Source organism: Vipera ursinii (genome assembly GCF_947247035.1).
Source record: "Vipera ursinii genome assembly, chromosome: 2".
Taxonomy (NCBI): Eukaryota; Metazoa; Chordata; class Lepidosauria; order Squamata; family Viperidae; genus Vipera; species Vipera ursinii.
Window position 1 is genome coordinate 2,833,432 of NC_139513.1, and position 121,896 is coordinate 2,955,327.

General features: G+C 43.2%; 5 protein-coding genes and 1 long non-coding RNA gene across 6 annotated transcripts; all 6 read right to left on the reverse strand.

The window, feature by feature from the left end:
- Positions 1 to 1,639: 1,639 nt before the first annotated feature.
- On the reverse strand, positions 1,640 to 11,408 carry LOC310635873 (uncharacterized protein). Its single transcript, XM_083355214.1, has 5 exons — positions 10,810 to 11,408; positions 9,777 to 9,891; positions 9,587 to 9,654; positions 6,651 to 6,780; positions 1,640 to 4,195 (listed from the first exon to the last, which is right to left on the reverse strand). Exons 1-5 carry the CDS (start codon positions 11,215 to 11,217, stop codon positions 2,064 to 2,066), a joined length of 2,853 nt encoding a protein of 950 aa, XP_083211340.1. The 5' UTR covers positions 11,218 to 11,408; the 3' UTR covers positions 1,640 to 2,063.
- A 15,432-nt stretch (positions 11,409 to 26,840) lies between these two features.
- Positions 26,841 to 45,934, reverse strand: LOC310633225 (uncharacterized protein; the record flags this gene model as incomplete). Its single annotated transcript, XM_083350912.1, has 5 exons — positions 26,841 to 30,975; positions 36,694 to 36,823; positions 44,333 to 44,400; positions 44,513 to 44,627; positions 45,530 to 45,934. The coding sequence occupies 5 exons, from the start codon at positions 45,932 to 45,934 to the stop codon at positions 28,604 to 28,606; spliced, it is 3,090 nt and encodes a 1,029-aa protein (XP_083207038.1). The 3' UTR covers positions 26,841 to 28,603.
- A 9,266-nt stretch (positions 45,935 to 55,200) lies between these two features.
- On the reverse strand, positions 55,201 to 106,428 carry LOC310635948. Its single transcript, XR_014491575.1, has 2 exons — positions 105,737 to 106,428; positions 55,201 to 56,096 (listed from the first exon to the last, which is right to left on the reverse strand). It is a non-coding gene; the product is annotated as an uncharacterized lncRNA (long non-coding RNA).
- Positions 56,489 to 71,238, reverse strand: LOC310633226 (zinc finger protein 197-like; the record flags this gene model as incomplete). Its single annotated transcript, XM_083350913.1, has 6 exons — positions 70,668 to 71,238; positions 69,651 to 69,765; positions 69,471 to 69,538; positions 64,920 to 65,049; positions 58,726 to 59,167; positions 56,489 to 56,498 (listed from the first exon to the last, which is right to left on the reverse strand). The coding sequence occupies exons 1-6, from the start codon at positions 71,073 to 71,075 to the stop codon at positions 56,489 to 56,491; spliced, it is 1,173 nt and encodes a 390-aa protein (XP_083207039.1). The 5' UTR covers positions 71,076 to 71,238.
- On the reverse strand, positions 80,981 to 98,884 carry LOC310635880 (uncharacterized protein). The gene is made up of 6 exons (XM_083355229.1): positions 98,776 to 98,884; positions 97,675 to 98,268; positions 96,281 to 96,395; positions 96,102 to 96,169; positions 90,518 to 90,647; positions 80,981 to 84,421 (listed from the first exon to the last, which is right to left on the reverse strand). Exons 2-6 carry the CDS (start codon positions 98,080 to 98,082, stop codon positions 82,713 to 82,715), a joined length of 2,430 nt encoding a protein of 809 aa, XP_083211355.1. The 5' UTR covers positions 98,083 to 98,268; positions 98,776 to 98,884; the 3' UTR covers positions 80,981 to 82,712.
- Positions 106,429 to 109,466: 3,038 nt separating the features above from the next.
- Positions 109,467 to 119,321, reverse strand: LOC310635886 (uncharacterized protein). Its single transcript, XM_083355239.1, has 6 exons — positions 119,290 to 119,321; positions 117,121 to 117,714; positions 116,097 to 116,211; positions 115,922 to 115,989; positions 113,542 to 113,671; positions 109,467 to 111,212 (listed from the first exon to the last, which is right to left on the reverse strand). Exons 2-6 carry the CDS (start codon positions 117,526 to 117,528, stop codon positions 109,594 to 109,596), a joined length of 2,340 nt encoding a protein of 779 aa, XP_083211365.1. The 5' UTR covers positions 117,529 to 117,714; positions 119,290 to 119,321; the 3' UTR covers positions 109,467 to 109,593.
- Positions 119,322 to 121,896: the final 2,575 nt, after the last annotated feature.

Here is a 121,896-nt window from a genome sequence, read left to right on the forward strand (position 1 = left end):
ACAATGGTGGTCTCCCGCGGGCATAAAGTCTCCTGGACAACCACCACCACACCACCCCTGCCCTGAGCCCGTGGCTGGTGTAGCACACGGAAACCTGGAGGGCATAACTCGGTCAGAGGAACCCCTCCCTCCGAGCCCAACCAAGTCTCCGTGATGCACGCCAGATCCGCACATTCCTCCTTGATAAAGTCCTGGATGAGGGGAGCCTTGTTAATGACGGATCTGGCGTTAAAATAAACCAGCCTAAGCTCAGGGGCCTGATCACCCTCATCCCCAGGCAAAAGGGTGCTAACCGGAGGGTCGGAGCACGCCCCCACTCGAAGACAGCGGGGACGCGATCCCAGATGTTGATGTCGCCCTCCGTGCAACCACCTGCTGCCATTCCCTATCGTTGTGGGGATTTGAAGCCCCACCCTGACATTCACAGAACCAGCAGCCTCCACCCCCAACCCCGTCCCGTCAGGACCTCTAACAGGCCCAGACTGAGTGCCGGTTAATAATTCCCTCCCCACCCTACTATCCCTCTCCCTCCCTAACCTTTTAAAATAACTGGCTAAAAATGTATCAGGGGCCTCTTAACACATCTCAACCCGAGGCCCCTATCTAAGCCCAGCCACCTCTCGGAGTCCCAACAATTGGGCCCGTCATTACATGATCATTTGTACAAGGGGGGGGGCTTGGTGTATCTTACTGATATTGTTAATGCTGCAAACTCTGACATGTTTTTGCACTGATAATATAAGAGGCAGCCTTTTGCTTTAACTGTTTGGTTTTGAATCACTAAAGTGTGGGAGGAATGCAACCTGGATGTTTTGATAACCACTTCAGAAGGGAAATGAAACTTTGTGTGTTAAATTAATTGGTAAATGTGATTCATGACATGTAAAAAAGAGAGGGAAATTCTGTATGATATGGTGTGTCAAGGGGAGGATATATATATATACCCTGCCCTCTGGTGCTTTGCAGAATAATTTGATCCCTTCTTCTTTGTGACAGCCTCTGAAATACTGGAATACTGCTATCACGTCACTCCTGTTTCTTCTTTTCTTTAGACTAACCAAAGACAAGTCCTGCAGCCGTTCTTCATGTTTGTCTCCAGGCCTTTGATCATCTTAGTTGCTCTCCTTTGACCCACTATTGACACCCACACCTGAAGCCCTTATAAACACTTAACCTGACATCCTCTAAACTCTGCTGAAGATGTTACCTGGCCTGGTAACGAAATGTTCAGAAACCAACTCACTAGCTTGGAGAACAAACCTTCACCCTCATCCTACACCCAAGCTACAGATATTCGCCACTATTGCAGAAATGAAAGTGTTGACAGCCCTTATAATTAATATTCAATGATGGAGATATAAATTAAGCGGCAAAAAGAGCAAAGTCAAAGGCCAGAGTCATTGTTATGTAACTATGTTAGGTGCTTCTAGTGGCCAATAAATTTAGAGATGCAAAAAGTGAAGGGTGTAAAGTGGGTCTTCCAAAAAGATTATATTTAGGGCTCTGTATGGACAAATCCTCAACATTATTCAAAAAAACCCAATTGTCATTATTTTTCTCCACTCTCTTCAGATTCATCGTTCCTTATCTTCCCTAAATTCCCTAACATTTCATTTATGCACAGTAATAAATAGCTCAAGCGTCCCAAATTTTTGACAATTTGTTTATACGATTCTTTTCTGTGCTCATAAAGGGACTGATGTTGAGTACAGCCCTATCCACACATTGGACAAATGTACGATTTTCCCCCAGTGTGGCTCCATTTATGGGAAATGAGGGAACTTGACACAGTGAAATATCTTCCACACTCCGAGCACTTATACGGCTTCTCCCCTATGTCGATTCTGTTATGTTCAGTAAAATGATGTTTTTCACTGAAGGTCTTCCCACATTCCTAGCATGCATTCGGTTTCTCGCCAGTTTGGATCCTTTTATGGGAAGGAAGATGTTTTGCCAAACGGAAACTTTTCCCCGCACTCCAAGCATTTATACGGTTTCTCCCCAGTGTGGATTCTGTTGTGTACAATATATTGATATCTTTGTCTGAAGCTTTTTACACAGTTCTAGCATTTGCAGGGTTTCTTCCCGGTATGGGTCATTTTGTGAGCAGTAAGAGAACTTGAAACTGTGAAGCCCTTTCCACACTCTGAGCATTTATACGGTTTCTCCCCAGTGTGGATTCTGTTATGTACAATATATTGACATTTTTGTCTAAAGCTTTTTGCACAATTCTTGCATTTGTAGGGTTTCTCCCCAGTATGGATCATTTTGTGAGCATTAAGATAACTTGAAATTCTGAAGCCCTTTCCACATTCCAGGCATTTATATGGTTTTTCTCCAGTGTGGATTCTGTTATGTACAATATATTGACATTTTTTTCTGAAGCTTTTAGCACAGTTCTTGCATTTGTAGGGTTTTTCCCTGGTGTGGATCATTTTGTGAGCAGTAAGATAACTTGAAGTTGTGAAGCTCTTTCCACACTCCAGGCATTTATATGGCTTTTCTCTGGTGTGGATTTTTTTATGAGAAGTGAGGGAACTTGAATTAGTGAAGAGTTTTCCACACTCTGTACATTTATATGGTTTCTCTCCAGTGTGGTTTTGGTTATGTACAACATATTGACATCTTAGTCTAAACGCCTTTCCACACTTGGGACATTTATATGGTTTTTCCCCAGTGTGGATTCTTTTATGGAGAGTCAGGGAACTTGAACTTGTGAAGCATTTTCCACACTCCTGGCATTTATATGGTTTCTGTCCTGTATGAATCCTTGCATGGGAAGTAAGGTTTTTTGCAGAACGGAAGCTCTTTCCGCATTGCTTGCATTCATACGGTTTTTCTCCGGTGTGGATTCTTTTATGGTGAGTGAGGGAAGTTGAATTAGTGAAGCATTTTCCACACTCCGTACATTTATAAGGTTTTTCTCCTGTGTGGATTCTGTTATGTACAACGTATTGATATTTTTGTCGGAAGCTTTTTGCACAGTTCTTGCATTTGTAGGGTTTCTGCCCGGTATGGATCATTTTGTGAGCAGTAAGATAGCTTGGACTAGTGAAGCATGTTCCACACTCCTGGCATTTATATCGTTTTTCCCCGGTGTGGATTCTTTTATGGATAGCCATGTACCTTGAAGTACTGAAGCATTTTCCACACTCCTGGCATTTATATGGTTTCTGTCCTGTATGAATCCTTGCATGGGAAGTAAGGTTTTTTGCAGAACGGAAGCTCTTTCCGCATTGCTTGCATTTATACGGTTTTTCTCCGGTGTGGATTCTTTCATGGTGATTGAGGGAAGTTGAATTAGTGAAGCATTTTCCACACTCCATACATTTATATGGTTTTTCTCCAGTGTGGATTCTGTTATGTACAACATATTGATATTTTTGTCTGAAGCTTTTTGCACAGTTCTTGCATTTGTAGGGTTTCTCCCCGGTATGGGTCATTTTGTGAGCAGTAAGATAACTTGAAGTTGTGAAGCTCTTTCCACACTCCGGGCATTTATATAGTTTTTCTCTGGTGTGGGTTCTGTTATGGTAAGTGAGGGAACTTGAATTAGTGAAGTGTTTTCCACACTCCCTACATTTATATGGTTTCTGTCCAGTGTGGTTTCGGTTATGTACAGTGTACTGATATTTTTGACTGAAGGTCTTTTCACACTTGGGACATTCATATGGTTTCTCACCTGGGTGACTCCTAAAATGGGAAGTGAGGCTTTGTGGAAAACTGAAGCTCTGTCCGCATTGCTTGCATATGTACGGTTTTTCTCCTGTGTGGATCCTTTTATGGGAAGTAAGATCATTTGAGTCTCTGAAGCTTTTCCCACAATCCAGACATTGACATGGTTTCTCTCCTTGTATTCTCTGAGGCAAAGTAACCGAGGAGGTCCTTCGGAAATGTTTTTCATGTTCATGTGGTTTCTCTATCACGTGGCTTCCGCAACCGTCGTATAATCCTGATTCGTCTGCAGGTATTTTTCCACACTCCAGCCAAGCCTCTTTTTCTGGCTGAGCATCGTTGCCGGAGAAATCACTGACAGCTATATGTGGTAAAGGAGAGCATTTCTCTAGCTCCCCCTTTAATTGTTTTTCCTCAGAATCTTGCTTTCCAAAAAATGTCTCTGCGTGTTTTATTCTGCCTTTTTGCAATGCTGCTGCTGATTCTTGGCCAGAATCCATCCTCCTCCATTCATCACCAGCTTGGAGCAGAAAAAAAAAGAAAAAAAGAAAAGTTGACATAAAGTGAGATGCAAACAGGATCAAGACCCCTCATTGTTGCATCTCTTATTTGAACATTAATTATGCCCCCCCCTCTCAAATCTTCTTCCTTTTAGCTCTTTTTGTGATTCTTCTGCCTGTGTCTATCAGGGTATGTTCAAAACCTGGGGTGATGCCTGGTATTGGTGCCAGGTCCCCAAAGAATATTATTGTTTCCTTATGCCTATTCCTGAATCTGTAACTTTTCTTTGTGGCCTGCCATTCTGTTGGGAAGGGGGATGACTTGGGGATACTTTGCACTGTCCTGCTATGGTGCCCTTCCCCCAGGGGATGGAATGTATCACCCTTATCTGAGAGATGGTTGCGCTTGGAGCCAGAAGCAAATGAAAGTGAGAGAGACCTTGAAAGAATGCGCCAAAGAAGCCAGTTAAAACACTATTCCACCTGTGGATTGGCTGGAATTCAAATGAACACTGGACTCTGGGGGGGAGGAGTATTGAATAATGCTTTTATTATATCGCTTCCACGGGTTTTTCCTCAGACCTCGTCTTGTTTTCCCTGCTATCACTAGCCCCTAATAAAAGTTCCTTTTGAGACAATGTCTGTTTCAAGAGTTCTGCTTTATTGGGTGGCTTAGCTGAGGCAGCTCCTTACAATTGGGTTGATATAAGAGCTGATGTTGGGGTCTCTCTTGTCCTCCATGTTTTCTTTAAGATGTTTCTTTACCCAAACTAGATAACATCATCAGTGCTAGTAAGGAGTAGGGTTTGTTCTCACTCCTTACTGGCGCTGATGATGTTACCCAGATTGGGTAATGAAACATCTGTAAGAAAACAACCAAGCTCAGAAAGCACCGAGGATCCCTCATTTCAACCATGAGCTGCAAATATGCTCACTTATTACAATCATGTAGACCAGGGGTCTCCAACCTTTGGGCCACAGCCCACTACCGGGCTATGTTTGTTGGCCACCGGGCCACATGAGTGGCTTGCCAGTATGCATGTGTGTGTCTGCGCGCACCCACCCTCCTACTTATCTTAGAGTCGCCATGAGCATTGCTGAGGTGGTACTGTTGCCACGAGCATCATGTGGGCGCTAGCATCAATGGGAGCGTCATGTGGACCTTAGCGTCACCGTGTAGCATGGGTGCTAACATTGTCGCGAGCATCACATGGACCTTAGTGTTGCTGTGAGCGTTTTTTGTCCATGTGGCCCCATTTGCATGTGCACATGACCGTATAAAGACACCTGCCCCTCCCTTTCCCTCCAGGCCACCAACCCAGAAAAGTTGGGGACCTCTGATTTAGACTTTTGTGGTGGGGCACCATCTGGTCTACTGCTCCAGATTCAGTTCCAAGGAAGCAAGAGGGATTTTCGACAACTACCTCTATTTAATAATGGGCTTGATGATGGGGCACCCATTGGTTTAATTTCAATCTGGACATGCTGATGGATTTGAACCTGGGAACTCATCTCAAGGAGGGAGCCCTGCACTGAAAAAAATAGTACTCAGACGGGGTATGTTCATTCATCCTTAGATGCCCCTGCATTTTCCGGGCAGAACTTACAAAAGGAAGCCTTGGAAAAAATTGGGGGTGGGTGGGAAGAACCCCTGGAGTGGAAGGTCCCATTACCTGAGAACCTGTCCCATCAGAGAGCCCAATTCTCTAATAGCCAAATCCCTGTAACACTATTAGGACTTCCAAATGCCATCATTACAGATAGAAAAAGCATTCAAATAAAGAGCAGTTAAGGAAACATCAGAGGAAACATTCAGGGAGGTTTTAGGAGAAAACCTAACATTCATTGGAAAGTGGGGGGTCAATAACCAGCAGAGACCCAAGAGAAATAAATCCAATTTGAAACTTGTCTATTTTCTTCCCGCCCCAAATATTTCCCATTTACTCTTTGTTTTTCTCAAACCAAAATAACATGGTTGGAGAGAGGGGGGGAGAGAGAGAGAGGGGGGGAGGAAGGAGGGAGAGAGTGAGGGAGAGAGGGAAAGAGAGAGGGTTTGGCTGGAGAGATTGTTTAATTCTATGAACTGGTGTCTGGGAATCTCAAGAGTTACTTTTGCTTCAACATTACCATGCCATGTATTCAATATAAGTGTAAGATTTTCGGAAAGGGAATTAATCTGGATTTTTATTTGGATCCTTGAGCTGGATGTTGACAAGTGATTCCCTTAACAACTACATAGATAGACAGATAGATAGATAGATAGATAGATAGATAGACAGACAGACAGACAGACAGACAGACAGACAGACAGACAGATAGATAGATAGATAGATAACTTCCTTGGAATAGAAAAAGGCTAGATCTCTTCCTGCTTCTTCCCAAGAGATGACATCTCTTTGGAGACCTTTTAATAAGAAAAAGCAGATGGCATTTGATTATTAAATTCTCTGATGGGCGAGTAGCAAATTTGCTTACCCAGAGACGCCACATTCCTATAATTTTCCAGCATGACTTCCCAATGGAGTGCTTTTTGGTCAGAATCCAGCTGAGACCACTCCTCCTTGGAGAAATACACGGCCACCTCCTCGAAGGACACAAGACCCTCCTGCACAGGGAAACAAAGAACCAAAAAAGGTCAAGGACGATTTGTAAGGTCTATCCCATTACGTACAAATTCCCAAAGCAAAGACATGCACTAAGTTGAATGGCTGTGCTTGGTAGGAGTTCAAGGTTTAGGTGAAAAAAATAGATCAAAAGCCTTTGAGTGAAGAAATAGTTCAGGCAAGCTTAATCGATGATTGATGTGGCAAGACTTTCAGTGCCATTCAGTGAATGGATCTACCTTATGGATCTACCATCTCTCACTCACTTTATATCTATATATATCTATCCATCTCTTTCTCTCTCTCTTTAGCTATTTATCTCTGTCTCTATGTAGCTATTATCATCTCTCTCTCTCTCTCTCTCTCTCTCTCTTATCTATCTGTCTATCTATATATATCTATCATGCTCTATCATTTCTATTATCTATAACTTATCATCTACCTATCTATCTAATCTATCATCTCTATTTATAACTATCATCTATCTATCTAATTTATTATCATCTCTCTCTATCATCTATCATATAACTATCATCTATCTACCTATCTTTCTATCTAATCTATTATCATCTCTATCATATAACTATTATCTATCTATCTATCTATCTATCTATCTATCTATCTATCTATCTATCTATCCATCCAGCCATCCATCTATCTCTATCTGAGTCATTGGCTGAAGTGAGGACGAGAAAGCAGAGAAAAATTCTTGGGATTGAAAGAAATTTTACAAAGCAAGATAGTTTGGCCTCCAAATCCAGACATGAATCAGAGGATTAGAAATTATTTTGCAAGCCAAATGTTCTTTGATTACATGCATGACAATTTTTACTTAGAGATTTTTGCATTTGGCTACCTTCACTGGATTTTAATCTTCTGCCTTATCTTTTAATCTTTTCACTGGTTGTAGACAAGACTTTTAAAAAATGGTATTGCGCTATTTGAGTATTTATGTATTTTTGAACAAACTTGCACAATTCCAAGTCAAAAAGTTACAAAACGAACAGGTGCAGTTTAGCACTTGCTGCCCATGTGATATTCCCATCTCTTGAAAGACTCTTTAAGAAGTTAGCGTGTGTAAACTAATAGTAGGAAAAGTATCCAGAAAAAGGGAGAGTTAAGTACTGGTCTTAAAAAAAAGTTGTCTTAATATAAATCTCAAGGTAGATTTTACAATCCATTGTATCCAAACAATAGACCTCAGAGGGGCCTAAGGCAACTGAGAGCAACTTGAATCTTCTATTCCCCATACCACGTTGCTCAGGAATACAAAAATATCCAAGCCAGAAGAAGAAAGAATTATAGAATCATAGAGTATCAGAGATGCTCAGATGCTCAGAGCCTTGGTGGAGCAATGGGCTAATGCCTCCTTAAGTAACACCAGCTGCCTGCAATTAGTGCAGGTTCGCATCCCACCAGGCTCAAGGTTGACTCAGCCTTCCATCCTTCCGAGGTAGGTAAAAAGAGGACCCAGATTGTTGGGGGCAATTAAGCTGACTTTGTAATAATGCCGCTTGGGGTGTGTGTGAAAGCCCTAATAAGCAGGCATATACATAGAATGAAGGCTACTGCTAAGCTTGTAAGCCGCCCTGAGTCTTCGGAGAAGGGCGGGATATAAATGGAATTAAAATAAATAAAAATAAATGGAAGGAGCCTTGGAGGTCCTCTATTCCAACCCTCTGCTCAAGCAGGAGGCCCTATACCATTCTGGAGAAATATTTGTCTAATCTCTTCTTGAAAACCTCAAGTGATGTGAGCATCCACAGCTTCTGGAGGCAAGCCGTTCCAATGATTAATTGTTCTCACCATCAGGAAATTCCTCCTTAGTTCTAGGTTGCTTTTCTCCTTGATCATCTTCCATTTGTTACTTTTGTTCTTGCTCTCACTTGCTTTGGAGAATGGCTTGATCCCCTCTTGGCTATGACTGCTGTCATGTCACCCCAATCCTTTTCTTTGCTAGACTAGACATATCTAGTTTCCACAATCATTCATTGTACAGTTTAGCCTCCAAACCTCTGATCATCTTTGTTGCTCTTCTCTGTATTTTTCTTCCAGAATGGAAGGAAAGAGTGCTCTGTATACCATTGTGACTTCCTGAAGGAAAGGGAGAATTTGAATCTAATAAGTAACCCTTTAGTAAAACGACACCTAGAATACTGCATCCAGTTTTGGTCACCATAGTATTAAAAAAGACATTGAGACTCTGGAGAGAGTGCAGAGAAGAGCAACAAAGATGATTAGGGGACTGGAGGCTCAAACATATGAAGAACGGTTACAGGAACTGGGCATAGCTAGTCTAGTGAAGAGAAGGACCAGAGTTGACATGAAAGCAGTGTTCCAATATTTGAGGGGCTGTCACCGAGAGGAGGGGATCAACCTATTCTCCAAAACACCTCAAGGCCAGACAAGGAATAACGGATGGAAACTGATCAAGGAGAGATTCAACCTAGAAATAAGGAGAAATTTTCTGACAGTGAGAACAATCACTCAATGGAACAGTTTGCCTTCAAAAGTTGTGGGAGCTTCACCACTGGAGGCTTTCAAGAAGAGACTGGACTGCCATCTGTCAGAAATTGTATAGGATCTCCTGCTTGGGCGGGGGTTTGCCTAGACCAGGGAACCTTGGCTCTTTTATAACTTGTGGTCTTCAATACTGAGAATTCCTGAACCAGCCAAGCTGACTCAGGAATTCTGGGAATTGAAGTCCACAAGTCATAAAAGTGCCAAGGTTCCCTACCGCTGACATAGATGAACTAGGTCCCTTCCAACTCAGTTATTCTATTTTATTAGTGAATTTGCTCCTCTTACTTGAGTTGCAGGTTCAACTACTGTCTCAGCTGCACCATACAGAGTAGACAACTCCACTGGAGTCTTCCCTGTGAGGAAAAACAGAATTTTAAAAAGCATAATTAATAACATAGGAAGTGACATTTTACAGAAGAGGAGAGAGTTTCTGGAGAACTGAGGACTTTCTGGAGAATTGAGGACCTTTGATTACCTCCCAAGGTGTCCAGACTTGGATCTTCCAGATAAATGCTCCTCAAAAACAACTCCTGAGGAGAATTTGATGGATTCCTTTTTCTCTCAGAATCTCTGATGTCGTTTGTGAAAGACTTGAAACAGGAGACAGGAGAAAAGAAGAATTAGTGGACATCACACAACACAAAGTGGATTCTTGAAAGTCTCCAATGTTCACCAGAGAGGCTGGAAAATAAGAAAGGAATGTCTGTCATTTTTTATAACAGGTAATGAAACAATATCCTACAAGAATTAGTGAAACATCTTCACATATTATGAATTCCAGAAACCTGGTAGGGAGATGTCTATGGAGATTCTCAGACATTCAGGTCATGGTTGTCCGAAAGATGCTTTTTCAAGAGGCAACTGGACTTTCTATTTTTTCTCTTTGAAGAAATTTTGCTTCTCATCCAAGAAATGTCTTCAGCTGTGAGTGGATGGTTCACAATGGAAGGATTTATATTCCTTGCAGGCAGCTGGTCATTTTCATTGTTTTAGAAATGCTGAGGACACTTGGAAGTTTATCTGTGTCTCAGGGCCAGCTGAGTAGCACAAATGGGTGTAAACCCTTCTTGGAACTCCTGAAAGGACTGTGTTGTAGACGGGAAATAAATGATGTCGTATCCCTCCCCGTCTATTAAGAGAGGGCTATTCAACATCATCTATCTCCACTCTACAACACAGTCCTTTCAGCAGATCCAAGAAGGCTCCACAACCATATGCCCCACTCAGGTGACCCTGAGAACACAGATAAACTTCCAAGTGGCCTGAATGACTCTCCAAAAGAATGCAAATGTCCAGCTTTCTGCAAGGAGTATAAATCCATCCATTCCCCACCATTCCATTAGAGCTGAAAAAGCTTCTTGGATAAGAAGAGAAACATCTTCAATGAAAAAAGTCCAGTTGCCTTGTGAAAAAAGCACCTTTGGGACTGGTAGGGAGGGGTGAAGAATTCAACCACATTTTTTATTCCAGTCAACCCCTTCTGGGCTCCCAGAGTGAAGGTCTCTCACCTGCTCCTTCTGCTCCCCTGCCTGGCTCAAGAGGAGGCCTTCCACCAGGGCCACCGCCTGGGAGCTGGTCTCTGCTTCACACTCTCGCACCCAGTTCTCCATCTTAACGGGCAGAAGGGCCAGAAACTGCTCCAGAACAACCAGGTCCAGCATCTGGGCTTTGGTGTGCTTTTCTGCTTTGAACCATCGATTACAAAAGTCATGGAGTCGGCTGCAAAGTCCTCGGGGATCCTCAGAAGCCTGATATCGTACGCTCCTGAAGTTCCAGGACTGAACTTCTGAAGGGACGATGGTGTCTTCTTCCAGCATCTTCTGCCCAGTTCTTGCCCAGGTCTCCTCACAGCTCCCAGGCCGAACAGCTGAAAGGCCTTTTTCAATTCCCTCACTTGCTAAAGGTTGGGTCTCCATTCTTTCTCTGTCCTGTCACGCAACTCCAAATGGGTCCAGGGCCTCTTATGTGAATCTCCAAGCAACCTTTCATTCAAAGGACTGTTTCTCTTGCTGCAGCTGTGGTGAGAGTTAGACGTTCAGCCCTCTTTAGCCGAGAGATACTTTTATCTATAAAATTATATGATGAGTACAAATGGCTTCCGGTTTGTGTTTCTAAGATGGAAAAGAAAATAAATTCAGAACAGAACTGAATAATAGAGTTGGAAGAGATCTTGGAGGTCTTCTAATCCAACCCTAATGTAATCAAGGAGAACAGTAATCTAGAATTAAGGAGAAATTTCCTCACACTTAGAAGAATTAATCAATGGAACGACTTGCCTCAAGAAGTTGTGAATGCTCTAACAATGGAAATTTTTAAGAAGAGACTGGACAATCATTTGTCTCAAATGGTATAGGGTTTCCTGCCTGAGCAGGGGGCTGGACTAGATGACCTCCAAGGTCCCTTCCAACTTTATTATTATTATTATTAAACTTTTATTCATAAAAACATGAAACTCAGTCAACTGAACACTCAAATTGACCGGCACTAATGGTTGACACGGTTGCTGCCAGCATCCTAGGTATCAATCAGGTATCTCCTTAAAATCTAAGATGTTTCAAGTAGTGCAGTTTTTTGTAGCTTTGCTGGAGTTATTGCAGGAAGCTGCAATTTCTTGATGTATTTTGCAAAGTTTTTTGACATAGTTCCCAGTGCCCCGATGACAATGGGTATCACTGTTACATGTTTCATCCATAATCGTGCAATTTTGATGGCCAGGTCGCAGTATTTCATAATTAATTCTTCTTCTTCTTCCTCTTCCTCTTCTTCTTATATTACTACTACTACTACTACCATATTCCATGAATGCTGAATTAGTGTATGTGGAGCATTTTCTATTTCTGTTTTTTTTTTCACAAGGAAGGTCTTGCTTTTAAAAAACTAAACCTACATTCATCTCCAGGTGGGTTCATGCAACATGTCAAAAGTCCAAAAAAATTAGTCAACCAGAACATCTGTGTTCACCTCAAAAGAAATGCAAGAACATGACTCTGGCTTAGGATGCTCCATTACCCTTTTTCAGGACTGACTTTTGGGGAGCCAAGCCAGACTCTTACATGCAGGCAGGTTCACACAACATGCCCTGAAGCCCCAAAGGGTCAGCCAAAGGGAGGAGCCAACTTCACCCCCAAACAGGGTCTGGAGATACTGTCCTGCTTCACTCCCCCTCCCAAGACAGGTTTCATTGTGAAGGATTTGGCTCTTTTCAGCCTCATCCAGCACCTAGTGCGAATCCGGACCAGGTGTCTTCTGTCTTGCAAAGCTTTTCTTATCTCTTGCTTGAGATTTGCAAGGCAAATCTTCCTTCTCCTCCCCTTCCTCCCTCCCCCACCTCCAGCTGTTCCCAAAAAAGCAGGCGGGAAGGACTTCCCCAGTCCCCATCTCTTTCCTGGGAATCCTGAGTTTCGTCGGGGAGGGGGCAACAAGGCTGGTCTGGTCCTCTGCTTCCCCCTCCCCACCCTGTTGGGTGAATGGAAAGGGGCAGCTGGGGAGCATGGGATTGGGCTCTCCCACTCTTGGGACTCAGAAGACTGAACTTGGATGAGGACTTGGCATGTGTCCCTCCCTCCTCCAGGGCGAGGACCCTCCGCCTCCCTTTGCATGGGAAGAGAGACCCCCCCTTCTCCTCCCTTAGGGCCACATCTGGCTGTCTCCCCTGCAAGACATGCCCGCAGCCCTCTTTTACCTGCAGCAAAGGGTGATGGAGAGAGAGTGCAGCGTCCTAGAGAGGCTGTGATGTCATTTCCTTCTCTGCTCCTCCTCCGGAAAGCCAGCTGTGTTCCCATCGTTTGGCAGAGGGAGCCCCCTGGTGGATGCCTTGTGCAACGCAGGTGCTCAAGGTAACGAGAAGAGAAAGGCTGCATTTTCCGTGAGAGGCTGTCGTGTCCTCTCCAAAACGTCTTGCCCTCCTTTCTTCTCTTTTTTTTATAGAGGCTGTTACAAAAGGAAAGGTACTTTTTAGGTCGGGACACACACACACACACACACAAAGAAACAAACAAACAGAACCCGACACCATTTCTGACAGATGGCAGTCCAGTCTTTTCTTGAAAGCTTCCAGTGATGAAGCTCCCACAACTTCCGAAGGCAGGCTGTTCCATTGGTTGATTGTTCTCCTTGTCAGAATATTTCCCCTTAAGGCAGTCAATGTATTGTTGTTGGTGGTGTTAGTTGTGAAGTCATGTCTGATCCATTATGACCCCATGGACAACGTTCCTCCAGGCCTTCCTGTCCTCTACCATCTTCTGGAGTCTATTTAGGCTCACTCCTACTGCTTCAGTGACTCCATCCAGCCACCTCATTCTCTGTCGTCCCCCTCTTCTCTTGCCCTCAACCTTTCCCAGCATTAGGCTCTTCTCCACGGAGTCCTTCCTAGGTGGTCAAAGTATTTGAGTTTCAACTTCAGGATCTAGCCTTCTAAAGAGCAGTCAGGTTTGATCTCCTCTGACCAGTTTGATCGCCTTGCAGTCCAAGGGACTCGCAGGAGTGTTCTCCAGCACAATAGTTCAAAGGCCTCAATTCTTTTGCACTCAGCCTTTCTTATGGTCCAACTTTCACTGCCATACATTGCCACTGGGAAGACCATAGCCTTGACTATACGCACTTTTGTTAGCAGGGTGATGTCTCTACTTTTTAATGTGCTGTCTAGATTTGCCATGGCTTTCCTCCCCAGGAGCAAGCGTCCTTTAATTTCTTGGCTACAGTCCCCATCTGCAGTGATCTTGGAGCCCAGGAAAATAAAATCTGTCGCTACCTCCATTTCTTCCCCATGTCAGAATCCATTTATATCATATTCATAAATGGAATGTTTCAAACATTATCCCATGGATTCTGTCATCTCCCGAAGAGAAGAGGATAGATGTGTATTGAACCGGCAATAGGCATTTCAAAGGAAAGGAGAAGCCTTTTGAACTGGGGAAACAAAAGGGGGGGCTAGCATCTGGGTTTTGTCACGGTAGACAGCAATAAACAAAAGGGTCCTAACTTCCTCTTTCCCACGAGATGGATGATACGAGAGGAAGGATGGGGGGGGGACTGACCAAATGGGGATTAAGGGGGGTTAAACCGGGAATTCTTTATAAGGGTTTACATCGTGGAAATATTAAGCCCTGTCTCATTTCCTACAACCGAGCATGTCATAGTAAAGATTTCTTTTGGACTAAAACCCTGACTCCAAGAGTTTTGTCTTCCTAAGACGTGGTTTGGGGTGGGTCCTGACATTAGACAGGGCTTGCAACGAAAATCAACCCGGGAAGAAGAACCTTACCGGGGGATTTTGCAAATAAATATGATGTCTGACGATGAAGCAAGAAGGGAAGAAAGCCCCACGGAGAAGGAGCCTTCCCCCCAGCCGAACTCCCAGAAACATTGGGAAGCTGAGGCATCATATTCCTCCTGGGAGGAAACGGAGCAGCACGAACAAAAACCCCGGTGGTCGATGGGCGTTGGAAGGAAAAGTGAGTGGAAAAAGGCTTCGAGAGAAGTGACCCTGAGACGGAGCGACCACCAACCGGAATGGAAACAAGAGATGGAGAACTCCCTGCACGCCAGTGAGGAAGAGCGGATTCTGGAAAAAGCTATTGACTTGATGAAAACAACCCTGAGCTCACTAAGGGAGGAGAGAGCTGGAAACCACAACACCTGGGGTCGCAACTGGAGGGGTAACGGAAGGGACCCAACACCTGAAACCCCAGGGCTGCCCAATGGAACAGGAGCCGCTGACTCAGCGGTACCCACCCCCCCCAGACCCACAGATGGGGATCGAGATGAGGAGCGATACACTCCGCGGCGCAGACAACGCTCCAGCCAAAGATTCCCACCCCTGGAAGCAAAATTCAAGGGGGAGCCATCACGACTGGGATTTTTCCTAACCCAAGTCCTCAGCTACATGGAAGAGTACGGACGGGACATCCCCAGTGACAAAACACGCATCCGAATTGTGCAATCTGCCCTGGACGGGACGGCCGCAGACTGGGTGGTGAACCTGCATGACTCCAACGCCCCAGAACTCAACGACTTCAACCGATTCATGTCATCCTTGAGACGACGATTTGAGGACCCTTTGGCTGACCGGAAGGCCCGGGAGAGAATCAAGACGGTGAGGCAGGGCAGGAGAACAGTGGCCAAATATACCCAAGAATTCCGAGCCATCGCCAGCAAGCTGAACTGGCCAGAAGACATCCTCCTCAGCCATTTCAAAGACGGTCTAAACTACGACCTGTATGACGCTTGCCTGCCTCGGGGAGACCCCTACCATCTCGATGACTGGTATGTCCTGGCAGAGGAAGTGGAAATAGACCTATTGAAAAGACAACGCAGAGGAAAACCATGGGGCCGCCCGCCACTCGAGCAAACACGTGAGGGGGAAAACCCACCGGCCATGGCTAAAAAATCAAAGGGATGTTTCAATTGCGGGAGAGAGGGCCACCGTGCTGCAGAATGTCGTTCGAAAGCCCCTCCACGCAAAACAGAGGCACCATCTTCCAAAAAGCTGGGGAAGTCTCAAGGCAACCCAAAAGAATCTTCCATGAAGGGGACAGAGGCTGTAGAGTCCACAATTTCTGCCAAAACCTGGGATTGGACTCCGGCCTACACTGCAGGGGCGGTGGACACCTCGGAAGACAGCTCAGAGGGAGAACCTTTGGTAAGTGGACCTCTTCCACCCATACTTAAGACAGTAACTATATTAGCTTCATCTGCACCAAAAGCAAATGAAATAAAAGCTTTGATAGACTCTGGCTGCATCCGCTGCCTCATCAGCCCAACACTGGTGGAGGAACTGAGCATCCCAGTGAGGAGGCTAAAACAACCAATCTCCTTCAGTGAATTAGACGGGTCTATAGCAGGGGGGGGACCAGCTACCCTAGCCACTCTACCACTCCACATGTCCCTGGGGTCCCATGAGGAAGACATAACATTTATAGTGGCCCCAGGCATGGCATGCCCAATGATTTTAGGACTGGAATGGCTGAAGAAATGGAACCCCGGGATAAACTGGAGGACTGCAGAACTCAACTTCCCAAAAGGGGAACAGGAAAACGTAAAACCCCCAAACACCCCCCCAACCCAGAGGGAGGAAAAAGCAGCAGTGGGGGAAGAGAAGGGGCTAACAGAGATACCGGAGGAATACAGGGACCTGGCTGAGGTTTTCAGTGAGGAAAGAGCAGATGAGCTCCCCCCCCACCGCCCCACAGACTGCACCATAGAATTCAAACCTGGGGCAAAACTCCCAAAACCCAGGATGTATGCCATGAGCCCAAGGGAAATGGCAGAAATGGAAAGATACATAAAGAAAAACTTAGAAAGAGGATTTATTGAGCCTGCCAAACCCAAAGTAGCCGCCCCGGTTCTGTTCAGGGAGAAGAAGGATGGTTCCTTTCGTTTGGTTGTAGATTACCGGAACCTAAATACAATTAGTGAATGTAATCTATACCCCCTTCCCCTAATGAAGGATATGCTATCCCACCTATCGAAAGGAAAGATCTTTACCAAACTAGACCTGAGGGAAGCATACTACCGTATTAGGATTAAGGAAGGAGACGAATGGAAAACTGCATTCAACTGCCCAATGGGGTGCTATCAATTCAAAGTATTGCCATTTGGACTGCAAGGGGCCCCCGCAGTCTTTATGCAATTAATTAATGACGTACTGAGAGAGCACCTATATAAGGGGGTCCTGGTTTACCTCGATGACATCCTTATCTTCACAGAAACCAAAGAGGAACATATCAAACTAGTCAGAGCAGTCCTGAAGAAATTGCGAGCTGCCCATTTATATGCTAAATTATCGAAGTGTGAATTTCATAAGGAAAAAATCGACTACCTGGGATATCGCATATCCCCAGAGGGCATCGAAATGGACCCAGAGAAGGTCAGGGCAGTACTAGAGTGGGCACCCCCCCCCGCACACGGAAGCAATTGCAAAGTTTCCTGGGGTTTGCAAATTTCTACCGCCAATTCATCCCTGCATTTGGCCAAATAGCCATGCCCCTCACAAATTTGTTGAAAACGAAGGGGGGGTCACCCGTGAAACCCAGCCAGCCTCTGAAATGGTCAATGGAATGTCAAGCAGCATTTGAGAGGCTAAAGAGACTCTTTTCTGCGGAACCTGTACTTAAACACCCAGATCCCAACAAACCTTTTGTAATACAGGCAGATGCGAGCGACGTAGCAGTCGGAGCCGTATTACTACAAGAAAATGATGAGGGGGCGTTGCAACCTTGCGCATATACATCCAGGAAACTTACAGAAACTGAACAACGATGGCCAATATGGGAGAAGGAAGCATTCTCATTAAGGTGGTCATTATTAACTTGGCGTCAATTTTTGGAAGGAAATAAAATACCTTTTCAAGTCTGGACTGACCACAAAAATTTAGAAGCACTAAAAACGCCCAGGAAGCTCACTCCTAAGCAAGCCCGCTGGTCCCAACACTTTCACCGATTCAATTTCACTCTCAAACACTTACCGGGGGGAAAGAACTTCCTGGCAGATGCATTATCCCGCATGCCCCAATATAACAGCACAAGAGTTACTGACTTTAAACCACTTGTACCGGAACAACAACTGGCAGCACCAGTCACCACCAGGGCACAAGAAAAAATGAAACCGAAGGTAGATAGCCAAACTGGAATAGAATTCAGGAAATCTTTGGAAAGTGATGAATGGTTCCAGAAAAATAAACATGTGTGCACAATTAAAGATGGACTGCCGTGGGTGGGGGAGAAGCTATATATACCTGCCACACAGAGAATCAATTTCATGCAACTGTGCCATGATACAAAATCAGCAGGACACTTTGGCTTTGTAAAAACCTTACACTTAACTAAAAGGCAATTTTGGTGGCCATCTATGAAAAAGGACATAGAAAGCTATGTGGGTAGCTGTCAAATTTGCGCAATGGCCAAGAGGTTACAAGGGAAATCGCCAGGACTGTTACAACCAGTGGCGAATCCCTCAGCCCCATGGAAAGAAATAGCCATGGATTTTATTGTGGAACTACCAGAAAGCAACGGAAACACCGTTATCTGGACTGTTACTGATCTGTTCTCTAAGCAAGTCCATTTCATACCTTGCCCAAAAATTCCTACTGCAAAAACATTAGCAAAACTTTTTGTACAACATATTTACAGATTGCATGGAGCACCACTACGCATCATATCTGACAGAGGGGTGCAATTTACCTCAGCATTCTGGAAGGAATTTTTATCTCTGTTAGGAACCACCCAAGGACTGACATCTAGTCATCACCCTCAGGGTAATGGTCAATCTGAAAGGGCTAACTCTGTACTTGAACAATATTTAAGATGTTATGTACATTTTCAGCAGAACAATTGGACAGACCTGCTGCCTTTCGCAGAAGTGGCATATAACAACGCAATTCACTCCAGCACAGGTTACACTCCTTTTCAAGTAGCCACAGGCCAGAGCTTCAACCCCATACCTGATCTAACTCCAAAAGAACCGGTAATTCCAGAACTAAAGGAATGGATTGCTCAGTTACAATACACCTGGCCTATTGTCAGAAAAGCATTAACAGAGGCTAGATTAGCACACAAGACACAGGCAGACAAGAAAAGATCTGATCCCACACCGTTCAAGGTGGGAGAGATGGTATATCTGTCTACAAAATACCTTAAGTCTCTCCAACCCTGTAAAAAACTAGGACCAAAATACATTGGACCTTTTCCAATTAAAAGAATCATAAACCCAGTAACAGTTGAATTAGAACTACCTAAAAATCTTAGACGAATACACCCAATCTTTCACTGCAGTCTAATAAAGAGAGAACAACAATCTCCCCTACGAACAAAAATTCCACCACCACCACCTCCCATCATGGTGGAAGGAGAACAACATTTCGAGGTGAAGGAAATTCTGGATTCCAGGAGACATCATGGAACAACTCAATATCTAGTGGCTTGGAAACACCTCCCCTCCTCAGAAAATGAATGGGTCAGCAAACACCACGTTAAAGCACCAAAGCTGCTTAAGAGATTTCATACAGAATATCCAAACAAACCGAGTTAACATTTACACATGTTATTTTTTCTTCTCTTTTCTTTTCTCCCCCTACAGATGGACACATCTTTCTTCTAAGGAGAGCGGACTGTCAGAATCCATTTATATCATATTCATAAATGGAATGTTTCAAACATTATCCCATGGATTCTGTCATCTCCCGAAGAGAAGAGGATAGATGTGTATTGAACCGGCAATAGGCATTTCAAAGGAAAGGAGAAGCCTTTTGAACTGGGGAAACAAAAGGGGGGGCTAGCATCTGGGTTTTGTCACGGTAGACAGCAATAAACAAAAGGGTCCTAACTTCCTCTTTCCCACGAGATGGATGATACGAGAGGAAGGATGGGGGGGGGACTGACCAAATGGGGATTAAGGGGGGTTAAACCGGGAATTCTTTATAAGGGTTTACATCGTGGAAATATTAAGCCCTGTCTCATTTCCTACAACCGAGCATGTCATAGTAAAGATTTCTTTTGGACTAAAACCCTGACTCCAAGAGTTTTGTCTTCCTAAGACGTGGTTTGGGGTGGGTCCTGACACCCCATCTATTTGCCAGGAATTGAGAGGGCCAGATGACATGATCTTGGTTTTCTTAATGTTTAGTTTCAACCCAAGTTTTGCACTCTCCTTCTTCACCTGCATCAAGAGGCTCTTTAGTTCCTCTTCATTTTCTGCCATTTGAGTGGTATCATCTGCATATCTTAGGTTGTTGATATTTCTCCCAGAAATGTTAATTCCAATTTTTGATTCATCTAGCCCTGCCTTTCTCATAATGTACTCTGCATATAAGTTAAACAGGCAGGGCGACAGTATACAGCCTTGCCGGACTCCTTTCCCAATTTTAAACCAATCAGCGGTTCCATGTCCAGTTCTCACTGTTGCTTCTTGACCCACATATAGGTTTCTCAAGAGACAAATAAGATGGTCTGGTACTCCCATCTCTTTAAGAACTTGCCACAATTTGCTGTGATCCACACAATCAAAGGCTTTAGCATAGTCAATGAAGCAGAAATAGATATTTTTCTGGAACTTCCTAGCTTTTCTCCACAATCCAGCGTATGTTGGCAATTTGATCTCTAGTTCCTCTGCCTCTACGAAATCCTACCTGTACTTCTGGTAGTTCTCGATCCACATAATGCTGGAGTCTAGCTTGTAGGATTTTAAGCATAACTTTACTAGCATGGGAAATGAGTGCAATGGTGCAATAGTTTGAACATTCTTTGGCACTGCCTTTCTTTGGAATTGGAATGTAAACTGACATTTTCCAATCCTGTGGCCTCTGCTGAGTTTTCCAAATTTGCTGGCAAATTGAGTGTAGCACTTTTACTGCATTGAATAGCTGAGCTGGAATACTGTCACTTCCACTAGCTTGTTGCTCACATTTCCTAAGGTCCATTTCACTTCACATTCTAGGATGTCTGGCTCAGGGTCAGTGACCGCCCCATCGTGGTTATCTGGGACGTTAAGCTTGTTCTTGTATAGTTCTTCTGTGTAGTTTTGCTACCTCTTCTTAATCTCTTCTGCCTCTGTTAGATCCCTACCATTTTGGTCCTTTATCATGCCCATCTTTGCATGAAACTTTGCCTTCATCTCTCCAGTTTTCTTGAAGAGATCTCTGGTCCTCCCTATTCTATTCTTTTCTTTTATTTCTTTGCACTGTTCTTTTAAGAAGGCATTTTTATCTCTTCTAGCTATTCTCTGGAATTCTGTATTCAATTGGATGTATTTTTCTCTTTCTCCCTTGCCTTTCGTTTCCCTTCTTTCCTCAGCTATTTGCAAAGCTTCCTCAGACAGCCATTTTGCTTTCTTGCATTTCTTTTTCTTGGGGATGGTTTTAGTTGCTACCTCTTGTACAATGTTGCAAATTTCCATCCATAATTCTTCAGGCACTCTGTCTATCAGATCTAATTCCTTAAATCTATTTGTCACCTCTACTGTGTGTTCATCAAGGATATGATTTACTTCATATCTGAGTGGCCTAGTGCTTTTCCCTACTTTCTTCTTTGCTCTTCATATTGCTTGAAAGTCAAATTTAGATCTTCTAAACAGACCTAGTGTTTGAAAAGTAGCAGGTTCAATAAAGGAGAATATTTATAGCTCAGGATTGTTTTCTTGCAAATGTTTCATTACCCAAACTAGGTAACATCAGTGCTAGATCAGTATTAGCCAAGCATGAATTTTTGTACAATATATCTTTGTTTAACACATGTCCACCACTTATGATAATAAGTACCAAGTTTATGCTTACATTTCCTACATTTCTCTGACATATTTTTAAACATTTTTGCTAGTCTTGTTGGTGGCAAGTTCCATCTATAAAACATTTTGTATAGGTTTTCTTTATAAGAAGCTGACATTGTCAATTTATAGTTTTTTTCTCACAAACTTTGCCACTTCTCTACATTAAATCCAAAATTCTTTGTCCATACTATCATTGTTTCTTTTACCTGTTCATCTTTCATTTTCAGCGCTGGGATTTGGTAAGCCTAGGAAGATTGCCCAGTGGGCGTGCAGCATGGTAGAAGTAGGGTTTCGCTTTTTCTGCAAAAAAGGAGACACCAGCTTTTGTCAAGCTGGCGAGACTGCAGAAAAAAGAATGAAAGATGGCAGGGAAGAAACAGGCAGTAGGGAGAAAGCAGAGCTGCTTAACATTCTTTGCATCAGTCTTCAGACAAAAAGAAATTATGGCCCAACATAGCCAAAAAACCTACTGCAAAAGACAAACTAGAAACAAAAATTAAAATAAGCAAGAAAATGGTAAGACAACACCTATCCGACCTTGACGAATATAAATCATCGGGACTTCACAGATTACATCCCAGAGTTCTGAAGGAGCTGGCGGATGTGATCTCACAACCGTTGAACTATATCTTTCAAAAATCCTGGAGTACCTGAGGATTGGAAAAGGGCTGATGTGGTTCCCATCTTCAAGAAAGGGAAAGAAACAGACCCAGGAAACTACAGACCAATCAGTCTAACATCAATACCTGGGAAGAGGCTGGAAAAGATAATCAAACAACAGGTCTGCGAACAACTAGAAGCAAACAAAGGTATAACCGGTAGCCAGCACAGGTTTGTCAAAAACAGATCATGCCAAACCAAATTTATTACATTTTTTGATGAAGTGACTAAATTAGTAGACCAGCGAATGGCAGATCCAAGAGAAATTCTACCAACTTCAGTTGGAATTGGGAAATCTTCTGTAGGGCAGACAGAGACTGGCGTGGGCAAAAAAATGCCTACTGATGACCTAGGTAAAGGTTCATGTGATTTTTGATCCTATTTTTATTTATAAAATAAAGTATAACATAAAAGAAAATAAAAATCATCCCTTCCATTTTCTGAGCCAGATTACACTTTTCTTGGAGAATATTTGTAGCTCAGGGTTGAAATGAGGGCTCCTGCGTTCTCTCTGAGCTTGGTAGTTTCCTTGCAGATGTTTTATTACCAAACTAGCTAACCTCATCAGTGCACAAACACTTAGCTCCATTCAGGTAGTCCTCGGCTTTTGACTGCAATTGAGTGCCAATTTTCCATTGGTAAGATAGATATGAAGTGAGTTTTGGACCATTTTACAACCTTCCTTGCCATCGCTGCAGTTGTTAAGGTAGTAATAGTTTTGTTAAGTGAATCTGGCTTCTTCATTGTTATTGCTTGTCCGAAAGTCGCAAAAGGGGATCACATGACCCTGGAACACTGCAACCATCATAAATATGAACCAAGTGCCAAGCATCGAAATCCTCTAGAGCGGGTATGTCAAACTGCCAGCCTACGGGCCGGATGCATCACGCCGAAACTGAGCCCACCCCATTGCCAACAATGGGGAAAAAGTCGTGATATGTCGCACGACGTCACATGATGTTGCGAGTTGGACATGCCTTCTGTAGAGGAATGTTTTTCAATCATGGCAACCCTAGCGTTTGTGGACTTCAACTCCCAAAATTCCGCAGCCACCATGAGGAATTCTGGGAATGGAAGTCCACTTATCTTACAGTTACGAAAGTTGAAGAATACTGCTCTAGATACTTGGGGTACTTCTCTGTAAGCAAATAACAACTATGGTAGCCAAATATCCCAGTATTTCAGCTTTCTTTAGTATTCATTCATTCATTCATTCATTCATTCATTCATTCATTCATTCAATAAGAGCCATGGTGGCATAGTGGTTACAATGCAGTACTTCAGGTTATTTCTGCTGACTGCCAGCTGCCAGCAGTTCAGCAATTCAATTCTCAATGGCTCATTAATCTTTTCCTGCTTGTCCCTGATCTATGTCTCTTTTTGGGAAGAAGAATATGTATTTGTCAGGGGTGGGAGTTTTCCACATATAGGTGTCAAGGTTCCGATAAAGAAGACGAAACAAATCAGAACTCTGAGGCTTCTTTCACAAGTGATAGCACAGTGGTTAGAATGCAGCTTTGCAGTCAAACTCTGCCCACTGCCAGGAGTTTGATCCTGACTGGTTTAAGGTTGACTTAGTCTTCCATCCTCCTGAGGGTGGTAAAATGAGGACCCAGAATGTTGAGGGCAGTAAGCTGATTGTGTAAACTGCTTAGAGAGGGCTGTAAAGTGGTATATAAGTTTAAGTGCTATTGCTATTGCTAGTTGAAATACTAATTTCTTGGTGGAAAGATTTTTTTTCCAATTTAACAAAGAAAACCTAAGCTCAGCCTGGGAATGCAGGTCATCTGATTAGTTTGGCATTTCCTGCTGGATATTAGTTCTTGAGTTCAGCCCATTGTAATTGTGATTTTTTTGCCCTGATTGAGTGCCAAGACTGTATGGCAGGGCAACATGATTTCCTCCAAGGCATTAAATTTCAGCCAATAAGCAGAGTATCTACCCCCCTCCTCTGAAATCCAGAGCTGAAGGAATGACAAATGTTTAGTTGGCTGATTTGACTGGATGGAATTTTGTGATTAATTTCTTTTTCTAGTTCATATTGGCCCTTGTGGAAGATTGTTATAATAATAATGTTATAATAAGCTACCCAGAGTTACCTTGAGGTAAGATGGGCAGCCTATCAATTTTATCAATCAATCAATCAATCAATCATGATCATAAGTGGTTTGGGTGCTGGATTAGAAACGGGCAGACCATGAGATCTAGTTCCCCTTAGGTAGGGGTCCCTAACCTGTGGGCTGTAGACCACTACCAGGCCTCAGCCTATTGAACACTAGGCCACTTGTGTGGCTGGTTGGTGTACGCATCTTCATGCTCACACACAGCCCCATTCATGTGACCATTGCTGTTGTGGGTGTTCGCGGCCCCACTCGTGTGAGCCTTGCCATGGGCATGTGTAGCCCCACTCGTCAGCGTCATCATGGGTGTTTGCGGCTGCATATGTGTGTCACAGGTGTTTGTGGCCCCATAATAAGCCACCCAGAATTACCTTGAGGTAAGATTTATTTATTTTATTTATTTATTTATTTATTTTATTACATTTCTATACCGCCCTTTCCCGAAGGACTCAGGGCGGTTTACAGGGTGATTAAAAAACTGAAATACAAAAGTTAAAAACAGATTTAAAAAGAAAGAATTGTATGTGTCCCTGCCAAATAAAACCCCAGTAAAAATAAGATTAATCCTCAGCCTGGGCCAGAGAGCTCGAAGAGCCAGGTCTTCAGGCCCCGGCGGAATGAACGGAGGTCGGGGGCAGTCCTCAGCTCCACTGGCAGCTGGTTCCAAAGGGCAGGCGCCCCCACTGAGAAGGCCCTATCCCTGGGTGTTACCCGCCGGCAATCTCTTACTGGTGGGACCCTGAGAAGACCCTCCCTGTGGGAGCGCACTGGACGAAGGGAACTTGATGCCGGCAGCAGGTGTTCCCTCAGATATCCCGGACCCAAGCCATTTAGGGCTTTATAGGTCATCACCAGCACCTTGAATCTCACCCGGAGGGCAACTGGAAGCCAATGCAGCTCGCGGAGTAGAGGTGTTACATGGGAGTATCGGGAAACCCCCATCACAACTCGCGCGGCCGCATTCTGCACCAGCTGAAGCCTCCGAGTGGTCTTCAAGGGCAGCCCCATGTAGAGAGCGTTGCAGTAGTCTAAACGGGAGGTCACGAGCGCATGAGTGACTGTGCGTAGGGCATCTCGGTCCAGATAGGGTCGCAACTGGCGCACCAGGCGAACCTGGGCAAAAGCCCCCCTGGTCACGGCTCCTATATGGTCTTCAAAACTGAGTCTTGAATCCAGGAGGACGCCCAAGTTGCGAGCCCTATCAACGGGGGGTAACACCTCACCCCCCATCGTTAGAGATGGAATAGTCTGGTTGACCCGAGATGCCGATATGCACAGCCACTCAGTCTTGGCGGGATTGAGACGAAGCCTGTTTCTCCCCATCCAGACCTGGACCGCCTCCAGGCACCGGGACATCACGGCGAGGGCATCGCTGGGTTGGTTCGGGGTGGAAAGAAAAAGTTGGGTATCATCAGCGTACTGATGATACCCCACCCCGAAACCACGAATGATCTCACCCAGCGGCTTCATATAGATGTTGAACAGGAGGGGCGAGAGAACCGACCCCTGAGGAACTCCACAAATGAGAGGCCTTGGGGCGGATCTCTGCCCTCCCGCCAACACCGACTGCGAACGGCAGAAGATGGGCAGCCTATATATTTTATAAATAAGTAAATAAATGAGGAGTGATTTGGGTGCTGGATTAGAAATCTACAGACCATAAGATCTAGTTCCCCTTAGGTAGGAGTCCCTAAACTGTGGACCATGGACCACTACCTGGCTGTGGCCCATTGACCACCAGGCCACTTGAGTGGCTGGTTGGTGTGCGCATCTTCAAGCTCTCACACAGCCCGTCGTGTGACCAGTGTTGTGTCGTCGATGTTCATAGCCCCACTCATGTGAGCCTTGCCACGGGCATTTGTAGCCCCACTCATGTGAGCGTCATCCCAGGCATTTGTGGCTGTACTTGTATGAGCATTGCGGGCGTTTGTGGCCCCGCTCGCACACGGGCTAACCCCTCCCACAAAACCATCCCTTCTTTCTCCCCTCACACTCAGTCCAGGCTGCCAATGCCGAAAGGTTGGGAAACTGCCCTTAGGCATGGAAGCCAGCTGGGTGACTTTTGGCCAGTCATTCTCTTTTGGTAAACCACTCACAGGCCGTTTGTTGTAGGAAAAATAGGATGTGTTATTCACCTCAAGTTCTGATGTCTTTTTAAAGACAGGGTTTCCCTTGGCACCCATGGCCAGCTTAGTCAAGTAATTAGCCAAAAGCCAGAAGGGGTTCAAACTCCCTTCTAAATCAGAGAATCTCTGCTTCGGATAGAATTCCTAAAGATCTATGGGGCTGGCTTTCAACCCAAACCACCAATTCAACCATAGTTTGGTCATCAGATGGGGAAAATTACTGGGGATCTAAAGAAGAAAACCTTTGATCTTGGACATTGTAACTCTGGAATATTGTCCAGATTCCTGTCCTGCGCTGTGTGAGTAAAAAGTGCATTTAAAAAAGGAAGAATGAAGCTACGAGAGTGAAACGTTATATAAAAACAATTCTGGAGATTACTCCTTAAAAGAATGAAAACCAGGAGACCTTTATTCAAGAAATTGCATGATGACAGCAAAGCTGAGATCGCCCATCCTTGGCTTAAAGTTGGCATGGTGTTTTTTTATCATCCCAAGAGTTGAGGAAGCCAGAAGACTAAATAAAAGAGAACTGAAAGTGAGGGTGAAGGTGTAGGTCGTTCTCTGAACTTGTGGGTTGGTTTCCGAACATTTCATTACCAGGCTAGGTAACATCTTCAGCAGAGTTTAGAGGATGTCAGTGTTAAGTGTTCTTGTTTATCAGGGCTTCAGGTGTGGGTGTGTCAAGAGACAGTCTTGTGACGGGTTTTGAGATGGGGGGTTACATCTGGTGAGGGTCATTGGAAGATGAACCTCTGGGGGGCTTACATGGGTTGGTTGAGGGTCGGTGCTCTCTCTGGTTGGCTGTGGTTGGATTCTGAGGAGTTCATAGGCTGGTTGTAGGTCAATGTGCCTGTTGATGGAATTGCTCCCTATCACAAGGCTCTCAATGAAGACTCACACCGGACCCATCACAAGAACAGAGTAGAGTAGAATGGAAAGTAAAGTAACATAACAGAATAGAATCTGGAGGGGACCTTGGACGTCTTTTGTCCAGCCCCCTGCTCAAGCAGGAAAACCTATACCATCTCAGACAAGTGACTATCCAGTCTCTTCATAAAAGCCTCCAGTGATGGAGCACCCACAATTTCTGAAGGGAAGCTGTTCTCAGTGTTTGTTTGTCCTCAGTGTTAGGAACTTTCTCCTTAATTCAGGATTGCTTCTCTCTTTGATCAGCTTGCAACTATTGTTTCTTGCCCTGTCCTCTGGTGCTTTGCAGAATAATTTGATCCTTTCTTTGTGGCAGCCTCTGAAATACTGAAATCATGTCACACCTGTTTCTTCTTTTCTTTAGACTAGCCAAAGCCAAGTCCTGCAGCTCTTCTTCATATGTTTTAGTCTCCAGGCCTTTGATCATCTTAGCTGCTCTTCTGTGACCCTCTTCACACCCACACCTGAAGCCCTTATAAACACTTAACCCTGACATCCCCTAAACTTCACTGAAACGTTACCTAGCCTGGTAACGAAATGTTTGGAAACCAACCCACAAGCTCAAACAACAAACCTTCCCCCTGATCCTACACCCAAGCTACAGATATTCGCCACCAGATATTTATTGCAGAAATGAAAGTGTTGAAAGCCCTTCCAATTAATATTCAATGATGGAGATGTAAATTAAGTGGCAAAAAGAGCAAAGTCAAAGGCCAGAGTCATTGTTATGTAACTGTTAGATGCTTCTAGTGGCCAATAAATTTAGAGATGCAAAAAGTGAAGGGTGTAAAGTGGGTCTTCCAAAAAAGATTATATTTAGGGCTCTGTATGGACAAATCCTCAACATTATTCAAAAAAACCAATTGTAGTTATTTTTCTCCACTCTCTTCAGATTCATCGTTCTTATCTTCCCTACATTCCCTAACACTTCTTTTTTCCACAGTAATAAATAGCTCAAGTGTCCGAAATTTTTGACAATTTGTTTATATGGTTCTTTTCTGTGATCATAAAGGGACATGTTGAGTACACCCCTCTCTACACATCAGACAAATGTACGATTTTTCCGCAGTGTGGCACCATTTATGGGAAGTGAGGTAATTTGATGTAATGAAACATCTTCCACACTCCAAGCATTTATACAGTTACTCCCCAGTGTGGATTCTGTTATGTACAATATATTGATATTTTTGTCTGAAGCTTTTTGCACAGTTCTAGCATTTGTAGGGTTTCTTCCCAGTATGGGTCATTTTGTGAGCAGTAAGAGAACTTGAAATTCTGAAGCCCTTTCCACACTCCGTACATGTATATGGTTTTTCTTCAGTGTGGATTCTCTTATGAGAAGTGAGGGAATTTGATGTAATGAAACATCTTCCACATTCCGAGCATTTATACGGTTTCTCCCCAGTGTGGATTCTGTTATGTACAATATATTGACGTTTTTTTCTGAAGCTTTTTGCACAATTCTTGCATTTGTAAGGTTTCTCCCCGGTATGGATCATTTTGTGAGAAGTAAGATGACTTGAAGTTGTGAAGCCCTTTCCACATTCCAGGCATTTATATGGTTTTTCTCCAGTGTGGATTCTGTTATGTACAATATATTGGTCTTTTCTTCTGAAGCTTTTTGCACAGTTCTTGCATTTGTAGGGTTTCTCACCAGTATGGATCATTTTGTGAACAATAAGACGAGTTGAAGTTGTGAAGCCCTTTCCACATTCCAGGCATTTATATGGTTTTTCTCCAGTGTGGATTCTGTTATGTATAATATATTGACATTTTTGTGTGAAGCTTTTTGCACAGTTCTTGCATTTGTAGGGTTTCTCACCAGTATGGATCATTTTGTGAGCAATAAGTTGAGTTGAAGTTCTCAAGCCCTTTCCACATTTCAGGCATTTATATGGTTTTTCTCCAGTGTGGATTCTGTTATGTGCAATATATTGGTATTTTTTTCTGAAGCTTTTTGCACAATTCTTGCATTTGTAAGGTTTCTCACCAGTATGGATCATTTTGTGAGCAATAAGATAACTTGAAGTTGTGAAGCCCTTTCCACACTCTGGGCATTTATATGGTTTTTCTCCAGTGTGGATTCTGTTATGTACAATATATTGGTCTTTTCTACTGAAGCTTTTTGCACAGTTCTTGCATTTGTAGGGTTTCTCACCAGTATGGATCATTTTGTGAGCAATAAGACGAGTTGAAGATGTGAAGCCCTTTCCACATTCCAGGCATTTATATGGTTTTTCTCCAGTGTGGATTCTGTTATGTACAATATATTGACATTTTTGTCCGAAGCTTTTTGCACAGTTCTTGCATTTGTAGGGTTTCTCCCCAGTGTGGATCGTTTTGTGAGCAGTAAGATAACTTGAAGTTCTGAAGCCCTTTCCACACTCTGGGCATTTATATGGTTTTTCTCCAGTGTGGATTCTTTTATGGGAAGTGAGGGAACTTGAATTAGATAAGTGTTTTCCACACTCCAGACATTTGTAAGGTTTCTCCCCGGTGTGGATCATTTTGTGAGTAGTAAGATTACTTGAAGTTGTGAAGCTCTTTCCACACTCCGGACATTTATATGGTTTTTCTCCGGTGTGGATTCTTTTATGGGAAGTGAGGGAACCTGAATTAGTGAAGTGTTTTCCACACTCCAGACATTTGTAAGGTTTCTCCCCGGTGTGGATGATTTTGTGAGTAGTAAGAGAACTTGAAATTCTGAAGCTCTTTCCACACTCCGGACATTTATATGGTTTTTCTCCGGTGTGGATTCTTTTATGGGAAGTGAGGGAACTTGAACTAGTGAAGTGTTTTCCACACTCCAGACATTTGTAAGGTTTCTCCCCGGTGTGGATCATTTTGTGAGTATTAAGAGAACATGAAATTCTGAAGCTCTTTCCACACTCCGGACATTTATATGGTTTTTCTCCAGTATGGATTCTGTTATGTTTAATATATTGGTCTTTTCTTCTGAAGCTTTTTGCACAGTTCTTGCATTTGTAGGGTTTCTCACCAGTATGGATCATTTTGTGAGCAATAAGATTACTTGAAATTGTGAAGCCCTTTCCACACTCTGGGCATTTATATGGTTTTTCTCCGGTGTGGATTCTTTTATGGGAAGTGAGGGAACTTGAACTAGTGAAGTGTTTTCCACACTCCAGACATTTATATGGTTTTTCTCCTGTGTGGATCCTTTTATGGGAAGTAAGATCATTTGAGTCTCTGAAGCGTTTTCCACAATCCAGACATTGACATGGTTTCTTTCCTTGTATTCTCTGAGGCAAAGTAACTGAGAAGGTCCTTCGGAAATGTTTTTCATGTTCATTTGGTTTCTTTATCGTGTGGCTTCCGCAACAGTCGTATAATCCTGATTCATCTGCGGGTAATTTTGCACAAGCCTCTTTTTCTGGCTGATCATCTTTGCCGGAGAAGTCACTGACAGCTACATGTGGTAAAGTAGAGCATTTCTCTAGCTCCCCCTTTAATTGTTTTTCCTCAGAACTTTGCTTTCCAAAAAATGTCTCTGCGTGTTTTATTCTGCCTTTTTGCAATACTGCAGCTGATTCTTGGCCAGAATCCATCCTCCTCCATTCATCACCTGCTTGGAGCAGAAAAAAAGGGAAAAAAAGAACAGTTGACATAAAGTGAGATGCAAACAGGATCAAGACTCCTCATTGTTGCATCTCTTATTTGAACATTAATTATGCCCCCACCCTCTCAAATCTTCTTCCTTTTAGCTCTTTTTGTGATTCTTCTGCCTGTGTCTATCAGGTTATGTTCAAAACATGGGGCGATGCCTGGTATCGGAGTCAGGTCCCCAAAGAATATTATTGTTTCCTTATGCCTATTCCTGAATCTGTAACTTTTCTTTGTGGCCTGCTATTCTGTTGGGAGGGGGGATGACTTGGGGATACTTTGCACTGTCCTGCTATGGTGCCCTTCCCCCAGGGGATGGAATGTATCACCCTTATCTGAGAGATGGTTGCTCTTGGAGCCAGAAGCAAATGAAAGTGAGAGAGACCTTGAAAGAATGTGCCAAAGAAGCCAGTTAAAACACTATTCCACCTGTGGGTTGGCTGGAATTCAAATGAACACTGGACTCTGGGGGGAGGAGTACTGAATAATGCTTTTATCGCTTCCACGGGTTTTTCCTCAGACCTCATCTTCTTTTCCCTGCTATCACTAGCCCCTAATAAAAGTTCCTTTTGAGACAATGCCTTTTTCAAGAGTTCTGCTTTATTGGGTGGCTTAGCTGAGGCAGCTCCTTACAATTGGGTGGATATAAGATCTGATGTTGGGGTCTCTCTTGACCTCTATGCTGCAGAATGAAAAACCTGAGGGGTTCTGCTCTCTGAGCTTACTTGTTTTCTTGCAGATGTTTCATTACCCAAACTAGATAACATCATCAGTGCTAGTAAGGAATAGGGTTTGTTCTTACTCCTTACTGGCACTGATGATGTTACCCAGATTGGGTAATGAAACATCTGTAAGAAAACAACCAAGCTCAGAAAGTACCAAGAATCCCTCATTTCAACCATGAGGTGCAAATATGCTCACTTATTAAGATCATGTAGACCAGGGGTCGCCAACCTTTGGGCTGCGGCCCACTACCGGGTTATGTCTGTTGGCCACCGGGCCACATGAGTGGCTTGCCAGTGTGCATGTGTGTGTGTGCGCGCACCCTCCCACTCATGTTAGCTTTGCCATGAGCATTGCTGGGGCGCTAGTGTTTCCACGAGCATCATGCAGGGGTCACGTGGGCCTTAGCGTCACCGTGTAGCATGGGTGGTAACATCATCGTGAGGATCACATGGACCTTAGCATTGCTGTGAGTGGTTTTTGTCCATGTGGCTCCATTTGCATGTGTGCATTGGTTTAATTTCAATCTGGACATGCTGGTGGATGTGAACCTGGGAACTCTTCTCAAGGAGGGAGCCCTGCACTGAAAAAAATAGTACTCAGACGGGGTATGTTCATTCATCCTTAGATGCCCCGGCATTTTCCGGGCAGAACTTACAAAAGGAAGCCTTGGAGAAAGTTGGGGGTGGGTGGGAAGAACCCCTGGAGTGGAAGGTCCCATTACTTGAGAACCTGTCCCATCAGAGGGCCCAATTCTCTAATAGCCAAATCCCTGTAACACTATTAGGACTTCCAAACGGCATCATTACAGGTAGAAAAACCATTCAAATAAAGAGCAGTTAAGGAAACATCAGAGGAAACATTCAGGGAGGTTTTAGGAGAAAACCTAACATTTATTGGAAAGTGGGGGGGGGGGAGTGGTCAATAACCAGCAGAAACCCAAAATCCCAAAATCACATGGTGAGAGAGAGAGAGAGAGAGGGGGGGAGAAGGTTTCGCTGGAGAGATTATCATTTAATTCAATGAACTGGTGTCTGGGAATCTCAGAGTTACTTTTGCTTCAACATTACCATGCCGTGTATTCAATATAACAGTAAGATTTTCAGAAACGGAATTAATCTGGATTTTTATTTGGATCCTTGAGCTGGATGTTGACAAATGATTCCCTTAACAACTGTGGGAAGAAAAATCACAAAATGAGTCAAAGGTCATTTAACAACCCTCTTGGTTAGTAAGAGAAATGTTGGGATCATAAGTCACCTTTTGATAATCTGGAAAGCCCTCAAGGAAAGCCCAGGTTAGGGCATCATGTCTGGGGCTCCCAGGAAAGCCGTAATTGTGCTTAGAAGGCCCCCCCCCTGTTGAGGTGGCCATTCTTATGCACGCTTTGTCCTTGCTTTTTTTTTGGGTATCTATTGTTTTTAAGCCTGGGGATTTTTGCTGTGCATCACCCAGAGTCACTTTTGGTGAAATAAGTGGCTATACAAATTTGAAAAAATAAAATAAAAATGTTTAAATAGAAATGAGAAAAAAAAATCACAAGATGTGAATTGGCACAGGATCCAAGCAGAGCGCCACTGATAGATAGATATTCAATATTTTTATGCACTGAAATGTTTGCTTCCTAGTTTATTTGTTGTTGTTAGTTGCGAAGTCATGTCCGATGCATCACAACCCCATGGACAATATTCCTCCAAGCCTTCCTGTCCTCTACCATCTTCTGGAGTCCATTTAAGCTTACGCCTATTGCTTCAGTGACTCCCTCCAGCCACCTAATTTTCTGTCGTCCCTTTCTTCTATCGCCCTCAATCTTTCCCAGCATTAGGCTCTTTTCTAGTGAGTCCTTCCTTCTCATTAGGTGGCCAAAGTATTTGAGTTTCAACTTCAGGATCTGGCCTTCTAAAGAGCAGTCAGGGTTGATCTCCTCTAGGACTGATCGGTTTGAACCCCTTGCTGGAGTCTTCTCCAACACCATAGTTCAAAGGCCTCAATTCTTTAGTGCTCAGCCTTTCTTATGGTCCAACTTTCACTGCCATACATTGCAACTGGGAAGATCATAGCCTTGACTATACACACTTTTGTTGACAGGGTGATGTCTCTGCTTTTTAGTGTGCTGTCTAGATTTGTCATGGCTTTCCTCCTGAGGAGCAAGCGTCTTTTAATTTCTTGGCTACAGTCCCCATCTGCAGTGATCTTGGAGCACAGGAAAATAAAATCTGTCACTACCTCCATTTCTTCCCCATCTATTTGCCAGGAATTGAGAGGGCCGGATGCCATGATCTTGGTTTTCTTAATGTTAAGTTTCAACCCAACTTTTACACTCTCCTTCTTTACCCGCAACAAGAGGCTCTTTAGTTCTTCTTCACTTTCTGCCATTAGAGTGGTATCATCTGCATATCTTAGGTTGTTGATATTTCTCCCGGCAATCTTAATTCCAACTTTTGATTCATCTAGCCCTGCTTTTATCATGATCTGCTCTGCATATAAGTTAAACAGGCCGGGCGACAGTATAGAGCCTTGCCAGACTCCTTTCCCAATTTTGAACCAATCGGTGGTTCCGTGTCCAGTTCTCACTGTTGCGTCTTGACCTGCATGTAGGTTTCTCAAGAGACAAATAAGATGGTCTGGTACTCCCATCTCTTTAAGAACTTGCCACAATTTGTTGTGATCCACACAATCAAAGGCTTTAGCATAGTTAATGAATCAGAAGTAGATGTTTTTCTGGAACTCCCTAGCTTTCTCCACAATCCAGCGTATGTTGGCAATTTGATCTCTAGTTCCTCTGCCTCTACGAAATCCTACCTGTACTTCTGGTAGTTCTCGATCCACATACTGCTGGAGTCTAGCTTGTAGGATTTTAAGCATAACTTTACTAGCATGGGAAATGAGTGCAATGGTGTGATAATTTGAACATTCTTTGGCACTGCCTTAGTTTGGAATTGGAATGTAAACTGACATTTTCCAATCCTGTGGCCACTGCTGAGTTTTCCAAATTTGCTGGCAAATTGACTGTAGCACTTTTACTGCATCGTCTTTTAAGATTTTGAATAGATCAGCTGGAATACAGTTACCAACACTAGCTTTGTTGTTGCTCAGATTTCCTAAAGCCCATTTCACTTCACATTCTAGGATGTCTGGCTCGGGGTCAGTGACCATCCCTTCGTTGTCATCAGGGACGTTAAGCTTGCTCTTGTATAGTTCTTCTGTGTAGTTTTGCCACCTCTTATTAATCTCTTCTGCCTCTGCTAGGTCCCTGCCATTTTGGTCCTTTATCATGCCCATTTTTGCATGAAACTTTGCCTTCATCTCTCCAGTTTTCTTGAAGAGATCTCTGGTCCTCCCTATTCTATTGTTTTCTTCTATTTCTTTGCACTGTTCATTTAAGAAGGCATTCTTATCTCTTCTAGCTATTCTCTGGAATTCTGCATTCAATTGGGCGTATCTTTCTTTTTCTCCCTTGCATTCCGCTTCCGTTCTTTCCTCAGCTATTTGCAAAGCTTCCTCACACAGCCATTTTGCTTTCTTGCATTTCTTTTTCTTTGGGATGGTTTTAGTTGCTACCTCTTCTACAATGTTGAGAAACTCCATCCATAATTCTTCAGGCACCCTGTCTATCAGATGTAATTCCTTAAATCTATTTGTCACCTCTACTGTGTATTCATCACGGATATGATTTACTTCATATCTGAGTGACCTAGTGCTTTTCCCTACTTTCTTCAGTTTAAGCTTAAATTTTGCAACGAGAACCTTATGACCTGAGCCAGTCAGCTCCCGGTCTTGTTTTTACTGACTGTATAGTTTCTCCATCTTTGGCTGCAGAGCACATAGTCAATCTGATTTCTGTGTTGACCATCTGGTGTTGTCCATGTGTAGAGCCGTCTCTTGGGTTGTTGGAAAAGAGTGTTTGCTATGACCATTGTATTATCTTGACAAAATTCTATCAGCCTGAGTCCTGCTTCATTTTGTACTCCCAGGCCAAACTTGCCTGTTATTCTGGTTGTATCCCAGTATTGCTTTTCCTACTTTATTATTGACTACGAAGGCTAATTCATTTCTTCTGAGGGATTCTTGCCTGCAGTAGTATACCTGATGGTCATCTGAATTAAATTCCTGTCCATTTTAATTTGCTGATTCCTAAGATGTTAATTTTCAGTCTTGTCATCTCTTGTTTGACCACGTCCAGCTTGCCTTGATTCATTGATCTTATTTTCCAGGTTCCTATGGAGAATAGATCTTTATAGCACCAGATGCATCCACAGCTGAGCGTCCTTTCAGCTTTGGCCCAGTCGCTTCATTCCTTCTGGCACTACTAGCACTAGCCCTCTGCTCTTCCCAAGTAGCATGTTGGACACCTTTTGACCTGAGGGGCTCATCTTCCAGCGTCATATCGTTTTGCCTTTTGGTATTGTCCATGAGGTTTTCATGGCAGAGATACTGGAGTGGGTTGCCATTTCCTCCTCCGGTGGATCACATTTTGTCAGAACTCTCTGCTATGACCTGTCTGTCTTGGGTGGCCCTGCATGGCATAGCTCATAGCTTCATTGAGTTACAAAGCCCTTCAGCGACAAGCCAGTAATCCATAAAGGGGTAGTAGTTTATTAATTTATTAAATTTATATGCGTCACCCATCTTCCCAATAGGGTGACTCTGGGTGGCTTAAAGAATGCTGAGGATGATGGATGGCCTAGAAACATGAAAAATAGATTGATGGATGGATAGATTAAGATAGATAGATAGATAGATAGATAGATAGATAGATAGATAGATAGATAGAAAGAAAGAAAGAAAGAAAGAAAGAAAGAAAGAAAGAAAGAAAAGTTCCTTGGAATAGAAAAAGGCTAGATCTCTTCCTGCTTCTTCCCAAGAGATGACATCTCTTTGGAGACCTTTTAATAAGAAAAAGCAGATGGCATTTGATTATTAAATTCTCTGATGGGCGAGTAGCAAATTTGCTTACCCAGAGACGCCACATTCCTATAATTTTCCAGCATGACTTCCCAATGGAGTGCTTTTTGGTCAGAATCCAGCTGAGACCACTCCTCCTTGGAGAAATACACAGCCACCTCCTCAAAGGACACAAGACCCTCCTGCACAGGGAAATAAGAACCAAAAAAGGTCAAGGAGGATTTGTAAGGTCTATCCCATTACGTACAAATTCCCAAAGCAAAGACATGCACTAAGTTGAATGGCTCTGCTTGGCAGGATTTCAAGGTTTAGGTGAAAAAAATAGATCAAAAGCCTTTGAGTGAAGAAATAGTTCAGGCAAGCTTAATCGATGATAGATGTGGCAAGACTTTCAGTGCCATTCAGTGAATGGATCTACCATCTCTCACTCACTTTATATCTATATATATCTATCCATCTCTTTCTCTCTCTCTTTAGCTATTTATCTCTGTCTCTATGTAGCTATTATCTATCATCTCTCTCTTTCTCTCTGTCTCTCTCTCTCTATATATATATATAGTATCTATCTGTCTATCTATATATATCTATCATGCTCTATCATTTCTATTATCTATAACTTATCATCTACCTATCTATCAAATCTATCATCTCTATTTATAACTATCATCTATCTATCTAATTTATTATCATCTCTCTCTATCATCTATCATATAACTATCATCTATCTACCTATCTTTCTATCTAATCTATTATCATCTCTATCATATAACTATTATCTATCTATCTATCTATCTATCCATCCAGCCATCCATCTATCTCTATCTGAGTCATTGGCTGAAGTGAGGACGAGAAAGCAGAGAAAAATTCTTGGGATTGAAAGAAATTTTACAAAGCAAGATAGTTTGGCCTCCAAATCCAGACATGAATCAGAGGATTAGAAATTATTTTGCAAGCCAAAAGTTCTTTGATTACATGCATGACAATTTGATTTTTGTATTTGGCTACCTTCACTGGATTTTAATCTTCTGCCTTATCTTTTAATCTTTTCACTGGTTGTAGACAAGACTTTTAAAAAATGGTATTGCGCTATTTGAGTATTTATGTATTTTTGAACAAACTTGCACAATTCCAAGTCAAAAAATTACAAAACGAACAGGTGCAGTTTAGCACTTGCTGCCCATGTGATATTCCCATCTCTTGAAGGACTCTTTAAGAAGTTAGCGTGTGTAAACTAATAGTAGGAAAAGTATCCAGAAAAAGGGGGAGTTAAGTACTGGTCTTAAAAAAAAAGTTGTCTTAATATAAATCTCAATGTAGATTTTACAATCCATTGTATCCATTGTATCATGCAATATTGGAATTCAACATTATGGAAGCACAAGCAATAGAATACGGCCAAACTAGAGTCTTGGACTTTAAAAGAGCTAATTTCAATAAACTTAGAGAGACCTTGGGAAGAATTCCATGGATGAGAATCCTAAAGGGGAAAACAACTCAAGAAGCTTGGGAAATTTTGAAAAGTGAGATAATAAAGGCCCAGTCTAGCACAATACCAACAAAGAAGAAAAATAACAGCTTTCAAAGGAAACCAGCATGGCTGCATAAAGAACTCTCTGACAAACTGAAAGATAAAAGATGAAGTGAGGGAAGCTAAGGCTCAAAATGAACTAAGGCTTGCGACCAAAGTCAAAAATAACAAAAAAAGCTTCTTTCAACATATACAAAACAAGAAAAAAGTTAAGGAAATGATTGGTCCATTAGTGGGGGAAAGTGGCAAGAAGGTGACAAGCAACAGGGAGAAAGCAGAACTATTTAACTCCTTTTTTGCATCTTAGGTATCAGCGAACTAAAATGGACAGGAATGGGTGAATTTAATTCAGATAACCATCAGGTATACTACTGCGGGCAAGAATCCCTCAGAAGAAATGGAGTAGCCTTCATAGTCAATAAAAAAGTAGGAAAAGCAATACTGGGGTACAACCCTCAAAATGACAGAATGATCTCAGTTCGAATCCAAGGCAAACCATTCAATATCACAGTAGTCCAAGTCTATGCCCCAACCACCAGTGCTGAAGAGGATGAAATTGACCGGTTCTATGAAGCCCTACAGCACCTTATAGAAGTAACACCAAAAAATGATGTCCTTATCATCATGGGGGATTGGAATGCTAAAGTAGGAAGCCAAAAGATAACTGGAATAACAGGCAAGTTTGGCCTTGGAGTACAAAATGAAGCAGGGCACAGGCTGATAGAATTTTGTCAAGAGAATACGATGGTCATAGCAAACACTCTTTTCCAACAACCCAAGAGACGGCTCTACACATGGACATCACCAGACGGTCAACACAGAAATCAGATTGACTATATGCTCTGCAGCCAAAGATGGAGAAGCTCTATACAGTCGGTAAAAACAAGACCAGGAGCTGACTGTGGCTCAGACCATGAGCTTCTCCTTGCAAAGTTTAGGCTTAAACTGAAGAAAGTAGGGAAAAGCACTAGGCCACTCAGGTATGAATTAAATCATATCCCTGTTGAATATACAGTAGAGGTGACAAATAGATTTAAGGAATTAGATTTGATAGACAGAGTGCCTGAAGAACTATGGACAGAGGTTCGCGACATTGTACAACAGGTAGCAACCAAAACCATCCCAAAGAAAAAGAAATGCAAGAAAGCAAAATGGCTGTCTGAGGAAGCTTTGCAAATAGCTGAGGAAAGGAGGAAAGCGAAAGGCAAGGGAGAAAAACATAGATATGCCCAATTGAATGCAGAATTCCAGAGAATAGCTAGAAGAGATAAGAATGCCTTCTTAAATGAACAGTGCAAAGAAATAGAAGAAAACAATAGAATAGGGAGGACCAGAGATCTTTTCAAGAAAATTGGAGAGATGAAGGGAACATTCCATGCAAAAATGGGCATGATAAAGGACCAAAATGGCAGGGACCTAACAGAGGCAGAAGAGATTAAGAAGAGGTGGCAAAATTACACAGAAGAACTATACAAGAATGAGCTTAACGTCCCAGATAATCACAATGAGGTGGTCACTGACCTCGAGCCAGACATCCTAGAATGTGAAGTGAAGTGGGCCTTAGAAAAGCTGAGCAACAACAAAGCTAGTGGAGGTGACAGTATTCCAGCTGAGCGATTCAAAATCTTAAAAGACAGCGCAGTAGAAGTGCTACACTCAATTTGCCAGCAAATTTGGAAAACTCAACAGTGGCCACAGGATTGGAAAAGATCAGTTTACATTCCAATTCCAAAGAAAGGCAGTGCCAAAGAATGTTCAAACTATCGCACCATTGCACTCATTTCTCATGCTAGTAAAGTCATGCTTAAAATCCTACAAGCTAGACTTCAGCAGTATGTGGATCGAGAACTACCAGAAGTACAGGCAGGATTTCGAAGAGGCAGAGGAACTAGAGATCAAATTACTAACATACGCTGGATCATGGAGAAAGCTAGGGAGTTCCAGAAAAACATCTACTTCTGCTTCATTATCTATGCTAAAGCCTTTGATTGTGTGGATCATAACAAACTGTGGCAAGTTCTAAAAGAGATGGGAGTACCAGACCATCTTATTTGTCTCTTGAGAAACCTATATGCGGGTCAAGAAGCAACAGTGAGAACTGGACACGGAACCACTGATTGGTTCAAAATTGGGAAAGGAGTCCGGCAAGGCTGTATACTGTCGCCCTGCCTATTTAACTTATATGCAGAGCACATCATGAGAAAGGCAGGGCTAGATGAATCAAAAGTTGGAATTAAGATTGCTGGAAGAAATATCAACAACCTAAGATACGCAGAAGATACCACTCTAATGGCAGAAAGTGAAGAAGAACTAAAGAGCCTCTTGTTGCGGGTGAAGAAGGAGAGTGCCAAACTTGGGTTGAAACTTAACATTAAGAAAACCAAGATCATGGCATCTGGCCCTCTCAATTCCTGGCAAATAGATGGGGAAGAAATGGAGGTAGTGACAGATTTTGTTTTCCTGGGCTCCAAGATCACTGCAGATGGGGACTGTAGCCAAGAAATTAAAAGACGCTTGCTCCTGGGAAGGAAAGCCATGGCAAATCTAGACAGCACACTAAAAAGCAGAAACATCACCCTGTCAACAAAAGTGCGTATAGTCAAGGCTATGGTCTTCCCAGTTGCAATGTATGGCAGTGAAAGTTGGACCATAAGAAAGGCTGAGCGCCAAAGAATTGAGGCCTTTGAACTATGGTGCTGGAGAAGACTCCTGCGAGTCCCTTGGACTGCAAGGCGATCAAACCGGTCAGTCCTAGAGGAGATCAACCCTGACTGCTCTTTAGAAGGCCAGATCCTGAAGCTAAAACTCAAATACTTTGGCCACCTAATGAGAAGGAAGGACTCACTGGAGAAGACCCTAATGCTGGGAAAGATTGAGGGCAATAGAAGAAGGGGACGACAGAGAATGAGGTGGCTGGATGGAGTCACTGAAGCAGTAGGCGTGAGCTTAAATGGACTCCAGAAGATGGTAGAGGACAGGAAGGCCTGGAGGAATGTTGTCCATAGGGTCGCGATGGGTCGGACACGACTTCGCAACTAACAATTGCATCTGTCTTTACACAAAGGGAAAAAACAGTCCAACCTACCCAAACCAGTGCCATAAAAAACAGAATAGAAACGCAAGTTAAGATAGGCAAGAAAATGGTAAGTGAGCACCTGTCCAGCCTAGATGAGTTCAAATCACCAGGACCAGATGGATTACACCCCAAGGTTCTGAAGGAACTGGCAGACGTGATCTCAGAACCACTCAACTATATTTTTCAAAGATCCTGGAGCACTGGGGAACTACCAGAGGACTGAAAGAGAGCTGATGTAGTTCCCATCTTCAAAAAAGGGAAAAAAAACAGATCCAGGAAACTACAGACCTATCAGCCTGACCTCAATACCTGGGAAGATTCTGGAAAAGATAATCAAACAACAAATCAGCGAACACCTTGATGCGAACAAAGTTATCACTAAAAGGACCCAGATTGTTGGGGGCAATAAGCTGACTTTGTAATAATGCCGCTTGGGGTGTGTGTGAAAGCCCTAACAAGCAGGCATATACATAGAATGAAGGCTACTGCTAAGCTTGTAAGCCGCCCTGAGTCTTCGGAGAAGGGCGGGATATAAATGGAATTAAAATAAAATAAAATAAAAAATAAATAAAAGCCAACATGGGTTTGTCAAAAACAGATCGTGCCAGACAAATCTTATTGCATTCTTTGACCAAGCGACAAAACTAGTGGACCAGAGGAATGCTGTAGATTTAATTTACTTGGATTTCAGTAAGGCATTTGATAAAGTAGATCACAACCTACTACTTGATAAGATAGAAAAATGTGGGTTAGATAGCATCACCACCAGATGGATTCGTAGATGGCTGACAGGCCGTATTCAGCATGTGGTCCTCAATGGAACTGCATCTACATGGAAGGAAGTGTGTAGTGGGGTGCCCCAGGGCTCTGTTCTGGGCCCAGTGCTCTTCAACATCTTCATCAACGATTTGGATGAGGGGATAGATGGGGAACTCATCAAATTTGCAGATGACACCAAGCTGGCAGGAATAGCCAATACTCCAGAAGATAGGCTTAAGATACAGGAGGATCTGGACAGACTTGAACACTGGGCACTATCTAACAAAATGAAATTCAATTGTGAAAAAAGTAAGGTTCTGCATTTAGGAAGGAAAAATCAAATGCACAGGTATAGTATAGGTGGTACCTTGCTCGATAGTAGTAACTGTGAGAGGGATCTCGGAGTCCTAGTGGACAATCACTTAAATATGAGCCAGCAGTGTGCTGCAGCTGCCAAAAAAGCCAACACAGTGCTAGGCTGCATTAACAGAGGAATAGAATCAAGATCACGTGAAGTACTAATACCACTTTACAATGCCTTGGTAAGGCCACACCTGGAATACTGCATCCAGTTTTGGTCACCACGATGTAAAAAAGATGTCGAGACTCTAGAAAGAGTACAGAGAAGAGCAACAAAGATGATTGGGGGACTGGAGGCTAAAACATATAGGGAACGGTTGCTGGAATTGGGTATGTGTAGTTTAATGAAGAGAAGGGTGAGGGGTGACATGATAGCAGTGTTCCAATATCTCAGGGGCCGCCACAAAGAAGAGGGAGCCAAGCTATTCTCCAAAGCACCTGAAAGCAGGACAAGAAGCAATGGATGGAAACTAGTCAAGGAGAGAAGCAACCTAGAAATAAGGAGAAACTTCCTGACAGTTAGAACAATTAACCAGTGGAACAACCTGCCTCCAGAAGTGGTGAATGCTCCAACACTGGAAGTTTTTAAGAAGAGACTGGACAGCCATTTGTCTGAAATGGTATAGGGTTTCCTGCCTTAGCAGGGGGTTGGACTAGATGACCTCCAAGGTCCCTTCCAACTTCTTCTTCTTCTTCTTCTTCTTCTTCTTCTTCTTCTTCTTCTTCTTCTTCTTCTTCTTCTTCTTCTTCTTCTTCTTCTTCTTATTATTATTATTATTATTATTATTATTATTATTATTATAATAGACCTCAGAGGGAGCTAAGGCGACTGAGAGCAACTTGAATCTTTTATTCCCATACCACGTTGCTCAGGAATACAAAAATATCCAAGCCAGAAGAAGAAAGAATTATAGAATCATAGAGTATCAGAGATGGAAGGAGCCTTGGAGGTCCTCTATTCCAACACTCTGCTCAAGCAGGAGGCCCTATACCATTCTGGAGAAATATTTGTCTAATCTCTTCTTGAAAACCTCAAGTGATGTGAGCATCCACAGCTTCTGGAGGCAAGCCGTTCCAATGATTAATTGTTCTCACCATCAGGAAATTCCTCCTTAGTTCTAGGTTGCTTTTCTCCTTGATCATCTTCCATTTGTTACTTTTGTTCTTGCTCTCACTTGCTTTGGAGAACGGCTTGATCCCCTCTTGGCTATGACTGCTGTCATGTCACCCCAATCCTCTTCTTTGCTAGACTAGACATATCTAGTTTCCACAACCATCCATTGTACAGGTTAGCCTCCAAACCTCTGATCATCTTTGTTGCTCTTCTCTACACTTTTCTCCACTAGAGAATGGAAGGAAAGAGTGCTCTGTATAGCACTGTGACTTCCTGAAGGAAAGGGAGCATTTGAATCTAATAAGTAAGCCTTTAGTAAGACCACACCTAGAATACTGCATCCAGTTTTGGTCACCATAGTATAAAAAAGACATTGAGACTCTAGAAAAAGTGCAGAGAAGAGCAACAAAAGATAATTAGGGGACTGGAGGCTCAAACATATGAAGAACGGTTACAGGAACTGGGCATAGCTAGTCTAGTGAAGAGACGGACCAGGGGTGACATGAAAGCAGTCTTCCAATATTTGAGGGGCTGTCACAGAGAGGAGGCGGTCAACCTATTCTCCAACACACCTGAAGGCCAGACAAGGAATAACGGATGGAAACTGATCAAAGAGGCATTCAACTTAGAAATAAGGAGAAATTTTCTGACAGTGAGAACAATCAATCAATGGAACAGTTTGCTTTCAGAAGTTGTGGGAGCTTCATCACTGGAGGCTTTCAAGAAGAGACTGGACTACCATCTCTCAGAAACGATGTAGGGTCTCCTGCTCAGGCGGGGGGTTGGACTAGATGACCTACAAGGTTCCTTCCAACTCTGTTATTCTATTCTATTAGTGAATTTTCTCCTCTTACTTGAGTTGGAGGTTCGACCACTGTTTCAGCTGCACCATACAGAGCAGACAACTCCGCAGGAGTCTTCCCTGTGAGGAAAAACAGAATTTTTAGAAAGCATAATTAATAACATAGGAAGCGACATTTTACAGAAGAGCAGAGTGCTTTGGACTTTCTGGAGAATTGAGGACCTTTGATTACCTCCCAAGGTGTCCAGACTTGGATCTTCCAGAGAAATGCTCCTCAAAAAGAACTCCTGAGGAGAATTTGATGGATTCCTGCTTCCCTCAGGATCTCTGATGTCCATTGTGAAAGACTTGAAATAGGAGACAGGAGAAAAGAAAAATTAATGGACATCACACAACACAAAATGGATTCTTGAAAGCCTCCAATGTTCCTCAGTGAGGCTGGAAAGTAAGAAAGGAACGTCTGTCACCAATTTTATATAACGGGTAATGAAACAATATCCTACAAGAATTAGTGAAACATCTCCACATATTATGATTTCGAGAAACCCCTAGTATGTCTGTGGAGATTCTCAGTCATTCAGGTCATGGTTGTCCCCAAGATGCTTCTTCATGAGGCAACTAGACTTTCTTGTTTTTCTTTGAAGCCGTTTCACTTCTCATCCAAGAAGCTTCTTCTGGACTGGATGATGGGGAATGGAAGGATTTATATTCCTTGCAGACAGCTGGTCATTTGCATTCTTTTAGAGATGTTGAGGCCACTTGGAGGTTTATCTGTGTCCTCAAGGTCATCTGAGTAGTGAAAATGGGTGTACAGTCTTCTTGGAGCTGCTGAAAAGACTGTATTGTAGACTGGAGACAGATTATGTCATATCCCTCCCCTCTATTGAGATAGGGCTGTTCAACATCATCTATCTCCAGTGTAATACACAATCCTTTCAGCAGTTTCAAGAAGACTCCACACCCATTTGCACCACACAGGTGACAGTGCGGACAGAGATAAACTTCCAAGTGGCCTCAACGACTCTAAAAAAATGCAAACAACCAGCTGTCAGCAAGGAGTAAAAATCCTTCCATTCCTCAGCATCCCATCGGAGCTGAAGAAGATTCTTGGATGAGAAGCAAAATGTCCCTAAAGAAAAACAAGTCCAGTTGCCTCGTGAAAAAGGCACCTTTGGGACTCTGGTAGGGAGTGGTGAAGAATTTTATTCCAGTCATCCCCTTCTGGGCTCCCAGAGTGAAGGTCTCTCACCTGCTCCTTCTGCTCCCCTGCCTGGCTCAAGAGGCCTTCCACCAGGGCCACCGCCTGGGAGCTGGTCTCTGCTCCACACTCTCGCACCCAGTTCTCCATCTTCAGGGGCAGAAGGGCCAGAAACTGCTCCAGAACAACCAGGTCCAGCATCTGGGCTTTGGTGTGCTTTTCTGCTTTGAACCATCGATTACAAAAGTCATGGAGTCGGCTGCAAAGTCCTCGGGGATCCTCAGAAGCCTGATATCGGACGCTCCTGAAGTTCCAGGACTGAACTTCTGAAGGGACGATGGTGTCTTCTTCCAGCATCTTCTGCCCACTTCTTGCCCAGGTCTCCGAACAGCGCCCAGGCCGAACAGCTGAAAGGCCTTTTCCAGTTCCCTCACTTGCTAAAGGTTGGGTCTCCATTCTCTCTCTGTCCTGTAACGCAACTCCAAATGGGTCCAAGGACTCTTATGTGAATCTCCAAGCAACTTTTCATTCAAAGGACTGTTTCTCTTGCTACAGCTGTGGTGAAAGTTAGACGTTCAGCCCTCTTTAGCCGAGAGATATTTTTATCTATAAAATTATATGATGAGTACAAATGTTTCTAAGATAGAAAATAAAATAAATTCACAACAAAATCGAATAATAGAGTTGGAAGGGACCTTGGAGTTCTTCTAATCTAACCCTAAACTAATCAAGGAGAGAAGCAACCTAGAACTAAGGAGAAATTTCTTCACAGTTAGAACAATTAATCAGTGGAAATACTTGCCTCCAGAAGTTGTGAATGCTCCAACAATGGAAGTTTTTAAGAAGAGACCGGACAGTCATTTGTCTGAAATGGTATAGGGTTTCCTGCCTGAGTAGGGGGTTGGACTAGAAGACCTCCAAGGTCCCTTCCAACTCTTCTCTTCTGTTTTGTTCCATTCCATTCCACTCCAATCCCCGTTCTATTCCATTCTCCCCCCACTCAATCAGGAGACCCTATACCTTTTCCTTCAAACAACTGGTCAGTCTCTTCTTAAAAACCTGCAGTGATGGAGCATCTAGAACATCTGAAGGCAAGCCGTTTCACTGGTTAATTGTTCTAATTGTCAGGAAATTTCTCCTTGGTTCTAGGTTGGTTTTCTCCTTGATTAGTTTCCATCCACTGTTTCTTGGTCTGCTTTCTGGTGATTTGGAGAATAGGCTTAGATATTGGAATACTGCTAACATGTCACCCCTAGTCCTTCTTTTGATTAAAATAGACATAACTAATTCCTGAAACCATTCCTTATAAGGTTTAGCTTCCAGCCCCCCCCTCCCCCAATCATCTTTGCTGTCCGTCTCTGCACTCTAGAGTCTCAACATTTTTTATATTGTGGTGACCAAAACCTGATGCAATATTCCAAGTGTGGTCTTAGCAAGGCGTTATAAAGTGGTACTAACACATCATTTGCTCTTGACTTTATCCCAAGATTTAGAAAGTGGTGGATATAACCACTGAGCAATACTAATCCCCATGGAAGGAAATATTTTTCTGACTTGATTATAGGATTGAAAATGATCTAGAGCAGATACATTATGTGAGTTTTTTCAATGTATGGTTGAAAAAATATGAGATTGACTTCCAACAAGGATTTGCAAGTCTGAATAAATGTATTTGGAGCATTTTCTATTTCTTTTCACAAAGAAAAAAAAACACTAAACCTACATTCACCTCCAAGCAGGGTTCACACATGTCAAAATTCCAAACAAATTAGCAAACCATGAAACTTCAGTTCACCTCAAATGAAAGGAAAGAACATGACCCTAGCTTAGGATGCTCCATTACCCTTTTTCAGGACTGACTTTTGGGGAGCCAAGCCAGACTCCCAAGACAGGTTTCATTGTGAAGGATTTGGCTCCCTTTTGAGCCTCATCCAGCACCTAAGAAAATAATAATAATATAAAGTTGGAAGGGACCTTGAAGGTCATCTAGTCCAACCCCCTGCTCAGGCAGGAAACCCTATACCATTTCAGGCAAATAGCTGTCCAGTCTCTTCTTAAAAACTGCCAGTGTTGCAGCATTCACCACTTCTGGAGGCAGGCTGTTCCACTGGTTAATTGTTCTAACTGTCAGGAAGTTTCTCCTTAGTTCTAGGTTGCTTCTCTCCTTGGTTAGTTTCCATCCGTTGCTTCTTGTCCTGCTTTCAGGTGCTTTGGAGAATAGCTTGGCTCCCTCTTCTTTGTGATAGTGCGAATGCAGACCGATATGGGGTATCTTCTGTCTTGCAAAGCTTTTCTTATCTCTTGCTTGAGATTTGCAAGGCAAATCTTCCTTCTTCTCTCCCCCCCCCTTCCCCACCTCCAGCTGTTCCCAAAAAAGCAGGCGGGAAGGACTTCCCCAGTCCCCATCTCTTTCCTGGGAATCCTGAGTTTCGTCCGGGAGGGAGCAACAAGGCTGGTCTGGTCCTCTGCTTCCCCCTCCCCCCCCCATGGCCTGTTGGGTGCATGGAAAGGGCTGCTGGGGAGCATGGGATTTGGGCTCTCCCACTCTTGGGACTCAGAAGACTGAACTTGGATGAGGACTTGGCATGTGTCCCTCCCTCCTCCAGGGCGAGGACCCTCCGCCTCCCTTTGCATGGGAAGAGAGACCCCCCCCTTCTCCTCCCTTAGGGCCACATCTGGCTGTCTCCCCTGCAAGACATCCCCGCAGCCCTCCCCCTTTTTTACCTGCAGCAAAGGATGATGGAGACAGAGTGCAGCGTCCTAGAGAGGCTGGGATGTCATTTCCTTCTCTGCTCCTCCTCCGGAAAGCCAGCTGTGTTCCCATCGTTTGGCAGAGGGAGCCCCCTGGTGGATGCCTTGTGCAACGCAGGTGCTCAAGGTAAGGAGAGGAGAAAGGCTGAATTTTCCGTGAGAGGCTGTCGTGTCCTCTCCAAAAGCGTCTTGTTGCCCTCCTTTCTTTTCTTTTTTTTATACAGGTCATCTAGTCCAACCCCCCCTGCCCAAACAGGAGACGTGACACTATTTCTGACAGTGGCAGTCCGGTCTCTTCTTACAATAGAACAGAACAGAATAATAGAGTTGGAAGGGATCTTGTACAGCCTTGCCGGACTCCTTTCCCAATTTTGAACCAATCAGTGGTTCCATGTCCAGTTCTCACTGTTGCTTCTTGACCCACATATAGGTTTCTCAAGAGACAAATAAGGTGGTCTGGTACTCCCATCTCTTTAAGAACTTGCCACAATTTGCTGTGATCCACACAATCAAAGGCTTTAGCATAGTCAATGAAGCAGAAGTAGATGTTTTTCTGGAACTCCCTAGCTTTCTCCACGATCCAGCGTATGTTGGCAATTTGATCTCTACTTCCTCTGCCTCTATGAAATCCTACCTGTACTTCTGGTAGTTCTCAATCCACATAATGCTGGAGTCTAGCTTGTAGGATTTTAAGCATAACTTTACTAGCATGGGAAATGAGTGCAATGGTGCAATAGTTTGAACATTCTTTGGCACTGCCTTTCTTTGGAATTGGAATGTAAACTGACATTTTCCAATCCTGTGGCCTCTGCTGAGTTTTCCAAATTTGCTGGCAAATTGAGTGTAGCACTTTTACTGCATCGAATAGCTCAGCTGGAATACTGCCACTTCCACTAGCTTGTTGCTCACATTTCCTAAGGCCCATTTCACTTCACATTCTAGGATGTCTGGCTCGGGGTCAGTGTAATGGTGCAATAGTTTGAACATTCTTTGGCATTGCCTTTCTTTGGAATTGGAATGTAAACTGACATTTTCCAATCCTGTGGCCTCTGCTGAGTTTTCCAAATTTCCTGGCAAATTGAGTGTAGTACTTTACTGCATCGAATAGCTCAGCTGGAATACTGCCACTTCCACTAGCTTGTTGCTCACATTTCCTAAGGCCCATTTCACTTCACATTCTAGGATGTCTGGCTCGGGGTCAGTGGGTATCTGGGACGTTAAGCTTGTTCTTGTATAGTTCTTCTGTGTAGTTTTGCTACCTCTTCTTAATCTCTTTTGCCTCTGCTAGGTCCCTGCCATTTTCGTCCTTTATCATGCCCATCTTTGCATGAAACTTCATATCTGAGTGGCCTACTGCTTTTCCCTACTTTCTTCTTTGCTCTTCATATTGCTTGAAAGTCAAATTTAGATCTTCTAAACAGACCTAGTGTTTGAAAAGTTGCAGGTTCAATAAAGGAGAATATTTATAGCTCAGGATTGTTTTCTTGCAAATGTTTCATTACCCAAACTAGGTAACATCAGTGCAAGATCAGTATTAGCCAAGCATGAATTTTTGTACAATATATCTTTGTTTAACACGTGTCCACCACTTATGATAATAAGTACCAAGTTTATGCTTACATTTCCTACATTTCTCTGACATATTTTTAAACATTTTTGCTAATCTTCTTGGTGGCAAGTGCCATCTATAAAACATTTGCAGCTGCCTGCAATTAGTGCAGGTTCGCATCCCACCAGGCTCAAGGTTGACTCAGCCTTCCATCCTTCCGAGGTAGGTAAAATGAGGACCCAGATTGTTGGGGGCAATTAAGCTGACTTTGTAATAATGCCGCTGGGGGTGGTGGTGAAAGCCCTAATAAGCAGGCATATACATAGAATGAAGGCTATTGCTAAGCACATTGGTTTGTGCTTAAATTGTAAGCCGCCCTGAGTCTTCGGAGAAGGGCGGGATATAAATGGGATTAAAATAAAAATAAAAAAATAAATTTTGTATAGGTTTTCTTTATAAGAAGCTGACATTGTCAATTTATAGTTTTTTTCTCACAAACTTTGCCACTTCTCTACATTAAATCCAAAATTCTTTGTCCATACTATCATTGTTTCTTTCTTTTACCTGTTCATCTTTCATTTTCAGCGCTGGGATTTGGTAAGCCTAGGAAGATTGCCCAGTGGGCGTGCAGCATGGTAGAAGTAGGGTTTCGCTTTTTCTGCAAAAAAGGAGACACCAGCTTTTGTCAAGCTGGCGAGACTGCAGAAAAAAGAACGAAAGATGGCAAGGAAGAAACAGGCAGTAGGGAGAAAGCAGAGCTGCTTAACATTCTTTGCATCAGTCTTCAGACAAAAAGAAATTATGGCCCAACATAGCCAAAAAACCTACTGCAAAAGACAAACTAGAAACAAAAATTAAAATAAGCAAGAAAATGGTAAGACAACACCTATCCGACCTTGACGAATATAAATCATCGGGACTTCACAGATTACATCCCAGAGTTCTGAAGGAGCTGGCGGATGTGATCTCACAACCGTTGAACTATATCTTTCAAAAATCCTGGAGTACCTGAGGATTGGAAAAGGACTGATGTGGTTCCCATCTTCAAGAAAGGGAAAGAAACAGACCCAGGAAACTACAGACCAATCAGTCTAACATCAATACCTGGGAAGAGGCTGGAAAAGATAATCAAACAACAGGTCTACGAACAACTAGAAGCAAACAAAGGTATAACCGGTAGCCAGCACAGGTTTGTCAAAAACAGATCATGCCAAACCAAATTTATTACATTTTTTGATGAAGTGACTAAATTAGTAGACCAGCGAATGGCAGATCCAAGAGAAATTCTACCAACTTCAGTTGGAATTGGGAAATCTTCTGTAGGGCCAGACAGAGACTGGCGTGGGCAAAAAAATGCCTACTGATGACCTAGGTAAAGGTTCATGTGATTTTTGATCCTATTTTTATTTATAAAATAAAGTATAACATAAAAGAAAATAAAAATCATCCCTTCCATTTACTGAGCCAGATTACACTTTTCTTGGAGAATATTTGTAGCTCAGGGTTGAAATGAGGGCTCCTGCGTTCTCTTTCCTTGCAGATGTTTATTACCAAACTAGCTAACCTCATCAGTGCACAAACACTTAGCTCCATTCAGGTAGTCCTCGGCTTTTGACTGCAATTGAGTGCCAATTTTCCATTGGTAAGATAGATATGAAGTGAGTTTTGGACCATTTTACAACCTTCCTTGCCATCGCTGCAGTTGTTAAGGTAGTAATAGTTTTGTTAAGTGAATCTGGCTTCTTCATTGTCATTGCTTGTCCGAAAGTCGCAAAAGGGGATCACATGACCCTGGAACACTGCAACCATCATAAATATGAACCAAGTGCCAAGCATCGAAATCCTCTAGAGCGGGTATGTCAAACTGCCAGCCCACGGGCCGGATGCATCACGCCGAAACTGAGCCCACCCCATTGCCAACAATGGGGAAAAAGTCGTGATATGTCGCACGACGTCACATGATGTTGCGAGTTGGACATGCCTTCTGTAGAGGAATGTTTTTCAATCATGGCAACCCTAGCGTTTGTGGACTTCAACTCCCAAAATTCTGCAGTCACCATGAGGAATTCTGGGAACGGAAGTCCACTTATCTTACAGTTACGAAAGTTGAAGAATACTGCTCTAGATACTTGGGGTACTTCTCTGTAAGCAAATAACAACTATGGTAGCCTAATATCCCAGTATTTCAGCTTTCTTTAGTATTCATTCATTCATTCATTCATTCATTCATTCAATAAGAGCCATGGTGGCATAGTGGTTACAATGCAGTACTTCAGGTTATTTCTGCTGACTGCCAGCTGCCAGCAGTTCAGCAATTCAATTCTCAATGGCTCATTAATCTTTTCCTGCTTGTCCCTGATCTATGTCTCTTTTTGGGAAAGAAGAATATGTATTTGTCAGGGGTGGGAGTTTTCCACATATATGTGTCAAGGTTCCGATAAAGAAGACGAAACAAATCAGAACTCTGAGGCTTCTTTCACAAGTGATAGCACAGTGGTTAGAATGCAGCTTTGCAGTCAAACTCTGCCCACTGCCAGGAGTTTGATCCTGACTGGTTTAAGGTTGACTTAGTCTTCCATCCTCCTGAGGGTGGTAAAATGAGGACCCAGAATGTTGAGGGCAGTAAGCTGATTGTGTAAACTGCTTAGAGAGGGCTGTAAAGCACTGTAAAGTGGTATATAAGTTTAAGTGCTATTGCTATTGCTAGTTGAAATACTAATTTCTTGGTGGAAAGATTTTTTTCCCAATTTAACAAAGAAAACCTAAGCTCAGCCTGGGAATGCAGGTCATCTGATTAGTTTGGCGTTTCCTGCTGGATATTAGTTCTTGAGTTCAGCCCATTGTAATTGTGATTTTTTTCGCCCTGATTGAGTGCCAAGACTGTATGGCAGGGCAACATGATTTCCTCCAAGGCATTAAATTTCAGCCGATAAGCAGAGTATCTACCCCCCTCCTCTGAAATCCAGAGCTGAAGGAATGACAAATGTTTAGTTGGCTGATTTGACTGGATGGAATTTTGTGATTAATTTCTTTTTCTAGTTCATATTGGCCCTTGTGGAAGATTGTTATAATAATCATGTTATAATAAGCTACCCAGAGTTACCTTGAGGTAAGATGGGCATCTTCATGCTCACACACAGCCCCATTCATGTGACCATTGCTGTTGTGGGTGTTCGCGGCCCCACTCGTGTGAGCCTTGCCATGGGCATGTGTAGCCCCACTCGTCAGCGTCATCATGGGTGTTTGCGGCTGCATATGTGTGTCACAGGTGTTTGTGGCCCCATAATAAGCCACCCAGAATTACCTTGAGGTAAGATTTATTTTATTTATTTATTTATTTATTTTATTACATTTCTATACCGCCCTTTCCCGAAGGACTCAGGGCGGTTTACAGGGTGATTAAAAAACTGAAATACAAAAGTTAAAAACAGATTTAAAAAGAAAGAATTGTATGTGTCCCTGCCAAATAAAACCCCAGTTAAAATAAGATTAATCCTCAGCCTGGGCCAGAGAGCTCGAAGAGCCAGGTCTTCAGGCCCCGGCGGAATGAACGGAGGTCGGGGGCAGTCCTCAGCTCCACTGGCAGCTGGTTCCAAAGGGCAGGCGCCCCCACTGAGAAGGCCCTATCCCTGGGTGTTACCCGCCGGCAATCTCTTACCGGTGGGACCCTGAGAAGACCCTCCCTGTGGGAGCGCACTGGACGAAGGGAACTTGATGCCGGCAGCAGGTGTTCCCTCAGATATCCCGGACCCAAGCCATTTAGGGCTTTATAGGTCATCACCAGCACCTTGAATCTCACCCGGAGGGCAACTGGAAGCCAATGCAGCTCGCGGAGTAGAGGTGTTACATGGGAGTATCGGGAAACCCCCATCACAACTCGCGCGGCCGCATTCTGCACCAGCTGAAGCCTCCGAGTGGTCTTCAAGGGCAGCCCCATGTAGAGAGCGTTGCAGTAGTCTAAACGGGAGCGCATGAGTGACTGTGCGTAGGGCATCTCGGTCCAGATAGGGTCGCAACTGGCGCACCAGGCGAACCTGGGCAAAAGCCCCCCTGGTCACGGCTCCTATATGGTCTTCAAAACTGAGTCTTGAATCCAGGAGGACGCCCAAGTTGCGAGCCCTATCAACGGGGGGTAACACCTCACCCCCCATCGTTAGAGATGGAATAGTCTGGTTGACCCGAGATGCCGATATGCACAGCCACTCAGTCTTGGCGGGATTGAGACGAAGCCTGTTTCTCCCCATCCAGACCTGGACCGCCTCCAGGCACTGGGACATCACGGCGAGGGCATCGCTGGGTTGGTTCGGGGTGGAAAGAAAAAGTTGGGTATCATCAGCGTACTGATGATACCCCACCCCGAAACCACGAATGATCTCACCCAGCGGCTTCATATAGATGTTGAACAGGAGGGGCGAGAGAACCGACCCCTGAGGAACTCCACAAATGAGAGGCCTTGGGGCGGATCTCTGCCCTCCCGCCAACACCGACTGCGAACGGCAGAAGATGGGCAGCCTATATATTTTATAAATAAGTAAATAAATGATGAGTGATTTGGGTGCTGGATTAGAAATCTACAGACCATAAGATCTAGTTCCCCTTAGGTAGGAGTCCCTAAACTGTGGACCATGGACCACTACCTGGCTGTGGCCCATTGACCACCAGGCCACTTGAGTGGCTGGTTGGTGTGCGCATCTTCAAGCTCTCACACAGCCCGTCGTGTGACCAGTGTTGTGTCGTCGATGTTCATAGCCCCACTCATGTGAGCCTTGCCACGGGCATTTGTAGCCCCACTCATGTGAGCGTCATCCCAGGCATTTGTGGCTGTACTTGTATGAGCATTGCGGGCGTTTGTGGCCCCGCTCGCACACGGGCTAACCCCTCCCACAAAACCATCCCTTCTTTCTCCCCTCACACTCAGTCCAGGCTGCCAATGCCGAAAGGTTGGGAAACTGCCCTTAGGCATGGAAGCCAGCTGGGTGACTTTTGGCCAGTCATTCTCTTTTGGTAAACCACTCACAGGCCGTTTGTTGTAGGAAAAATAGGATGTGTTATTCACCTCAAGTTCTGATGTCTTTTTAAAGACAGGGTTTCCCTTGGCACCCATGGCCAGCTTAGTCAAGTAATTAGCCAAAAGCCAGAAGGGGTTCAAACTCCCTTCTAAATCAGAGAATCTCTGCTTCGGATAGAATTCCTAAAGATCTATGGGGCTGGCTTTCAACCCAAACCACCAATTCAACCATAGTTTGGTCATCAGATGGGGAAAATTACTGGGGATCTAAAGAAGAAAACCTTTGATCTTGGACATTGTAACTCTGGAATATTGTCCAGATTCCTGTCCTGCGCTGTGTGAGTAAAAAGTGCATTTAAAAAAGGAAGAATGAAGCTACGAGAGTGAAACGTTATATAAAAACAATTCTGGAGATTACTCCTTAAAAGAATGAAAACCAGGAGACCTTTATTCAAGAAATTGCATGATGACAGCAAAGCTGAGATCGCCCATCCTTGGCTTAAAGTTGGCATGGTGTTTTTTTATCATCCCAAGAGTTGAGGAAGCCAGAAGACTAAATAAAAGAGAACTGAAAGTGAGGGTGAAGGTGTAGGTCGTTCTCTGAACTTGTGGGTTGGTTTCCGAACATTTCATTACCAGGCTAGGTAACATCTTCAGCAGAGTTTAGAGGATGTCAGTGTTAAGTGTTCTTGTTTATCAGGGCTTCAGGTGTGGGTGTGTCAAGAGACAGTCTTGTGATGGGTTTTGAGATGGGGGGTTACATCTGGTGAGGGTCATTGGAAGATGAACCTCTGGGGGGCTTACATGGGTTGGTTGAGGGTCGGTGCTCTCTCTGGTTGGCTGTGGTTGGATTCTGAGGAGTTCATAGGCTGGTTGTAGGTCAATGTGCCTGTTGATGGAATTGCTCCCTATCACAAGGCTCTCAATGAAGACTCACACCGGACCCATCACAAGAACAGAGTAGAGTAGAATGGAAAGTAAAGTAACATAACAGAATAGAATCTGGAGGGGACCTTGGATGTCTTTTGTCCAGCCCCCTGCTCAAGCAGGAAAACCTATACCATCTCAGACAAGTGACTATCCAGTCTCTTCATAAAAGCCTCCAGTGATGGAGCACCCACAATTTCTGAAGGGAAGCTGTTCTCAGTGTTTGTTTGTCCTCAGTGTTAGGAACTTTCTCCTTAATTCAGGATTGCTTCTCTCTTTGATCAGCTTGCAACTATTGTTTCTTGCCCTGTCCTCTGGTGCTTTGCAGAATAATTTGATCCTTTCTTTGTGGCAGCCTCTGAAATACTGAAATCATGTCACACCTGTTTCTTCTTTTCTTTAGACTAGCCAAAGCCAAGTCCTGCAGCTCTTCTTCATATGTTTTAGTCTCCAGGCCTTTGATCATCTTAGCTGCTCTTCTGTGACCCTCTTCACACCCACACCTGAAGCCCTTATAAACACTTAACCCTGACATCCCCTAAACTTCACTGAAACGTTACCTAGCCTGGTAACGAAATGTTTGGAAACCAACCCACAAGCTCAAACAACAAACCTTCCCCCTGATCCTACACCCAAGCTACAGATATTCGCCACCAGATATTTATTGCAGAAATGAAAGTGTTGAAAGCCCTTCCAATTAATATTCAATGATGGAGATGTAAATTAAGTGGCAAAAAGAGCAAAGTCAAAGGCCAGAGTCATTGTTATGTAACTGTTAGATGCTTCTAGTGGCCAATAAATTTAGAGATGCAAAAAGTGAAGGGTGTAAAGTGGGTCTTCCAAAAAAGATTATATTTAGGGCTCTGTATGGACAAATCCTCAACATTATTCAAAAAAACCAATTGTAGTTATTTTTCTCCACTCTCTTCAGATTCATCGTTCTTATCTTCCCTACATTCCCTAACACTTCTTTTTTCCACAGTAATAAATAGCTCAAGTGTCCGAAATTTTTGACAATTTGTTTATATGGTTCTTTTCTGTGATCATAAAGGGACATGTTGAGTACACCCCTCTCTACACATCAGACAAATGTACGATTTTTCCGCAGTGTGGCACCATTTATGGGAAGTGAGGTAATTTGATGTAATGAAACATCTTCCACACTCCAAGCATTTATACAGTTACTCCCCAGTGTGGATTCTGTTATGTACAATATATTGATATTTTTGTCTGAAGCTTTTTGCACAGTTCTAGCATTTGTAGGGTTTCTTCCCAGTATGGGTCATTTTGTGAGCAGTAAGAGAACTTGAAATTCTGAAGCCCTTTCCACACTCCGTACATGTATATGGTTTTTCTTCAGTGTGGATTCTCTTATGAGAAGTGAGGGAATTTGATGTAATGAAACATCTTCCACATTCCGAGCATTTATACGGTTTCTCCCCAGTGTGGATTCTGTTATGTACAATATATTGACGTTTTTTTCTGAAGCTTTTTGCACAATTCTTGCATTTGTAAGGTTTCTCCCCGGTATGGATCATTTTGTGAGAAGTAAGATGACTTGAAGTTGTGAAGCCCTTTCCACATTCCAGGCATTTATATGGTTTTTCTCCAGTGTGGATTCTGTTATGTACAATATATTGGTCTTTTCTTCTGAAGCTTTTTGCACAGTTCTTGCATTTGTAGGGTTTCTCACCAGTATGGATCATTTTGTGAACAATAAGACGAGTTGAAGTTCTGAAGCCCTTTCCACATTTCAGGCATTTATATGGTTTTTCTCCAGTGTGGATTCTGTTATGTACAATATATTGGTATTTTTTTCTGAAGCTTTTTGCACAATTCTTGCATTTGTAAGGTTTCTCACCAGTATGGATCATTTTGTGAGCAATAAGATAACTTGAAGTTGTGAAGCCCTTTCCACACTCTGGGCATTTATATGGTTTTTCTCCAGTGTGGATTCTGTTATGTACAATATATTGGTCTTTTCTACTGAAGCTTTTTGCACAGTTCTTGCATTTGTAGGGTTTCTCACCAGTATGGATCATTTTGTGAGCAATAAGACGAGTTGAAGATGTGAAGCCCTTTCCACATTCCAGGCATTTATATGGTTTTTCTCCAGTGTGGATTCTGTTATGTACAATATATTGACATTTTTGTCCGAAGCTTTTTGCACAGTTCTTGCATTTGTAGGGTTTCTCCCCAGTGTGGATCGTTTTGTGAGCAGTAAGATAACTTGAAGTTCTGAAGCCCTTTCCACACTCTGGGCATTTATATGGTTTTTCTCCAGTGTGGATTCTTTTATGGGAAGTGAGGGAACTTGAATTAGATAAGTGTTTTCCACACTCCAGACATTTGTAAGGTTTCTCCCCGGTGTGGATCATTTTGTGAGTAGTAAGATTACTTGAAGTTGTGAAGCTCTTTCCACACTCCGGACATTTATATGGTTTTTCTCCGGTGTGGATTCTTTTATGGGAAGTGAGGGAACCTGAATTAGTGAAGTGTTTTCCACACTCCAGACATTTGTAAGGTTTCTCCCCGGTGTGGATGATTTTGTGAGTAGTAAGAGAACTTGAAATTCTGAAGCTCTTTCCACACTCCGGACATTTATATGGTTTTTCTCCGGTGTGGATTCTTTTATGGGAAGTGAGGGAACTTGAACTAGTGAAGTGTTTTCCACACTCCAGACATTTGTAAGGTTTCTCCCCGGTGTGGATCATTTTGTGAGTATTAAGAGAACATGAAATTCTGAAGCTCTTTCCACACTCCGGACATTTATATGGTTTTTCTCCAGTATGGATTCTGTTATGTTTAATATATTGGTCTTTTCTTCTGAAGCTTTTTGCACAGTTCTTGCATTCGTAGGGTTTCTCACCAGTATGGATCATTTTGTGAGCAATAAGATTACTTGAAATTGTGAAGCCCTTTCCACACTCTGGGCATTTATATGGTTTTTCTCCGGTGTGGATTCTTTTATGGGAAGTGAGGGAACTTGAACTAGTGAAGTGTTTTCCACACTCCAGACATTTATATGGTTTTTCTCCTGTGTGGATCCTTTTATGGGAAGTAAGATCATTTGAGTCTCTGAAGCGTTTTCCACAATCCAGACATTGACATGGTTTCTTTCCTTGTATTCTCTGAGGCAAAGTAACTGAGAAGGTCCTTCGGAAATGTTTTTCATGTTCATTTGGTTTCTTTATCGTGTGGCTTCCGCAACAGTCGTATAATCCTGATTCATCTGCGGGTAATTTTGCACAAGCCTCTTTTTCTGGCTGATCATCTTTGCCGGAGAAGTCACTGACAGCTACATGTGGTAAAGTAGAGCATTTCTCTAGCTCCCCCTTTAATTGTTTTTCCTCAGAACTTTGCTTTCCAAAAAATGTCTCTGCGTGTTTTATTCTGCCTTTTTGCAATACTGCAGCTGATTCTTGGCCAGAATCCATCCTCCTCCATTCATCACCTGCTTGGAGCAGAAAAAAAGGGAAAAAAAGAACAGTTGACATAAAGTGAGATGCAAACAGGATCAAGACTCCTCATTGTTGCATCTCTTATTTGAACATTAATTATGCCCCCACCCTCTCAAATCTTCTTCCTTTTAGCTCTTTTTGTGATTCTTCTGCCTGTGTCTATCAGGTTATGTTCAAAACATGGGGCGATGCCTGGTATCGGAGTCAGGTCCCCAAAGAATATTATTGTTTCCTTATGCCTATTCCTGAATCTGTAACTTTTCTTTGTGGCCTGCTATTCTGTTGGGAGGGGGGATGACTTGGGGATACTTTGCACTGTCCTGCTATGGTGCCCTTCCCCCAGGGGATGGAATGTATCACCCTTATCTGAGAGATGGTTGCTCTTGGAGCCAGAAGCAAATGAAAGTGAGAGAGACCTTGAAAGAATGTGCCAAAGAAGCCAGTTAAAACACTATTCCACCTGTGGGTTGGCTGGAATTCAAATGAACACTGGACTCTGGGGGGAGGAGTACTGAATAATGCTTTTATCGCTTCCACGGGTTTTTCCTCAGACCTCATCTTCTTTTCCCTGCTATCACTAGCCCCTAATAAAAGTTCCTTTTGAGACAATGCCTTTTTCAAGAGTTCTGCTTTATTGGGTGGCTTAGCTGAGGCAGCTCCTTACAATTGGGTCGATATAAGATCTGATGTTGGGGTCTCTCTTGACCTCTATGCTGCAGAATGAAAAACCTGAGGGGTTCTGCTCTCTGAGCTTACTTGTTTTCTTGCAGATGTTTCATTACCCAAACTAGATAACATCATCAGTGCTAGTAAGGAATAGGGTTTGTTCTTACTCCTTACTGGCACTGATGATGTTACCCAGATTGGGTAATGAAACATCTGTAAGAAAACAACCAAGCTCAGAAAGTACCAAGAATCCCTCATTTCAACCATGAGGTGCAAATATGCTCACTTATTAAGATCATGTAGACCAGGGGTCGCCAACCTTTGGGCTGCGGCCCACTACCGGGTTATGTCTGTTGGCCACCGGGCCACATGAGTGGCTTGCCAGTGTGCATGTGTGTGTGTGCGCGCACCCTCCCACTCATGTTAGCTTTGCCATGAGCATTGCTGGGGCGCTAGTGTTTCCACGAGCATCATGCAGGGGTCACGTGGGCCTTAGCGTCACCGTGTAGCATGGGTGGTAACATCATCGTGAGGATCACATGGACCTTAGCATTGCTGTGAGTGGTTTTTGTCCATGTGGCTCCATTTGCATGTGTGCATTGGTTTAATTTCAATCTGGACATGCTGGTGGATGTGAACCTGGGAACTCTTCTCAAGGAGGGAGCCCTGCACTGAAAAAAATAGTACTCAGACGGGGTATGTTCATTCATCCTTAGATGCCCCTGCATTTTCCGGGCAGAACTTACAAAAGGAAGCCTTGGAGAAAGTTGGGGGTGGGTGGGAAGAACCCCTGGAGTGGAAGGTCCCATTACTTGAGAACCTGTCCCATCAGAGGGCCCAATTCTCTAATAGCCAAATCCCTGTAACACTATTAGGACTTCCAAACGGCATCATTACAGGTAGAAAAACCATTCAAATAAAGAGCAGTTAAGGAAACATCAGAGGAAACATTCAGGGAGGTTTTAGGAGAAAACCTAACATTTATTGGAAAGTGGGGGGGGGGGGGAGTGGTCAATAACCAGCAGAAACCCAAAATCCCAAAATCACATGGTGAGAGAGAGAGAGAGAGAGGGGGGGAGAAGGTTTCGCTGGAGAGATTATCATTTAATTCAATGAACTGGTGTCTGGGAATCTCAGAGTTACTTTTGCTTCAACATTACCATGCCGTGTATTCAATATAACAGTAAGATTTTCAGAAACGGAATTAATCTGGATTTTTATTTGGATCCTTGAGCTGGATGTTGACAAATGATTCCCTTAACAACTGTGGGAAGAAAAATCACAAAATGAGTCAAAGGTCATTTAACAACCCTCTTGGTTAGTAAGAGAAATGTTGGGATCATAAGTCACCTTTTGATAATCTGGAAAGCCCTCAAGGAAAGCCCAGGTTAGGGCATCATGTCTGGGGCTCCCAGGAAAGCCGTAATTGTGCTTAGAAGGCCCCCCCCCTGTTGAGGTGGCCATTCTTATGCACGCTTTGTCCTTGCTTTTTTTTTGGGTATCTATTGTTTTTAAGCCTGGGGATTTTTGCTGTGCATCACCCAGAGTCACTTTTGGTGAAATAAGTGGCTATACAAATTTGAAAAAATAAAATAAAAATGTTTAAATAGAAATGAGAAAAAAAAATCACAAGATGTGAATTGGCACAGGATCCAAGCAGAGCGCCACTGATAGATAGATATTCAATATTTTTATGCACTGAAATGTTTGCTTCCTAGTTTATTTGTTGTTGTTAGTTGCGAAGTCATGTCCGATGCATCACAACCCCATGGACAATATTCCTCCAAGCCTTCCTGTCCTCTACCATCTTCTGGAGTCCATTTAAGCTTACGCCTATTGCTTCAGTGACTCCCTCCAGCCACCTAATTTTCTGTCGTCCCTTTCTTCTATCGCCCTCAATCTTTCCCAGCATTAGGCTCTTTTCTAGTGAGTCCTTCCTTCTCATTAGGTGGCCAAAGTATTTGAGTTTCAACTTCAGGATCTGGCCTTCTAAAGAGCAGTCAGGGTTGATCTCCTCTAGGACTGATCGGTTTGAACCCCTTGCTGGAGTCTTCTCCAACACCATAGTTCAAAGGCCTCAATTCTTTAGTGCTCAGCCTTTCTTATGGTCCAACTTTCACTGCCATACATTGCAACTGGGAAGATCATAGCCTTGACTATACACACTTTTGTTGACAGGGTGATGTCTCTGCTTTTTAGTGTGCTGTCTAGATTTGTCATGGCTTTCCTCCTGAGGAGCAAGCGTCTTTTAATTTCTTGGCTACAGTCCCCATCTGCAGTGATCTTGGAGCACAGGAAAATAAAATCTGTCACTACCTCCATTTCTTCCCCATCTATTTGCCAGGAATTGAGAGGGCCGGATGCCATGATCTTGGTTTTCTTAATGTTAAGTTTCAACCCAACTTTTACACTCTCCTTCTTTACCCGCAACAAGAGGCTCTTTAGTTCTTCTTCACTTTCTGCCATTAGAGTGGTATCATCTGCATATCTTAGGTTGTTGATATTTCTCCCGGCAATCTTAATTCCAACTTTTGATTCATCTAGCCCTGCTTTTATCATGATCTGCTCTGCATATAAGTTAAACAGGCCGGGCGACAGTATAGAGCCTTGCCAGACTCCTTTCCCAATTTTGAACCAATCGGTGGTTCCGTGTCCAGTTCTCACTGTTGCGTCTTGACCTGCATGTAGGTTTCTCAAGAGACAAATAAGATGGTCTGGTACTCCCATCTCTTTAAGAACTTGCCACAATTTGTTGTGATCCACACAATCAAAGGCTTTAGCATAGTTAATGAATCAGAAGTAGATGTTTTTCTGGAACTCCCTAGCTTTCTCCACAATCCAGCGTATGTTGGCAATTTGATCTCTAGTTCCTCTGCCTCTACGAAATCCTACCTGTACTTCTGGTAGTTCTCGATCCACATACTGCTGGAGTCTAGCTTGTAGGATTTTAAGCATAACTTTACTAGCATGGGAAATGAGTGCAATGGTGTGATAATTTGAACATTCTTTGGCATTGCCTTAGTTTGGAATTGGAATGTAAACTGACATTTTCCAATCCTGTGGCCACTGCTGAGTTTTCCAAATTTGCTGGCAAATTGACTGTAGCACTTTTACTGCATCGTCTTTTAAGATTTTGAATAGATCAGCTGGAATACAGTTACCAACACTAGCTTTGTTGTTGCTCAGATTTCCTAAAGCCCATTTCACTTCACATTCTAGGATGTCTGGCTCGGGGTCAGTGACCATCCCTTCGTTGTCATCAGGGACGTTAAGCTTGCTCTTGTATAGTTCTTCTGTGTAGTTTTGCCACCTCTTATTAATCTCTTCTGCCTCTGCTAGGTCCCTGCCATTTTGGTCCTTTATCATGCCCATTTTTGCATGAAACTTTGCCTTCATCTCTCCAGTTTTCTTGAAGAGATCTCTGGTCCTCCCTATTCTATTGTTTTCTTCTATTTCTTTGCACTGTTCATTTAAGAAGGCATTCTTATCTCTTCTAGCTATTCTCTGGAATTCTGCATTCAATTGGGCGTATCTTTCTTTTTCTCCCTTGCATTCCGCTTCCGTTCTTTCCTCAGCTATTTGCAAAGCTTCCTCACACAGCCATTTTGCTTTCTTGCATTTCTTTTTCTTTGGGATGGTTTTAGTTGCTACCTCTTCTACAATGTTGAGAAACTCCATCCATAATTCTTCAGGCACCCTGTCTATCAGATGTAATTCCTTAAATCTATTTGTCACCTCTACTGTGTATTCATCACGGATATGATTTACTTCATATCTGAGTGACCTAGTGCTTTTCCCTACTTTCTTCAGTTTAAGCTTAAATTTTGCAACGAGAACCTTATGACCTGAGCCAGTCAGCTCCCGGTCTTGTTTTTACTGACTGTATAGTTTCTCCATCTTTGGCTGCAGAGCACATAGTCAATCTGATTTCTGTGTTGACCATCTGGTGTTGTCCATGTGTAGAGCCGTCTCTTGGGTTGTTGGAAAAGAGTGTTTGCTATGACCATTGTATTATCTTGACAAAATTCTATCAGCCTGAGTCCTGCTTCATTTTGTACTCCCAGGCCAAACTTGCCTGTTATTCTGGTTGTATCCCAGTATTGCTTTTCCTACTTTATTATTGACTACGAAGGCTAATTCATTTCTTCTGAGGGATTCTTGCCTGCAGTAGTATACCTGATGGTCATCTGAATTAAATTCCTGTCCATTTTAATTTGCTGATTCCTAAGATGTTAATTTTCAGTCTTGTCATCTCTTGTTTGACCACGTCCAGCTTGCCTTGATTCATTGATCTTATTTTCCAGGTTCCTATGGAGAATAGATCTTTATAGCACCAGATGCATCCACAGCTGAGCGTCCTTTCAGCTTTGGCCCAGTCGCTTCATTCCTTCTGGCACTACTAGCACTAGCCCTCTGCTCTTCCCAAGTAGCATGTTGGACACCTTTTGACCTGAGGGGCTCATCTTCCAGCGTCATATCGTTTTGCCTTTTGGTATTGTCCATGAGGTTTTCATGGCAGAGATACTGGAGTGGGTTGCCATTTCCTCCTCCGGTGGATCACATTTTGTCAGAACTCTCTGCTATGACCTGTCTGTCTTGGGTGGCCCTGCATGGCATAGCTCATAGCTTCATTGAGTTACAAAGCCCTTCAGCGACAAGCCAGTAATCCATAAAGGGGTAGTAGTTTATTAATTTATTAAATTTATATGCGTCACCCATCTTCCCAATAGGGTGACTCTGGGTGGCTTAAAGAATGCTGAGGATGATGGATGGCCTAGAAACATGAAAAATAGATGGATGGATGGATAGATTAAGATAGATAGATAGATAGATAGATAGATAGATAGATAGATAGATAGATAGAAAGAAAGAAAGAAAGAAAGAAAGAAAGAAAGAAAGAAAGAAAGAAAGAAAGAAAGAAAGAAAGAAAGATAGATAAGTTCCTTGGAATAGAAAAAGGCTAGATCTCTTCCTGCTTCTTCCCAAGAGATGACATCTCTTTGGAGACCTTTTAATAAGAAAAAGCAGATGGCATTTGATTATTAAATTCTCTGATGGGCGAGTAGCAAATTTGCTTACCCAGAGACGCCACATTCCTATAATTTTCCAGCATGACTTCCCAATGGAGTGCTTTTTGGTCAGAATCCAGCTGAGACCACTCCTCCTTGGAGAAATACACGGCCACCTCCTCGAAGGACACAAGACCCTCCTGCACAGGGAAACAAAGAACCAAAAAAGGTCAAGGAGGATTTGTAAGGTCTATCCCATTACGTACAAATTCCCAAAGCAAAGACATGCACTAAGTTGAATGGCTGTGCTTGGTAGGATTTCAAGGTTTAGGTGAAAAAAATAGATCAAAAGCCTTTGAGTGAAGAAATAGTTCAGGCAAGCTTAATCGATGATTGATGTGGCAAGACTTTCAGTGCCATTCAGTGAATAGATCTACCTTATGGATCTACCATCTCTCACTCACTTTATATCTATATATATCTATCCATCTCTTTCTCTCTCTCTTTAGCTATTTATCTCTGTCTCTATGTAGCTATTATCATCTCTCTCTTTCTCTCTCTCTCTATATATATATATATAGTATCTGTCTATCTATATATATCTATCATGCTCTATCATTTCTATTATCTATAACTATCATCTACCTATCTATCTAATCTATCATCTCTATTTATAACTATCATCTATCTATCTAATTTATTATCATCTCTCTCTATCATCTATCATATAACTATCATCTATCTACCTATCTTTCTATCTAATCTATTATCATCTCTATCATATAACTATTATCTATCTATCTATCTATCTATCTATCTATCTATCTATCTATCTATCTATCCATCCAGCCATCCAGCCATCCATCTATCTCTATCTGAGTCATTGGCTGAAGTGAGGACGAGAAAGCAGAGAAAAATTCTTGGGATTGAAAGAAATTTTACAAAGCAAGATAGTTTGGCCTCCAAATCCAGACATGAATCAGAGGATTAGAAATTATTTTGCAAGCCAAAAGTTCTTTGATTACATGCATGACAATTTGATTTTTGTATTTGGCTACCTTCACTGGATTTTAATCTTCTGCCTTATCTTTTAATCTTTTCACTGGTTGTAGACAAGACTTTTTAGAATCCTAAAGGGGAAAACAACTCAAGAAGCTTGGGAAATTTTGAAAAGTGAGATAATAAAGGCCCAGTCTAGCACAATACCAACAAAGAAGAAAAATAACAGCTTTCAAAGGAAACCAGCATGGCTGCATAAAGAACTCTCTTACAAACTGAAAGATAAAAGATGAAGTGAGGGAAGCTAAGGCTCAAAATGAACTAAGGCTTGCGACCAAAGTCAAAAATAACAAAAAAAGCTTCTTTCAACATATACAAAACAAGAAAAAAGTTAAGGAAATGATTGGTCCATTAGTGGGGGAAAGTGGCAAGAAGGTGACAAGCAACAGGGAGAAAGCAGAACTATTTAACTCCTTTTTTGCATCTGTCTTTACACAAAGGGAAAAACAGTCCAACCTACCCAAACCAGTGCCATAAAAAACAGAATAGAAACGCAAGTTAAGATAGGCAAGAAAATGGTAAGTGAGCACCTGTCCAGCCTAGATGAGTTCAAATCACCAGGACCAGATGGATTACACCCCAAGGTTCTGAAGGAACTGGCAGACGTGATCTCAGAACCACTCAACTATATTTTTCAAAGATCCTGGAGCACTGGGGAACTACCAGAGGACTGGAAGAGAGCTGATGTAGTTCCCATCTTCAAAAAAGGGAAAAAAAACAGATCCAGGAAACTACAGACCTATCAGCCTGACCTCAATACCTGGGAAGATTCTGGAAAAGATAATCAAACAACAAATCAGCGAACACCTTGATGCGAACAAAGTTATCACTAAAAGGACCCAGATTGTTGGGGGCAATAAGCTGACTTTGTAATAATGCCGCTTGGGGTGTGTGTGAAAGCCCTAACAAGCAGGCATATACATAGAATGAAGGCTACTGCTAAGCTTGTAAGCTGCCCTGAGTCTTCGGAGAAGGGCGGGATATAAATGGAATTAAAATAAAATAAAATAAAAAATAAATAAAAGCCAACATGGGTTTGTCAAAAACAGATCGTGCCAGACAAACCTTATTGCATTCTTTGACCAAGTGACAAAACTAGTGGACCAGAGGAATGCTGTAGATTTAATTTACTTGGATTTCAGTAAGGCATTTGATAAAGTAGATCACAACCTACTACTTGATAAGATAGAAAAATGTGGGTTAGATAGCATCACCACCAGATGGATTCGTAGATGGCTGACAGGCCGTATTCAGCGTGTGGTCCTCAATGGAACTGCATCTACATGGAATGAAGTGTGTAGTGGGGTGCCCCAGGGCTCTGTTCTGGGCCCAGTGCTCTTCAACATCTTCATCAACGATTTGGATGAGGGGATAGATGGGGAACTCATCAAATTTGCAGATGACACCAAGCTGGCAGGAATAGCCAATACTCCAGAAGATAGGCTTAAGATACAGGAGGATCTGGACAGACTTGAACACTGGGCACTATCTAACAAAATGAAATTCAATTGTGAAAAAAGTAAGGTTCTGCATTTAGGAAGGAAAAATCAAATGCACAGGTATAGTATAGGTGGTACCTTGCTCGATAGTAGTAACTGTGAGAGGGATCTCGGAGTCCTAGTGGACAATCACTTAAATATGAGCCAGCAGTGTGCTGCAGCTGCCAAAAAAGCCAACACAGTGCTAGGCTGCATTAACAGAGGAATAGAATCAAGATCACGTGAAGTACTAATACCACTTTACAATGCCTTGGTAAGGCCACACCTGGAATACTGCATCCAGTTTTGGTCACCACGATGTAAAAAAGATGTCGAGACTCTAGAAAGAGTACAGAGAAGAGCAACAAAGATGATTGGGGGACTGGAGGCTAAAACATATAGGGAACGGTTGCTGGAATTGGGTATGTGTAGTTTAATGAAGAGAAGGGTGAGGGGTGACATGATAGCAGTGTTCCAATATCTCAGGGGCCGCCACAAAGAAGAGGGAGCCAAGCTATTCTCCAAAGCACCTGAAAGCAGGACAAGAAGCAATGGATGGAAACTAGTCAAGGAGAGAAGCAACCTAGAACTAAGGAGAAACTTCCTGACAGTTAGAACAATTAACCAGTGGAACAACCTGCTTCCAGAAGTGGTGAATGCTCCAACACTGGAAGTTTTTAAGAAGAGACTGGACAGCCATTTGTCTGAAATGGTATAGGGTTTCCTGCCTTAGCAGGGGGTTGGACTAGATGACCTCCAAGGTCCCTTCCAACTTCTTCTTCTTCTTCTTCTTCTTCTTCTTCTTCTTCTTCTTCTTCTTCTTCTTCTTCTTCTTCTTCTTCTTCTTCTTCTTCTTCTTCTTATTATTATTATTATTATTATTATTATTATTATTATTATTATTATTATTATTATTATTATAGACCTCAGAGGGAGCTAAGGCGACTGACAGCAACTTGAATCTTCTATTCCCATACCACGTTGCTCAGGAATACAAAAATATCCAAGCCAGAAGAAGAAAGAATTATAGAATCATAGAGTATCAGAGATGGAAGGAGCCTTGGAGGTCCTCTATTCCAACACTCTGCTCAAGCAGGAGGCCCTATACCATTCTGGAGAAATATTTGTCTAATCTCTTCTTGAAAACCTCAAGTGATGTGAGCATCCACAGCTTCTGGAGGCAAGCCGTTCCAATGATTAATTGTTCTCACCATCAGGAAATTCCTCCTTAGTTCTAGGTTGCTTTTCTCCTTGATCATCTTCCATTTGTTACTTTTGTTCTTGCTCTCACTTGCTTTGGAGAACGGCTTGATCCCCTCTTGGCTATGACTGCTGTCATGTCACCCCAATCCTCTTCTTTGCTAGACTAGACATATCTAGTTTCCACAACCATCCATTGTACAGGTTAGCCTCCAAACCTCTGATCATCTTTGTTGCTCTTCTCTACACTTTTCTCCACTAGAGAATGGAAGGAAAGAGTGCTCTGTATAGCACTGTGACTTCCTGAAGGAAAGGGAGCATTTGAATCTAATAAGTAAGCCTTTAGTAAGACCACACCTAGAATACTGCATCCAGTTTTGGTCACCATAGTATAAAAAAGACATTGAGACTCTAGAAAAAGTGCAGAGAAGAGCAACAAAAGATAATTAGGGGACTGGAGGCTCAAACATATGAAGAACGGTTACAGGAACTGGGCATAGCTAGTGTAGTGAAGAGACGGACCAGGGGTGACATGAAAGCAGTCTTCCAATATTTGAGGGGCTGTCACAGAGAGGAGGGGGTCAACCTATTCTCCAACACACCTGAAGGCCAGACAAGGAATAACGGATGGAAACTGATCAAGGAGGCATTCAACCTAGAAATAAGGAGAAATTTTCTGACAGTGAGAACAATCAATCAATGGAACAGTTTGCTTTCAGAAGTTGTGGGAGCTTCATCACTGGAGGCTTTCAAGAAGAGACTGGACTACCATCTCTCAGAAACGATGTAGGGTCTCCTGCTCAGGCGGGGGGTTGGACTAGATGACCTACAAGGTTCCTTCCAACTCTGTTATTCTATTCTATTAGTGAATTTTCTCCTCTTACTTGAGTTGGAGGTTCGACCACTGTTTCAGCTGCACCATACAGAGCAGACAACTCCGCAGGAGTCTTCCCTGTGAGGAAAAACAGAATTTTTAGAAAGCATAATTAATAACATAGGAAGCGACATTTTACAGAAGAGCAGAGTGCTTTGGACTTTCTGGAGAATTGAGGACCTTTGATTACCTCCCAAGGTGTCCAGACTTGGATCTTCCAGAGAAATGCTCCTCAAAAAGAACTCCTGAGGAGAATTTGATGGATTCCTGCTTCCCTCAGGATCTCTGATGTCCATTGTGAAAGACTTGAAATAGGAGACAGGAGAAAAGAAAAATTAATGGACATCACACAACACAAAATGGATTCTTGAAAGCCTCCAATGTTCCTCAGTGAGGCTGGAAAGTAAGAAAGGAACGTCTGTCACCAATTTTATATAACGGGTAATGAAACAATATCCTACAAGAATTAGTGAAACATCTCCACATATTATGATTTCGAGAAACCCCTAGTATGTCTGTGGAGATTCTCAGTCATTCAGGTCATGGTTGTCCCCAAGATGCTTCTTCATGAGGCAACTAGACTTTCTTGTTTTTCTTTGAAGCCGTTTCACTTCTCATCCAAGAAGCTTCTTCTGGACTGGATGATGGGGAATGGAAGGATTTATATTCCTTGCAGACAGCTGGTCATTTGCATTCTTTTAGAGATGTTGAGGCCACTTGGAGGTTTATCTGTGTCCTCAAGGTCATCTGAGTAGTGCAAATGGGTGTACAGTCTTCTTGGAGCTGCTGAAAAGACTGTATTGTAGACTGGAGACAGATTATGTCATATCCCTCCCCTCTATTGAGATAGGGCTGTTCAACATCATCTATCTCCAGTGTAATACACAATCCTTTCAGCAGTTTCAAGAAGACTCCACACCCATTTGCACCACACAGGTGACAGTGCGGACAGAGATAAACTTCCAAGTGGCCTCAACGACTCTAAAAAAATGCAAACAACCAGCTGTCAGCAAGGAGTAAAAATCCTTCCATTCCTCAGCATCCCATCGGAGCTGAAGAAGATTCTTGGATGAGAAGCAAAATGTCCCTAAAGAAAAACAAGTCCAGTTGCCTCGTGAAAAAGGCACCTTTGGGACTCTGGTAGGGAGTGGTGAAGAATTTTATTCCAGTCATCCCCTTCTGGGCTCCCAGAGTGAAGGTCTCTCACCTGCTCCTTCTGCTCCCCTGCCTGGCTCAAGAGGAGGCCTTCCACCAGGGCCACCGCCTGGGAGCTGGTCTCTGCTCCACACTCTCGCACCCAGTTCTCCATCTTCAGGGGCAGAAGGGCCAGAAACTGCTCCAGAACAACCAGGTCCAGCATCTGGGCTTTGGTGTGCTTTTCTGCTTTGAACCATCGATTACAAAAGTCATGGAGTCGGCTGCAAAGTCCTCGGGGATCCTCAGAAGCCTGATATCGGACGCTCCTGAAGTTCCAGGACTGAACTTCTGAAGGGACGATGGTGTCTTCTTCCAGCATCTTCTGCCCACTTCTTGCCCAGGTCTCCGAACAGCGCCCAGGCCGAACAGCTGAAAGGCCTTTTCCAGTTCCCTCACTTGCTAAAGGTTGGGTCTCCATTCTCTCTCTGTCCTGTAACGCAACTCCAAATGGGTCCAAGGACTCTTATGTGAATCTCCAAGCAACTTTTCATTCAAAGGACTGTTTCTCTTGCTGCAGCTGTGGTGATAGTTAGATGTTCAGCCCTCTTTAGCCGAGAGATATTTTTATCTATAAAATTATATGATGAGTACAAATGTTTCTAAGATAGAAAATAAAATAAATTCACAACAAAATCGAATAATAGAGTTGGAAGGGACCTTGGAGTTCTTCTAATCTAACCCTAAACTAATCAAGGAGAGAAGCAACCTAGAACTAAGGAGAAATTTCTTCACAGTTAGAACAATTAATCAGTGGAAATACTTGCCTCCAGAAGTTGTGAATGCTCCAACAATGGAAGTTTTTAAGAAGAGACCGGACAGTCATTTGTCTGAAATGGTATAGGGTTTCCTGCCTGAGTAGGGGGTTGGACTAGAAGACCTCCAAGGTCCCTTCCAACTCTTCTCTTCTGTTTTGTTCCATTCCATTCCACTCCAATCCCCGTTCTATTCCATTCTCCCCCCACTCAATCAGGAGACCCTATACCTTTTCCTTCAAACAACTGGTCAGTCTCTTCTTAAAAACCGCCAGCGATGGAGCATCTAGAACATCTGAAGGCAAGCCGTTTCACTGGTTAATTGTTCTAATTGTCAGGAAATTTCTCCTTGGTTCTAGGTTGGTTTTCTCCTTGATTAGTTTCCATCCACTGTTTCTTGGTCTGCTTTCTGGTGATTTGGAGAATAGGCTTAGATATTGGAATACTGCTAACATGTCACCCCTAGTCCTTCTTTTGATTAAAATAGACATAACTAATTCCTGAAACCATTCCTTATAAGGTTTAGCTTCCAGCCCCCCCCTCCCCCAATCATCTTTGCTGTCCGTCTCTGCACTCTAGAGTCTCAACATTTTTTATATTGTGGTGACCAAAACCTGATGCAATATTCCAAGTGTGGTCTTAGCAAGGCGTTATAAAGTGGTACTAACACATCATTTGCTCTTGACTTTATCCCAAGATTTAGAAAGTGGTGGATATAACCACTGAGCAATACTAATCCCCATGGAAGGAAATATTTTTCTGACTTGATTATAGGATTGAAAATGATCTAGAGCAGATACATTATGTGAGTTTTTTCAATGTATGGTTGAAAAAATATGAGATTGACTTCCAACAAGGATTTGCAAGTCTGAATAAATGTATTTGGAGCATTTTCTATTTCTTTTCACAAAGAAAAAAAAACACTAAACCTACATTCACCTCCAAGCAGGGTTCACACATGTCAAAATTCCAAACAAATTAGCAAACCATGAAACTTCAGTTCACCTCAAATGAAAGGAAAGAACATGACCCTAGCTTATGATGCTCCATTACCCTTTTTCAGGACTGACTTTTGGGGAGCCAAGCCAGACTCACAAGACAGGTTTCATTGTGAAGGATTTGGCTCCCTTTTGAGCCTCATCCAGCACCTAAGAAAATAATAATAATATAAAGTTGGAAGGGACCTTGAAGGTCATCTAGTCCAACCCCCTGCTCAGGCAGGAAACCCTATACCATTTCAGGCAAATAGCTGTCCAGTCTCTTCTTAAAAACTGCCAGTGTTGCAGCATTCACCACTTCTGGAGGCAGGCTGTTCCACTGGTTAATTGTTCTAACTGTCAGGAAGTTTCTCCTTAGTTCTAGGTTGCTTCTCTCCTTGGTTAGTTTCCATCCGTTGCTTCTTGTCCTGCTTTCAGGTGCTTTGGAGAATAGCTTGGCTCCCTCTTCTTTGTGATAGTGCGAATGCAGACCGATATGGGGTATCTTCTGTCTTGCAAAGCTTTTCTTATCTCTTGCTTGAGATTTGCAAGGCAAATCTTCCTTCTTCTCTCCCCCCCCCTTCCCCACCTCCAGCTGTTCCCAAAAAAGCAGGCGGGAAGGACTTCCCCAGTCCCCATCTCTTTCCTGGGAATCCTGAGTTTCGTCCGGGAGGGAGCAACAAGGCTGGTCTGGTCCTCTGCTTCCCCCTCCCCCCCCCATGGCCTGTTGGGTGCATGGAAAGGGCTGCTGGGGAGCATGGGATTGGGCTCTCCCACTCTTGGGACTCAGAAGACTGGATGAGGACTTGGCATGTGTCCCTCCCTCCTCCAGGGCGAGGACCCTCCGCCTCCCTTTGCATGAGAAGAGAGACCCCCCCCTTCTCCTCCCTTAGGGCCACATCTGGCTGTCTCCCCTGCAAGACATCCCCGCAGCCCTCCCCCTTTTTTACCTGCAGCAAAGGATGATGGAGACAGAGTGCAGCGTCCTAGAGAGGCTGGGATGTCATTTCCTTCTCTGCTCCTCCTCCGGAAAGCCAGCTGTGTTCCCATCGTTTGGCAGAGGGAGCCCCCTGGTGGATGCCTTGTGCAACGCAGGTGCTCAAGGTAAGGAGAGGAGAAAGGCTGAATTTTCCGTGAGAGGCTGTCGTGTCCTCTCCAAAAGCGTCTTGTTGCCCTCCTTTCTTTTCTTTTTTTTATACAGGTCATCTAGTCCAACCCCCCCTGCCCAAACAGGAGACGTGACACTATTTCTGACAGTGGCAGTCCGGTCTCTTCTTACAATAGAACAGAACAGAATAATAGAGTTGGAAGGGATCTTGTACAGCCTTGCCGGACTCCTTTCCCAATTTTGAACCAATCAGTGGTTCCATGTCTAGTTCTCACTGTTGCTTCTTGACCCACATATAGGTTTCTCAAGAGACAAATAAGGTGGTCTGGTACTCCCATCTCTTTAAGAACTTGCCACAATTTGCTGTGATCCACACAATCAAAGGCTTTAGCATAGTCAATGAAGCAGAAGTAGATGTTTTTCTGGAACTCCCTAGCTTTCTCCACGATCCAGCGTATGTTGGCAATTTGATCTCTACTTCCTCTGCCTCTATGAAATCCTACCTGTACTTCTGGTAGTTCTCAATCCACATAATGCTGGAGTCTAGCTTGTAGGATTTTAAGCATAACTTTACTAGCATGGGAAATGAGTGCAATGGTGCAATAGTTTGAACATTCTTTGGCACTGCCTTTCTTTGGAATTGGAATGTAAACTGACATTTTCCAATCCTGTGGCCTCTGCTGAGTTTTCCAAATTTGCTGGCAAATTGAGTGTAGCACTTTTACTGCATCGAATAGCTCAGCTGGAATACTGCCACTTCCACTAGCTTGTTGCTCACATTTCCTAAGGCCCATTTCACTTCACATTCTAGGATGTCTGGCTCGGGGTCAGTGTAATGGTGCAATAGTTTGAACATTCTTTGGCATTGCCTTTCTTTGGAATTGGAATGTAAACTGACATTTTCCAATCCTGTGGCCTCTGCTGAGTTTTCCAAATTTCCTGGCAAATTGAGTGTAGTACTTTACTGCATCGAATAGCTCAGCTGGAATACTGCCACTTCCACTAGCTTGTTGCTCACATTTCCTAAGGCCCATTTCACTTCACATTCTAGGATGTCTGGCTCGGGGTCAGTGGGTATCTGGGACGTTAAGCTTGTTCTTGTATAGTTCTTCTGTGTAGTTTTGCTACCTCTTCTTAATCTCTTTTGCCTCTGCTAGGTCCCTGCCATTTTCGTCCTTTATCATGCCCATCTTTGCATGAAACTTCATATCTGAGTGGCCTACTGCTTTTCCCTACTTTCTTCTTTGCTCTTCATATTGCTTGAAAGTCAAATTTAGATCTTCTAAACAGACCTAGTGTTTGAAAAGTTGCAGGTTCAATAAAGGAGAATATTTATAGCTCAGGATTGTTTTCTTGCAAATGTTTCATTACCCAAACTAGGTAACATCAGTGCAAGATCAGTATTAGCCAAGCATGAATTTTTGTACAATATATCTTTGTTTAACACGTGTCCACCACTTATGATAATAAGTACCAAGTTTATGCTTACATTTCCTACATTTCTCTGACATATTTTTAAACATTTTTGCTAATCTTCTTGGTGGCAAGTGCCATCTATAAAACATTTGCAGCTGCCTGCAATTAGTGCAGGTTCGCATCCCACCAGGCTCAAGGTTGACTCAGCCTTCCATCCTTCCGAGGTAGGTAAAATGAGGACCCAGATTGTTGGGGGCAATTAAGCTGACTTTGTAATAATGCCGCTGGGGGTGGTGGTGAAAGCCCTAATAAGCAGGCATATACATAGAATGAAGGCTATTGCTAAGCACATTGGTTTGTGCTTAAATTGTAAGCCGCCCTGAGTCTTCGGAGAAGGGCGGGATATAAATGGGATTAAAATAAAAATAAAAAAATAAATTTTGTATAGGTTTTCTTTATAAGAAGCTGACATTGTCAATTTATAGTTTTTTTCTCACAAACTTTGCCACTTCTCTACATTAAATCCAAAATTCTTTGTCCATACTATCATTGTTTCTTTCTTTTACCTGTTCATCTTTCATTTTCAGCGCTGGGATTTGGTAAGCCTAGGAAGATTACCCAGTGGGCGTGCAGCATGGTAGAAGTAGGGTTTCGCTTTTTCTGCAACAAAGGAGACACCAGCTTTTGTCAAGCTGGCGAGACTGCAGAAAAAAGAACGAAAGATGGCAAGGAAGAAACAGGCAGTAGGGAGAAAGCAGAGCTGCTTAACATTCTTTGCATCAGTCTTCAGACAAAAAGAAATTATGGCCCAACATAGCCAAAAAACCTACTGCAAAAGACAAACTAGAAACAAAAATTAAAATAAGCAAGAAAATGGTAAGACAACACCTATCCGACCTTGACGAATATAAATCATCGGGACTTCACAGATTACATCCCAGAGTTCTGAAGGAGCTGGCGGATGTGATCTCACAACCGTTGAACTATATCTTTCAAAAATCCTGGAGTACCTGAGGATTGGAAAAGGACTGATGTGGTTCCCATCTTCAAGAAAGGGAAAGAAACAGACCCAGGAAACTACAGACCAATCAGTCTAACATCAATACCTGGGAAGAGGCTGGAAAAGATAATCAAACAACAGGTCTACGAACAACTAGAAGCAAACAAAGGTATAACCGGTAGCCAGCACAGGTTTGTCAAAAACAGATCATGCCAAACCAAATTTATTACATTTTTTGATGAAGTGACTAAATTAGTAGACCAGCGAATGGCAGATCCAAGAGAAATTCTACCAACTTCAGTTGGAATTGGGAAATCTTCTGTAGGGCCAGACAGAGACTGGCGTGGGCAAAAAAATGCCTACTGATGACCTAGGTAAAGGTTCATGTGATTTTTGATCCTATTTTTATTTATAAAATAAAGTATAACATAAAAGAAAATAAAAATCATCCCTTCCATTTACTGAGCCAGATTACACTTTTCTTGGAGAATATTTGTAGCTCAGGGTTGAAATGAGGGCTCCTGCGTTCTCTTTCCTTGCAGATGTTTATTACCAAACTAGCTAACCTCATCAGTGCACAAACACTTAGCTCCATTCAGGTAGTCCTCGGCTTTTGACTGCAATTGAGCGCCAATTTTCCATTGGTAAGATAGATATGAAGTGAGTTTTGGACCATTTTACAACCTTCCTTGCCATCGCTGCAGTTGTTAAGGTAGTAATAGTTTTGTTAAGTGAATCTGGCTTCTTCATTGTCATTGCTTGTCCGAAAGTCGCAAAAGGGGATCACATGACCCTGGAACACTGCAACCATCATAAATATGAACCAAGTGCCAAGCATCGAAATCCTCTAGAGCGGGTATGTCAAACTGCCAGCCCACGGGCCGGATGCATCACGCCGAAACTGAGCCCACCCCATTGCCAACAATGGGGAAAAAGTCGTGATATGTCGCACGACGTCACATGATGTTGCGAGTTGGACATGCCTTCTGTAGAAGAATGTTTTTCAATCATGGCAACCCTAGCGTTTGTGGACTTCAACTCCCAAAATTCTGCAGTCACCATGAGGAATTCTGGGAACGGAAGTCCACTTATCTTACAGTTACGAAAGTTGAAGAATACTGCTCTAGATACTTGGGGTACTTCTCTGTAAGCAAATAACAACTATGGTAGCCTAATATCCCAGTATTTCAGCTTTCTTTAGTATTCATTCATTCATTCATTCATTCATTCATTCATTCATTCATTCATTCATTCAATAAGAGCCATGGTGGCATAGTGGTTACAATGCAGTACAATGCAGGTTATTTCTGCTGACTGCCAGCTGCCAGCAGTTCAGCAATTCAATTCTCAATGGCTCATTAATCTTTTCCTGCTTGTCCCTGATCTATGTCTCTTTTTGGGAAAGAAGAATATGTATTTGTCAGGGGTGGGAGTTTTCCACATATAGGTGTCAAGGTTCCGATAAAGAAGACGAAACAAATCAGAACTCTGAGGCTTCTTTCACAAGTGATAGCACAGTGGTTAGAATGCAGCTTTGCAGTCAAACTCTGCCCACTGCCAGGAGTTTGATCCTGACTGGTTTAAGGTTGACTTAGTCTTCCATCCTCCTGAGGGTGGTAAAATGAGGACCCAGAATGTTGAGGGCAGTAAGCTGATTGTGTAAACTGCTTAGAGAGGGCTGTAAAGCACTGTAAAGTGGTATATAAGTTTAAGTGCTATTGCTATTGCTAGTTGAAATACTAATTTCTTGGTGGAAAGATTTTTTTCCCAATTTAACAAAGAAAACCTAAGCTCAGCCTGGGAATGCAGGTCATCTGATTAGTTTGGCGTTTCCTGCTGGATATTAGTTCTTGAGTTCAGCCCATTGTAATTGTGATTTTTTTTTGCCCTGATTGAGTGCCAAGACTGTATGGCAGGGCAACATGATTTCCTCCAAGGCATTAAATTTCAGCCGATAAGCAGAGTATCTACCCCCCTCCTCTGAAATCCAGAGCTGAAGGAATGACAAATGTTTAGTTGGCTGATTTGACTGGATGGAATTTTGTGATTAATTTCTTTTTCTAGTTCATATTGGCCCTTGTGGAAGATTGTTATAATAATCATGTTATAATAAGCTACCCAGAGTTACCTTGAGGTAAGATGGGCAGCCTATCAATTTTATCAATCAATCAATCAATCAATCATGATCATAAGTGGTTTGGGTGATGGATTAGAAACGGGCAGACCATGAGATCTAGTTCCCCTTAGGTAGGGGTCCCTAACCTGTGGGCTGTAGACCACTACCAGGCCTCAGCCTATTGAACACTAGGCCACTTGTGTGGCTGGTTGGTGTACGCATCTTCATGCTCACACGCAGCCCCATTCATGTGACCATTGCTGTTGTGGGTGTTCGCGGCCCCACTCGTGTGAGCCTTGCCATGGGCATGTGTAGCCCCACTCGTCAGCGTCATCATGGGTGTTTGCGGCTGCATATGTGTGTCACAGGTGTTTGTGGCCCCATAATAAGCCACCCAGAATTACCTTGAGGTAAGATTTATTTTATTTATTTATTTATTTTATTACATTTCTATACCGCCCTTTCCCGAAGGACTCAGGGCGGTTTACAGGGTGATTAAAAAACTGAAATACAAAAGTTAAAAACAGATTTAAAAAGAAAGAATTGTATGTGTCCCTGCCAAATAAAACCCCAGTTAAAATAAGATTAATCCTCAGCCTGGGCCAGAGAGCTCGAAGAGCCAGGTCTTCAGGCCCCGGCGGAATGAACGGAGGTCGGGGGCAGTCCTCAGCTCCACTGGCAGCTGGTTCCATAGGGCAGGCGCCCCCACTGAGAAGGCCCTATCCCTGGGTGTTACCCGCCGGCAATCTCTTACCGGTGGGACCCTGAGAAGACCCTCCCTGTGGGAGCGCACTGGACGAAGGGAACTTGATGCCGGCAGCAGGTGTTCCCTCAGATATCCCGGACCCAAGCCATTTAGGGCTTTATAGGTCATCACCAGCACCTTGAATCTCACCCGGAGGGCAACTGGAAGCCAATGCAGCTCGCGGAGTAGAGGTGTTACATGGGAGTATCGGGAAACCCCCATCACAACTCGCGCGGCCGCATTCTGCACCAGCTGAAGCCTCCGAGTGGTCTTCAAGGGCAGCCCCATGTAGAGAGCGTTGCAGTAGTCTAAACGGGAGGTCACGAGCGCATGAGTGACTGTGCGTAGGGCATCTCGGTCCAGATAGGGTCGCAACTGGCGCACCAGGCGAACCTGGGCAAAAGCCCCCCTGGTCACGGCTCCTATATGGTCTTCAAAACTGAGTCTTGAATCCAGGAGGACGCCCAAGTTGCGAGCCCTATCAACGGGGGGTAACACCTCACCCCCCATCGTTAGAGATGGAATAGTCTGGTTGACCCGAGATGCCGATATGCACAGCCACTCAGTCTTGGCGGGATTGAGACGAAGCCTGTTTCTCCCCATCCAGACCTGGACCGCCTCCAGGCACTGGGACATCACGGCGAGGGCATCGCTGGGTTGGTTTGGGGTGCAAAGAAAAAGTTGGGTATCATCAGCGTACTGATGATACCCCACCCCGAAACCACGAATGATCTCACCCAGCGGCTTCATATAGATGTTGAACAGGAGGGGCGAGAGAACCGACCCCTGAGGAACTCCACAAATGAGAGGCCTCGGGGCGGATCTCTGCCCTCCCGCCAACACCGACTGCGAACAGCAGAAGATGGGCAGCCTATATATTTTATAAATAAGTAAATAAATGATGAGTGATTTGGGTGCTGGATTAGAAATCTATAGACCATAAGATCTAGTTCCCCTTAGGTAGGAGTCCCTAAACTGTGGACCATGGACCACTACCTGGCTGTGGCCCATTGACCACCAGGCCACTTGAGTGGCTGGTTGGTGTGCGCATCTTCAAGCTCTCACACAGCTCCAGTCATGTGACCAGTGTTGTGTCGTCGATGTTCATAGCCCCACTCATGTGAGCGTCATCCCAGGCATTTGTGGCTGTACTTGTATGAGCATTGCGGGCGTTTGTGGCCCCACTCGCACACGGGCTAACCTCTCCCACAAAACCATCCCTTCTTTCTCCCCTCACACTCAGTCCAGGCTGCCAATGCCGAAAGGTTGGGAAACTGCCCTTAGGCATGGAAGCCAGCTGGGTGACTTTTGGCCAGTCATTCTCTTTTGGTAAACCACTCACAGGCCGTTTGTTGTAGGAAAAATAGGATGTGTTATTCACCTCAAGTTCTGATGTCTTTTTAAAGACAGGGTTTCCCTTGGCACCCATGGCCAGCTTAGTCAAGTAATTTAATAATATTTAATTTAATAATATTTCTATACCGCCCTTCTCCCTGAGGACTCAGGGCGGTTCACAGGGCAAAAGTGAAATACAAAATACAAACATTAAAAAGAGATTAAGTGATTGCCCAAGTTAAAACAATTAATATACAATTATAAAACCCCAAAGATAAAATTAAGAATACAAAAAATAAAAAACCCCACCAATCCCCATCAGGCTAGGCCGGCTTGTACAAACAAAAACGTCTTGAGATCGCGACGAAAGGAGCGAAGATCGGGCGCCATCCGGAGCTCTACCGGTAACTGATTCCACAGCTCCGGAGCGCCCACAGAGAAGGATCTCCCCCTGGGGGCCACCAATCGACATTCTCTGATCGGTGGCACCCTGAGGAGGCCCTCTCTGTGGGAACACACAGGGCGCAGGGAGCTTGATGCCGGCAGCAGATGTTCCCTAAGTAATTAGTCAAAAGCCAGAAGGGGTTCAAACTCCCTTCTAAATCAGAGAATCTCTGCTTCGGATGGAATTCCTAAAGATCTATGGGGCTGGCTTTCAACCCAAACCACCAATTCAACCATAGTTTGGTCATCAGATGGGGAAAATTACTGGGGATCTAAAGAAGAAAACCTTTGATCTTGGACATTTTAACTCTGGAATATTGTCCAGATTCCTGTCCTGCGCTGTGTGAGTAAAAAGTGCATTTAAAAAAGGAAGAATGAAGCTACGAGAGTGAAACTTTATATAAAAACAATTCTGGAGATTACTCCTTAAAAGAATGAAAACCAGGAGACCTTTATTCAAGAAATTGCATGATGACAGCAAAGCTGAGATTGCCCATCCTTGGCTTAAAGTTGGCATGGTGTTTTTTTATCATCCCAAGAGTTGAGGAAGCCAGAAGACTAAATAAAAGAGAACTGAAAGTGAGGGTGAAGGTGTAGGTCGTTCTCTGAACTTGTGGGTTGGTTTCCAAACATTTCATTACCAGGCTAGGTAACATCTTCAGCAGAGTTTAGAGGATGTCAGTGTTAAGTGTTCTTGTTTATCAGGGCTTCAGGTGTGGGTGTGTCAAGAGACAGTCTTGTGACGGGTTTTGAGATGGGGGGTTACATCTGGTGAGGGTCATTGGAAGATGAACCTCTGGGGGGCTTACATGGGTTGGTTGAGGGTCGGTGCTCTCTCTGGTTGGCTGTGGTTGGATTCTGAGGAGTTCATAGGCTGGTTGTAGGTCAATGTGCCTGTTGATGGAATTGCTCCCTATCACAAGGCTCTCAATGAAGACTCACACCGGACCCATCACAAGAACAGAGTAGAGTAGAATGGAAAGTAAAGTAACATAACAGAATAGAATCTGGAGGGGACCTTGGATGTCTTTTGTCCAGCCCCCTGCTCAAGCAGGAAAACCTATACCATCTCAGACAAGTGACTATCCAGTGATGGAGCACCCACAATTTCTGAAGGGAAGCTGTTCTCAGTGTTTGTCCTCAGTGTTAGGAACTTTCTCCTTAATTCAGGATTGCTTCTCTCTTTGATCAGCTTGCAACTATTGTTTCTTGCCCTGTCCTCTGGTGCTTTGCAGAATAAGTTGATCCTTTCTTTGTGGCAGCCTCTGAAATACTGAAATCACGTCACACCTGTTTCTTCTTTTCTTTAGACTAGCCAAAGCCAAGTCCTGCAGCTCTTCTTCATATGTTTTAGTCTCCAGGTCTTTGATCATCTTAGCTGCTCTTCTGTGGCCCTCTCTTCACACCCACACCTGAAGCCCTTATAAACACTTAACCCTGACATCCCCTAAACATCACTGAAACATTACCTAGCCTGGTAACGAAATGTTTGGAAACCAACCCACAAGCTCAAAGAACAAACCTTCCCCCTGATCCTACACCCAAGCTACAGATATTCACCACCAGATATTTATTGCAGAAATGAAAGTGTTGAAAGCCCTTACAATTAATATTCAATGATGGAGATGTAAATTAAGCGGCAAAAAGAGCAAAGTCAAAGGCCAGAGTCATTGTTATGTAACTATGTTAGATGCTTCTAGTGGCCAATAAATTTAGAGATGCAAAAAGTGAAGAGTGTAAAGTGGGTCTTCCAAAAAAGATTATATTTAGGGCTCTGTATAGACAAATCCTCAACATTATTCAAAAAAACCAATTGTAGTTATTTTTCTCTACTCTCTTCAGATTCATCGTTCCTTATCTTCCCTACATTCCCTAACATTTCTTTTCTCCACAGTAATAAATAGCTCAAGTGTCCGAAATTTTTGACAATTTGTTTATACGGTTCTTTTCTGTGATCATAAAGGGACATGTTGAGTACACCCCTCTCTACACATCAGACAAATGTACGATTTTTCCGCAGTGTGGCTCCATTTATGGGAAGTGAGGGAATTTGATGTAATGAAACATCTTCCACACTCCAAGCTTTTATACAGTTACTCCCCAGTGTGGATTCTGTTATGTACAATATATTGATATTTTTATCGGAAGCTTTTTGCACAGTTCTAGCATTTGTAGGGTTTCTTCCCAGTATGGGTCATTTTGTGAGCAGTAAGAGAACTTGAAATTCTGAAGCCCTTTCCACACTCCGTACATGTATATGGTTTTTCTCCAGTGTGGATTCTCTTATGAGAAGTGAGGGAATTTGATGTAATGAAACATCTTCCACATTCCGAGCATTTATACGGTTTCTCCCCAGTGTGGATTCTGTTATGTACAATATATTGACGTTTTTGTCTGAAGCTTTTTGCACAATTCTTGCATTTGTAGGGTTTCTCACCAGTATGGATCATTTTGTGAGCAATAAGATAACTTGAAATTCTGAAGCCCTTTCCACACTCCGGGCATTTATATGGTTTTTCTCCAGTATGGATTCTGTTATGTACAATATATTGATATTTTTGTCTGAAGCTTTTTGCACAGTTCTTGCATTTGTAGGGTTTCTCACCAGTATGGATCATTTTGTGAGCAATAAGATAACTTGGGCTAGTGAAACATGTTCCACACTCCTGGCATTTATATCGTTTTTCCCCAGTGTGGATTCTTTTATGGATAGCGATGTACCCTGAACTAGTGAAGCATTTTCCACACTCCTGGCATTTATATGGTTTCTCCCCGGTGTGGATCATTTTGTGAGTAGTAAGAGAACTTGAACTTGTGAAGCTCTTTCCACACTCCAGGCATTTATATGGTTTTTCTCCAGTGTGGATTCTTTTATGGATAGCCATGTACCTTGAACTACAGAAGCATTTTCCACACTCCATACATTTATATGGTTTTTCTCCAGTGTGGATTCTGTTATGTACAATATATTCAAATTTTAGTCTGAAGCTTTTTGCACAATTTTTGCATTTGTAAGGTTTCTCCCCAGTGTGGATCATTTTGTGAGTAGTAAGAGAACTTGAAGTTGTGAAGCTCTTTCCACACTCCGGGCATTTATATGGTTTTTCTCCGGTGTGGATTCTTTTATGGGAAGTGAGGGAACTTGAACTAGTGAAGTGTTTTCCACACTCCAGACATTTATATGGTTTTTCTCCGGTGTGGATTCTTTTATGGGCAGTGAGGGAACTTGAATTAGTGAAGTGTTTTCCACACTCTGTACATTTATATGGTTTCTGTCCAGTGTGTTTTCCATTATGTACAATATACTGATATTTTTGGCTGAAGGTCTTTCCACACTTGGGACATTCATATGGTTTCTCACCTTTGTGACTCCTAAAATGTGAAGTAAGGCTTTGTGGAAAACTGAAGCTCTTTCCGCATACCCTGCATTTGTACGGGTTTTCTCCTGTGTGGATCCTTTTATGGGAAGTAAGATCATTTGAGTCTCTGAAGCTTTTTCCACAATCCAGACATTGACATGGTTTCTCTCCTTGTATTCTGTGAGGCAAAGTAACTGAGAAGGTCCTTCGGAAATGTTTTTCATGTTCATTTGGTTTCTCTATCGTGTGGCTTCCGCAACAGTCGTATAATCCTGATTCATCTGCGGGTATTTTTCCACACTCCAGCCAAGCCTCTTTTTCTGGCTGATCATCTTTGCAGGAGAAGTCACTGAGAACTACATGTGGTAAAGTAGAGCATTTCTCTAGCTCCCCCTTTAATTGTTTTTCCTTAGAACTTTGCTTTCCAAAAAATGTCTCTGTATGTTTTATTCTGCCTTTTTGCAATACTGCAGCTGATTCTTGGCCAGAATCCATCCTCCTCCATTCATCACCTGCTTGGAGCAGAAAAAAAGGGAAAAAAAGAACAGTTGACATAAAGTGAGATGCAAACAGGATCAAGACCCCTCATTGTTGCATCTCTTATTTGAACATTAATTATGCCCCCACCCTCTCAAATCTTCTTCCTTACAACAGGAAGCCTTGGAGAAAGTTGGGGGTGGGTGGGAAGAACCCCTGGAGTGGAAGGTCCCATTACTTGAGAACCTGTCCCATCAGAGAGCCCAATTCTCTAATAGCCAAATCCCTGTAACACTATTAGGACTTCCAAACGGCATCATTACAGATAGAAAAAGCATTCAAATAAAGAGCAGTTAAGGAAACATCAGAGGAAACATTCAGGGAGGTTTTAGGAGAAAACCTAACATTTATTAGAAAGTGGGGGGGGAGTGGTCAATAACCAGCAGAAACCCACAAGAAATAAATCCAATTTGAAACTTGGCCATTTTCTTTCTGTCCCGAATATTTCCCATTTACTCATCCCAAAATCACATGGTAAGAGAGAGAGAGAGAGAGAGAGAGAGAGAGAGAGAGAGAGGGAGGGAGGGAGGGAGGGAGGGAGGGAAAGGGAGAAGGTTTCGCTGAAGAGATTATCGTTTAATTCTATGAACTGGTGTCTGGGAATCTCAGAGTTACTTTTGCTTCAACATTACCATGCCGTGTATTCAATATAACACTAAGATTTTCAGAAACGGAATTAATCTGGATTTTTATTTGGATCCTTGAGCTGGATGTTGACAAATGATTCCCTTAACAACTGTGGGAAGAAAAATCACAAAATGAGTCAAAGGTCATTTAACAACCCTCTTGGTTAGTAAGAGAAATGTTGGGATCATAAGTCACCTTTTGATAATCTGGAAAGCCCTCAAGGAAAGCCCAGGTTAGGGCATCATGTCTGGGGCTCCCAGGAAAGCCGTAATTGTGCTTAGAAGGCCCCCCCTGTTGAGGTGGCCATTCTTATGCACGCTTTGTCCTTGCTTTTTTTTTTTTGGTATCTGTTGTTTTTAAGCCTGGGGATTTTTGCTGTGCATCACCCAGAGTCACTTTTGGTGAAATAAGTGGCTATACAAATTTGAAAAATAAAATAAAAATGTTTAAATAGAAATGAGAAAAAAAATCACAAGATGTGAATTGGCACAGGATCCAAGCAGAGCGCCACTGATAGATAGATATTCAATACTTTTATGCACTGAAATGTTTGCTTCCTAGTTTATTTGTTGTTGTTAGTTGCGAAGTCGTGTCCGACCCCATGGACAATATTGCTCCAAGCCTTCCTGTCCTCTACCATCTTCTGGAGTCCATTTAAGCTTACGCCTACTGCTTCAGTGACTCCCTCCAGCCACCTAATTTTCTGTCGTCCCTTTATTCTATCGCCCTCAATCTTTCCCAGCATTAGGCTCTTTTCCAGTGGGACCTTCCTTCTCATTAGATGGCCAAAGTATTTGAGTTTCAACTTCAGGATCTGGCCTTCTAAAGAGCAGTCAGGGTTGATCTCCTCTAGGACTGACCGGTTTGAACCCCTTGCAGGAGTCTTCTCCAACACCATAGTTCAAAGGCCTCAATTCTTTAGTGCTCAGCCTTTCTTATGGTCCAACTTTCACTGCCATACATTGCAACTGGGAAGACTATACGCACTTTTGTTGACAGGGTGATGTCTCTGCTTTTTAGTGTGCTGTCTAGATTTGTCATGGCTTTCCTCCCCAGGAGCAAGCGTCTTTTAATTTCTTGGCTACAGTCCCCATCTGCAGTGATCTTGGAGCCCAGGAAAATAAAATCTGTCACTACCTCCATTTCTTCCCCATCTATTTGGCAGGAATTGAGAGGGCCAGATGCCATGATCTTGGTTTTCTTAATGTTAAGTTTCAACCCAACTTTTGCACTCTCCTTCTTCACCCGCAACAAGAGGCTCTTTAGTTCTTCTTCACTTTCTGCCATTAGAGTGGTATCATCTGCATATCTTAGGTTGTTGATATTTCTCCCGGCAATCTTAATTCCAACTTTTGATTCATCTAGCCCTGTTTTTATCATGATGTGCTCTGCATATAAGTTAAACAGGCCGGGCGACAGTATACAGCCTTGCCAGTCTCCTTTCCCAATTTTGAACCAATTGGTGGTTCCGTGTCCAGTTCTCACTGTTGCTTCTTGACCCGCATATAGGTTTCTCAAGAGACAAATAAGATGGTCTGGTACTCCCATCTCTTTAAGAACTTGCCACAATTTGTTGTGATCCACACAATCAAAGGCTTTAGCATAGATAATGAATCAGAAGTAGATGTTTTTCTGGAACTCCCTAGCTTTCTCCACAATCCAGCATATGTTGGCAATTTGATCTCTAGTTCCTCTGCCTCTACGAAATCCTACCTGTACTTCTGTTAGTTCTCGATCCACATACTGCTGGAGTCTAGCTTGTAGGATTTTAAGGATAACATTGCTAGCAAGGGAAATGAGTGCAATGGTGCGATAATTTGAACATTCTTTGGCACTGCCTTTCTTTGGAATTGGAATGTAAACTCACCTTTTTCAATCCTGTGGCCACTGTTGAGTTTTCCAAATTTGCTGGCAAATTGACTGTAGCACTTTTACTGCATCGTCTTTTAAGATTTTGAATAGATCAACTGGAATACGGTTACCAACACTAGCTTTGTTGTTGCTCAGATTTCCTAAGGCCCATTTCACTTCACATTCTAGGATGTCTGGCTCGGGGTCAGTGACCATCCCATCATTATCAGGGACGTTAAGCTCGTTCTTGTATAGTTCTTCTGTGTAGTTTTGCCACCTCTTCTTAATCTCTTCTGCCTCTGTTAGGTCCCTGCCATTTTGGTCCTTTATCATGCCCATTTTTGCATGAAATTTTGCCTTCATCTCTCCAGTTTTCTTGAAGAGATCTCTGGTCCTCCCTATTCTATTGTTTTCTTCTATTTCTTTGCACTGTTCATTTAAGAAGGCATTCTTATCTCTTCTAGCTATTCTCTGGAATTCTGCATTCAATTGGGCGTATCTTTCTCTTTCTCCCTTGCATTCCGCTTCCGTTCTTTCCTCAGCTATTTGCAAAGCTTCCTCACACAGCCATTTTGCTTTCTTGCATTTCTTTTTCTTTGGGATGGTTTTAGTTGCTACCTCTTCTACAATGTTGAGAAACTCCATCCATAATTCTTCAGGCACCCTGTCTATCAGATGTAATTCCTTAAATCTATTTGTCACCTCTACTGTGTATTCATCAGGGATATGATTTACTTCATATCTGAGTGACCTAGTGCTTTTCCCTACTTTCTTCAGTTTAAGCTTAAATTTTGCAACGAGAACCTTATGATCTGAGCCAGTCAGCTCCCGGTCTTGTTTTTACTGACTGTATAGTTTCTCCATCTTTGGCTGCAGAGCACATAGTCAATCTGATTTCTGTGTTGACCATCTGGTGATGTCCATGTGTAGAGCCGTCTCTTGGGTTTTTGGAAAAGAGTGTTTGCTATGACCATTGTATTATCCTGACAAAATTCTATCAGCCTGTGTCCTGCTTCATTTTGTACTCCCAGGCCAAACTTGCCTGTTATTCTGGTTGTATCCCCGTGTTGCTTTTCCTACTTTTTTATTGACTATGAAGGCTACTTCATTTCTTCTGAGGGATTCTTGCCCGCAGTAGTATACCTGATGGTCATCTGAATTAAATTCCTGTCCATTTTAATTTGCTGATTCCTAAGATGTTAATTTTCAGTCTTGTCATCTCTTGTTTGACCATGTCCAGCTTGCCTTGATTCATGGATATTATATTCCAGGTTCCTATGGAGAACAGATCTTTATAGCATCGGACGTTCCTTTCACCACCAGATGCATCCACAGCTGAGCGTCCTTTCAGCTTTGGCCCAGTCGCTTCATTCTTTCTGGCACTACTAGCACTAGCCCTCTGCTCTTCCCAAGTAGCATGTTGGACACCTTTTGACCTGAGGGGCTCATCTTCCAGCGTCATATCGTTTTGCCTTTTGGTATTGTCCATGAGGTTTTCATGGCAGAGATACTGGAGTGGGTTGCCATTTCCTCCTCCGGTGGATCACATTTTGTCAGAACTCTCTGCTATGACCTGTCTGTCTTGGGTGGCCCTGCATGGCATAGCTCATAGCTTCATTGAGTTACAAAACCCTTCAGCGACAAGCCAGTAATCCATAAAGGCACAGGTCTACAACCCGCGGCTCCGGAGCCGCATGCGGCTCTTTCAGCCATCTCCTGCGGCTCCTTGTCCTCTGCCATGTGCAGTCCAAAAAAAAGTGGGACTAAAAAAGTTCAACCAATCAATTCAAATATGCAGGGTAGGTGCATATCTTGCCTTGGCTCCACTCTTCAGTCAAACCCTGTTCTGCCCATGCGCGCATGTACGCACATGTGCACACATTTTTTGCGGCTCCCAGTTTTTCCTTTTGTGAGGGAACCGGTTCCGAGTGGCTCTTTCACTGTTTCAGGTTGCTGACCCCTGCATAAAGGGGTAGTAGTTTACATACTTGAGTATAAGCCGACTCGAGTATAAGCCGAGACCCCCCAATTTCACCCCCAAAAACTGGGAAAAGTTGTTGACTCGAGTATAAGCCGATCCGCCGTTCTGCATGCCTCGGAGGCTGGATCCGCGCTCTGCAAGCCTCTGCCGCCAGGCAGGTCTCCGTTTTGTTCTGGGACTAGTTCCCTAGCCTTTTGGAGCTTTTGGTGTTCGCCCATCAGCTGTCTACGGGGAGGCAACAAAGCTGCCTCTCTAGGCTTTGAGAAAACGCCCCTTGCACAAAAGGCAGCTTCAGGACGAGCTTCCAAAAACCCTTTCCTTCCTTAACGCCCTCCCCACCTTCCCCCAGAAAGCCATATTTCTTTTTTTTTATTGAAAATTTTTATTGAAGTTACAATATTATCCCCTCCCCAACCCACCCCAGAACCCCTCCCCCTCCCCCATATTTCTTCAATAACAAAAACATAAAAAGCTGGTTGGGATGTACTCGCTGATTTCCCCCCCCCCTTTTTTAGATGCTAAAACTAAACTCTCCCTCTGCCTTCCAACCAATATCCCTTTTTAAAATCTTACCTTGGCTCCAGATGGAAGAGTAGAGGAACTAAGCTAGTAAGGAGAGAATTTTTTTCTGCAACTTTTTACTCCTGAAGTAGTAGTAGTAGTAATAGTAGTAGTAGGAATAATAATAATAAATCCCTAAAAGTTGTGCCAGAAAATGGAGGACGCTGGGTCTTTGCAAGTTTTAGCTGTCTGTCAGACTGCCTGAAAAGGGCGGCCTTCAGGCAGCCAGGCGGACAGCTAAAGCTTGCAAAGACCTAAAAGTTGTGCCAGAAAATGGAGGACGCTGGGTCTTTGCAAGTTTTAGCTGTCTGTCAGACTGCCTGAAAAGGGCGGCCTTCAGGCAGCCAGGCGGACAGCTAAAGCTTGCAAAGACCCAGCGTCCTCCATTTTCTGGCATAACCTTCGGAGATTACTTTAAAAAAAAAAAAACTTCAGAGGAAAAACAGCTGCAGAAACATTTTGTCTCCTTGCTGGCTTGGTTCATCTACTCTTCAGCCAGGAGGGAGTCCAAGGCCTAGAGAAGGAGAGCTTTGCAGCATCCCTATGGACAGCTGATGGGCAGACAGCTGATTAGCGGAGAAGGCTCTGAAAGTAGCACCAAAGCCTCGGCCGCGCACAAGTCCTCGGTAAGTTTTTTTGTTGACTGGAGTATAAGCCGAAGTGGAATTTTTCAGCCCAAAAAGTGGGCTGAAAAATTCGGCTTATACTCAAGTATATACGGTAATTTATTAAATTTATATGCGTCACCCATCTTCCCAATAGGGTGACTCTGGGTGGCTTAAAGAATGCTGAGGATGATGGATGGCCTAGAAACATGAAAGAGAGATAGATGGATGGATAGATTAAGATAGATAGATAGATAGATAGATAGATAGATAGATAGATAGATAGATAGATAGAAAGATAGATAACGTCCTTGGAATAGAAAAACGCTAGATCTCTTCCTGCTTCTTCCCAAGAGATGACATGTCTTTGGAGACCTTTTAATAAGAAACAGCGGATGGCATTTAATTACTAAACTCTCTGACGAGAGAGTAGCAAATTTGCTTACCCAGAGACGCCACATTCCTATAATTTTCCAGCATGACTTCCCAATGGAGTGCTTTTTGGTCAGAATCCAGCTGAGACCACTCCTCCTTGGAGAAATACACGGCCACCTCCTCAAAGGACACAAGACCCTCCTGCACAGGGAAATAAGAACCAAAAAAGGTCAAGGACGATTTGTAAGGTCTATCCCATTACGTACAAATTCCCAAAACAAAGTTATGCACTAAGTTGAATGGCTGTGCTTGGTAGGATTTCAAGGTTTAGGTGAAAAAATAGATCAAAAGCCTTTGAGTGAAGAAATAGTTCAGGCAAGCTTAATCGATGATTGATGTGGCAAGACTTTCAGTGCCATTCAGTGAATAGATCTACCATCTCTCACTCACTTTATATCTATATATATCTATCCATCTCTTTCTCTCTCTCTTTAGCTATTTGTCTCTATGTAGCTATTATCTATCATCTCTCTCTCTCTCTCTCTCTCTCTCTCTCTCTCTCTCTCTCTCTCTCTCTATATATATATATATATATATATATATATATATATATATATATATATATATATATATATGTCAAATGTTAACTATTTAGATTACCTTGCTAGGCCCCAAACATGGGGCAAATCTTTATTTCCTGTTTTCAGCCTTATCTCAAAGGCCATCGAACAGGCTGTAGTCATACCGGACAGTTCATATATGTGTAAATTACTAACAAAGAATTAAGGGAGACTAAGATGCATTTCTGACTCTTTAGTCTTCATGTTTGGGGCCTAGCAAGGTAATCTAAATAGTTAACATTTGACTCATATCTCCCCTTGCAGAAAGCTAACAGAGAGCGAGAGAGAATCTGTGGCTCAAGAGGTAAAAATACTGCCTAATATGCAATCAGCCCAGGTTCGAATCTCAGAAGGGTATGACTGACTGATGAAGACTAAATGTCAGAAATGCATCTTAGTCTCCCTTGTTAGTAATTTACACAAATATATGAACTGTCCGGTGTGACTACAGCCTGTTCGATGGCCTTTGAGATAAGGCTAAAACAGGAAATAAAGATTTGCCCCATGTTTGGGGCCTAGCAAGGTAATCTAAATAGTTAACATTTGACTCATATCTCCCCTTGCAGAAAGCTAACAGAGAGCGAGAGAGAATCTGTGGCTCAAGAGGTAAAAATACTGCCTAATATGCAATCAGCCCAGGTTCGAATCTCAGAAGGGTATGACTGACTGATGAAGACTAAAGAGTCAGAAATGCATCTTAGTCTCCCTTAATTCTTTGTTAGTAATTTACACAAATATATGAACTGTCCGGTGTGACTACAGCCTGTTCGATGGCCTTTGAGATAAGGCTAAAACAGGAAATAAAGATTTGCCCCATGTTTGGGGCCTAGCAAGGTAATCTAAATAGTTAACATTTGACTCATATCTCCCCTTGCAGAAAGCTAACAGAGAGCGAGAGAGAATCTGTGGCTCAAGAGGTAAAAATACTGCCTAATATGCAATCAGCCCAGGTTCGAATCTCAGAAGGGTATGACTGACTGATGAAGACTAAAGAGTCAGAAATGCATCTTAGTCTCCCTTAACTCTTTGTTAGTAATTTACACAAATATATGAACTGTCCGGTGTGACTACAGCCTGTTCGATGGCCTTTGAGATAAGGCTAAAACAGGAAATAAAGATTTGCCCCATGTTTGTTAGTAATTTACACACACACACACACACACACACACATATATATATATAGTACCTATCTGTCTATCTATATATATCTATCATGCTCTATCATTTCTATTATCTATAACTATCATCTACCTATCTATCTAATCTATCATCTCTATTTATAACTATCATCTATCTATCTAATCTATTATCATCTCTATCATCTTATCATATAACTATCATCTATCTACCTATCTTTCTATCTAATCTATTATCATCTCTATCATATTATTATCTATCTATCATCTATCTACTGGTAACGGTATTCAAAGCACTCCATGGCATGGGGCCGGAGTACCTCAGGGAACATCTGCTGCCGGCATCAAGCTCCCTGCGCCCTGTGCGTTCCCACAGAGAGGGCCTCCTCAGGGTGCCACCGATCAGAGAATGTCGATTGGTGGCCCCCAGGGGGAGATCCTTCTCTGTGGGCGCTCCGGAGCTGTGGAATCAGCTACCGGTAGAGCTCCGGACGGCGCCCGATCTTCGCTCCTTTCGTCGCGATCTCAAGACATTTCTGTTTGTACAAGCCGGCCTAGCCTGAGGGGGAGTGTTGGGGTTGTTTTATCTTTCGTTTTTTAATTTTTCTGGGGGTTTTTAGCGTTGTATTTATATTGTTTTTAACTAGGGCAATTGTTTAATCTTTTTTTTAATGTTTGTATTTGCTATTTTATTCTGCCCTGTGAACCGCCCTGAGTCCTCAGGGAGAAGGGCGGTATATAAATGTTATTAAATTAAATTAAATTAAATTATCTATCTATCTATCTATCTATCTATCTATCTATCTATCTATCCATCCATCCATCCATCTATCTCTATCTGAGTCATTGTCTGAAGTGAGGACGAGAAGCAGAGAAAAATTCTTGGGATTGAAAGAAATTTTAGAAAGCAAGATAGTTTGGCCTCCAAATCCAGACATGAATCAGAGGATTAGAAATTATTTTGCAAGCCAAAAGTTCTTTGATTACATGCATGACAATTTTTACTTAGAGATTTTTGTATTTGGCTACCTTCACTGGATTTTAATCTTCTGCCTTATCTTTTAATCTTTTCACTGGTTGTAGACAAGACTTTTTAAAAATGGTATTGCGCTATTTGAGTATTTATGTATTTTTGAACAATCTTGCAAAATTCCAAGTCAAAAAGTTACAAAATGAACAGGTGCAGTTTAGCACTTGCTGCCCATGTGATATTCCCATCTCTTGAAGGACTCTTTAAGAAGTTAGCATGTACAATTGCAAGAAAAAGTATGTGAACACTTTGGGATTACGTGGAGTTTTGCATGAATTGGCCATAAAATGCACTCTAAACGTCATGTAAGTCACAACAATAGAAAAACACAGTCTGCTTAAAATAATACTACAGAAACATTAGCTGTCATGTTTTAATTGAACATAAGATGGAAACATTCACAGTGCAGGGTAGAAAAAGTATGTGAATCTTTGGACTTAATAACTGGTTGACCCCCCTTTGGCAGCAATAACCTCGACCAAACATTTCCTGTAGTTGCAGATCAGACCTGCACAACGATCTGGAGTAATTTTGGACCACTCCTCTGCACAAAACTGTTTCAATGTAGCAATATTCTTGGGATGTCTGGTGTGAATTGCTCTCTTAAGGTCATGCCGCAGCATTTCAATCGGGTTGAGGTCAGGACTCTGACTGGGCCACTCCAGAAGGCGTATTCTGTTCTGTTGAAGCCATTGTTTTGTTGAATTACTTGTATGCTTTGGGTCATTGTCCTGTTGCATCACCCATCCTCTGCGGAGCTTCAGTTGGCGGACAGATGGTCGTACGTTTTCCTGCAAAATGTCGTGATAAACTCTGGAATTCATTTTCCCATCAATGACAACAATCCAGCCAGGCCCTGAGGCAGCAAAGCAGCCCCAAACCATGATGCTCCCTCTGCCATGTTTTACAGTGGGGATGAGGCTTTGATGTTGGTGTGCTGTGCCTTTTTTTCTCCACACATAGTGTTGTGTGTTTTTCCCAAACAACTCAATTTTGGTTTCATCTGTCCACAGTATATTTTGCCAGTAGTGCTGTGGAACATCCAGGTGCTCTTTTGCAAACTTCAAACGTGCTGCAATATTTTTTTTGGACAGCAATGGCTTCCTCCGTGGTGTCCTCCCATGTACTCCATTCTTGTTTAATGTTTTCCTTATTGTAGATGTGTCAACAAAAATGTTAGCATGTGCCAGAGATTTCTGTAGGTCTTTAGCTGACACTCTAGGATTCTTCTTTACCTCATTAAGCATTATGCGCTGTGCTCTTGCAGTCATTTTTACAGGATGACCACGCCTAGGGAGAGTAGCAACAGTGCTAAACTACAACAGCTAATGTTTGTGTAGTATTATTTTAAGCAGACTGTGTTTTTCTATTGTTGTGACTTACATGACGTTTAGAGTGCATTTTATGGCCAATTCATGCAAAACTCCACGTAATCCCAAAGGGTTCACATACTTTTTCTTGCAACTGTATAAACTAATAGTAGGAAAGGTATCCAGAAGAAGGGGGAGTTAAGTACTGGTCTTAAAAAGTTTTCTTAATATAAATCTCAAGGTAGATTTTACAATCCATAATGTATCCAAACAATAGACCTCAGAGGGGCCTAAGGCGACTGAGAGCAACTTGAATCTTGTATTCCCATACCATGTTGCTCAGGAATACAAAAATATCCAAGCCAGAAGAAGAAAGAATTATAGAATCATAGAGTATCAGAGATGGAAGGAGCCTTGGAGGTCCTCTATTCCAACCCTCTGCTCAAGCAGGAGGCCCTATACCATTCTGGAGAAATATTTGTCTAATCTCTTCTTGAAAACCTCAAGTGATGTGAGCATCCACAGCTTCTGGAGGCAAGCCGTTCCAATGATTAATTGTTCTCACCATCAGGAAATTCCTCCTTAGTTCTAAGTTGCTTCTCCCCTTGATAATCTTCCATTTGCTACTTTTGTTGTTGCTCTCAGTTGCTTTGGAGAATGGCTTGATCCCCTCTTGGCTATGACTGCTGTCATGTCAACCCAATCCTTTTCTTTGCTAGACTAGACATATCTAGTTTTCACAACTATTCATTATACAGTTTAGCCTCCAAACCTCTGATCATCTTTGTTGCTCTTCTCTGCATTTTTCTTCCAGAATGGAAGGAAAGAGTGCTCTGTATACCACTGTGACTTCCTGAAGGAAAGGGAGAATTTGAATCTAATAAGTAAGCCTTTAGTAAAACCACACCTAGAATACTGCATCCAGTTTTGGTCACCATAGTATTAAAAAGACATTGAGACTCTGGAGAGAGTGCAGAGAAGAGCAACAAAGATGATTAGGGGACTGGAGGCTCAAACATATGAAGAACGGTTACAGGAACTGGGCATGGCTAGTCTAGTGAAGAGAAGGACCAGAGGTGACATGACAGCAGTGTTGCAATATTTGAGGGGCTGGCACAGAGAGGAGGGGATCAACCTATTCTCCAAAGCACCTGAAGGCCAGACAAGGAATAACGGATGGAAACTGATCAAGGAGAGATTCAACCTAGAAATAAGGAGAATTTTTTTGAGAGTGAGAACAATCACTCAATGGAACAGTTTGCCTTCAAAGGTTGTGGGAGCTTCATCACTGGAGGCTTTCAAGAAGAGACTGGACTGCCATCTGTCAGAAATTGTATAGGGTCTCCTGCTTGGGCGGGGGTTGGCCTAGACCAGGGAACCTTGGCTCTTTTATAACTTGTGGTCTTCAATACTGAGAATTCCTGAACCAGCCAAGCTGACTCAGGAATTCTGGGAATTGAAGTCCACAAGTCATAAAAGTTCCTCTACCCCTGACATAGACGAACAAGGTCCCTTCCAACTCTGTTATTCTATTTTATTAGTGAATTTGCTCCTCTTACTTGAGTTGCAGGTTCAACTATTGTCTCAGCTGCACCATACAGAGTAGACAACTCCACTGGAGTCTTCCCTGTGAGGAAAAACAGAATTTTAAAAAGCATAATTAATAACATAGGAAGAGACATTTTACAAAAGAGGAGAGAGTTTGGGACTTTCTGGAGAATTGAGGACCTTTGATTACCTCCCAAGGTGTCCAGACCTGGATCTTCCAGAGAAATGCTCCTCAAAAACAACTCCTGAGGAGAATTTGATGGATTCCTTTTTCTCTCAGAATCTCTGATGTTATTTGTGAAAGACTTGAAACAGGAGACAGGAGAAAAGAAGAATTAGTGGACATCACACAACACAAAGTGGATTCTTGAAAGTCTCCAATGTTCACCAGAGGGGCTGGAAAATAAGAAAGGAATGTCTGTCATCATTTTTTTATAACAGGTAATGAAACAATATCCTACAAGAATTAGTGAAACATCTTCACATATTATGAATTCCAGAAACCTGGTAGGGAGATGTCTATGGAGATTCTCAGACATTCAGGTCATGGTTGTCCAAAAGATGCTTTTTCAAGAGGTAACTGGACTTTCTATTTTTTCTCTTTGAAGACATTTTGCTTCTCATCCAAGAAATGTCTTCAGCTGTGAGGGGATGGTGCAGAATGGAAGGATTTATATTCTTTACAGGCAGCTGGTCATTTTCATTGTTTTAGAAATGCTGAGGACACTTGGAAGTTTATCTGTGTCTCATGGCCAGCTGAGTAGCACAAATGGGTGTAAACTCTTCTTGGAACTGCTGAAAGGACTGTGTTGTAGACGGGAAATAAATGATGTCGTATCCCTCCCCCTCTATTGAGAGAGGGCTATTCAACATCATCTATCTCCACTCTACAACACAGTCCTTTCAGCAGATCCAAGAAGGCTCCACAACCATATGCCCCACTCAGGTGACCCTGAGAACACAGATAAACTTCCAAGTCGCCTGAATGACTCTCTAAAACAGACATGTCACACACAAGGCCCGGGGGCCAAATCCGGCCTGCGAAGTGGTTTCATGTGGCCCGCGAAGCCATCCTGGAAACAGGGAACGGCCCCCACTGCCTTGGCCACGGCCCAGAGACCCTCCTTCTGCCAGAGACCCTCAGATCTGTCCCACTCCTGCCCAGGCCCACATAGGCACCCTTGATGCGAATGATGTAGAGCTGGCCATGCCCACCCAGTAGGCCATACGCACTCTGGCCACGCCCACCCAGTAGGCCACGCCCACCCTGGCCATACCCACCCGGCCCCCTGAGGGCAACCGCAATGCTGATGCGGCCCTCAATGAAATTGAGTTTGACACCTCTGCTCTAAAAAAATGCAAATGTCCAGCTTTCTGCAAGGAGTATAAATCCTTCCATTCCCCACCATCCCTTTAGAGCTGAAAAAGCTTCTTGGATAAGAAGAGAAACATCTTCAATGAAAAAAGTCCAGTTGCCTTGTGAAAAAAGCACCTTTGGGACTCTGATAGGGAGGGGTGAAGAATTCAACCACATTCTTTATTCCAGTCAACCCCTTCTGGGCTCCCAGAGTGAAGGTCTCTCACCTGCTCCTTCTGCTCCCCTGCCTGGCTTAAGAGGAGGCCTTCCACCAGGGCCACCGCCTGGGAGCTGGTCTCTGCTCCACACTCTCGCACCCAGTTCTCCATCTTAACAGGCAGAAGGGCCAGAAACTGCTCCAGAACAACCAGGTCCAGCATCTGGGCTTTGGTGTGCTTTTCTGCTTTGAACCATCGATTACAAAAGTCATGGAGTCGGCTGCAAAGTCCTCGGGGATCCTCAGAAGCCTGATATCGGACGCTCCTGAAGTTCCAGGACTGAACTTCTGAAGGGACGATGGTGTCTTCTTCCAGCATCTTCTGCCCACTTCTTGCCCAGGTCTGCTCACAGCGCCCAGGCCGAACAGCTGAAAGGCCTTTTCCAGTTCCCTCACTTGCTAAAGGTTGGGTCTCCATTCTTTCTCTGTCCTGTAACGCAATTCCAAATGGGTCCAAGAACTCTTATGTGAATCTCCAAGCAACTTTTCATTCAAAGGACTGTTTCTCTTGCTACAGCTGTGGTGAAAGTTGGACATTCAGCCCTCTTTAGCCAAGAGATCATTTTATCTATACATGCGTACAAATGGCTTCCAGTTTGTGTCTCTAAGATGGAAAAGAAAATAAATTCAGAACAAAATCGAATAATAGAGTTGGAAGGGACATTGGAGTTCTTCTAATCTAATCCTAAACTAATCCAGGAGAGAAACAATGTAGAACTAAGGAGAAATTTCCTGACAGTTAGAACAATTAATCAATGAAACGACTTGCCTTCAGAAGTTGTGAATGCTCCAACAATGGACGTTTTTAAGAAGACACTGGACAATCATTTGTCTGAAATGGTATAGGGTTTCCTGCCTGAGCAGGGGGTTGGACTAGATGACCTCCAAGGTCCCTTCCAACTTTGTTGTTGTTGTAGTTGTTGTTATTATTATTATTCTATTCTATGAATGCTGAATTAATGTATTTGGAGCATTTTCTATTTCTGTTTTTTCCCCCCACAAGGATGGTCTTGCTTTTTAAAAGCTAAACCTACATTCATCTCCAGGTGCGTTCACATGTCAACATGTCAAGACTCCAAACAAATTAGCAAACCATGAAACTTCAGTTCACCTCAAATGAAAGGCAAGAGCATGTCCCTGGCTTAGGATGCTCCATTACCCTTTTTCAGGACTGACTTTTGGGGAGCCAAGCCAGACTCTTACATGCAGGCAGGTTCACACAACATGCCTTGAAGCCCCAAAGGGTCAGCCAAAGGAAGGAGCCAACTTCACCCCCCAAACAGGGTCTGGAGATACTGTCCTGCTTCACTCCCCCTCCCAAGACAGGTTTCATTGTGAAGGATTTGGCTCTTTTCAGCCTCATCCAGCACCTAGTGCGAATCCGGACCGGGTGTCTTCTGTCTTGCAAAGCTTTTCTTATCTCTTGCTTGAGATTTGCAAGGCAAATCTTCCTTCTCCTCCCCTTCCTCCCTCCCCCACCTCCAGCTGTTCCCAAAAAAGCAGGCGGGAAGGACTTCCCCAGTCCCCATCTCTTTCCTGGGAATCCTGAGTTTCGTCCGGGAGGGAGCAACAAGGCTGGTCTGGTCCTCTGCTTCCCCTCCCCACCAATGGCCTGTTGGGTGCATGGAAAGGGGCTGCTGGGGAGCATGGGATTTGGGCTCTCCCACTCTTGGGACTCAGAAGACTGAACTTGGATGAGGACTTGGCATGTGTCCCTCCCTCCTCCAGGGCGAGGACCCTCCGCCTCTCTTTGCATGGGAAGAGAGACCCCCCCCCTTCTCCTCCCTTAGGGCCACATCTGGCTGTCTCCCCTGCAAGACATCCCCGCAGCCCTCCCCCTTTTTTACCTGCAGCAAAGGGTGATGGGGAGAGAGTGCAGCGTCCTAGAGAGGCTGTGATGTCATTTCCTTCTCTGCTCCTCCTCCGGAAAGCCAGCTGTGTTCCCATCGTTTGGCAGAGGGAGCCCCCTGGTGGATGCCTTGTGCAATGCAGGTGCTCAAGTTAAGGAGAGGAGAAAGGCTGCATTTTCCGTGAGAGGCTGTCGTGTCCTTTATAGAGGCTGTTACAAAAGGAAAAAAACATAGAATAACAGAGTTGAAAGATACCTTTTAGGTCATCTGGTCCAACCCCCCTCCCCCCAAATGGAGACCTGACACCATTCTGACAGATGGCAGTCCAGTCTTTTCTTGAAAGCTTCCAGTGATGAAGCTCCCACAACTTCCGAAAGTAGGCTGTTCCATTTGTGAGATTTAAAAACCCAAAATTTTATATTCACAACTCGAAGACAAGACTGGTTAACAAAAACAAAGATTAATTGAAAATAAAGAAAGCGTTTGCAAACGCGGCCTCTTAGACCCTTCCCAAATTGGATTGGATTAAAAAAGCGCCCTGAGCAAGTTGCAAACTGGGCATTTATACTTTCTTTTCTCGATATGTGCCACCCCTAAGAAACCTAAGTTAGTCTTTGAAGTCATTTACATCTCTAAAAGATCTTCTTTGAAGCTTTTTAACATTTCAAAAGACTTATTCTAACAACTTCCTTACATCCCTCACTATCTTGTTTACTTGTAACTTTGGGATGTTCCTATCTCCTCTGAAGCTTTTTAACGTTTCAAAAAAAGACTTCGTTGATTACCATTTGTGAGTCTTCTGCCTGAGCAGGAAATAGATAGCCTCACATCTTGGTGTTACATTTGATACAATTTATAAAAGATTAACCTTTATTTTCCTTTGAATTGGTTGATTGTTTTCCCTTCTCAGAAAAGTTCTCCTTAAGGCAGTCAATGTATTGTTGTTAGTTGTGAAGTCGTGTCCGATGCATCACGACCCCATGGACAACGTTCCTCCAGGCCTTCCTGTCCTCTACCATCTTCTGGAGTCCATTTAAGCTCACGCCTACTGCTTCAGTGACTCCATCCAGCCACCTCATTCTCTGTCGTCCCCTTCTTCTCTTGCCCTCCACCTTTCCCAGCATGAGGCTCTTCTCCAGTGAGTCCTTCCTTCTCATTAGGTGGCCAAAGTATTTGAGTTTCAACTTCAGGATCTGGCCTTCTAAAGAGCAGTCAGGGTTGATCTCCTCTAGGACTGACCAGTTTGAACGCCTTGCAGTCTAAGGGACTCACAGGAGTCTTCTCCAGCACCATAACTGAAAGGCCTCAATTCTTTGGCGCTCAGCAGAAGTAGAGGTTTTTCTGTAACTCCCTAGCTTTCTGCATGATCCAGTGTATGTTGGCAATTTGATCACTAGTTGCTCTGCCTCTTTGAAATCCTCCCTGTACTTCTGGTGGTTCTCGATCCACATACTGCTGGAGTCTAGCTTGTAGGATTTTAAGCATAACTTTACTAGCATGGGAAATGAGTGCAATGGTGCGATAGTTTGAACATTCTTTGGCACTGCCTTTCTTTGGAATTGGAATGTAAACTCACCTTTTCCAATCCTGTGGCCACTGTTGAGTTTTCCAAATATGCTGGCAAATTGAGTGTAGCACTTTTACTGCATCGTCTTTTAAGATTTTGAATAGCTCAGCTGGAATACTGTCACCTCCACTAGCTTTGTTGTTGCTCAGCTTTTCTAAGGCCCACTTCACTTCACATTCTAAGATGTCTGGCTCGAAGTCAGTGACCACCTCATTGTGATTGTCAGGGACGTTAAGCTCATTCTTGTATAGTTCTTCTGTGTAATTTTGCCACCTCTTTTAATCTCTTCTGCCTCTGTTAGGTCCCTGCCATTTTGCCTTGGATTCGAACTGAGATCATTCTGTCATTTTGAGGACTGTATCCAAGTATTGCTTTTCCTACTCTTTTATTGACTATGAAGGCTACTCCATTTCTTCTGAGGGATTCTGCAGTAGTATACCTGATGGTCATCTGAATTAAATTCACTCATTCCTGTCCATTTTAGTTCACTGATTCCTAAGGTGTTGATATTCAGTCTTGTCATCTCTTGTTTGACCACATCCAGCTTTCCTTGATTCATGGATCTTACATTCCAGGTTCCTATGGAGAAAAATTCTTTACAGCATCGGACTTTCCTTTCACCACCAGACACATCCACAGCTGAGCGTCCTTTCGGCTTTGGTCCAGTTGCTTCATTCTTTCTGGTGCTACTAGTACTAGCCCTCTGCTCTTCCCCAGTAGCATATTGGACGCCTTGCGACCTGAGGGGCTCATCTTCCAACGTCATATCGCATTGCCTTTCGGTACTGTCCATAGGGTTTTCATGGCAAAGATACTGGAGTGGGTTGCCATTTCCTTCTCCAGTGGATCACGTTTTGTCAGAACTCACAGGCTATTTTGGGATATTCTATTTCAATTAGGTAAAAATTAAAAACAGGATATGGATATGTATAAGTGAAAATATATTGAAAATTTTTCTAATCGATTATGTCACAATTGGAAATGTATTAATTGGATAATATCAAAACTAAGGGAATCAGAAAGGGAATCTTTGTTGATGCAAGTTGAGTTATTTACAAATAATTTGTTATTTGCAATCGTTTACTTTTGTACCCAACCACCAAAACTTGTACAAAAAAAAGAAAAAGAAACAATGGCTGGAAACTAACCAAAGAGAGAAGCAACTTGAAATTAATTAGCTCCATTCAGGTAGTCCTCGGCTTTTGACCACAATTGAGCTCCAATTTTCCATTGGTAAGATAGAGAGATATTGAGTTTTGGCCCATTTTACAACCTTCCTTGCCATCGCTGCAGTTGTTAAGTTAATAATAGTGTTGTTAAGTGAATCTGGCTTCCTCACTGTCATTGCTTGTCCGAAAGTCAGAAAAGGGGATCACATGACCCTGGAACACTGCAACCATCATAAATATGAACCAGTTGCTAAGCATCGAAATCCTCTAGAGCAGGGATGTCAAAATGCCAGCCCACGGGCCAGATGCATCACACTGAAACCGAACCCACTCCATTGCCAACAATGGGGGAAAAGTCGTGATATGTCGCACGATGTCATGTGATGTCGCGAATTTGACATGCCTGCTCTAGAGGAATGTTTTTCAATCATGGCAACCCTAGAGTTTGTGGACTTCAACTCCCAAAATTCTGCAGTCACCATGAGGAATTCTGGGAACAGAAGTCCACTTATCTTACAATTATGAAAGTTGAAGAATACTGCTCTAGATGCTTGGAGTACTTCTCTGTAAGCAAATAACAACTATGGTAGCCAAATATCCCAGTATTTCAGCTTTCTTTAGCACTTATTAACTCATTCATTCATTCATTCATTTATTTATTTATTCATTCATTCATTCATTTAATAAGATCCATGGTGGCACAGTTTAGACGCTGAGCTTGTCGATCAGAAGGTTGGCAGTTTGGCGTGTCGAATCCTGAGCGTCGCGTAACAGAGTGAGCGCCTGTTACTCGTCCCAGCTTCTGCCAACCTAGCAGTTCGAAAGCACGTAAAAATGCAAGTAGAAAAATAGGGACCACTACGGTGGAAAGCTAACAGCGCTCCGTGTGCCTTTGGCGTCTAGTCATGCCGGCCACATGACCATGGAGACGTCCTTGGACAAGCGCTGGCTCTTCGGCTTTGAAATGGAGATGAGCATCGGCCCCTAGAGTTGGAAATGACTAGCATGCATGTGCGGGGGAAACTACCTTTTACTGTAGGCTACTTCTGCTGACTACCAGATGCCAGCAGTTCAATTCTCAGTGGCTCATTAATCTTTTCCTGCTTCTCCCTGATCTATTTCTCTTTTTGGGAAGGAAGAATATTTATTTTTCAGGGGTGGGACTTTTTTCCAAGCTACTTGTGTTGTGAAGGGACGCGGTGGCTCAGTGGGTTAGGACGCTGAGCTTGTCGATCAGAAGGTCGGCAGTTTGGCGGGTCGAATCCTGAGTGCCGCGTAACAGAGTGAGCGCCTGTTACTTGTCCCAGCTTCTGCCAACCTAGCAGTTCGAAAGCACGTAAAAATGCAAGTAGAAAAATAGGGACCACTACGGTGGGAAGGTAACAGCGTTCCGTGCGCCTTTGGCGTCTAGTCATGCCGGCCACATGACCACGGAGACGTCCTCGGACAAGCGCTGGCTCTTCGGCTATGAAACGGAGATGAGCACCGGCCCCTAGAGTTGGAAACGACTAGCACGCATGTGCGGGGGAACCTTTACCTTTACCTTTACTTGTGTTGTGGGTGTTTGCGGCCCCACTCAGTTACCTTGAGGTAACACCCAGAGTTACCTTGAGGTAAGATGGGCAGCCTATATATTTTATAAATAAATAAATAATAAATGATGAGTGATTTGGGTGCTGGATTTGAAACAGGCGGACCATGAGATCTAGTTCCCCTTAGGTAGGGGTCCCTAACCTGCGGCGCATGGACCACAAGGCTGCGGCCCATTGACCACCAGGCCACTTGTGTGGCTGGTTGGGCTGCACATCTTCAAGCTCTCATGTGACCTGTGTTGTGTCATGGGTGTTCACAGCCCCAATTATGTGAGCCACGGGCATTTGTAACCACACTCATGTGTCACCCCAGGCATTTGTGGATGTATTTGTGAGCATTGCAGGCATTTGTGGCCCCACTCGCATGAGCATCACAGGCATTTGTCACCCCACTTGTGCATCAGCAGCCCCACTCGTGCGAGTGTCATGAGTGTACATGGCTCCACTCATGCATCGCTGCAAACATTGCAGGTGTTCATGCACGAGCACACGGGCTAACCCCTCCCAGAAAACCATCCCTTCTTTCTCCCCTCACACCCACTCCAGGCCGCCAATGCCAAAAGGTTGGGAAACTCTGCTCTTAGGCATGGAAGCCAGCTGGGTGACTTTTGGCCTGTCATTCGCTTTTGGTAAACCACTCACAGGGCATTTGTTGTAGGGAAAATAGGAGGGGGTATTCAGCTCGAGTTCTGATGTCTTTTTAAAGAGAGGGTTTCCTTTGGCACCCATGGCCAGCTGAGTCAAGTAATCAGCCAAAAGCCAGAAGGGGTTCAAACTCCCTTCTAAATCAGAATCTCTCTGCTTTGGATGGAATTCCTAAAGATCTACAGGGCTGGATTTCAACCCAAACCACCAATTCAACCATAGTTTTGTCATGAGATGGGGAAAATTACTGGGAATCTAAAGAGGAAAACCTTTAATCTTGGACATTGTAACTCTGGAATATTGTCCGGATTCCTGTCCTGCGCTGTGTGAGTAAAAAGTGCATTTAAAAAAGGAAGAATGAAGCTATTAGACTGAAACTTTATATAAAAACAATTCTGGAGATTAGTCCTTAAAAGAATGAAAACCAGGAGACCTTTATTCAAGAAATTGCATGATGACAGCAAAGCTGAGATTGCCCATCCTTGCTTTAAAGCTGGCATGGTGTTTTTTTTTATCATCCCAAGAGTTGAGGAAGCCAGAAGACTAAATAAAAGAGAACTGAAAGTGAGATGAAGGCGAAGGTCGTTCTCTGAGCTTGTGGGTTGGTTTCCGAACATTCCATTATCAGGCTAGGTAACATCTTCAGGAGAGTTTAGAGGATGTCAGTGTTAAGTGTCCTTGTTTATAAGGGCTTCAAGTGTGGGTATGTCAAGAGAGGGTCTTGTGACGGGTTTTGAGATGGGGAGGCTACATCAGGTCAGGGTCACTGGGAGTTGAACTTCTGGGGGACTTACATGGGTTGGTTGAGGGTCGGTGCTCTCTTTGGTTGGCTTTGTGGTTTATTTGGATTCTGAGTTCATAGGCTGGTTGTAGGTCAATGTGCCTGTTGATGGAATTGCTCCCCATCACAAGACCCATCAGAAGCCTCTCAATGATGACTCACACCTGATCCATCACAAGAATAGAGTAGCCCCCTGCTCAAGCAGGAGAACCTATAACATCTCAGACAAGTGATTATCCAGTCTCTTCTTAAAAGCCTCCAGTGATGGAGCACCCATGATTTCTGAAGGCAAGTTGTTCCACTGGTTAATTGTCCCCAGTGTTAGGAACTTTCTCCTTAATTCAAAATTGCTTCTCTCTTTGATCAGTTTCCAACTATTGTTTCTTGCCCTGTCCTCTGGTGCTTTGCAGAATAATTTGATCCCTTCTTCTTTGTGGCAGCCTCTGAAATACTGAAATCACGTCACACCTGTTTCTTCTTTTCTTTAGACTAGCCAAAGCCAGGTCCTGCAGCCATTTTAGTTTCCAGGCCTTTGATCATCTTAGTTGCTCTTCTGTGACCCTCTCCACACCCACACCTGAAGCCCTTATAAACACTTAACCCTGACATCCCCTAAACTCTGCTGGAGACGTTACCTAACCTGGTAACGAAATGTTCAGAAACCAACCCAGAAGCTCGGAGAAGAAACCTTCATCCTGATCCCACACCCAAGCTACAGATATTCACCGCTATTGCAGAAATGAAAGTGTTGACAGCCCTTGTAATTAATATTCAATGATGGAGAGGTAAATTAAGTGGCAAAAAGAGAGTAGTCAAAGGCTAGAGTCATTGTTATGTAACTATGTTAGGTACTTCTAGAGGCCAATAAATTGAGAGGTGGGTGTTCCAAGAAAGATTATATTCAGGGCTCTGTATGGACAAATGCTGAATATTACTCAAACTCCACACATTTATACAGTTTCTCCCCAATGTGAATTCTATTATGTACAATATAATTCCCCTTCATGGATTACTGCCTTGTCGTGGCGAAGGGGCTTGCGTAATTCAATGAAGCTATGAGCTATGCCGTGCAGGGCCACCCAAGACGGAAAGGTCATAGCAGAGAGTTCTGACAAAACGTGATCCACTGGAGAAGGAAATGGCAAACCACTCCAGTATCTTTCCCATGAAAACCCTATGGACAGTACCAAAAGGCAAAACGATATGATGCTGGAAGATGAGCCCCTCAGGTCGGAAGGCGTCCAATATGCTACTGGGGAAGAGCAGAGGGCTAGTACTAGTAGCGCCAGAAAGAATGAAGCGACTGGGCCAAAGCCGAAAGGACGCTCAGCTGTGGATATGTCTGGTGGTGAAAGTCCAATGCTGTAAAGATTCTTTCTCCATAGGAACCTGGAATGTAAGATCCATGAATCAAGGCAAGCTGGACGTGGTCAAACAAGAGATGACAAGACTGAACATCGACATCTTAGGTATCAGTGAACTAAAATGGACAGGAATGGGTGAATTTAATTCAGATGACCATCAGGCATACTACTGCAGGCAAGAATCCCTCCGAAGAAATGGAGTAGCCTTCATAGCCAATAAAAAAATAGGAAAAGCAATACTGGGATACAATCCTCAAAATGACAGAATGATCTCAGTTCGAATCCAAGGCAAACCATTCAATATCACAGTAGTCCAAGTCTATGCCCCAACCACCGGTGCTGAAGAGGATGAAATTGACCGGTTCTTTGAAGCCCTACAGCACCTTATAGAACTAACACCCAGAAATGATGTCCTTATCATCATGGGGGATTGGAATGCTAAAGTAGGAGGCCAAAAGATAAGTGGAATAACAGGCAAGTTTGGCCTTGGAGTACAAAATGAAGCAGGGCACAGGCTGATAGAATTTTGTCAAGAGAATACGATGGTCATAGCAAACACTCTTTTCCAAAAACCCAAGAGACGGCTCTACACATGGACATCACCAGACGGTCAACACAGAAATCAGATTGACTATATGCTCTGCAGCCAAAGATGGAGAAGCTCTATACAGTCAGTAAAAACAAGACCAGGAGCTGACTGTGGCTCAGACCAAGAGCTTCTTGTTGCAAAGTTTAGGCTTAAATTAAAGAAAGTAGGGAAAAGTGCTAGGCCAGTCAGGTATGAATTAAATCATATTCCTGTTCAATATACAGTAGAGGTGACAAATAGATTTAAGGAATTAGATCTGATAGACAGAGTGCCTGAGGAATGATGGACAGAGTTTCGCAACATTGTACAACAGGTAGCAACCAAAACCATCCCAAAGAAAAAGAAATGCAAGAAAGCAAAATGGCTGTCTGAGGAAGCTTTGCAAATAGCTGAGGAAAGGAGGGAAGCGAAAGGCAAGGGAGAAAAAGAAAGATATGCCCAATTAAATGCAGAATTCCAAAGAATAGCTAGAAGAGATAAGAATGCCTTCTTAAATGAACAATGCAAAGAAATAGAAGAAAACAATAGAATAGGGAGGACCAGAGATCTTTTCAAGAAAATTGGAGAGATGAAAGGAACGTTTCATGCAAAAATGGGCATGATAAAGGACCAAAATGGCAGGGACCTAACAGAGGCAGAAGAGATTAAGAAAAGGTGGCAAAATCACACAGAAGAACTATACAAGAATGAGCTTAACGTCCCAGATAATCACAATGAGGTGGTCACTGACCTCGAGCCAGACATCCTAGAATGTGAAGTGAAGTGGGCCTTAGAAAAGCTGAGCAACAACAAAGCTAGTGGAGGTGACAGTATTCCAGCTGAGCTATTCAAAATCTTAAAAGACGATGCAGTAAAAGTGCTACACTCAATTTGCCAGCAAATTTGGAAAACTCAACAGTGGCCACAGGATTGGAAAAGATAAGTTTACATTCCAATTCCAAAGAAAGGCAGTGCCAAAGAATGTTCAAACTATCGCACCATTGCACTCATTTCTCATGCTAGTAAAGTTATGCTTAAAATTCTACAAGCTACACTCCAGCAGTATGTGGATCGAGAACCACCAGAAGTACAGGCAGGATTTCGAAGAGGCAGAGGAACTAGAGATCAAATTGCTAACATACGCTGGATCATGGAGAAAGCTAGAGAGTTCCAGAAAAACATCTACTTCTGCTTCATTGACTATGCTAAAGCCTTTGATTGTGTGGATCATAACAAACTGTGGCAAGTCCTTAAAGAGATGGGCATACCAGACCATCTTATTTGTCTCTTGAGAAACCTATATGCGGGCCAAGAAGCAACAGTGAGAACTGGACACGGAGCCACTGATTGGTTCAAAATTGGGAAAGGAGTCCGGCAAGGCTGTATACTGTCGCCTTGCCTATTTAACTTATATGCAGAGCACATCATGAGAAAGGCAGGGCTAGATGAATCAAAAGTTCGAATTAAGATTGCCGGAAAAAACATCAACAACCTAAGATATGCAGATGATACCACTCTAATGGCAGAAAGTGAAGAGGAACTAAAGAGCCTCTTGTTGCGAGTGAAGGAGAGTGCAAAACTTGGGTTGAAACTAAACATTAAGAAAACCAAGATCATGGCATCTGGTCCTCTCAATTCCTGGCAAATAGATGGGGAAGAAATGGAGGTAGTGACAGATTTTATTTTCCTGGGCTCCAAGATCACTGCAGATGGGGACTGTAGCCAAGAAATTAAAAGACGCTTGCTCCTTGGGAGGAAAGCCATGGCAAATCTAGACAGCACACTAAAAAGCAGAGACATCACCCTGTCAACAAAAGTGCGTATAGTCAAGGCTATGGTCTTCCCAGTTGCAATGTATGGCAGTGAAAGCTGGACCATAAGAAAGGCTGAGCGCCAAAGAATTGAAGCCTTTGAACTATGGTGCTGAGAAGACTCCTGCGAGTCCCTTGGACGGCAAGGCGATCAAACTGGTCAGTCCTAGAGGAGATCAACCCTGACTGCTCTTTAGAAGGCCAGATCCTAAAGCTAAAACTCAAATACTTTGGCCACCTAATGAGTAGGAAGGACTCACTGGAGAAGAGCCTAATGCTGGGAAAGATTGAGGGCAATAGAAGACGGGGACAGAGAATGAGGTGGCTGGATGGAGTCACTGAAGCAGTAGGCGTGAGCTTCAATGGAGTCCAGAAGATGGTAGAGGACAGGAAGGCCTGGAGGAACATTGTCCATAGGGTCGCGATGGGTCGGACACGACTTCGCAACTAACAACAACAATATAATTACATCTTTGTTTGAAGCTGTTTGCACAGTTCTTGCATTTGTAGAGTTTCTCCCTAGTATGGGTCATTTTTGTGAGCAGTAAGAGAAGCTGAAATTCTGAAGTCCTTTCCACACTCCTAGCATTTAGATGGTTTTCCCCCAGTGTGGATTATTTTATGGATAGTGATGTACTTTGAACTAGTGAAGCATTTCCCACACTCCTGGCATTTATATGGTTTCTGTCCTGTATGAATCCTTGCATGGGAAGTAAGGTTTTTTGCAGAACGGAAGCTCTTTCCGCATTCCTTGCATTCATACGGTTTTTCTCCAGTGTGGATTCTTTTATGATCAGTGAGGGAAGCTGAATTAGTGAAGCATTTTCCACACTCTGTACATTTATATGGTTTATCTCCAGTGTGGATTCTGTTATGTACAATATAATTACATCTACGTCTGAAGCTTTTTGCACAGTTCTTACATTTGTAGGGTTTCTCCCCGGTATGGATCATTTTGTGAGAAGTAAGATAACTTGAACTTATGAAGCATTTTCCACACTCCACACATTTATATGGTTTCTCCCCAGTGTGGATTCTGTTATGTACAATATAATTACATCTTTGTTTGAAGCTTTTTGCACAGGTCTTGCATTTGTAGGGATTCTCCCCGGTATGGGTCATTTTGTGAGCAATAAAAGAAGTTGAAATTCTGAAGTCCTTTCCACACTCCTGACATTTATATGGTTTTTCTCCAGTGTGGATTCTGTTATGTACAATATAAGTACATCTTTGTCTGAAGCTTTTTGCACAGTTCTTGCATTTGTAGGGTTTCTCCCCGGTATGGATCATTTTGTGAGCAGTAAGATTACCTGAATTTGTGAAGCATTTTCCACACTCCACACATTTATACGGTTTCTCCCCAGTATGGATTCTGTTATGTACAATATATTGACATTTTCGTCTGAAGCTTTTTGGACAGTTCTTGCATTTGTAGGGTTTCTCCCCGGTATGGGTCATTTTGTGAGCAGTAAGATAACTTGAAGCTCTGAAGCTCTTTCCACACTCCGGGCATTTATATGGTTTTTCTCCAGTGTGGATTCTGTTATGGTAAGCGAGGGAACTTGAATTAGTGAAGTGTTTTCCACACTCCGTACATTTATATGGTTTCTGTCCAGTGTGGTATCGGTTATGTACAGTATACTGATATTTTTGACTGAAGGTCGTTCCACGTTTGGGACATTCATATGATTTCTCGCCTGTGTGACTCCTAAAATGGGAAGTGAGGTTTTGTGGAAAACCAAAACCCTTTCCGCATACTCTGCATTTGTACGGTTTTTCTCCTGTGTGGATCCTTTTATGGGAAGTAAGATAATTTGAGTCTCTGAAGCTTTTTCCACAATCCAGACATTGACATGGTTTCTCTCCTTGTATTCTCTGAGGCAAAGTAACCGAGAAGGTCCTTTGGAAACGTTTTTCACGTTCATTTGGTTTCTCTATCGTGTGGCTTCCGCAACAGTCGTATAATCCTGATTCGTCTGTGGGTATTTTTGCACAAGCCTCTTTTTCTGGCTGATCATCTTTGCCAGAGAAGTCACTGACAGCTACATGTGGTAAAGTAGAGCATTTCTCTAGCTCCCTCTTTAATTGTTTTTCCTCAGAACTTTGCTTTCCAAAAAATGTCTCTGTATGTTTCATTCTGCCTTTTTGCAATGCAGCTGCTGATTCTAGGCAAGAATCCATCCTCTTCCATTTATCACCTCCTTGGAGCAGAAAAAAAAGAAAAAAAGAACAGTTGACATAAAGTGAGATGCAAACAGGATCAAGACCCCTCATTGTTGCATCTCTTATTTGAACATTAATTATGCCCCCACCCTCTCTACTTCCTTTTAGCTCTTTTTGTGATTCTTCTGCCTGTGGCTATCAGGGTATGTTCAAAACATGTTGGCGATGCCTGGTATCGGTGTCAGGTCCCCAAAGAATATAATTGTTTCCTTATGCCTATTGCTGAATCTGTAACTTTTCTTTGTGGCCTGCCATTCTGTTGGGAGGGAGATATTTTGCACTGTCCTGCTATGGTGCCCTTCCCCCAGGGGATGGAATGTATCACCCTTATCTGAGAGATGGTTGTGCTTGGAGCCAGAAGCAAATGAAAGTGAGAGAGACCTTGAAAGAATGTGCCAAAGAAGCCAGTTAAAACACTATTCCACCTGTGGGTTGGCTGGAATTCAAATGAACTCTGGACTCTGGGGGGAGAAGTATTGAATAATGCTTTTATTACTTCGCTTCCACAGGTTTTTCCTCAGACCTCGTCTTGTTTTCCCTGCTATCACTAGCACCTAATAAAAGTTCCTTTTGAGACAATGCCTGTTTCAAGAATTCTGCTTTATTGGGTGGCTTAGCTGAGGCAGCTCCTTACAATTGGGTTGATATAAGAGCTGATGCAGAATGAAAAACCTGAGGGGTTCTGCTCTCTGAGCTTACTTGTTTTCTTGCAGATGTTTCATTACCCAAACTAGATAACATCATCAGTGCTAGTAAGGAGTAGGGTTTGTTCTCACTCCTTACTGGCACTGATGATGTTACCCAGATTAGGTAATGAAACATCGGTAAGAAAACAACCAAGCTCAGAAAGCACCAAGGGTCCCTCATTTCAACCATGAGCTGCAAATATGCTCACTTATTACAATCATGTAGACCAGGGGTCCCCAACCTTTGGGCCGTGGCCCACTACCGGGCCATCTCTGTTGTCCACCGGGCTACATGAGTGCCTTGCCAGTGTGCATGTGTGTGTGTGCGCGCACCCTCCCACTCATGTTAGCATCACCATGAGCATTGCTGGGGCGCTAGTGTTGCCACGAGTATCATGCAGGCGCTAGCATCACGGTGAGCGTCACGTGGGCCTTAGCATTACCGTGTAACATGGGTGTTAACATTGTCGTATCACATGGACCTTAGCGTTGCTATGACTATTTTTTGTCCACGTGGCCCCATTTGCATGTGCGCATGACCGTATAAAGACACCTGCCCCTCCTTTTCCCTCCAGGCCGCCAACCCAGAAAAGTTGGGGACCTCTGATTTAGACTTTTGAGGTGGGGCACCGTCTGGTCTACTGCTCAGATTCAGTTCCAAGGAAGCAAGAGGGATTTTTGACAACTACCTCTATTTAATAATGGGCTTGACAATCGGGGACCCATTGGTTTAATTTCAATCTGGACATGCTGATGGATTTGAACCTGGGAACTCATCTCAGGGAGGGAGCCCTGCACTGAAAAAAAATAGTACTCAGACGGGGTATGTTCATTCATCCTTAGATGCCCCTGCATTTTCCGGGCAGAACTTACAAAAGGAAGCCTTGGAGAAAGTTGGGGGTGGGTGGGAAGAACCCCTGGAGTGGAAGGTCCCATTACTTGAGAACCTGTCCCATCAGAGAGCCCAATTTTCTAATAGCCAAATCCCTGTAACACTATTAGGACTTCCAAATGCCATCATTACAGATAGAAAAACCATTCAACATAAAGAGCAGTAAAGGAAACATCAGAGGAAACATTCAGGGAGGTTTTAGGAGAAAACCTAACATTTATTGGAAAGAGGGGTGGTCAATAACCAGCAGAGACTCATGAGAAATAAATCCAATTTGAAACTTGTCTATTTTCTTCCTGGCCCAAATATTTCCAATTTTCTCTTCCCAAAATCACATGGCTGGGGGTGGGTGAGGGAGAGACAGAGACAGATGAATAGGTGGATGGATAGATAGATAGATAAGTGGGTGGGTGGGTGAGACAGATGGATGGACACACAGACACACAAATAGAGAGGATGAATATGATGAATATGATAGATAGATAGACAGACAGACAGACAGATAGATAGACAGAGAGACAGATAGATAGATGGATGGATAATGATGGATGGATAGATGATAGATAGATAGATAGATAGATAGATAGGTAGATAGATAGATAGATAGATAAACTTCCTTGGAATAGAAAAAGGCTAGAGATGACATCTGTTTGGAGACTTTTTAATAAGAAAAAGCAGATGGCATTTAATTACTAAACTCTCTGACGGGCGAGTAGCAAACTTGCTTACCCAGAGAGGCCACATTCCTATAATTTTCCAGCATGACTTCCCAATAGAGCGCTTTTTGGTCAGAATCCAGCTGAGACCACTCCTCCTTGGAGAAATACACAGCCACCTCCTCGAAGGACACAAGACCCTCCTGCACAAGGAAACAAAGAACTGAAAAAGGTCAAGGAGGATTTGTAAGGTCTATCTCATTATGTACAAATTCCCAAAGCAAAGATATGCACTAAGTTGAATGGCTGCGCTTGGTAGGATTCCAAGTTTTAGATGATAAAAACAGATGAAAATCCTTTGAGTGAAGAAATAGTTCAGGCAAGCTTAATCAATGATTGACGTGGCAAGACATTCAGTGCCATTCAGTGAAAGTAATCCTAGTTTCCTTATGGATCTTTCTATCTATCTATCTATCTATCTATCTATCTATCTATCTATCTATCTATCTATCTATCTATCTATGTATCATCTCTATCATCTGTCTGTCCGTCTCTATTATTTCTCTCTCATCTCTATCTATTTATCTAACATCACTCTCTCATATATCTCTCTCTCTTTCTTTCTGTCTCTCTCTCTTTCTATCTCAATCAATCAATCAATCAATCAATCAATCAATCATTTCATCTATCATCTATTTGAGTCATTGGCTGAAGTGAGGATGAGAAAACGGAGAAAAATTCCTAGGATTGAAGGAAATTTTACAAAGCAGGATAGTTTGGCCTCCAAATCCAGACACAAGTCAGAGGATTAGAAATTATTTTGCAAGTCAAAAGTTCTTTGATTACATACATAACAATTTTTACTTAGAGATTTTTCTATTTGGCTACCTTCATTGGATTTTAACCTTCTGCCTTATCTTTTAATTTTTCGCTGGTTGTAGACAAGGCTTTTTAAAAACGGTATTGCGCCATTTGAGTACTTATTGATTTTTCAACAATCTTGCACAATTCCAGGTCAAAGAATTACAAAAAGAATAGGTGCAGTTTAGCACTTGCTGCCCATCTGATACTCTTATGTCTTGAAGGACTCAAGAGTGTCCGTAAACTAATAGTAGGATAAGTATGTATAAGAGGGGGGACTTACAGTAAGTACTGGTCTTAAAAAAAGTTGTCTTAATATAAATCTCAAGGTAGATTTTACAATCCATAATATATCCAAACAATAGACCTCAGAGGGGCCTAAGGCGACTGAGAGCTCCTTGAATCTTCTATTCCCATACCATGTTTCTCAGGAATACAAAAATATCCAAGCCGGAAGAAGAAAGAATTATAGAAACATAGAGTATCAGAGATGGAAGGGTCCTTGGAGGTCCTCTATTCCAACCCTCTGCTCAAGCAGGAGGCCCTATACCATTCTGGAGAAATATTTGTTTAATCTCTTCTTGAAAACCTCCACTGATGGAGCATCCACAGCTTCTGGAGGCAAGCCGTTCCAATGATTAATTGTTCTCAGGAAATTCCTCCTTAGTTCTAAGTTGCTTCTCCCCTTGATAATCTTCCATTTGCTACTTTTGTTGTTGCTCTCAGTTGCTTTGGAGAATGGCTTGATCCCCTCTTGGCTATGACTGCTGTCATGTCACCCCAATCCTTTGTTTTCCTAGACTAGACATATCTAGTTTCCACAATCATTCATTGTACAGTGTAGCCTCTAAACCTCTGGTCATCTTTGTTGCTCTTCTCTGCACTTTTCTTAGAGAATGGAAGGAAAGAGTGTTCTGTATACCATTGTGACTTCCTGAAGGAAAGGGAGAATTTGAATCTAATAAGTAAGCCTTTAGTAAGACCATACATAGAATACTGCATCCAGTTTTGGTCACCATAGTACAAAAAAGACGTTGAGACTCTAGAAAAAATGCAGAGAAGAACAACAAAAGATGATTAGGGGACTGGAGGCTCAAACATAGGAAGAACGGTTACAGGAACTGGGCATGGCTAGTCTAGTGAAGAGAAAGACCAGGGGTGATATGAAAGCAGTCTTCCAATATTTGAGGGGCTGTCACCGAGAGGAGGGGATCAACCTATTCTCCAAAGCACCTGAAGGCCAGACAAGGAATAACGGATGGAAACTGATCAAGGAGAGATTCAATCTAGAAATAAGGAGAAATTTTCTGACAGTGAGAACAATCAACTGATGGAACAGTTTGCCTTCAAAAGTTGTGGGAGCTTCATCACTGGAGGCTTTCAAGAAGAGACTGGACTGCCATCTGTCAAAAATTGTATAGGGTCTCCTGCTTGGGCGGGGGTTGGCCTACACCAGCCAAGCTGACTCAGGAATTCTGGGAATGGAAGTCCACAAGTCATAAAAGTGCCAAGGTTCCCTACCGCTGACATAGATGAACTAGGTCCCTTCCAACTCTGTTATTCTATTTGATTAGTGAATTTGCTCCTCTTACTTGAATTGCAGGTTCGACCACTGTCTCAGCTGCACCATACAGAGTCGACAACTCCACTGGAGTCTTCCCTGTGAGGAAAAACAGAATTTTAAAAAGCATAATTAATAACATAGGAAGAGACATTTTACAGAAGAGGAGTTTGGGACTTTCTGGAGAATTGAGGACCTTTGATTACCTCCCAAGGTGTCCAGACTTGGATCTTCCAGAGAAATGCTCCTCAAAAACAACTCCTGAGGAGAATTTGATGGATTCCTTTTTTGCTCAGAATCTCTGATGTTGTTTGTGAAAGACTTGAAACAGGAGACAGGAGAAAGGAAGAATTAGTGGACATCACACAACACAAAGTGGATTCTTGAAAGCCTCCAAATTTTATCAGTGAGGCTGGAAAATAAGAAACGAATGTCTGTCACCAATTTTATATAACAGGTAATGAAACAGTATCCTACAAGAATTAGTGAAACATCTCCACTTATTATAATTTCCAGAAACCCCTAGTAGGGATATGTCTGTGGAGATTCTCAGTCATCCAGGTACGTTTGTCCCAAAGGTGCTTTTCATGAGGCAACTGGACTTTCTTGTTTTTCTTTGAAGCTGTTTCACTTCTCATCCAGAAGCTTCTTCTGCTCTGACTGGATGGTGGGGAATGGATTTATATTCCTTGCAGATAGCTGGTCATTTGCATTCTTTTAGAGACATTGAGGCCACTTGGAGGTTTATCTGTGTCCTCAAGATCACCTGAGTAGTGCAAATGGGTGTGGAGCCTTCTTGGAACTGCTGAAAGGACTGTGTTGTAGACTGGAGATAGATGATGTCATATCCCTCCCCCTCCATTGAGAGAGGGCTGTTTAACATCATCTATCTCCAGTGTAATATACAATCCTTTCAGCTCCACACCCATTTGCACCACTCAGCTGATGCTGAGGACACAAATAAACCTCCAAGTTGCCTCAATGACTCTAAAAGAATGCAAACAACCAGCTGTCTGCAAGGAGTAAAAATCCTTCCATTCCCCAGCATCCCATCAGAGCTGAAGAAGATCCTTGGATGAGAAGAGAAACATCTTCAAAAAAAAAAAAAGAAAGACTAGTTGCCTTGTGAAAAAAGCAGCTTTGGGACTCTGGAAGGGAGGGGTGAAGAATTCAACCACATTCTTTATTCCAGTCATCCCCTTCTGGGCTCCCAAAGTGAAGGTCTCTCACCTGCTCCTTCTGCTCCCCTGCCTGGCTCAAGAGGAGGCCTTCCACCAGGGCCACCGCCTGGGAGCTGGTCTCTGCTCCACACTCTCGCACCCAGTTCTCCATCTTAACGGGCAGAAGGGCCAGAAACTGCTCCAGAACAACCAGGTCCAGCATCTGGGCTTTGGTGTGCTTTTCTGCTTTGAACCATCGATTACAAAAGTCATGGAGTCGGCTGCAAAGTCCTCGGGGATCCTCAGAAGCCTGATATCGGACGCTCCTGAAGTTCCAGGACTGAACTTCTGAAGGGACGATGGTGTCTTCTTCCAGCATCTTCTGCCCACTTCTTGCCCAGGTCTCCTCACAGCTCCCAGGCCGAACAGCTGAAAGGCCTTTTCCAGTTCCCTCACTTGCTAAAGGTTGGGTCTCCATTCTTTCTCTATCCTGTAACGCAACTCCAGATGGGTCCAAGGACTCTTATGTGAATCTCCAAGCAACTTTTCATTCAAAGGACTGTTTCTCTTGCTGCAGCTGTGGTGATAGTTAGACATTCAGCCCTCTTTAGCCGAGACATCATTTTATCTATACATGCGTACAAATGGCTTCCAGTTTGTGTGTCTAAGATGGAAAAGAAAATAAATTCAGAACAGAACTGAATAATAGAGATGGAAGGGACCTTGGAGGTCTTCTAATCCAACCCTAATCTAATCAAGGAGAGAAGCAATCTAGAGTTAAGGAGAACAATTAATTAATGGAACGACTTGCGTCCAGAAGTTGTGAATGCTCCAACACTGGGTGTTTTAAAGAAAAGACTGGACAATCATTTGTCTGAAATGGTATAGGGTTTCATGTCTGAGTAGGGGGTTGGACTAGAAAGCCTCCAAGGTTCCTTCCAACTCTGCTATTATACTCCACTCCACTCCCCCGTTCTATTCCATTCTCCCCCCACTCAATCAGGAGACCCTACACCTTTTCCTTCAAATAACTGGTCAGTCTCTTCTTAAAAACCGCCAGTGATGGAGCATCTAGAACATCTGAAGGCAAGCTGTTTCACTGGTTAATTGTTCTAATTGTCAGGAAATTTCTCCTTGGTTCTAGGTTGGTTTTCTCCTTGATTAGTTTCCATCCACTGTTTCTAGGTCTGCCTTCTGGTGATTTGGAGAATAGGCTTAGATATTGGAATACTGCTAACATGTCACCCCTAGTCCTTCTTTTCATTAAAATTGAAAGGTTTAGCTTCCAGCCCCCCATCCCAGCTCCCCCAATCATCTTGTTGCTCGTCTCTGCACTCTAGAGTTTGACTTCCAACAAGGATTTGGAAGGCTGAATAAATATATTTGGAGCATTTTCTATTTTGTTTCACAAAGAAAAAAAAATACTAAACCTACATTCACTTCCAAGCAGGTTTCACACAACATGTCAAAACTCCAAACAAATTAGCAAACCATGAAACTTCAGTTCACCTCAAATGAAAGGCAAGAGCATGTCCCTGGGTTAGGATGCTCCATTACCCTTTTTCAGGACTGACTTTTGGAGGGCCAAGCCAGACTCTTACATGCAGGCAGGTTCACACAACATGCCTTGAAGCCCCAAAGGGTCAGCCAAAGGAAGGAGCCAACTTCACCCCCCAAACAGGGTCTGGAGATACTGTCCTGCTTCACTCCCCCTCCCAAGACAGGTTTCATTGTGAAGGATTTGGCTCTTTTGAGCCTCATCCAGCACCTAGTGCGAATCCGGACCGGGTGTCTTCTGTCTTGCAAAGCTTTTCTTATCTCTTGCTTGAGATTTGCAAGGCAAATCTTCCTTCTCCTCCCCTTCCTCCCTCCCCCACCTCCAGCTGTTCCCAGAAAAGCAGGCGGGAAGGACTTCCCCAGTCCCCATCTCTTTCCTGGGAATCCTGAGTTCCGACGAGGAGGGAGCAACAAGGCTGGTCTGGTCCTCTGCTTCCCACTCCCCCCCCAATGGCCTGTTGGGTGCATGGAAAGGGGCTGCTGGGGAGCATGGGATTTGGGCTCTCCCACTCTTGGGACTCAGAAGACTGGATGAGGACTTGGCATGTGTCCCTCCCTCCTCCAGGGCGAGGACCCTCCGCCTCCCTTTGCATGGGAAGAGAGACCCCCCCTTCTCCTCCCTTAGGGCCACATCTGGCTGTCTCCCCTGCAAGACATCCCCGCAGCCCTCCCCCTTTTTTACCTGCAGCAAAGGATGATGGGGACAGAGTGCAGCGTCCTAGAGAGGCTGTGATGTCCTTTCCTTCTCTGCTCCTCCTCCGGAAAGCCAGCTGTGTTCCCATCGTTTGGCTGAGGGAGCCCCCTGGTGGATGCCTTGTGCAACGCAGGTGCGCAAGGTAACGAGAAGAGAAAGGCTGCATTTTCCGTGAGAGGCTGTCGTGTCCTCTCCAAAAGCGTCTTGTTGCCCTCCTTTCTTTTCTTTTCTTTTTTTTTCATAGAGGCTGTTACAAAAGGGAAAAAAACATAGAATAAGACATAGAATAACAGAGTTGGAAGGTACCTTATAGGCAGGGCTTTTTTTCTCATAGAACGCTCAGAACGGAGTTCCGGCACCTTTTTTGGATGGAACCTTGTAGGGTAGGCAAGGTGGGTTGTATGACATGTGTGAGTTCCGGCACCTTTTTCTTTTACAAAAAAAAAGCACTGCTTATAGGTCATCTGGTCCAACCCCACCCTACAAACATACACACCATGGAGATCCGACACCATTTCTGACTGGTTGCACGTAGAGCCCTCTCAGTGGGCACTCATGTTACGCCGTCAGTCCTAGGGTTTCAGCTGGGTTTTATAAAACCTTTTCACTTTAGGCCTCCACCACTGTGTGCAAAAAACCCCCACAAACGTTCAATCAATCAATTTCAACTTCTTGGTGGGGGGGGGCGGAAAGATCTCGCAAAGTTGGAATTGATTGATTGAACTTTTTAGTCCCACCCAGTCTGCCGTTACCACTGCAGCCACGCCCACCCAATGGGTCATGCCCACTCGGCACCAATGATACGTAAGTGGGTTTTGGGTTGCAGTGCGGCACTCGGTCTCTAAAAGGTTTGCCATCAACGTGGCTTCAAAAGCAGGTCCAGGAGGGAAGAAGTCATGTTTCTGAAATCTCACATATTTGACCTCACGTCCTTTGAGGCAAATCTGGTTTCCTCTGTGCCAAGGTTTGTGGGATGTTTGGGTAAAGCAGGAATCTTATTTTAATGCTCTCATTTCTTAAGTTTTGTTTCTTCCAGAGAAATCCTTCTAAGTGTCTTGAGTGACCTTGAGTTAGATTTGCTGCCTGTGTCTAATTTTAGGCACCTGAATGGCAGATCCAAGAGAAATTCTACCAACTTCAGTTGGAATCGGGAAATCTTCTGGAGGGCCAGACAGAGACTGGCATGGGAAAAAAAATGCCTACTGATGACCTAGGTAAAGGTTCACATGATTTTTGATCCCATTTTTATTTATAAAATAAAGTATAACATAAAAGAAAATAAAAATCATTTTTCCCATTTTCTAAGCCAGATTACATTTTTCTTGGAGAACATTTGTAGCTCAGGGTTGAAATGAGGGCTCCTGCGTTCTCTCTGAGCTTGGTAGTTTTCTTGCAGATGTTTTATTACCAAACTAGCTAACCTCATCAGTGCACAAACACTTAGCTCCATTCAGGTAGTCCTCGGCTTTTGACTGCAATTGAGCGCCAATTTTCCATTGGTAAGATAGAGAGATATTAAGTGAGTTTTGGCCCATTTTACAACCTTTCTTGCCATCACTGCAGTTGTTAAGTTAGTAATAGTTTTGTTAAGTGAATCTGGCTTCCTCTTCGTCATTGCTTGTCCGAAAGTCGCAAAAGGGGATCACATGACCCTGGAACACTGCAACCATCATAAATATGAAGCAGGTGCCAAGCATCGAAATCCTCTAGAGCGGGCATGTCAAACTGCCAGCCCATGGGCCAGATGCATCACAAGGAAACCAAGCCCACCCAATTGCTAACAATGGGGAAAAAGTCATGATATGTGGCACGTCATGTGATGTCGCGAGTTTGACATGGCTGCTCTAGTCTAGAGGAGTGTTTTTCAATTTTCAACCCTAAATTTTGTGGACTTCAACTCCCAAAATTCCGCACTCACCATGAGGAATTCTGGGAACGGAAGTCCACTTATCTTACAGTTACGAAAGTTGCAGAATACTGCTCTAGATACTTGGGGTACTTCTCTGTAAGCAAATAACAACTATGGTAGCCAAATATCCCAGTATTTCAGCTTTCTTTAGCATCCATTCATTCACTTAATAAGAGGCATGGTGGCACAGTTTTTACAATGCAGTACTGTAGGCTACTTCTGCTGACTACCAGCTGCCAACAGTTCAATTCTCAATGGCTCATTAATCTATTCCTGCTTCTCCCTGATCTATGTCACTTTTTAGGAAGGAAGAATATTTATTTGTCAGGGGTAGGACTTTTTTCCAGCTACTTGGAAAATATAGGTGTCAAGGTTCCAATAAGGAAGACCAAACAAATCCGAGGCTTCTTTCCCAAGTGACAGCACAATGGTTAGAATGCAGGTTTGTAGGCAAACTCTGCCCACTGCCAGGAGTTTCATCCTGACCAGCTTAAGGTTGACTCTGCCTTCCATCCTCCTGAGGTTGGTACAATGAGGACTCAGATTGTTGGGGGCAATAGGCTGACTCTGTAAACCGCTTAGAGGGGGTTGTAAAGCACTGTAAAGCGGTATGTAAGTCCAAGTGCTATTCCTATTGCTAGTTGAAATACTAATCTCTTGATGGAAAGGATTTTTTTTCAATTTAA

What these genes read in the sequence shown, in the direction of transcription:
- LOC310635873 (XM_083355214.1), bottom strand. Translation starts at nt 11,217, where the DNA reads ATGGAGACCCAACCTTTAGCAAGTGAGGGAATTGAAAAAGGCCTTTCA. An exon ending in CAGGGGAGCAGAAGGAGCAG is followed by an intron (nt 9,892 to 10,809) that starts GTGAGAGACCTT and finishes TCCTGTTTCAAG; the next exon opens with TCTTTCACAAACGACATCAG. An exon ending in AAGTCTGGACACCTTGGGAG is followed by an intron (nt 9,655 to 9,776) that starts GTAATCAAAGGT and finishes TTTTCCTCACAG; the next exon opens with GGAAGACTCCAGTGGAGTTG.
- LOC310635880 (XM_083355229.1), bottom strand. Translation starts at nt 98,082, where the DNA reads ATGGAGACCCAACCTTTAGCAAGTGAGGGAACTGGAAAAGGCCTTTCA. An exon ending in CAGGGGAGCAGAAGGAGCAG is followed by an intron (nt 96,396 to 97,674) that starts GTGAGAGACCTT and finishes TCCTGTTTCAAG; the next exon opens with TCTTTCACAAATAACATCAG. An exon ending in TAGTTGAACCTGCAACTCAA is followed by an intron (nt 90,648 to 96,101) that starts GTAAGAGGAGCA and finishes TTCCCTGTGCAG; the next exon opens with GAGGGTCTTGTGTCCTTTGA.
- LOC310635886 (XM_083355239.1), bottom strand. Translation starts at nt 117,528, where the DNA reads ATGGAGACCCAACCTTTAGCAAGTGAGGGAACTGGAAAAGGCCTTTCA. An exon ending in AAGTCTGGACACCTTGGGAG is followed by an intron (nt 115,990 to 116,096) that starts GTAATCAAAGGT and finishes TTTTCCTCACAG; the next exon opens with GGAAGACTCCAGTGGAGTTG. An exon ending in TGGTCGAACCTGCAATTCAA is followed by an intron (nt 113,672 to 115,921) that starts GTAAGAGGAGCA and finishes TTCCTTGTGCAG; the next exon opens with GAGGGTCTTGTGTCCTTCGA.